Raw genomic sequence first — 121,896 nt, 5'->3', positions numbered from 1 at the left:
AAGGGGGATTGCCTCACCTACCCCTCACTTTTCACCTGAGTACCAAGCTGGGTTTCCCAGCACCGAACATTCTGTATGGGCGCACATATATGTACCTCCGTGTGGGTGCGATGCACCCGTGTCAATGGACACAGATACACGAGTGCATGTGTGTCTGTGTGTCTCATGTCGTGCACACACACGCCCTGAGCACATGTGCAACGGGAACACCCGCTCACCCACTCCAGGGCACCTCATCCCCAGGACACGCGTGTGTCCCGAAAAACATGAACCCGACCCCGGCACCGCCGCCTCCCTCCATTCCCCGCCCCGCCCGCGCCGCCCCCTCCGCCTCCCGCCCCCGTGCGCCCAAATCCCGCCGGGCCGCCGCTGCTCGTCCTTTCCTGGCCTCCACGCCCTCCTGCACCCACTGACGGCGCCATGGCCACGCGGCAGCAGCTCGGTAACGCGGGGCGGGCGATGGCCGCGGGGAGGGTGTCCCTGAGGGCTGGGGGGTGCCCTGCTGCCGCCGCAATGCCCCGCAATGGCCGCCGGCTCGGCTCGGCAGCGCGGCCCCGGAAGGCGCCTCAGCGCTGGTTCCCGCGCGGGGTGCCGAGGGCGGGCGGGCTCTGTCTGTTCGTGTCCCCCGGGCCGGCCGGCCCTCGTTCCCGGAGCACGGCTCGGAGAGCGGGAAGGCGCTGAGGCGATCGGGCCCGCGCCCTGAGGCCGTGGCCTCGCCTGAGGGGCGGCTTCCCCTGAAGAGAACCGCGAGGCTCTGGTGCTGCTTCCCTTCCTCTCCCCAGGCACCTGGCACCGCATAAACTCCTAAACTACGCAGTTTATAAAAGCTTTACTCGCTTAATCCTGCTGTTTTCTCCGTTCCGCCGTTAAAACTCAACCACTCGTGCTTTTCCCGCCTGCCAGCTTTACTCAGCGTCTCTGACAAGACCAACCTGGTGGAATTTGCGAAGAGCCTGAACGCGCTCGGCCTGGGTTTAATTGCCTCCGGAGGAACGGCCAAGTCCCTGAGGGATGCTGGCTTGCCGGTCAGGTACACACACTCCCCTGTACCTCACCACCAAAAATACTCTTTTGGGCCCTGAGGCTGCTTAAACTGTTTTCTCTGTGAACAAAAATGAGTGAAAACTGCTCTGAAAGAAGTCTTCCCTTCAAAAACAACAACAACAAAAAGGGAAACCTTGCCCCAAAGCAAACTTCAGAACCTTTTTGTCTACAGATCTGTTGGCCGAGGAGCATTACTGTGAGGAGCTTTTTGTTGGGATTCCTTGTGTGCCTTGAGCCAGCTTTATTTCCATGGGACAGTCTGTTACCTTCATGTTCATAGTCTGCCCTGAGTGCTGCTCCTCACAGCCAGGTGAAAGCTGGTCCTGGGACAGCACTGATGTGTTAAGAACATGTTGAAGCTCACTGGAGTTCACTGGTCACAAATAATTTTCCCAGCGCAATTCACTTAATGCAGACAGAGCCTAAAGGCTCTGTGTTGCACATCCACTCATGGAAAAAGGTCATGTACAGTCACTGGCTGTTTTAGCCCATGATTCTGAGGAAATTTGTTCTGGTTTCTTCCATGCTGTGATTAAAAAAAAACAGCTCTGGTCAAATAAAAATGGGTTTTAGCGCAGTGATGAAAAAAATGTCAATTGTTTGGCAGCAAAAGGTGGCTGTGAGTCCATTTTTGCTCCCTGTGAACGCAGTGGTTGGCCCCTGGGACACATCAGCACAAACCTACATCACCTCCAGAGCTCACTGTTACCCAGCCGTTCCTTGTGTCTCTCCAACTTATTTCCTTGGCTGTGCTGTCAGTGAAGCCTGAAGCAAAGGATGCTGACATTTCCCCTTCCCTCATTATTGTTATTACCACCCTAAACAGTCACAAGGAGTGGTGAAACTAAGCTGGGAGGAAGAGCACCTCCACGTAGCCATCCATTCTCTCTGTAAACTATTCTGATTTGGGCTTTGCTTATCTTGGTTATTCCAGTGCATTCAAGAAATAGCTGTACTGCTTAGTTGGTTGTGACCCATGAACTCCATTTCCATCCGTGGGAAAAGCAGCTGTTGCCCCTTTGGCATGGGGGGTTTGTAGTGAAATCTGTACATTTTCTTTGGTTTGGGTCATTCAGCCTCTAGATAAAGTCAGTATGGCACATCTGTTTCTGTGCTGTTTTCTTCTTGGGCAGAGATGTGTCAGACCTGACAGGCTTCCCTGAGATGCTGGGTGGGCGTGTAAAAACCCTTCATCCTGCAGTCCATGCTGGTAAGTTTCTGCTAATGCATCTTTCACTCTAAAAGAGGGCAGGGAGGGTGGGAAGGAGGAGTTGACAGATGCCTTTTTTAAGGGTTGTGTGGAAGAACCGAGTAACTGAAACAGATTTGCTCCAGGAGCAGAAGAGGTGAAAAGCCACGGGGTGGAGAAGTGCAGTGTGGCTGAATTACTTCCTTGTTGCATTGCTGGCATCTCTGGCTCCCTCCCTGGGGCTATAAGTAACAGAGCTTCTCTGTAAACGCCTCTGCAGAGAGTTAACCTGTGGGTGGGTCTGGTGTGCAGCACAAGGAACACAACAGTGTAGGCTTTAGGGGTGATTCCTGCATGCTCAGATGTTCTCTGACTCCTCTTCAGCAGGGAGGATCTCTGATATCTGCTCTGTTTGCACATTAATCCATCTGCTCTTTCTTCTCCTGTTGCTGTGCTTGAGGTACCTCAAGTGGAACCTGCCCATTGTATGTGAGGGCTGGAGACAATTTCCCCTGACCCCGAACACAGGACTGTGCTGCATCTCACATTGTGCCAGCCTCATGTTTCTCTGAGTTCCTAGACCCCACCAGCCATCTGCACTGCTCATCCTTTCTTGCTTCCCTGGTTTCATAGGGCAAGTGCCCTTTTCCTCTTCCCTGAAGTCCTTGATGATGGTTTCAGTGTTTGAAGGGTAGCAACCAAGTGCTTAGAAAGTTGTTGAGGTAGCTGGTCAGTATTTGGAGTATTCTAGGATTTATCATTCCACCTGTTAGCATGGAATTTGAACAGCCAAAGAGTGTAAAGTGGAATAAAGGAGCAGGGCTGAGGGTGCTGTCTGAACTAAAATGAAAAAGTTAAGATAGAAAGGCTCAGGACAAAAGCACAGTGTGAAGGGAGATGTTGCATTAAAAACCTGGTGGTGATTTAGTTCTTTTTAATGAAGATGCACTGTTTTTTTGCAACTAGGCATCTTGGCTCGCAATATTCCAGAGGATAATGCTGATATGAAGAAACAGGATTTCAGCCTTGTAAGGTAAATGTGGGGGGATGTGATGCAATCCATCAGTAATCAAAAACCAACAGCAGAGCCCAGTTAACACCAAGGAAGGGGAGCTGTAGGCATTGTGACCTCTACACACCAGCAGATCTGCAGTCTCCTTTCTTTGCCCTGGCAGGACATAATTTTCTACAGGAGCCTCTTCACCACTTGTAGTAAGAGAAAGCTGAAACAAGAAAGTTGTGTTGTGGTTTCCACAGGGAACTCAGAGGTCTGAATTTTTGCTGGTTCCCTGGGAGATTTGACACGTTACACTCAGTCAGTGTAGGGCCATGTTACACGTGCTGCAGAGTTGAGTTCAGTCCTTTTGAAGCTGGCTCATCTTCCCCCAGGTTGGTTCCACGTGTCTGATCAGATGGCAATTCCCGATTTTGAAATGCTTGCTTAGTAAATATACCCTTTGATATTTGCATAATGTTTACTGAGTTTCAACACATAAATAAAGAATAGACATGGAAAATGGGTCAGGAACACTGCGTTTGTTCAGAGAGAAAACAGATAAGAGACAGAAAACTTCAACTTTGAGAGCCATCTTGGGAGCAACTGAGCTGCATCCAGAAGCTGAAGTAACAAAGTTTGTGCACTAATGTACCAAAGTTTAGGGGTTTTTTTCAGTTTTTGTTAGAATGTGTTTACTTAGTTCAGTCACACAGAGCAGTTGGGGGCTGTCTGTAACTAACTGGTGTTAACATGCAGTTACTGCTTGTGAATAACCAGTTGTACATCAGGGAGTAGCTCCTGGTTCAGAAGCAAATGGCTGAGCTGGACATAGCAAATTGTAGGTGTAGCCAGGGTGGGAGGTACAGTACAACTGTGGGCCAGAATGCATCTGGAGTTTTAAAATTACTTTTAGAAACTGATGGATGGATTTCTGGGCTGAATTTGAAAACCTGAAATTTAAAACCACAGGAATCCTCTTAGATGGCTCAGCAGTGGTGGCTCTTCAGAGCATGCTGCATATTAAAGCAGGCTCTGCTGAATTGCAGGGGGAATAACATGCCCTTACATCAGTGACTTATGGTGCACTTGCATCCAGACTGGTAATTTGGATTCAGGTTCTCTTGCAAAAAGCAGAAGTAGCTGATCCTCAGCAGGACTGCCTTTGCATAGTTGCATAAAATTTGCATATCCAAGTCAGTGAAGGAAAGCCTGATACTGATTGTCTTGGTTTGCACAAATAAAAGCATTAGCAGTGTTAAAGTCCACAGGTTCCTGATGGATTGCAACAGGTCAGGAGCACGAATGGATCAGGGGGAAGGGGGCATCAGAAACAAGAGATAATAAAAGACATTGTAGGAAATTTAGAGACACGGGGGGTTCTGAAAGCCATACTGGAAGCTTATCATCCCTTCTGCTGGAGTTCACAGGGAGTGAGAACAAAGGAAAACTGTAAGTTGGACACAAGGGTACTCATCCCAGCAGTTCTGTGCCATGCTGAGCATGCCTTGGAGTTCTATACCATCATGTACTCAGATCAAGAGAGTAAATTAATTCTCTTGGATTAAAAACCCTGTTTGTGAAGGTCAGAACAAATCCCTCCTTTCACTGCAGTTCCTGTGGCTCTGGTAGGATGGGACAGGCAAGTTATTACATCATGCTTGCTGGAATACAGACCTGCTTCTAGATCAGATGGAAAAACTAATTCCAGTAAGGTCCAGTCTTAGCTTGAGAGGGAAAAGTCGATTTTCTCCCCCGCTTTCATGTGCTACAGAGGCTTTATGGCATTTGGGCTGCACACTCATGTTTCATATATTGTTGGTATTTTAAAAGTCCAGAAGGTGACATGTAGGTCGTTTTCTGCTCTTGGAAAAGTTGTGGGAAATTAGATTGATTGTACTTTTTTTTGCAATGAATCTTTCTTGGGTGCTTACACTCTTTTGAGAATTGGTGGGAGCCCATATTCAGTATTGCTGAGAGCCCATTTTGAAGTCCTTTGTAATGGCTCAGGTTGGGCACCAAAATAACTAAACATTTATATTCAGGCACATGTATTTAAAGAATCTTTTCCTTTAATCTGGTTGCTGTAAGCTGTGATTCTGACATTGATACACAGAGTTCATTTGAATGTTATAATGCACTGTACCATCACTTGCCCTTGGGCTGAGCACCACTCTTGGCCACAGGATTCTGATCTGAGAGACACGACCATAAAATCACTGGTGATATCTTGTGCTTGCCAAGCCCAGTTTGGCACTTTTATTTCTTGCTGAGTAACCCAGTTTTCTCCCTCAATTCTCAGAGTTGTAGTGTGCAACCTGTACCCCTTTGTGAAGACCGTGTCTTCTCCTGGTGTGACTGTACAGGATGCAGTGGAAAAGATTGATATTGGTAAGTTGAAGGGAAAGTAAAGAAGGGACAAGTTCTATGCTTCTGAACTCTGAGTGGTCTCAGCTCTTCTCTTTTTGTTTGGTGTTCATTGCAAACCTGTAAAGGAAGTCTGCTCAGGGGCTCAGGAGCTGCAAGGAGCAGGCTGAAGGCATAGTTGGGTAAGCCTTGTTTTAAAGCAATTGAAGTGTCCATAACAGGCTGGCAAGGCGTGCTGCATGGGGGGCAAGTCATGCACTGCCTTAAAGAAGGAGCCTGGGGGCTGTGCTTGGAAAGGCCAGGTGGACCATGCTTCCTGCTGAAACAGGGGGAGCAGACTAAACCTCTTTTACAGCCTGACAGTGTAATAGGAATTTAAAAAAACATGAGCTTTGGAGAGCAGAGCTGAGCCACTGAGGATGAGTGAGAACTTCACTGCAGGAAGCCATTAGAAGGGATGGGGTTGGTCTGAATATGTGGTAGAGTTCTCAGGACCTGAGCTGGGAAGCATGGACACCTGCTTTGGACATTAGCATGTTTTCTCTTGCTGCTAGTTATTAACCCCAAAGGCTTGCTGTGCCTTCACTGCAGCATCTCTGCTTGGCAGCCTGTGAACAGCACGGGCACAGTTCTGTGCCATGTGCTTGGGTTGGGATTGGATTTTCTTGCAGTAGTTTAGTCCAAATGATGCCCAGCAGAGCTCTCTATTAAATGTTTTATGGAGTAATACTTGCTCTGCATGAAGCAATGCCAGCCTCTACTTTTCCTGTGCAGCAGCCTAGTATCTTGTATGATTTAAAGAGTTGCAATAGCAGGGCAGTCAGACTGAGAGAGAAGTGTGGCATTTTATCTCACACAGAGGACCTGAGCAAGATTCATTATTATTTGCAGAGACATTTGGGAACCTCTGTTGTGTGGCAGCATGGAAACAAATCTTTCTGCAGACCCAGTGTGCAGAGGATGGTGGTTAAGCCATGTGTGGGGACAGCCATCTTCTTTTTCTTGCCCCAGTTGCTCATCACAACCCTCATTCTGTTCCCGGGTCTGCCAAGCCCAGTCAGTGTTGAGTCAAACTCTCCAGCCTTGAGCATTTTGAAGAGCACTCTCACTCCTCTCCGTGCTGGAGGGAGGGGACACATTCATCGGGCACAAAGGAGTGATGGTGCCTGTCCCTTCCTGGCCTCACCTCCTGATGGTGCTGTGTCCAGGAGGGAAGTGCTCCATGCCTGTGCCCCTCTCTTGCAGGGGGAGTGGCCTTGCTGCGGGCAGCTGCCAAGAACCACGCCCGTGTGACAGTCCTGTGTGACCCTGCAGACTATGCTGCAGTAGCTAAAGAGATGGCAGCCTCAAGGGACAAAGACACTGCCATGGAAACCCGGCGGCTGCTGGCACTCAAGGTTGGTCACGCTTTCCTGCCATGAGGGGCCGGGCCAGGCTCGTGTAGAAAGAGGTTCTTTACCCCTTTAAACACCAAGGTGATGTGTCTAAGTTGACAAGTGTCCCCCATTGTGTCCCCAGGCCTTCACCCACACTGCTCAGTACGATGCAGCCATCTCTGACTACTTCAGGAAGGAGTACAGCAAGGGAGTGTCGCAGCTGCCCCTGAGGTACGGCATGAATCCTCACCAGAGTCCTGCGCAGCTCTACACCACGAGCCCCAGACTGCCCCTGACAGGTGAGGCCTCGCCTCTGCTGGCCTGGAGGGAGCTCTGGGATAGCTGGGAATGGAGGAGCTTGGACAGGCCTTTGAAACTGAAAGACCATCTTGTACCTTAGTCCAGGGGATGGCCAGCAGTGACTTAACAGCTGCTTTATTACTGAGTGGCATTAACTTTGCACTAACTTTAAAAGTTGTGCTGTATGAGACAGGAAAGCTGCTTTGTTGAGCCCCACCAGACCAATTGGAGCTCCCTGTTCTCTGTTGCTGTAGGACTGTGTGTCCAAGATGCTTTGAACAGATTTATGTAATGTACTTTCTGCATGACATCCAGATTTTGCAAAGGAAAACCTCATCATCCTTTTAAGATGCTTTTCTACTTGCAAGTTTCTTTGTTTAGTATGTTCCCCCTTTTTTTTTTTTTGTGTCACTATTTACTCTGCCTAGAAACCAAGCTGTTTTTCTCTAGGTTTGAATTGGTTTTGTTCTTTTTTTGGTCTTTCTTTCTTTGATGGATTTGAGCAGGGGGGTTATTGCCTTGCGTTTGTAGAACGCTGCTTCTGCTGATGGTGGCAGCAGGAAGGGATATTAGTTCCACTTGAAAATTTGGGACAGGTCTGGTGTATCTCTGTGCCATTTTACAAGGGTGTGCCACTCGCCACAGCATTGTTGTAGTGAGGGAAAGCCCTGTTCTGAGGGAAACTCTGGCTACTCTTGTTCTCGAGACTGCTTCCAGTGTGTGCAGGATTGTCCTGCTGAATAAGCAGTGAAGCTTTGTGTTGAAGCATTTTCCCCACTTCAGCTCTGGGACCTCTTAGGAAACTTTTCCATTCCTGCACTGGAGGTTGATTTGCATGCAAGTCTGCCTCCCAGAGTGGCAGCAGAGCAATGCTATGCTCACTTCTCCTGAATCTGGATTATCGTTGAAATGATCTTTTGTCCTCCAGTCTCCTAAAATGCTCACAGTACTGCCATGTCAGTACGAGCAGTTCTTCTCTCAGGGCCAGAGCAAAACGTTTTGAGAGCAGACTTTTGAATGGCCTTTACTCTTGGTGTGGATTTCTGGGCACTCCACCAGTTGCTGAGGAGCCGGGGTCACTGAACAAGAAGAGTTTGTAGTGATTTGAGTGCTCTCTGGGGAAATCCTCTATGCTGGCTCCCCAGGCTCTGGGGAGAGGGCTTTGCCTGCTTTAACACGTGTCCATGTGCTGTGTTCGCAGTGGTGAATGGCTCCCCAGGGTTCATCAACCTCTGCGATGCCCTCAATGCCTGGCAGCTGGTGAAGGAGCTCAAGCAGGCGCTGGGCATCCCGGCCGCAGCCTCCTTCAAGCATGTCAGTCCCGCAGGTAGGCGGGCCCCGCTCCCCGCCCCTGGGGCAGGCCCTGGGGGCAGGCCCTGGGGGCAGGCCCTGGGGGCAGGCCCTGGGGGCAGGCGGAGTGCCCTGCCCTGGGGGCAGGCCCTGGGGGCAGCCGGAGTGCCCTGCCCTGGGGGCGGGCCCTGGGGGCAGGTCCTGGGGGCAGGCCCTGGGGGCAGCTGGAGTGCCCTGCCCTGGGGGCAGGCCCTGGGGGCAGGCCCTGGGGGCAGCCGGAGTGCCCTGGCTCGTGTTTCCCACTAGGTGCTGCTGTTGGAGTTCCGCTCAGCGAGGAGGAGGCCCAAGTGTGCATGGTGCACGACTTGCACAAGAGCCTGACGCCCCTGGCCTCTGCCTACGCCCGGAGCAGAGGTGAGGGCTCCAAAGAACCGCAGCAAACCTGTCCAAAGAGTCCAAACCTGAGCAGCAGCCTCAGCTCTTGTCCTGCTCTTCCCTGTGCACCACACTTCTCCTCCAGAGGGGCTTTCTCCATAAGGGTCTTCCTGACTGCCTGCCAGAAGTTGCTTTCCAAGAGAGCAGCCCTTGTATACGGTTTCAAAGAGCTAAAACTAGTTTGGATTCTGTTCCTTGGTGAATATAGAAGACCTGTAAGATGAAATATTTTTAAATTTAAATTTGTACATCCACGCACACACAGATATATAGATAGGGCTTTGACTAAAGGACTGGATAAACAGCAGTGCTGGTAGCACACTCAGCATTGGGCTGCTCAGGAATATTTAACTTGAGTTGAGATGTTTCTGTCTGGTATTTGATGGGGGTTTTTTTAAATGCTTTTGTACTGCAGAGCTCATTTTAAAAAGTAAACAAAACCAGCTTCCTCTGCTTAGCTAAGATACTTTGCTACCTCTCTCATTTTCTGTGGCATTCTTAGAAAATCTGCATAGATTACAAAAAACAAGGCAGACTTGATAAAGAGCACGTTGGCTTGGGTTCATTTTTCATAGTCCACCTTTGAATGTTGCTCTCACAAAACCCATTGCATGATTGCTAGAAAAATAAACCCTTAGAATGGCAGGGACAGAAGAATTGACCTTGCTGAGTAGTGGAGCATTTGTGATGGAAATTGATTTCACCTTAGCTATGCCATTAAATAGAAAATACTTACTTTAAAACAGAAGAAGAAAAAATTTGCCACATTTCTGGATCTGCTTTCTTGCAGGAAAAGCCAGGTGGGAGCATAGCCATCTAAAAGCTTTCCTCTTTTTCCAACTGTCTCCCATCTAAAATCTTTCTGTGTGATCCTTGCCTCTCCTTGTCCTCCTGCCACCAAGGGTACAGCTGGGCTGCTTGCAGTGCTGGAGGTAGTCATTACAGAGTTAGAGCTTTGACAGAGGCAGTGAAGAAGGAAGAATATCTGAACTATGGGAATATATAAAGGTCCATGTGTTTGAGGTAGGATTTTTCATCCTTGTTGCTTTTATGGCCTCTTTCTTGGTTATTTTTGCTGTGGGATTAAATTCTTAGCTCTCACAGCAGTTGAGTGGACTGTAGGAGTGGAGAGTTTTCTTTGTCTGATGCTGAAGTTTGACAAATGAGTAAAACCAGGATTTTTCAGGTGCTGATCGGATGTCCTCCTTTGGTGACTTCATTGCCCTGTCTGATGTCTGTGACGTGCCTACTGCCAAGATCATCTCCAGAGAGGTCAGTGACAGCAGCAGATCATTCCAGGCTATCAAGGACAATCATTTCAGATGAAGCTATTGGTTTCTAACAGCCTTTTTGTTGGAAATTGACCCATTTTACCAGGAGGACTTTTACTGGGCTATTTGTGTCATCCTCTGATCTGGAGTGCAGAATTTACACCAGCTTTTGATGCTTTCTTTTCTCCCCCCCCCACCAATTATCACCTGGCTGTGTGCTGGAGCCTGTGAAACAGCAGAGCTGGCAATGCTGCTTTCCATGAGATGATTGCAAACCTCTGGAAAGGAGCCCTGCTTAGGCTGTCACAAATGTCTGGCTGAGCAGCTGTCATGGGAGAAAAGAAGGACTGGAATGCCATCAGGCCAGCCCCTTGCCCAAGGCAGGATTTTGGAAATAGATTGCTACCTGCCACTTACATGCAGGCTCAGCCACTTCCCAGGCTGTGCTTTTCCCTTAGAATCACAGAATCTTGTAGGTTTGGAGCAGCCTGCTCTAGTCCTTGTTCACAACAGGAGGATGGAGTGAGGTGGGCTTTTCCAAACCAAACCTTTCTGTGATTTTTATGATGCCAAACAAATGAAAGAGCATATTCAGCTGGTTTGTGAGGGTGACTTTTGGTACAGTGCTGCTGAAAATGAAAAAAACCTCACCCACACTGTAAGGCACCAATGTGGAAGTTGTGTGTTGCTTCATGGCACTGATGAATGTAAACTCTCAGTTTCCATGCTCTTAACAGCTCTTTTCCCAGGGTTTTTTCCTCCTCAGGAGTGTCATTGTTGAAATAAGGATTTACTGGGTTTTAAGCCACGTTTACTGTTAAGGCTGAGAAGTGGGGATGTCATGGTCAAGCTGTTTCCCCCTGGAGGAGGATATTAGTTATTAGTTCCATTCTGATTAGAGGGATGTGGGGTGCTTTTTACTAACTTCTGCCAAGAGATCACAATGCTCTGCTGGTGTTTGTTTCCAGGACTGAAGCCCATACTGTAACAGTGCTTTTGCTGTTGTAGGATACACACAGGCCCCAAGAGAGATGTGTCTTCAGTGCAGGAAATGGCTGGTACAGCTTTCAGGCTTAGCCCCTGTTTCATTTTTCTGCTGTAGAAGCTGAAATCTCTGTGTGTTGCAGGTGTCTGATGGTGTGGTGGCTCCTGGCTATGAGGAAGAAGCTCTCAAAATCCTTTCCAAAAAGAAGAATGGTGCTTATTGTGTCCTCCAGGTTTGTGCCCCTGCTCCAGTCAGGGATGAAGCTGGAAGCACAGACACTTTGGACCTGAGATGATGCAGCTTCACATGCTGCAGCCAGCATGCTTGTCAAGCAATATTAATATTCTGTGCTCAAGTCAGTGTCAGGTTGCCTTCCTAGTTCCTGCAGTGATGGTTGGGATTCCAAAATCCCCCACTTTTAGTTAACATGACTCACAGATCACAGATTGCTGTCAGGGCCTGTTTCTGCTGCCTCTGAGAGACAAATGAGCAGACAACTTCACTATAGCATCACAAAAAGAAAATCCAAGGCTTAGCTGAAGTTGCAATTGTAGTGCAGCTGCCAGGGGAGCTGGAGAAGATGGCTCAGGAGCTTCAGGCAAGAAGGAATGAAATTGCAGGCAGTCTTGGCAGCTGATTACCTCCTGGAATTCAATTAACTTCGCAAGGATGAGGTCATGTTGGTGAAGCCTGTATCTTCAGGGCTGAATGCAGAGCAATGCTAAGGAAAGTTGGTCTAAAACATTTCAGTGGATTAGGCAAACCACATAAAAGCATGTGCACACTCCTATTTAGAGCTGGTCACCTTAGGCTGGGTTGTTTCCTGTCTGGAACCTCAGCTAGGGCTCCCAAAATTCTGAGTAAGGCCATGCATGGGTGGACCTGAGTGCAGTGTCACAGTTCCAGTTAACCTGGTCCCTGGGCTGGTGTAAATTAATTGTGCTTCCAACTGGGATGGAGATGTGCCCCAGGAGTGCAGCTCTGGAAAGAATACCATTCACTGTTCTTGGATGCCACAGAGGGCTGGGAGTTGTAGCTTGAGGCATGTAGGAGGCAGCTCCAAATATTCCTGCCTTCCTCTGGAAGGCTCTGTGTGTGTGTGTGCATGTTTTTCCCCTCTGTGTGAAGACTGGGAAGAGTGTAGGTTTTGGTGTAAAAGGGCTTTATTGGGCTGCCTTTGGTTTTCAGATGGATCCCCTATACGAGCCCGATGACCTGGAGGTCCGGACCCTCTATGGCCTGAACCTGATGCAGAAGAGGAACAACGCGGTCATCGACCGCTCGCTGTTCAAGAACATTGTCACCAAGAACAAAAACGTGAGTGTGGGGCACAAGTGAGCCTAAAGACACATGGGAACGTTGTCACCAAGAACAAAAACGTGAGTGTGGGGCACAAGTGAGCCTAAAGACACATGGGAACATTGTCACCAAGAACAAAAACGTGAGTGTGGGGCACAAGTGAGCCTAAAGACACATGGGAACGTTGTCACCAAGAACAAAAATGTGAGTGTGGGGCACAAGTGAGCCTAAAGACACATGGGAACGTTGTCACCAAGAACAAAAATGTGAGTGTGGGGGACAAGTGAGCTTAAAGACACATGGAGTGAATCAGCTGCTGTGCCTTCATCAGGGAATTTACCACTGGGCAATTTCAAGAGCTCCTAAATTATTTTAATGAGGTTTAACTGGCTCTTAGTTAACAATGCAGCAGATTTTCTGGACCTAATGTATTTGAGTAAATCAAGATAGCTTTCCTTTGTTTTGATTCCTTGGATAAATAAGAGGAGCTGGACCTTTCCCATTATCTCAGACTACCACAATATTTGTAAATACTCTTTGTAAACAAGGAGCCACCGTGTGCAATTTTTTATGGTGAGACAGCCATGTGCTAAGGACCCATCACATCTCCTGACTCATTGTTTACCTCACCCTTTTGTGTGCATGGTGGTGTATAAACTCTGGCCTGGCTGCTATTGCTCAGCAATTAGAGCCCTCATCACCAGAAAGTTTTCAGTGGTTTCTTTGTCTCTGTTTTTTTAATGAGAATGAGATCAGACATTAATGAGCACACAATTAGTCATGGGCTCAGAAGGAAGTTCAGATATTGAGGTAATAATAATTGCTTTCCTAAATTAGGAATGGAACTTAAAAATAATACAGATTTTGGGAGCTGCTCTAATTGCTGTGGCCTGTGAGCACATCTGATGACAATAAATGCAGAGGAGTTTTCAGGCTGAAGGCCAATGATGGAACCCACTGAGGCTGAGTCTTACCCTGAGAGTTGGAAGACCAATCATTTATGAGTTTTAATCCAAACTAAATTAGCTGGTAATTGACCAAAGCAGGGTATTCCTGGCTGCCTTGTTCTCCCTGTGTGTGGTTCAGGGGCTGTGCTGGCTGGGCTGCAGCTCTCAGGGGGTGCTGACAGTGGTGCTCTGTTCCAGCTGCCCGAGGCTGCCGTGCGGGACCTGATCGTGGCCAGCATCGCTGTCAAGTACACCCAGTCCAACTCGGTCTGCTATGCCAAGGATGGCCAGGTAGGAGCTGCAGCAGGGCTTCCCTGCTCCCAGGCAGGCCTGGAAAACCCTCCAGCTGCTGAGCTGTGCCCTGCACAGTGCTCTGCAGAACAGCTGCTTCTCAAGGGGCTGCTTCAAAACCTTGCAGCCGTTTATTCATGGTCATGGCAGGGCTGGCTGTTTCATTGGTGGGGTTGGAAAAGCTCTTCTGGGCTTCTGCACTGTGGCCTTGAGTTATTTCTTTTAACTACTCTGTTCTTTGACATCATTTTTCTCAGGGAGTGTTGTAGTTGGTGTAGAGCCTTAGGAAATTACAGTAGGTTTCTCAGCTGGGTTCTGACTGTCCAAATGCTTCTTTGTTTTCACTTTTTCCTTAGAAAGATGGGATATGCTTTCTTTTTTTCACCCCTCTGGGGTAATAAAAATCTTCTGTCTTCCCTGATTGTATTTTTTTTTTAAGCTGATGATGGATGTTGGAATTTATAGGGGTATTATTGCATGTGTAATTGAGATTATTAATCACGTGGTCACACAGTGGTTTTGGGCTAGAAAGGACCTTAAAGCCCATCTCATTCCACCCCCTGCCATGGGCAGGGACACCTTCCACTATCCCAGGTTGCTCCAAGCCCTGTCCAGCCTGGCCTGGAACCATTCCAGGAATGGGGCAGCCACAGCTTCTCTGGTCAGCCTGTGCCAGGGCCTCACCACCCTCACAGGGAAGAATTTCTTTTTAACATCTAACCTAAAGTCCTTCTCTTTCAGTTTGAATCTTGAATTTTTAAAAAAGTCTATTATTTCCAAGTTGCTACCAGGTGTTCAGCCTAAATAATTTATCTAAAAGTTGGTGTAAATGTATTGGAAGTTGTATTGTTACCCAGCAGATCATTCTTGTAAGGTGCTGTTTGGCTGGCTCTTTGCTCTCCATGGAAGTTTTTCAGTAGGTCTGGATTACTTAAAAAAAAATGCAGGAGAAAAATACAGAGAATGTTTTTGAGCTTTGGTACATCATAAATCAGCAAAATGGATCAAAGAGTGAACCCTACAGGTAGAGACTGAGCTGCAGTGCTCTCCCTGCATTGGCACTGATGTGTCTTTGTCAGGTTGTTGGTACAGCCTGAAGAGGCTGCAGTGCTCTCCCAGGACTTCCTGGGGTCCTGTGCTCTGTGCTTCCTCAGAAGATGTCTCTGGAGATCCAGCATTTGTCTTTTCTTCTGCTTTATGTTGGGTTTTTTTTGCTTTTAAATGATTCTCTGCACTCAGCAGTGCTGGATCCCATAGCCCAGAACAAAGGTGTCCCTGTCTTTGCTCCTTTCCCCTCGTCACAGCAGCAATTTCCAGTTTCCCCAGTGCTTGTGCAGGTCTGGGCTGAGTGGTGCTGCAGCTGTTTCCAGAGTGTGTGTGCTGATGGATGTGCCACATGGAAGGGAGAGGGCAGGAGGGAGCAGGGACAAGCCTGGGCAGGCAGGGGCTCAGCTGGCTGGGCTGCAGGGGGGGTTGCAGATTCTCATGTGGAAAGCACCTTCCACATTGCTACTCTTCATCTGCTCCTCCAGGGTCTGACCTGGCTGGGGCTACATGAGCCAAGCCTGGGTAGTCCAGCTTGCTTTCAGTCCCATGGCTTTTGGTTTTCCAGGAGTTATTTCAGCCTCACAGCATCCCTAAGGAATGGGGATGCCTTGGAAAGCTCTGGTGTATGAGACATCAGCCCCTCCAGCAAGGTAGCTGTGTTGGTACATTCCAGCAAAGTGGGAAGCATTTCTGGACCTGAGTGTCACTTCATTTGCAGGAAGCCAGCTGCCACTAATTGCAATAAACACTTGCTCTTGTTCTGGCTGACTTTCAGCTTGTAGTACATTGATTTACACTTGCTTTAATGACACCATCATCTTTTAAATTAACAATTTTAAATGATTCTTTATTCTCTGTACAGTAGCATTAAACAAAGCTGTTAATTTACCTTATGCTTTCCCAGTGACTTCCCTGTTTTGTTTGTCTTCCCAATGGTCAAGTCCTTTATTAGATTTTTATATTTCCAGGTGTCTTTAGGGTTTTTGTTTTCATTCATTATCCAGGGTAAATCTGAGTAAACCCAGACCAGTCTGGATCATTTTGCAAGAATCCTTTGGGCATTATCCATCTCATCCACTCTGTGCTATTGCACAGCACTCCAGCTATGGAGTGTGTTTGCCTCTCCTGTGAACCACAGTGTTTTTAGTCAAGTAATTCTTAATTCTCACCCAGTCTTTTTCCTATTAAATGATAGATTTATTTTTTTTTCTACTCACCCTGTGCTGCTGTCTCCTTTCACTGCTCACACTTAATAGGCTCTGCTTAAGCACTTTTGGATTCCCATGAGATTAGGCTCTGAAAGAAACAGAATTAATTTTTGTGTAGGAAAGGGGGGGAATGGCTCCTTAGTGGAGGATTTTGAGGTTTTGGCTGTGTTTTTGTGAGGGGGAAGGGCACCATGTGGGGCAGGGAATGATGAGGTGTAGGAAGAAGGATTTTATAAAGTGAAAAAGGCAGGGAATAGGTACAGGGCAGTGTGAGGGGAGATGCAGGTACAAGTCTAGAGGTTGTGTTATTAAGCAGAAAAGCTAAAACCTCCTGATTTCTCTTCTTTAGACCAGAAATTCCAGGCTGGATTGAGGAAATCTTCCCCAGAAGTGTTCCATCAAAACCTGTGCTTTAAAAAAAGGCAAAACAATGGCTTGAACCAGTGTTAAAGATAAACCTCTGCAGTTGTGGGATGCCTGTGAGGAATTTACAGGCTGCATCACTTTGATCAACTGAAGTACAAAGTCTCTGCCATTTTGGAGTTGTTGAATACAAGCCAAAATTTAGTTACTGATCTCCTGACAAAATTTAGGTCACAAAAAAAGTGAAATACTTTGAGTGGTTCACAGAGGAAGGGAAAGGAAAAGGCTCTTTAGAAAGGTTCTGGGATGCTGACAGGTAGCAGGAGTTATTCCTGCTTATTCCATCACAGGAGAGCCAGGCCACAGCTCACAAGGACATGATGAAGACTGAGGCACCATTCTGGCTGGGAAAGGACACAGGACATCCCAGGCTTTAGTAACTTGGGGATATTTCATGGTACTTTGGCCCCTGCTAGCAGCAGTCAGTCTGAGCTACTCTCCAACATCTGCATGCCTGAGCCTGGCCTTGCTGGTCCCACTCTGCAGGGCTGGGTGGCAGTTGCTGGTGAGCTGTGCTCAGGTGCAGGGAGGGAGGATGAACCCCTGTGGAAGTGATAGCACCAGTGTGCAGCTGCTGTTGAGCTCCTTTGGGTCCAGGGTCCCTTGGAAGTGGGTTGAGAGCAGAGGTTGGACATCAGCAGTTTGTCAGGGGCAAGGTGCCACTGAACTGTAAGAAAGTTTGTGTCTGTCCAGTGTTTGTGGTGCCAGCAATATCCCTGTGGGTTTATTACACACTGGTGACTTCAGTTATGGCTGAGCAGATTGTATCTGATAGCAGCCCAAGCTTCCCAAGCCTTTCATTTGCTCCTGGGGGGAACAGAATCCAGCAGAATGTTTTATGGTTCTGGTAAGAGGTGAAGTCACCGTGCCTTGATGAATGGGAAGACAAATGAGTCATTCCTTTGAGGGCAGCCTGCAGCTTATGGCTTTACCATCTGTCCCAGTCTGAGCTGGGAACTGTGAGGTGCTGGCCAGCGCCTCAAGCCTCAGCACTGTGTCCCTGGAGAACAGTCTGGGGAACAGCTCAGCTGGGGCTGAGCAGGAAATGATGGGAGAGACTTGTTTCCTGTCGGATCTCCAGACTGGAATGGCAGCAGTTCTCTGTAGGAAGCAGGACCCACAGGGTGGACAAAAGTTACCAGCCCAAGTGTGACATCCCTGGTGGCTGGGTCTGGCTGCAGGAGCTGAGCCAGTGCTGTATTTTCATAGCAGCTTCCTTGAGGTAAAACCACTGTGTGGATGTTGCTTATCTGTTAGAGATCAAGCACAAGTGCTGTTAAATAGGGTTAGCAGCAGCCATTTCAGAAAGGCTGGATTCTGGCAGATGGCAGCACAGGAGATGTGTGGTAGCTCCAGAGCCTTGACAATTCCTGGATGTAACAGTGCCACTGAGCAGCACTCCTGAGGGAGCAGTGGGTTTACTTTACCAACCTTGCCAGACAAACTGCCTCTAGCTGATGTGGTTAAGCTGTGTGTGCCTGGCTCAGCAGAGGGATGATGGTGTTTGTGTGACCTGGGCTCAGGCATTAACACTCTGACCAGAAGAGGCAGGAAGCCATAATTGTGTCCCTCCCCTGAGGTTAAGGCTATGACTCTGGTGGCATTTAGAGGGGTGAAAGCACATCGGTGTTTGAGCGTGACTCAGCTCCAGAGAGCTGCACAAGTCAGCAGTGCCGACAGCTGGCCCCGTAACCAATTCACAGGACCAGCAGCGCAGGCTCTCCCCCACTCATCACCTGCACCTTCCCTGCCTGGGTGGGGAGCTGCAGCTGTGGCTCTGTGTGACCCCCGTGCTGTGCTGCAGGTGATCGGGATCGGCGCGGGGCAGCAGTCGCGCATCCACTGCACGCGCCTGGCGGGGGACAAGGCCAACAGCTGGTGGCTGCGGCACCACCCGCGCGTGCTGGCCATGAGGTTCCGCGCGGGCGTCAAGAGGGCCGAGATCTCCAACGCCATCGACCAGTACGTCACCGACACCATCGGAGAGGTGAGAGCAGCACAGCTCCTGCCACGCCAGCCCCTTGTTCCACCTGCTGTGTGTTGTAAAGGGTGACTCCGGAGCTGGGGCATCCCGGCACAGGATGGGGATCCATCCCCCAGGGTCGTTTACTGCACCCCCAGCCCCGGGAGCTGGAGCCCTGGCCTGTGCCTCACTGAGCACCTTGGCTTCAGCTCCTGCCTCTTCCCAGCAGTGAGGATGGGTTAAAGCTCCAGCTGATGTTCCAGTTCTCCCTGCCCTGTCAGTGGCTCCTCCTCACACAGAGCTGTTTGTTTGTGTGGCACTTTGGGTTCTCAGAAGCCAGATTCTGACCTTCCCGTTATGGGCCATAGTGAGACAACAAAATAGTGTGTATGTCCTTTTTAAGTATCAAAAGCCAAGAGCTGGATTAGGGACCTTGTGAATCACCTTGTGAGCAGCTGCTTGTTTAAAGGGGTAAGAACTGGATCAGTTGCTCTTTCAGAAGGTGAATCATAAACTGAGCTGCTGTTGGTCACGGGTTAAGTTATCTACCAGATGCCTGCTGGCATTCAGGGAGCAGCACTGCAGGCAGAGAGCATCTTGGAATTCAGGAGGGAGAGAAGGAATCCCTCAGGTCCTATGGTGAGGAGAGGGAAGGAGTTAAAAGGATGCAGAAAGAGCTGCTGGTGGTGATGTGTTTAAACCCTCTGGTATGAAGTTCCCAGCAGCAGAGTCATGGAGCAGAAATCCTGGGATCAGAGGGAGGCCATCACTCATCCCCCTGGCAGGGAACTGGGGGAGCTGTGTGCTCTGGGGCTGAGCTGCCTTCCCATGCCTGCAGGATGAGGACCTGGTGAAGTGGCAGGCCCTGTTTGAAGAGGTGCCCCAGCAGCTGACAGAAGCAGAGAAGAAGCAGTGGATTGCCAAGCTGTCTGCTGTGTCCCTCAGCTCCGATGCCTTCTTCCCTTTTAGGGATAACGTCGACAGAGCCAAGCGGGTGAGGCTGGGGGTGGCTCCAGGGGGTTCTGTTGGCTCCAGGGGGCTGGGGGTGGCTCTGGGGGGTTCTGGTGGCTCCAGGGGGCTGGGGGTGGCTCTGGGGGGTTCTGGTGGCTCCAGGGGGCTGGGGGTGGCTCTGGGGGGTTCTGGTGGCTCCAGGGGGCTGGGGGTGGCTCTAGGGGGCTCTGGTGGCTCCAGGGGGCTGGGGGTGGCTCCAGGGGAATGGCTGTGCAGCCCGAGCTTGTCCTTTTCATTCTGTGGGCACTGCTGAGCAAAACCTCTGCACTAGGAGAGCAGATCTTGGGAAGGATGTTCCTGGTGGTTGCAGCTCTCACATGGACAGTTATTATCCAGTCATATGGACACTGATTATCCAGTCATTGTTCATTTTGTTGATTTGGGATGAATAGAGGGTTCAAGTTTATTAAACCATTTAGGAATATCAAGCCAAGGCCTGTCACTTCCAGAGGAACCATTTTAGGTTCTCCCTGAGCAGCAGAGAGAACTTCCTGCTCCCTTAAGGAGCATCTTTGGGACTGGGAGCCTTTGTTCAGTGGGATGTGGATGAAAAAGTGGGACTGCCAGCTCCCTCTGAGGGGGATTTTGGGTTTCCATGCTCTGATCCTTGCCCTGCTCCCTGTGTGTGCAGAGTGGAGTGCAGTTCATCGCTGCCCCGTCGGGCTCAGCTGCCGACGACGTCGTGATCGAGGCCTGCAACGAGCTGGGGATCACCCTCATCCACACCAACCTCCGTCTGTTCCACCACTGAGCCCTCTCTGGGCACAGCCTCACCAGCAGCCACAGGGCACTGCTGTAACTGGGAGGCTCCTGCAGCCTGGGAAGAGCCCTTTCCCCGTGGTCAGGGAGAAGAAGAGGTACAAGTTGGCTTCCAGTGTAGAAAATCCATTTCTTTTGCAAATAAACGTACAGTTGTTAGCTACCTGCTGTCTGTGTGGTCCCTGTCACCCAAATTCTGTGTCCTCAGGAAAAAGGTTTATTTTTCAGGTAGGTTTTATGGTCCAGACTCTACTAATTCAATAGATGATGGCCTGTGGAATGGTGTGAAAGGCTGGCTTCTGCTCAGCTTCTGTGGAACTGATGAAGATCTGCATTGTCCTAAACTAAGTTGGGTTGGTGGGGGTTTTTTTGAGTCAGCAGGCACTTCTAATCCATTGTTCTCTTCCCTGGGAGGAGAGGGGAGCAGCTCCTTTGCACGAGGCACTCTGGGGTTTGGTGCTCTGAATCCTGCCCAGCACTCTGTGCTTTGGCAGTGCTTTCTCCAAAGCAGACCCATTTTCAGGCCTGTCCCCAGAGTGGGAGCAGAGCAGAGTTCACTGGCTGGAAGGGGGGAGGGTCTGGAGTCTGGAGCCACTTCCCTTCTCTGCTGTCTGCAGTTTGCATTAAGCAGATTTGAATTTAAATTTGGGAAAAAGCAAAGTGAAAATGTGGAGCACAGTGAGAGAAGTGCAGGATGAGCCCAGACACATTTTTGCTGGCAATCACTGCCCCTGTTCCAAAGGGATTTTCTCTTTTTGTTTCCATTGTATAAAATCTGTTCAGTTTTGCCCAGGAGCAGCCCAGAGTTTTTCAATGAACACTCCTGTGGGCTCAGCTCTCAGCTGGAGCAGAGCAGGGAGTGTGCAGTGTGCCCTTGGCTCAAGCAGGGCTGCCCAGATGGGAGATGGACCTGGGAGAGGGGAAATTTGGGGTGTGCTGCTGACTTGCTGTGATTGTGGCCATGCCTTTGTTTTACCTGATTGTTTGATCCAGTCTGGTTCAAATGGAGCAAAGCAGAGAGACACTTCCTAGGAGAGCTATTTAAGGTACCATAATCCACACACTGGTTTCCCTTTAACACTGTTATTCCTTCTGCCCTTGCTCCAGCCTGAAAGGGAGCACACTCCTCTCTTTTCTGATCTCTACAGTGGATCACTTTGTCATTTCTGATCTCTACAGTGGATTATTTCCAAGTCACTGGATGAGACAGGACAGGGTAGAGAGCATTCTACTCTTTTGGCATGGATTAAGACTGCAATCCAAAATAAAAAATGTCCATTTCTTCCTGGCTGGCCCCTTTGCTGTGCTAACCCCAGCCCTGGCCTCTGACTGTTTTCTGTGCTGTTGCTTCCAGTAAATTGTCATTGCTTGGAGTTTTACTTTAAAAGTTGGGGTTTGGGACCCTTCCACAGAGGAGAGCCCACAATGTTCCTTACATGTCTTCTGTGTCCTGCTGTTGTGGCTGCAGCTGGCACAGACCCTGCTGTGGGGTTCTCCAGGGGATCCCCCTGTGCATTCTTGACCTGCATCTTCTGCAGCATTGGCTAAAACAGAGGCTGGCAGTGAGAACCTGGCAGCTCCTGTTCTGTGGATTCCCCTGATCCTTTCTTTGCTGTCCTTGGGGCACTGTTTGTTTCACTGAAGGCAGTTAATAGGTACTGATCTTCCAGGTGAGATCTGCAGGAGATAGGAAATGTCTGCCTCAGCTGATACCCCTGGAGGAGCTGCCTGCTGCCTTACTTGTGCTGCATGACTTGTACACATCAGCTCAGCACCTGCAGAGGGATGGTTTTGCCTCCTGCTGTGCCTGTGGTAAGGTTAAAGGACAGGCAGGAGTTGTCAGAGGGGGGAAGTTGGATTGTTTAATGTCCCAAACAAGAGCTCTTGACGATCCTGCCTCACTTGAGTGGATAAAGGTTGATAAAAATCTCTGGTTTGGTTCCAGGTGTGAGGTGACTTCACAGGAACGTCTCTGGGGATGGTTTGTCCCCTGGGCTGCAGTGACAATTTCCACCAGCCTGGCACATTCCCCCTGAAGGAGCTTCCCCTGAAGCTGTGGGAGTAGAAAAGGGCTGTGGTGGTCTCAAGGTGTCCCTCCTGAGGCCTCCTGATCTGCTTCTGCCTTGGATGCTTCAGGGATTAAAAGCAGACTGAGCTGTGCTTGGTGTCATTTCCCAGAGGGAAGGGAATGTAGGGCATGTCCCTTCAGCTGGTGTGTCCTGAGGAGCAGCTGCTGCCAGGCTGGGATTTGCACTGTCACCTGTGGCACCTTGCCCCTGGCAGGTGCTGTGCTGGCAGGACCACAGCTCCCAAAATGTGAACAGAGAGCAGGGAGGAATCATTCTGGGCCTTGGCAGGCAGTAACAGAGGGGTTTTATTTTCTTCTTCAGCCACCAAGGCACTTTTCCCCGGAGTACAGAGCCCTGACTCTGGTTGTTCCTGGGCTCTACCCAAAGCTGAGCAGACAAGCCCTGGGCAGATGTGGCTCCTGCTTTGGAAAAGAACTGCCAAGGGCTTAAATTCTGCATGGCTGTGAGCACTGTGTGCTCTAAGGCACAGCCAAACCTCTACAGGGAGCTTGGGGAAAAGTGCTGTTTAAATGATTTTATCTTGAAATGCTCCCTGTGGGCAGGGGAGATGTTTGCTGCCACAAGAGATGTGCCAGAGGAGAGGAGGTGGGCTCTGACTCCTCTTCAGTGTGTTGGTGAATTATTTAGTGACAAAGTGAGAGGATCATTGCAGAGTTGTTCTCTGGTCCAAAAGCTGTAGCCCTCACTTGGGAAAACCAGTCTGGTTTAATGGGAAATGACTCCTCTGTGTCTGTCTAGGCCAGTTTCAGTTCTCAGGTGTTTTTGGGGACATGTTTGGCTTGGGAGTACTGGTGGGGTAGAACTGACTGCTGCTGCAGCCATCCTTCTCTGCAGAGGTCTGGGGTGCTCTGGAGGTAGCAATCCCTGCTGGCAGCTGCCACATGTCAAGAAGCCAGATGGAGTTTTCATGTGATGCTTTATTGGGTGCTCAGAATGCCAGGGACTGGAGCAGTACAGTGCGTGTGCAGCCCAGGGGAGGGGGCTCAGCAATCCTGACAGGACCTGGCCTGTTCTGCCTTTGCAAAGGCTGGGCAGGTCCTGGCAGAGCAAGCAAAGGGACTTCACTGCTGGCTTGGTTCACTCTCATCCAAAGGGTTGTGAGGAACATTTTGTTTACCTCCCTCCCCACCATGAGGTAGAAGGACAGGAGACAAGAAAGGGGCCTGTGCCTTTAACAGCCAGGCTTAGACCCAGCTGGTGCCTGTCTCCTGCTGGGTTTTGAAGCTTTGGAAACATTGAAATTCACAGGTTTGGACCCTAATTCTGGCACCTCAGCCACTGAAAGCTTATTGAATTCTAGCTATGGAGCCAGCTCTAGCTCAGCTCATGTGCAAAGCAGGGGCTGTTTGCCTTTCCCTCCCTTCCCCTGTTGCCCCAAAGCAAGCCTGTGCCTCCTGCCCGTGCCATACCTACCACTGTCTGTGCTCTACGGGGGCAGGGGTGCAGCTGGAAGCCTTTCATTAACAAACTGCTCTACCAATATTCTCTCCAGGTTTACTTCACTCTTCTTGGGGATGTTTGTTCCATCTCGTGTTACTCCAGCTCTGAATCATCCCGCTCAGAATTATCCACCTCAGAATAATCCAGCTGAGAATAATCATCTTCATCCTAAATTCCACGGCAGCAAAGAGAATCACTTAAACTATATGTCTGGTTTGTAAATCTTTTTATTAAAAGAGTTGGTTTTTTTTTTTCCTCTTCCACAGTAGTAAAGCTTTGGCACTTACAGTATAAAAATAATCACTGATCATAATTACACCAAATTCCTCTTTTGTCAACTGCATACTAAGTGTCTTCCATACATTTTATTCCCATATAAAAACACTTGAAGGTCAGGGGAACAAAACTGATAAATAACAGTATGAGATATAAAGATACAGCTAGAAAAATACTAGGATCATCAAGAAAGAATTAGGACTGTGCATATTTTAAATATCACAGTGATTGGATTTGCTGTTCCTATCTTATTGCTGGCTGCACGCTTATGTGAAAGCAGAAGTGTTTGGTGGACTTTCCTATCCCTAAACCTCAGTATTGCTGTACTCAAATGTTCTTGCATAGCACGGGAACCTTGAATTTCTACACCCTCCCTCCCCATCAGTATTTTGATTCCCCCACCAGATTTGTGATTCACAACCTCTCCCCTCCTCCCCCCTTTTTTTTTTTTCCTTGCCCTCTTTAAATTTGAAAATATTGACTGGAATTCAACCCTTTGAGCAAAACCAAGACAATCGCTATCAATCATGAGAAAAGTCTGAAACACTCCAAGAGTGGCGCTTGGAGAAGCTGTGAGTTGAGCTTAAGCTGGGAAAATGGCTCCAGAGCAGGGGGCCATTCTCACTAGATGCACTTGTGCTAGCATCACTCCAGTTTGGATGGTAATCGTGGCACAGAGGGGTTTACACTTTGGTTTGTCTGTTGCCATGGCCGCAAGCAGTCTCGCTGGATGTTACTTTCCCCGTGGATGTTGTGTGTCTGCCTGTACATCTAGGGGCATGAAACACTCAATGGGGCAGTTGACGTTCTGTCGGGAGGGAAGGAAATCAAATCAGTTAGAGCTCTGTCCTGGCTGAGCTTTGTGCTGGGAGCTGCCGGCAGCGCCTGGGGCTGTTTCCCAGCACCAAGCACACAGCTGGAAACCACTCCATGCACTACTGCCTCAGAGCATGCATCGAGGCCCTGCTGGGACTGTGTGTGTGGGGGTGAGCTCAAGCAGGTGTGTGTGTCCTGGGGCTGCCATGCACTACTGGGGGAGCACCAACCCGCAGCTGCTCGAGCCCTGCAGCGACCCCGCCGCCTGTGCCAGACTCACGGGGCAGAGAAGGAAAGCTGTACTCACAGTGTTGGTGGCCTGGTGGTACCTCTGTGTGAACTGTGTGTAGGTGTGGCCAGCAGAGCCTTCGGGGGCCACCTCCACGCTGGGCCTGCGGCAGTTGTCACAGCGCCAGCCCTGGGGGACAAATGGGGCTGTCGGTGCCTGGCCAAGGAGCTGCCAGGGCTCACAGAACCCAGTGCCTAAAGCTCATCCCATCCCACTCCCCTGCTGTGAGCAGGGGCACCTTCCACCATCCCAGGCTGCTCCAAGCCCCATCCAACCTGGCCTCAGACATTTCCAGGGATTCAGGGGTACCCACACCTTCTCTGGGCACCCTGTGCCAGGGCCTCAGCACCCCCACAGGGAAGAACTCCTCCCTGATATCCAATCTACATCTACTCTCCTTCAGCTTAAAGCCATTGATTCATTATCATTCATACATGAGGCTAGAGCCACCAGCACCAATGAGGCTGCTCCTGTGTTACACCAGACAGGCACCAATGCAAGTAATGCAGCTCTCCTAATTACTTTTCTCCTTATTTGGCCCCTTCCACGACCTGAAACCCAGCAGTGTGCTAAGTGCAGCCCAGCACAGCCTCCCCTGTGTCCAACACCTCCCTCCTGCTTACCTGCTGTCCTCCATAACAAGTGCAAGAGCAGATGGCCCCAAAGTACTCCTTCTGCCACTGCTCCCCGACGTGGTACATCTTCCCATCGTCATAGCACGTGGTCTCATCTGTGGAGGCACAGACAAAGCTCAGCTGCAGGGCCTGGGTTTGGCTTTAGGCAGTCCCAAAGCAGCCTGGTGAGCAGCAGGGAGCCCCTGGGGAAGTGTGCTCCCCTTGTCTGAGCAGAGGCTCCCTGGCTGGCAGGGACATCAGAATGCTCACAGCTCTCCAGACACTTTAACCTACAGCAGGGGGGTATTCTCCTGACATGAGCAATGCAGTTTGAGTCACAGGGTGAAGCCAGAGGAGCCTGAGGCAGCAGGCCCTGCAGGAAAGTCCAGCTGGAGCAATCCACCCCTCTGAGACAGTGACAAGTCCCTGGTGTGCAGCTCCAGGGCCAGAGGCACACAGGTGCTCAGTGTGCTGTGACCTGAGCTAACAAAAGGTTTTCTTTTCAAGCTCTGGAATGTGAGATTTATGCCTTCATCTCTTGTGAGAACAGACTGAAGCTGTCACCAGTTCACCTGAACCAGACACACTGATAATCTGCTTGTCCCCCTGGCAGGAGAGAGCTGAGATGCTGAGACTTGCTGCAGGAGAGCTCAGACTAAGCACAAAGACACTTACGGGGTTCACACTTGAATTCTCCTTTTCCATTCCCAAGGCAGGTGCAGCTCATCATCTGGCCATTCTCCCCTTGCCTGTCCCACTTCTCCCCAATCTTGTAGTTAACTCCATTGTCGTGGCACCACTCTGGAGAAGGCAGGGGAACAAGAATTAGGAGTTATCCCACATGCAGCAGGAGGAAAAGTGCTTGGCATTGTCTCAGGAAAGGCAGGAGAAAGAATCTTCTCAGCTCATCTAAGTCCCAAGGAGAAAATGGGTTCAGCTCCTGAAGTTTTGAACTGCTGAAGGCTGTTTCAGCTCTGGAAAATGTGTAGAGGCTCTTGGGAAAAGAGTAGGATGTGACAAAGAGTGGGGAGAGGAGGTTTGGTTCACAGGAGATGAAAAATGAAAAGGAATTTAATAGATGTGGGGCAGGAAAGGAGAGAAAAATATTTAAATGCTCTTTTTTGTGCAAATACCCAGCATAAAATTTACCACAATCTCACAAGACACCATGGGTAAGCCATGTGTATCAAATAATGAAATATAAATATTAATCCTGTAAAATAAGCATCTTTTCCTGTAAAATTAAGTGTCTTTACATAGACTCCTCTGAATCTATGCAAATTGCAGAAATACTCTCTCTGCTGAGCTTATTCCTCAATTTAAAAGCCTAATTTCAATTAGCTGGGTATGCATTGTGTTAAACTGCTCAATCACAGACTTTTGTTCCATTCTCTTGTGTCAAGTTGGATTTTTTTTCCCCGTGTAAACCACACAGTTCTGCAAAGAATGAAACTTAATGCCCTGGGCAGAAGTGTTAGAAAAATTAGAAAACTGGTTTTGCAAGCTGCTTTGCAAAGGCTGCCTGCAATGCAAACCAGATTTATTGAAATACCAGCACTGGCTGTAATACCCACTGAAATCCACACTTTCCCATATTACCTAGACATGTCTGGCAAGGTAAAAAAGTCTCTTATCAATACCATACTGATTGGTGCTGATGGCAATTCTAGATCAGCTGCAAAGCTCAGAGGTAACCAAAGTTTTCCATCACTTCCCATGATGCAAAACAATGCTTTGGTCTAAGGATTTCAGACCCTGCCTTCATTTGCATCATGTTTGGATCAGGCTGAGTCTGTCAAACATGGCACTGCTGCTGGGGGAGAGTGGGGATGGGGATGGTTAACAGCAAGCTACTCACTAGAAGAGTCACATCTGAAATGGCCACTGCCAAAGCCTAAACACTGGCACCAGAGCTTAAAGCCAGTTTCAGATAAGCGCTCCCATTCCTCGCCAATGGAATAGAAGGAGCCAGTGTAAGTATCAAAGCAGGTGTCCTCAGCTGGCTGGTTTAATCCTTCAGACACTGCAACAGAAAGAGGAGAAACAGGCATCACACACAGCAATGGGAGCTGCTGACAGACAGACTGATTTTCAGTGAACACACACGTTTTTCTTCTTGTAATATCCTGGCAGTAATGGAGTTACCCCATGGGCACATACTTGATGGTTGTCAGCAGCCCAGCTCCCAGAGATTTATTTTCCATTTGCATGTGTCAGAGCAGTTGAACGATAAAAAAAAACTGACACAAAGGCTATTTTCATTTTGATTTGCCAATTTTCAAGCAAGTGTGAGTTTCTGCATTTGCTGCTGGTGAGCAACAACTGACTCTTGCCTGTTTTTAGGAGAAAATGTGCTGTAAGATGCTGAGGAACAGCAGGGGGTTGGTAGCTGCACCTTCTTGGGGTGCTGCAGGTTCTGTGTCATGGCAGGGGATGGGAGAAGGAGAGCAGACCCTGTTGTTGGGCAGTGATTGGTCACCTTAGGTGTGTGCCCTGGCTGGTGGGTGCTTTACAACCACCAGTTCTGGGTGTGATGATCAGGGTCAGGAGCTCATGGTCCAGTCCATGACAGGTACAAGACTTCCTTTAAGCCAGGCAAATACCAGATCTGCCCTGGGGTGTGTCTGCAGCCTCAAACACACTCTCTGTGCTTGCACAGCAGCTCAGGACAGCTCTCATCCCACCACCAGTGTGTGTCAGTTATCCAAAACCAGAGGACCTCACAAATCACTTGTCCCAGTGTCCTGCTATGAACTGTCCTTGTCAGAAGTCTCCTTTCTGAACTTCTGTCAAGCTTGGGCACCAGGTAGGTGACCCTGAGTAAGGGGAATGAGGCAGGGGCTGCACAGGTCCAGCCAGGCTCCCTAAGGCTGTTCCTTACCAGTATTGCCAACTGTGACCACCTCCTCCAGCACCTTCTGTCTCCGGTGGTCCTTCAGGGCTTCCACTATGATGTTGTAGGTGGCCCCTCTTGTGAGACCCTTGAGTGTGGCACTAGAGGAAGTGCCAGGAACCCTGAACTGCAACAAGAGACAATGCCAGGTCACCAGAAAGGTGGTAACACCCTTTGTTACCTCTCTCATAGGATAGACAGGGTGTTTAGGATGACCCCTTGCTCTGTACCATGATGTAACTCCCCCCAGATACTCTGAGAACTTCAGACAATACCAAGTTAGACTTGGCCACTCTGGACTATGGATCACAAGGGGTTAATTTTGCCATTTCAAGGAAACCAAGTAGCTTGGAGAAGCAGCACCTCAATCTCTGAAACTCCCCCTCAGCTTGCTGCCCCTTCCCTGGTGAAACACCACTGCTGACAGCACTTCCAAGGTTTCTGGTTTTGCAGTTTTACCCTGTAACCTTTTCCATAAAGGAGATGAGGAGGTTTTCACCCACCCTGTTCTCAGCTACATGTTAAACAGACTCTTTAGGCTAATTCCTGCCACTCTCAATCTCTGCTGGTCAGAGTGACTCTGAGATATGTACAAGCCTCTTTTCCCATCTGGCAGTCGAAGGAGGAGTCAGAATTTTATAGATAAGAAACAATAAACAACCTTGAAAATGAGAACAGAGGAATTCTTTCTCCAACCCACCGAGGTCTGTCTGGCAGGTCAGTCAGAGGCACACTGGCTGCCCTTGGGGTGGTGTTAGCTTTTTATACTAAAAACCACGTGTGCACTATTTACCATAACTTCCCAATACCTGTCACCTATGTTAGACAGTGAGCTTCTACTCTAAACCAATCTAAAAGTGCCAACATCACAGCAGAAGATGGAGGCCAAGAAGAAGAAGGAGAAAGGCTGGACAAGCCCAGATTCCTCCATCTTGCCCCCTGAACCCCCATTCTAAAAACCCCAAAAAAATCTGTTTTTCACCCTGTGATAAATTCACTATCACTCTACTTAAACTTTCGTGGCTTGTAAATCCTCATATAAGGTTGGTAATTTTTTCCATGGGTCAAAATCAAAGTCACAGGGCTCTGTGCCAAGGTCTCTGAGCCCCCTGACAGGGTCTACAGTCCTCCAGGGCAGCCAGAGGAATTTCTTGGGTTCCAACATCCCTTAGCACAGCAAAGGCACTGAGAGCCCCAGCTGAGGCTACACCACCCCCTTGCTGAGACATCCTGTTACCTGCAGAGTGTCCTCATCCTGGCTGACGGGCTGGCAGGAGATGATGTACTCAGAGCTCTCCAGCAGGGGCCTCCAGGAGATGGTGGTGTGGGACAGGGCCTCCTGGCTGTCGTTGCGCCGGGGCCCGTGCGGGTACGAGGGCTCCACCACGATGGGCACTTGGTAGCCTGGCACCTCGATGGCCTCGTCCACGCTGGGCAGCACCTGCCTGGAGCCCGGCCTGAGGGGAGTGGCTGTGGTGGGCCCGGGCCGCCGGTAGCCGTGCTCCTCGAAGAAGACTTGCTGCCCCTGGTGTCCCACAGTCTGAGGGTGCCCAGAGGAGCCTGGAAGTTGGATACCGTTGCCATTGTCATACCTGTTGTTGGTGAGGTAAGGGGTCCCCTCGTCAATGGAAGGCACGTCCAGGATGTCGGGCTGGTTGGGGTGTGGTCTGCTGATCAGCGTGGGGAGCTCATCTGGCAAAGAAAGGTTAGAGCTCGTCAAGCAAAGCAACAGATCAAACAGCTGTATTACACCACCCCAAGCATCAAATATTAGCAATTGCCCCAAGATGCAACACACTTTTTATGACCTTGCACTGACTGTAAAGTCAGTGGAAAGTTCTCTCTCTGCATCTTTCACACACAGGCATAAGAAGTGTGTTGGTGTGAAATTTTCATACGGCTCAGCGACACTTTTGAACACTGCAACCCAAAGAAGCCACCACCACTGCTCAGACTGAGAAGGAACAATTACAAGAGATAGTTGCAGGTTATCATTTTAAGAGGAATCACTGGTGAGCAGGAAGAAACTTGCTCCTTGATCACAACTGGATGTCCAGCTGGTATTTTGCTTGCTATAGGTCAGGCTTGTACTGTGAAAGTTGCAAAGTAAAGAGGAATGCAACAAGCAACAAATTGAATGGAATCTGCATTTGACACCATCAAAGTGTTAGACAGTCATGTTAACCCTGATTTAATTATCCATTGGGTACCCAAGCAAGAATCCAGCATCAAGCACACTGTTCTGCTGCTGTCAAACACAGGTGTTATTAATATAAATTTGGAAGTGTACCTCCTGCATCCTTAGAAAGGAAAACCTCCTTACAAAGCCTATTTGACTCAAAGAAAAGCTGTGTGTGAATGGGATATTTTTAAAAACATTATTTCAGTCCTCCACAAGTGTCCTTCAATGTCTTTCACACTGTGAAAGCTCTCTCCTGTTGGCACACGACAATCCAGAGCTTTGTTTTACCTGTCCTTTTCCTGCCAACCAGTGGTTCACTCTTCTGACTGTTCTTCACAGCAATGATGTAGATGATGTATTCAGTGCCAGGTTCCAAACCTAGGGAGGGAGGAAGAACAATTTTAGACTTATGAGTTGCTTTTCTCTTGTGATTATGTGTGAGAAGTAAGGCAGAATGAGAGGTGGGTATGGCTACAGTATCAGGTATGTGCCTTTCACACCCGAGGTTTTCAGGACAGTGCAGAGTTCACCCTCCTGTTCCTCAGAGCAAGTCTGCAGTCTGACCATGTCAGCTGAGATCATGGACTCAAATATAAGGGATATTAAGCACATGTGACTGGTGGGTGCCAGGAATATGGGCTTTTTGGAAGGACAGCTGTGGTGACAGTGGAAACAAGCACCAGGCTGTTCAAATGTGGTTGTTCTGATCAGTGAAGTGCAAGATGTTTGTAGGACAGGTGTGCTTCTCTAGTACTGGAAACCACAATGAAGGAACACAATTTTCTACCTATTAGCTAATCATCAAATATAATCACATTTTATAATTAGGCCTTCCCCCTCCCTCTCTCTCAAAGTTCAAGTGTTTCAGGTGCAGAGCTCCCAGGCAGAACAGAGTTACCAGTAATGGTAGCCTCAGTGGTGCCGGGCCGGGGCCGAGGCAGGACCTCCTTGACAGGTGAGCCAGGTTTCTCATATCTGATGATGTAGCCCGTGATCTTGGCTCGGGGAGGCTGCCAGGTGGCCAGCAGGGAGTTGCTCGTGGTTGTGAGGAAGCGCAGGTTAGAAGGAGCATCGATAGCTGGGTGGAAACAAAAGGGTTTAACAAGTCAAATACAGAAAAACCCAACATATTGTTCACCTGAGCTACAGCTGCTTGACACCCTTCTCAAACCTACTGCCAGGGAATATTAAATGTGATCAGATACAGACAACTCCAAACTGGCCACATGTGATTACTGTGTGTTAAAGATGAGCAAAAAGCTCAGACAGGATCATTACCAGTGGAGGCATCCAGTACCACCGGGGAGCTGCGTGCGTTCTCGTTCAGAGTGTACAGGTAGATCTTGTAGTCAGTGCCAGGCTGCAAGCCTAAAATCAAGTTGAAACACAAATGTTAGCTAAGGAAAGGAAGCCACCTAAGATGGCCATCAGAAGGTCTTTCAATAACCTCTTCTTGGAGCCTAGTCTTGATGCCTCAGATATTTTTTGCCACCTTTTGCTCCTGTAGTATTTCTCACCAAGGATATTCAATCCCAAAACAAGAACCCCGTGTACCTTCTGATATGACCCTGGAGCTGCAGAAGCCCTCACTTACCAGTGATGGTGTAACTCCTGAGCTCAGGGCTGATGGTCCTCTGAATGGGGTTCTGGCCACCTGCAGGGACAGCTTCCACCAGGAAGCCAGTGATGGTCTCAGTCTTGGTCCTCCAGGTAATGGTGATGGTGGTCTCGGTGACATCTGTCACCCGGGGCCTGCGAGGGGGACTCACATCTGCACACAAGGGACAGGGTGCTGTCAGTACAGGGGGGACTGGCAATCTCACCAGGGGTGGTGCAGCCTGGGATGGAGCTTTGGACAGAGCAGGACTCTGGACACAGAGCAGGCTCCCAGCCTCTGCACCCACACAGCCCCAAGTGATCATCTGGGGAGGGTCACCACTTACTTTCAAGGGTTGTGACCACCCCCTGGGCTGGTCTGCTGGTCAGGGAGTCCTTCAGGGCATACACACTCACTTCATACTTGGTTGCTACCTAGAATGGACAGAGTTGTACCACGTTAAGAGAAGGACCCAGCACGGGGACAAATATTCCTGCCAGTGTTTGGTGGAGCCATGTTTCACAGTCACCACTTACTGAAATATGAAACCTTAAAATAAATTGGGGAAGGACTGATGGGATAATTCTAATTATTTCCAGCTGGAATAAAAGAATAGGCATAGACCCTGACACACTGCACATGTGCACACTCAGGAGCAGAAGAAATCCTGGAAGAAGCTTATTTATCACCCCTCATTTTAGAACCTGTGCTTTAAAGCTGATTCTTCAGAGAAACTCTAATTTCCCTCCTATTTTTCCCAGGGTTAATGGATGCCATTTGCTATGATAAAGAATAAAATAATGTGAATAAAAGATAACTGTGAATGTAACAGCATGGGGGGTTTTGTCCTTGGCTGCATCAGACCATGGGTCCACTTAGATTAGAATGTTTTTTAAGGCTCATTTTTGAAAATGATTCATAAAACTCCTTAAAAACAGATCAGTAGCTTTTTAAGATCACAGGAACCATAAAAGCAGTTATTTTCAGCCTTCTCCAGTTCAGGAACTCCTGAAATGCTTCCAGTGGAGAAGATGGCTATATAGCAAATTTAAGCCTAAGTCACAAAAGACTTGTATTTTTAAGGTATATTTTGCAGATGTCTTAAAAATAGGCAATAGACTGCCAGAGCTCCCATATCACAGCTTGAAATCTCTGCATCAGATCACTTTATCTGACCTCTTTTGTGAAAGATGAGTAAAAGCATTTTGCTGGGTTACTTCTGATTGTGAACCTGGCAATTTGCATTTGATTAGGCATCCAGTCTCTGTGCTAGATCAGGAAGGGGGTAGAATGCAGCTTCAGCAGGCCAATCACTTGCCTTTTAAAAAAACCACAGTGCTGAGTAGCTGCAGGCTGACTTGCCATGAGCTTCAGAGCCAGACCCTTAGAAGCTGTAATGATCTACTCCAACCGAAGCTCCTGACACAGGAATCTGAAATTTCTTCCAAAATCTCCTTCCCACAACACAAAGAAAAAAGTTACCATCAAGCCAGACACGACTGCAGATGTGCTGTCTGGAGAAAGGTTGATTTCTTTCATAGGACCAGTCTTTTCTTTGGGGTTCACTCTGACTCTGTAGCCAGTGAGGCGAACGTTGGGAGCATTCCAGTTGATGGTGAGACTGGTGGGAGTCACCTGAGTAAACTTCAGGTTTGTTGGAGGTGGAATTGCTGCAAAAATCCAGACAGGCACATGGTTACTTTAAAAAAAGACAGCTGGGTAAGACAGTATTCTCTCCTGAACATGAGATGGGTTTAGGCCAGCAAAGTGGAGTGCCTTGTGCAAACCCAGGCATAAAGCACCCTGGGAAGGGGACGTGGTGTTCAGGAGGAGATTCTCAAATCTACAGAAACACTTTGCAGCAGAAATAAGGAGATATCAATGCTTCAACCCTCAAGTTAAGTGAGTAATGACATTTGCTGTGATATAAGGTAAATGCTTGGGAAGGTGCTTAAATCTCTAGCAGGCCAGCCTGTTTTAATTATTCTCCCAGTCTCTGCTTTTCATCACACAGCTCACGGTTTAGTCCTGCTCCACTTGCCCCGGTCTGTTCATTTCCAAAACACCATGGATGATTTACAGAAGTAAGTAGGAAGCAGGCTCAGGAATTGCAGAGAAGATATAAAAATACTGCAAAATGGAGAGGGGAAGCATTTTACAGCCACTTACACAGCGAGCAAGGCAATGGAAAAGCAGAGCTGTGGTGGCCATAAGGCTCATCACACAAGGGCCTGTTCAGGAGCTAACACATCCACTATCCTGGCACACAAATTCTTTCCCAAAAAAAGGAATGTCCATTGAAATATTCTCTTGCCTTACTGTTGGTAAGCCTGGGGCTGTAAACAGAGCAAACATACACCTCAGCATAGTGCCCACTATGGCACATTGCTATCAATGCTTTCCAGTTTTACAAAGTGGAAATACAGGATAATTCTTCCTTCTGGCTTAGCTCAGAGCTCAATCTAAAGCCCATGAGAGTCAATAGAAAGTATAGAATTATTTCAAATCCACTTTTGAACAGCCCTCAAAAGGTAAACCACAGAGGGTGGGTTTGAAAAAGTATTATATTTGCATTTCTGGCAGGTAGTCAGCCAACTGTTCCATCATTACATCACTCTGCCTCAGTTTAGCAAAGCAGATCTGAACACTAGGACCCACTGAATTTATTCCACCCCTGGAATTAAAGTGCCAACTTTTCAGCCACAAGTGAAAGGGAGACCTTTATTACACAGGTGCTACCTGTCTTTGTAATAAAGTCCCACCTGGTAGTGCTGGAAGCTTGCAATGGATTCCATATTGCTGGAAGCAATATTAAGCTAATTCCTTGCAGTAATTTTCCCTTCTCATCAGGGAATTTTCAATGCATGGAATTGCAGCTGGATCAGCCTGGCACAGAAGGGACTCTCCTGTGGAGGTGATGAGGTGCAGGGTGTGGGCATGCAGTGGGCTGTGGTCCCTAGGGCAGTGCCTAGAGATCTGCAGGCTCTGTGAGACCTCAGGGTTCAGCAATCTGCCAGCCCTTCCTGCTGTTCTTTGGCTATCACAGCAAGGTCCCTGGGGCACGAAAGCTGCCCTCATCTCTCTAGTTGGTCACTACCTGTGTTTGAGGTGTCCCACACCTTGAAGGCAAGACAAGAGCGTTGTGAGAGCGCTCACCATGGATCAGACTCCATGACCAGGGACAGGACACCACTGGACACCCCTCCCTCCTTTCTCTCAGGAGGAGATCCTGCAATCCTGCTCTCTTGCCTGTCTTCCCTGATGTGTATGCAGGCTGACTCTGCTCCAGGCAGCTCTCTGGCCCCAGCTAAGCCATCCCTCAGGAGCAATCCCATCCCCTGGGCTGGAGCACCAGTTGCACATGGAAGCACACTTTACCCCTCGGGGCAGAACCCGCTGCTGCCATGGCCTGCTGGGGGTGGTGGGAGCTGTACCTGTGGACTGGGTCCCAGTGAGGGGCAGGCTCTCCATGTCATCGTAAATGGCAACGATATTGATAGTGTACTCAGAACCTGGCCTGAGGCCATGCAGCTCAGCAGTGTCTTCTTCGCCCCCTGGGGCCGGCAATAGCTCATGGATTCCATCCTCAGGGCTTGAGTAGGTCACCCTGTACCTGGTGACTTGCCCCTGAGGGCTTTCCCAAGCAATTTTGATGGAATCAACATCCACCTCAGTGAATGTTAGTCCTTTAGGGCGGTCAATGTCTGTTAGGCAAATTAATGGGAAGAGGTTAAGTGATACAAAGCAGGTTGTGGGTGAGGAAAATAAAAAGCATTTCGATTACATGCAAAGCAGTTTTCAGTCTGGTGTGGCAAGGGGGGCACTGGATTCTCCTCTGTGCTGCACCTTGCACACATGCTTACACCCCTAAGCCTGAGTTTGCAGGTGCCAAGCAGCAGGAAAGCAATCTTGGCTTTGCTGAGACCAAAAGGACCTGCATTGCCACCTTCAAAGCAGCCAGGACACCAATCCTCACCTATTTTTGAGTCCCCTTGGCACCAAAACTCCTTTCACACAAGCCCAGTAGCATTAAGCTACCTTAAAAGGGGACAAGAGAAAGAAAAAAATGGGAATGCTAAGAGCCATTTCTCCCATGTTGCTGGTGCCAAAGGCAGCCAGAGAACCCACCTGGCTCTGTAAGCTTGGGTTCATGCTGCACTGTGAGCTGCTGTGCTAAGTGCCAGTCCAAGGAGAATCCATCCCACTATTTTCTTTCATAAATTAATATCCAATTAACACACTCATCAAGAAAGCAAAATTACTCAGCATATTATATTGTAGAATCAGTTAGAGACAAACTTTTCAGCTTTGTATTGAGTGCACAGGGAATGTCCACAGGTGCAACTGGGTGATATGCACACCTCCCAATTAAACCAATCACAGGATTTCCTGGCAAGGTGGGAGCTCAGAGTAGGGGAAGTGAGCCTTGTTCCTCAGAAGTCTGGAGTGGCTATCACAGAAATACACCCATCTGCTACACAAAATGGAAGGATCTAGCATGTGATTCTTATATTGGATCAAAACCATGCTTTTCTAGAAAGTTTTATCTTTTTCATTTGCCATGTTGTATTAGTCCTCATTTTTCTGCATTTTCTAGTTGGCAAAGGTGATTTTTGTCCAGGAATTTGTTGGTTTGAATGTGGACTCTACACTCATTTCTGCAAAGCTCTGGAGAAGCTCCTGCTGCCTGCAGTGTTTGGGGCTGAGTCACGGTTTTGAATACAAGCTTGAGCAGGGAAGTAAGAATCACACAAATCCCTACCCCAGAGGTATCCCTCAAAAGCATTTTGCCTCAAACACATCCCTGAGTTACAAGGTCTCTCTTCTGTCCCTCCTGTGACCTGAGCAGGACTGTTTTCTACACAGCACCTGAATCCTGGATGATTTTTTTTTTTTGCAGAGCTTCATCCCAAGTATAACCCAAGTGGTTTCCCTTACTCCCTCACACAGGGCAAATGTTCCCAAGCCCAGTCCAGTCCCTTAACAGCAATCACCTTTGCCACCTAGCTCTACACAAAGATCTTGGCACATTTTATCCACTGACTGGCTGATGACAAATGAAACCCCAAAAGGCTCTGTAGCTTTAGCGAAAGAAAATGAGAAGCGCAGCACTTTGAGGGGGTGGGAAATTGCATTTTGGCAGTGTTTGAGGCAGAGGGACTGCATTTTTGCCAGCATCTGCAGCTTAGGTGCATAGTTCTTCTCACAGGGCAGACCAGCTCACACTCTCCTGGAGACCAGGCCCCTGGCTTTTGCTTTCCCTGGAAATGTGGTGGTAGGTTCAGAGATCAATAGAAAACACGTGTTTGTTCCCATGAAGTGAAATACATACTGGTGACAGCTGTCTGAACCAAGGGCTGGCTCTCCCCGTTCTGATTCTGAGCAAAGACACTGACCAAGTACTCCACTGTGGGCTGCAGACCTTCAATAGTGACTTGAGTTTGATCTGGCAGGAAAGAACACCATCAGTCAGAATGAGGCCAGCTTTGTGCTGTTCTAAGTAGCCTTGAATGAATGGCCTGTCTAAGCCATACCATGAATAAATGTTATTAAAACAAGGTGGGACTGACAAATTAAATTTGCCTTTAAATTGTACCATGCTTCTCTGGCAGTGCACAACTGCCATTTGTACCTGCTCCAAGGCTCCACAGCTGAAAGGGCAGGTTAGCACAGTGGGTAGAACAAGGTACAGGGAGACAAGCTTTCATCATTTTTTAGGATAACACTGACCATCAGCTCAGCTGCATCACAAGCATCCCCAAGTGCTCTGCTGATCCCACAACATGCAGTTTTCCTGAGAGCTGACATGGCAGGTTCCACAGGTACTACACTACAAACCTGCAGGGTATGTGACTGAACCCATGCCATGACCAAGGGTCACATTATGTGACCTCCAGAAGGATTTCAGAGCAAGTTTTGCTGGATGCTAGAAGATCCAATGACATTTCTTTGAAATGCAGGTGCTTTTTATGCACACTGAGGCTGCCAAGAACAAACTTCTGCAGTACAGTGGTGTCAAAGAAATATGAAGCTTTTGGGGCAAAAATCTGCCTGGATGAGACAGATGCAGCAGGATTTTAGTGGTCACATCTTGCATTCTTTACAGATCCAGTGAAGGATGACATGACTCTTACCTGCAGGGACATTTTTTGTTTTTGAGGGCCCATGTCCATTCTTGGGATTAGCAGTCACCCGATACCCTGTGACTGGGGATGTTGAAGGGAGCCATCTGATGCTGATACTGTTGTCCTGGACATCAGTGACTTGCATCTGGGATGGTGTGTCTATTTCTGGGCAACAAAAACAATTTTTCTGAGTATGTTGGTACAGGAAACCCTCCCTCCACTTTCATGTCCTGGCTGAATTTTACTGTGCACTGCTTGGAAGAGAAAACACATGTTGCTATTTATTTTTCTGTCATGCTAGCCCAGAGCAAAAAAGCCTTAAAAATGATGTGAGGGTGAGTGATCTCATATCAATGTTAGTTGAGGATTTTTGTTGTTTTAAAGGCTGCTTAATGCCTTTATCTGCAGCTACAGCAGGAGTAGGATTCAGCTATATCCAAACCAGGAGTGAGACAGCATTAGAAAGTTAGGTCTCCTCAGGATCACAATGTGACTGTGAAGCACTGGAATTAAGCCAGCAGTGACCCCACATTATGAAAGCCCAACAGGATTTCTGCAGTGAGCAGTTGAGCACTGCTTTTATCCCCATCTGGACTCCAGAGTTTCCCTTCTCCAGGTCCACAGACCCCTGCTGTGGCACCAAGATACACAGCTCCACTGAAACTGATGGCCCTAAAGCCCATGGCTTCTAAAAGAAACCAGGGATCAGCAATACACACTTATGGGGAAAGCCAACACAAAGCTGTGGGGTTTTTGCCTTGATTGGTTCAATCAGGTCTCACCTGTCCTGTAGGTGACAGTGACTGGCTTGCTGCTGGCAGGGCTGTCTCCACGGCCAGTCACAGCATACACAGTGATGGTGTACTCAACACCAGGCTTGATGCCAGTGATGGTGGCAGTAGACACGGTGCCAGGCACTGTGAACTCCTGTACTGGGCTGCTTCCACCTAGCAAGAGTAGGTTAAGAAAGAAATGTGATGGACCTGTAAAGCCTGCATTTAAAATCTCTACAAAAACCAGGACAGTCCTACATGCATCAAGCTGAAGACAGGACCCTGTTGATTTCAGTGGTTGTTGGGTCCAAATTGTTTTGAGGAAAAGAATGAAACATGTACATAGAACCACTTCTAAAATTACTGGAACACTCTAGGTACTCTTTATTTCGGGTAGACAAAATATGATTTGCTCTTTTTTAAAAAAGGCACCTATAAATCTGCCACAGCCCAAGGTGCCTTTGCTGTTTGCTTTCTAATGGCCTCAGAACAGTTTCTGGTCTGTGACCAGCTGTACCAGCCTGCCCTCACCTGTTTCACCATAAGTGATCCTGTAGTATCTAACTGTCACTGCAGGAGCATCCCAGGAAATCTTGAGGCTGGTTGGGCTGGTAGGGGTGACTTCCAGGTCCCTTGGAACATCAGATACTAGAAAAACAGAGAATTGAGAAGGAATTTAAACACAGTTGTACATCAGCTACACACTCCACTTATACTGTGCTCTTCTGCTACTCGTCTGTCTGTCCTTTGGCTCAGAGCACACTCCTCTCCAAAGAGATGTATCTGGTTAAAAACCATATGGCACTGGACTGGATTTAATGAAAATAGTTCTGCTGGCCTTAGAAACATCTGAAAGCAGCATGGGTCCTCTCAGGGTCTCTAGCTGGTCAGAGTGACCCCAAGAAAATTTAAAAAGTCTCTCTTCCCAGCCCAGCGCTCAAAGAAGGAGTCAGAGCTCTTCAGTTCTCGGTCTCAAGGTTGTTTATTGTATCTTATTTATAAAATTCTTTCTCCTGTCCTGCCAAGGTCTGCTCAGCAAGACAGTCAGAGGCACTCTGCCTGCCCTCGGGGTGGTGTTATCTTTTTATACTAAAAACTACATGTACAATATTTATAATTACTTTCCAATACCTATCACCTATGTTAGACAGTGAGCTTCTACTCTAAACCAATCTAAAAGTGCCACCATCACAGCAGAAGATGGAGGCCAAGAAGGAGAAAGGCTGAACAAGCCCAGATTCCTCCATCTTGCCCCCTGAACCCCCATTCTAAAAACCCTAAAAATCTATTTTTTCACCCTGCAATAAATTCATTATCATTCTACTTAAACTTTCGTGGCTTGTAATTCTTCATATAAGGTTGGTAATGGTTTTTTCCAAGAGCTAAATCAAAGGCACAGGGGTCTGTGCCAAGGTCTCTGAGCCCCCTGGGCAGGGGCTCAAGTCCTCCAGGGCAGCCAGAGGAATTTCCTGGGTTCCAACAAGGTCCTCCCACCTTTTCCTAAATCAGGCCCTACCTCAGCACGCAGGCATTTCCTCATGAGTGAAGCTGGCAGGGGAGATGTGGTTTAACAGCAACAGCTTTGCTAGAGGACACTCCAAATCCAGCACTCCCTGCAGGCTCACCTGTTGTCTGCTGGCCAATCAAGGGCAGGCTCTCCTCCCTGCCGTTGACAGCGATGATGCTGACCACGTACTCAGTGCCTGGCAGCAGGTTGGTGAGGGTGATGGAGTTCCTGGAGGGGGGCACCCTCTCCTCCTTGGGCCGGCCCCCGCCCTGCTCGGGCTGGTAGCGGATCCTGTAGCCCGTGATGGTGGCACGGGGAGCGATCCAGTGCACCGTGAAGGAGTTCGCCGTTATATCCGAGAAGTCCAGGCCAGTGGGGGAATCCAGGCCTGGGTGTTTCAAGAGACACAAGGGTGAGCTCAGTCAAACTGCTTGGCATCATCACAGGGGGAAAAAAAAAAAGTAATTAAGTCCCACTAATGAATTCTTAAAGGAGGGCATTAGCCACACAAGCAGCCAAGTACCTGTTTTCTGGATTCCGTACAAAGGTGCGCTCTCATGCTGCTCAGAAACGCTGTAGACTTTCACCAGATATTCAGTGCCAGGGAGCAGGTCTGTGGAGTTGAAGAACAGGATTTTGGGCAAATGTTTCTTTGCTAACATCAAGAAGGTAATCAACTGACACAATTTTAACTGTGTTTCTTAGGAGACAATCATGTGTTGCTTGATGGAAGATCTGAGCTTCCAGGACAATCAAAAGTTTAAATCAGTTATTTTTGTTGCATTATGGTTCCTTGCAGTGCTTTAGCCTGAACGAGCATGATATCCTATATCACTGCTTCATCAGTTTGTGGAGATTGACTAGAAGCTATTACCTTTTTACAGGGTCCATTCTAGCTATCTACTAGTTTATCTATGCACCAGGCCAAAGCTTTAGCTGATATAAGCTGAAATAGGGCCAAAGATTTCCAACACAGTTGTTCTAACTCAGACAAGCTCTAGATTTGGTTTTTATTCTGAAAACAGGGCTTGTCTCTCACTTAACCAACCAGATTCTCAGATTAAAACAAAAAAAAAAACCCAAACCCAAAAAAACCCAACTATAAATACAACACAGCTTTTGCCCCAAAAATTAATGTCAGCTTTTGGAAAATGGCAGTCCACATTTTGCTGCCATGTCCTGTAAGGTTCCAAAACAGGATGTGCTTTCTGGTCTGAGCATACAGAGTCAAAGGAGCAATGGCCTTTTGCATATTCTGATCTCCTCCTGAACCTCTGCACTGCAAGTCCTTGACATTACTGGCAAACCAGGCGAACAACACGTATTTACTGTTAATACCTAACCAGGCTGCAAATCAATGCAATTGCCTCACAGCCTGATTCACCACTGTCCTTGGATTCATAGGAAAAAACTTGCCTGTGGTTTGGCTTTAACTTGGGTAAAGCTAGAGGCCAAATCCCATTTGGTGTGAGTTTCTATGAGGCTGCTTGCAACATCACTTTAGATCAGCTGAGAATTTGGCCAGCCACACTTAATGTTTTTTTTTTGCTTCATCTTGTGCCACATGGACCTTCTCACCCTCTACAACTACTTGAAAGGAGGCTGTAGCAAGGTTGGGGGTCAGTCTTTTCTCCCAGGTAACAAGTGAAAAGACAAGACCTCAAGCTGCCCTAGGGGAGATTGAGGCTGGATATCAGGAAAAATTTCTTCACTGAAAGGCTGGTCAGAAATGGAGACATCATCCCTGGAAGTGTTCAGGTGGTGTGTGGGGATTGGCACTTGGTGGTGCTGGGTTGATGACTCAATGACCATGGAGGTCTTTTCTCTTAGTAATCTTATGATTTTATGATGAGGGGCTTCTCATGTGTGTTTGATTTATGCAGGTAACCCACTTACTTGTTAGGATGACCATGTTGTCTGAGGGTGAGACTGTGACCTCTGCAACATCTTCCTCCTTCTTGGCAGGGAAGTAGCGCACCAGGAAACCGCTCAGCACGATGGAGGTCGGGGCAGTCCAGGTCACCCTCATGGTGTCAGGCCCCACGTTTGTGAAGCGCAGGTCAGTGGGAGGAGGCACAGCTACACAGCAAAGAACAAACCCACCTCAGCTCTCAGATTCATATTGCTCAAGAGGTCTGCTCAGGGAAATCAACCACCAGAGAAAGTATCTCATGCACAACTGACTATGGCGTCAGACTCATGCAAACAGACTTCTAATCTACATTTGGTTCTACTACAGCTAAAAGAAAAATGTGTCTGCACTACTGTCAGGCTGCTTTAACCTCTTGGCAATTCCTGATATGTTAAATGTATCCTGCGGGGCTAATTTAAAAACAAGGTAGCAAGTTTCACCGATGTGCTTCTAGCAGCTGGATTTTGTATTACAGATGTGGTGCCAAGAGAGGTTTAAAGTTGCCATACAGCAGCTTACAGATGGAAAAGTAATCTCATCTAGGATCCATACATGCACACACAGGAGAGGAGAGGGTATATCACTAATTTCCTATGACTCTACTTCTACTCATGTTGAAGGATTTACAGCCTCAGGACTTTCAAACCCAACAGGATGTCATGCAAGAACCAGTTTCCAGCTCTCCTTCAGCTCATGCACTATTGAAACCCTTGATGGTGTGGCATGGCTGTCACTGGCATGTACTCAGGGAGTGGTGTCCATCTGCATCCTTTGGGGCATTGTGGAAAGAGTGGGGCCACCATGGAAATGGGCTGCTGGAAGCTCAAACAGCTGTCAAGGCTGGAGGGTGTCTACTGATCTGCTCCACCCTTCAGCACTCCTCTTTTGAGGAATCACAGTTTTAAAGTTTGGCAAGCACACAGCTCATGTTTCAGGCTCTTGATTCCATCTGGATCCTAGAAATCTGAACAGCAGAAGGTGAATGAGCCTGGCAAGTCTGCAGTCATTCATGGTATTAAAATGCCTCCAATTCAAAAATGAGCAGTGCCATATCCATTCCCAGCTGCCATCTGGGGAAAGGAGCCAGCTGGGTCTGTCTGGCTTCCCCGCAGCGAGGGGCTCAATTCCTCTTTGGACAAAGCCCCAGCACCCCAACAGCCAGTGACAGCCGGTGACACCATCCACGTCACAAAACACAGAAGTTTTCAAAATTCACCCGTTTGCTGTGTCAGAGTGGTAGGGGCGCTCTCTCCGCCATTAATGAGTGTGATTACACTGATGTCGTAATCAATGCCCGGCTCCAAGCCTGTCACTGTGTAGTATCCTACTGAGGAGTCCACAAAATCTTCAAAAATAGGGACACTTTCTCCTGCTGCAACTACTGTGATGCGGTACCCAATAATGGTGGAGGCATTTAACGGGGTCCACCTCAGGCCGATGCTCGAGTCAGTTATGTCAACAAAGCTTAGGTCAGTGAGCTGGGGCACCTCTAATGAGTTAAAGAGCAAATGGGAGAGGCAGAGACACACGGAGGCAAAAGAAAGACAAGGGAGAAAAAAGCAGTGTTCATCACTATTAACATTGACAGAACTTGAAGCAATTGCGGTGATATGCACAATTTCTTTTGGGGTTTGGGGAAAAAGGATGGATTTTGGTGGGGTGGGTTTTGTGGTGTTCTCGCTTTTGTTGTTTTCAGTTTGTTTTGTTAGATTTACCCTTCAATGCAGTCTCCAGCTGCTTCCCTGGGCAGACAGAAGCTGAAACCCCAATCCCCTCAGAAGCTGAAACCCCAGTTCTCTTTAGATGTAAAATTTCCAAATTTCCTACACAAGGCACTTAACTTGCACCAAATTTACTTTGAGCAACGGTAAGTCACAAAGAGCCATCATTCTCTGACAAAAGCAGAAGCAGAAAAAACACAGTCCTTTTTTCTTTCTACAGGTAAATTACAAGAGAGCAAAGTTTACTAAAGTGCAAATAAAACAACTCTGTTGATTGACCCTCTAAAACTCTTGTTTTGCACAAATGGTGAATCTAACTTTTATCACTGGGATCATAAAAATATCAACTCACTTGAAGAGGCTAAATCACACCCTCAGCTGCTGAGAACCTTCACAAAGTTCCAGGGTAGATCATCCTGTCTGAACTATTTACACTGCACTTGGAAAAAAGCCTCAAGTCCCTGCAATGGCTTGAGGATCTGGCCCAGAATTCCTTAAGTTCTACTTACCAACTAACTGCTGCAATATATGTGCTAAAAACAGATGATGTGAAACAGTAAGTAACAGAACACTCCCTTGGAAACATGGAAATGGTTAAAAATGACCTTTAGATGGTATTAATTTTCTCAGAGTGACAACCTCCCTGAATTCAGAGGTTATGCCCAGCATATGATGTGCCCAAGAGCCTGACATACGTGGCTAAAATTGTTCAAAATCTCAAGTTTTAGCCCCTGAATAAGAATGCCCTTTAATGAACTTTAAGATGCTGCCTAAATTTCTGTAGGGAAATCAAGCCCAGCTGTGACTGTTTTCCCTACTGATATTATTATTTGCAAAGGTGCTCATTTCCTGCATGTTAGGACCAGCAGAATTGGGCAGGGAATGGGGAACTTTAGATGCATCTTTGATTGACAATGGCCAAACCTTCAGTAGCTCAAGTCAATAAACTGGTATTGACTGAGGGCACAAGATTTGGCTGTGTAACTTTATCAGGGTGACCCTGAAACCAGTGAGAACTAATGGATGCTCTTCCTCACTCAGGATCAGACATCAGTGAGTCAAAGATGCAGGACTCTGTATCCATTCTGTTCATTACAAGTTAGTTTGAAAAGAAATTAAGAGACAGAAATATTGTTTTAATAATAGTGGTTTTGTTCTATTTTGATGTCCTTCTTGGAAAACACTTATTTTACAGAATAGGTGCCAAAAAAAAGCTAGTTTTCTGTAAAATAATTGTTTATCCACATGGAATGCATGTACCATATCACCTTTAAAGAGTGGTAAAAGCCAGACACATACATTCTTAGCTTTCCCCCACCAGAAGATGGTGAAGGGCTAAAGCTATTACTGCATAACTATGCAGCATCACAGTATTAGTTCACCCCAGGGAGCACACAGCACTTCAGTGAAGCACAGAAATTTTAAAGCAGTGTTACAAGAGCAAGCAAACACAGTAGCTGGCATCATCTCAGAGCAGAAACAAAAACAAACAAAGGCCTCACAAAGGAAAACTAAATGCAACCATTTGGGGAAATGCATATTAATTTTGCTACTGTAGCTACAAAGGCAGTTTCTGCAGTCCCCACAGATGTCATGTGAGGTGGCACACACCACACTGTGCCTCAAGTGCTACAGTGATGGACCTTTCCATCTTGGCTTTCCTCTCCACTGTGCTCAAGTGATCTTCTGCCACTACTGCTGCCAGAATTTCTCCTGTGCTCACTTCCCACTCATACCTCTGTTCACCTACTTCCTGTTCCCACCAGCTGTGCTCCAGATGCTGGGGCACTTCAGGGCTAAGTTAAATGCCTGGTACTGCTGCCCAGCTCAGTGCACTCATACAGCAGACCCATGTGCTGACCACCAGCCTGTGAAGCACAACACAAGCTGCCCATGCAGAGAAGTACACGGGTGTAAGAAGTTCTGTCACAGGCTGGAATGTGGCTATTCTGCTTCTTGAGACTAAATGTGAAGTTTAAGCCCTCTACCAGCAGACTAATACAAGTTCTGCACTATAGAGGTCACAGGCTCAGCCACTTGAGCTTGGGCAGCTGAAATTGCTGCTCATCCTTTCGTTACCTGGTGTGATGGTTTCTGAGATGGGCACACTCTCCTGGTCATCCTTGACAGAGTAGACACTGACATTGTACTCCACGCCAGGGCTGAGGTTCTCAAAGGTGCAGGTGGTCTGATCTGCACCCACCACCTCCTCCAGGGTAGAGCCCTGCTGCCCATCCGTGGGAGCAGTGGTCACACGGTACCCAGTGATGCCTGAAATACAGAGGCCACTGTCAGGAATTTCCTGATGGATCCACTTACATCAGTCCTCAGTGCAACAGCTGAAGCAAACACATGACATTTTACAAGTGATTTTGCCACCCTGAGCCCAAAAGGAAAGAGGCTGCTTTGTCAAGCACCCCAAAATGAGCTTCCCAGGAGCTAGCCCTGCCACCCTCATGGCATTTCTGTTCCCTTTGAGACCTCACCAAACTGAGAATCTCAGGAGTTTGGAGAGGAACTTCTCTCAGGACTCTGTCAGGAAAAGATTCAGCTACCAACAGAGGTTTTTGAAAACTATCAATCCACCTTTTATGGGAGGTAATTGTGCAGCTCTCATCAGCTATTGTGGGAGAAGAGTTCATCCTGAACATTGTTAGAACTTTCACTTTCCATTTGTCATTTCCACAAATCTTTGTGGTCCATTCTGCTTTCTTTCCCTCAGACTATGTTTCAACCACTGGAGATACTTGAAGAAACCCTTCAAATCCTTTAAACAGCTGACATATTCTAACACATTCATGCTCCAAAACAGCATTTTACACAGGATGTAAATCATTAAATCCTACAGCAAGTTGTAGTTAGCTATGAATAATACCCTTAAATATATCTAGAAACAGGTACATTTTTCTTTAAATTACTCAACAGCTGATTTCCCACCAAACTGCAAGGCACCACAGAAGTGTGAGTTAGCATTCTGCTCCAAGAGGAGGTCTGAGCACAGAGTGAGTTCACAGGGTTACCTGGAGATGTGCTTCTCTCCCAGGAGACTATCAGGATGCCAGTGTCAGGACTGGACTTCAGGCGCAGGCTGGTCGGAGGAGCCAGTGCTGCAAGTGTTCAGAGAAATGGGTCACTGATGGCACTGAGAATCACGCTGGCTGCCTCAGCATCCCTCTCCCCACAATATCCTCAACCTTTGGAATCAGCCAAAAATACTGCCCTGAAGCTGTGACCCTGCATTGCAGGAGCCAGAGCTCCTGTCGCTGAAAAACCAGCCCACGAAAGGGAGGAAAGACCAGAACTGCCTCCCAGAAGGCAGTGAGGAGTGGACGAAGGAATGATGGAGGAAAAGCAGGTGCCATACGTGTAGTGACTCTCCTGACGATGGGGGTCTCTCTCTCCTGGCCATCCATCAGCACTGTCAGGCTGTAGGTGTACTCCACGCCGGGGGTCAGCCCGGAGATGACGATGCTGCCGGAGTCGGAGATCACCTCCCGGGGAGCCTCCCCGCCCTGGCTCGGGCGCACTCCCAGCTGCAGGGAACAGGGGTTTGCTCCTCAGTCACAAGCTGTCAGCACCCTGCTGAACCCTCATGCTGAACTCCAGCTGTTAGCCCTGTAACTTGTGGTCTAGATGTCCCACTTGACCTGAAACCCCACAACTGCACTGACCTCTGTCACCTAAACCTGCTCCCTTTGCACTTCTCCCCTTTGTGCTGCTCTCTTCACCACAGTCCATAGGAAATGGTTTAATCTGCCCTCCCCACCACAGTGAAGCAAGAGGAAAAGCCAACACAGGTCTTAGCTCCTCCTACCTTGAAACCAATCCTTGGGGCAGGTGTCCAGGTGATGACAATAGAGGTCTCAGTCACTTCTGTGTTAAAAGGAGGAACTGAGCCAGCAGGCTGATCTGTGGAGTGAATTGATCAGAGTTGAAGTCTACCTGCTGTGATGGCTCCAAGGAGTTTGAAAACCTCACCTACAGCAGCACAAACAGCCAGAGGTATGAAATGAGTGCTGAACTAGATCACTAGATCCCAAATCCAGTGATTTGGGAGAGATCTGACAGATGATTTTTGTCTGCTGCTGGGCTTGACAGACACAGTATGCAAGTGGTCTAATCACAGCCAGAGCTTTTATTCCTGAGGCAAAGAAAAATACTCAAGTGGATGCATGATCCTCTATGCATCCAGCTCCAAGAATCTGGGGAATCCTCTTTTATGGCATGATGTCTAACGTGTTCCTCAAAACTCAGCTGGGTTTTTTTTTTTTTTATTCACCCACCATATGCCTTCCAATCAGCAGGATACCACACCCCTGTCTGTCACCCAGCTGTCCCAGCAAGGACCATCTCATCCCTCACCAGAATCTTGTGAAGTCAGCAGAAAGGAGCCAACATCAGTCTGAGGCATCTGTGGTCTCACTGACATCTGTCAGAAGCATCACACAGAAGCCAAGGCCTCTGTGCATGCCAAAATCAGCCTAAATAACAACACTGAGCTTAATCTGAAATGGCCTTGTTAGTAATGTCATTAACGAAGAGGCTTTGTTAATCAAATCTATAGTCTCAAACTGGACTGGTTACATTCAGACAAGCCAGAATATATTAAATCTAAGATACCAAACCACATTCTACTTGAGGAATATTTATAGATAAGACTGTCAGCAAAAAGCACCTTGCCAATGTCAACAATGGTACTCTGATTGAAAGTTTGAGCCCTTATTTTAGTTTCACATTGTTCTAAGAGAAACCACATTCTCTTTTGAAAAGAGGATGTGGTTCTGGGCTTGGGTGGCTTTGAGTTTTGCTAGTTTATGTGATGGCATCATCATTATTTAAATACTGGATCTATTTGCTCTTTTTAGAAGTATGTGGGGGTTGTTACAGAACTCCCTTTCCTTCTAAAATCTGCTTAATATTTCTCCCAAACCAGCACCACAAATACAGATGACTGAAATGCAAAAAAAACCCAAAAAAACAACCCAAAAAACCTATAGAATACAATGTCTGTGTCAGTTTGGGTTACTGCAGCTGAACTGCCTTAGATGGTATGGCTGAGCTTGAGAAATGACTGCTTTCAGCTTTATGTAAGTACCAGACTAATTATTCCTTGCCCATTTTAAAGGGAGTTGTATTCCTTCCTTCATTTGTCATGCCAAAACCAAGCAATGAGGAAGATCAAGTAAAATTAAATTTCTCTGACATCCAGTTAAGCAAAAAGTGAGGTACCAGTAGTAAGTTCTCCCTGTTGTTTTTAATCATCAGGAAATATATTTTACTAAAAGCTTTTTGATGCAAATAGCTCTTTTTTTCCTACCAACGAGTTCAGAAAGAACAACAAGGAGCATTTCCCAAGCTGTTCCGCTGGAATGCTACTTCAAAAGGCTGCCCCTGTAAATCAACCCACAAGAGGCACTTTCAGCACAAGTTCTGAAGAAGGCCAGGGTATAAGAGGAGGATGTGAAGTGTGTGTGTCTCACTCACAAGTGGTGAAGACGCCGGTCTCTCTGTTGCTCTGCAGGTCGCCTTTCACGGCCACCAGGTACACGGTGTACTCAGTGCCAGGCTGCAGGTTCCTCAGGAAGTACTTGGTGGCAGAGGGTCCCACGTTGTAGGTGCGGGGCTGGCCTCCTCTGGTGGGCCCTGCTGTCAGCTTGTAGCCCGTGATGATGGCGCGGGGCCGTGTCCACAGCACCAGCACCGAGTGCTCCGTGGTGTTGAGGAACCGCAGGTTGGTGGGGGCATCAAGCTCTGAGGAGGTAAAGCAGAACACCCATCAGCTTCCCAGCTGAATCTCCACCTCACCCCACTTTCAAACCATGGCCTGTATTTCTGATGGATTGTGGGAGGGCAACAGAAGGGAGGAGAGAAGGTGGGACCGTCAGAGAGCAGGGAAGTTATTTCACTTCTGCATCCACGCCTCAGTGCCATTAATTAATACACCGAGACAGGCAGACCTGAGTGCTCCAGGCTGCACTGATTTGGGTCTCTGCCATGTCTGCATCCCATGGGGAAGGCAGCCTAAAGGTTGACCCCAACACACTCAGGAATTTCAACAGTTTCTCATGAGCACTGAGCATTTTTTAAAAACCAGCTTGGTTTAGACTTGTCAGTGTAAGCACGGAAACCTAATTTTAGCCCTTTTCCATGAAAAAGATTTATTCTTTTAAATCCTTGCCCAGTCCTCTCAAAATCCCTTCCCAAAATAAACCAGCCCTACTTTGTCATTTGAATGTCAAAATAAGTAGTAGTCAGCGACTTTCTGCAGAAAACCAGTTCCTAGATCTACTTAAAAATATTCACACCATGGAACCAACCATCCAACAATTCCAAGCACGCTCATCTCTCCCCTGAGACTCAGGGAACAGCTCTTACCAGGCTTCCTCCCCTTTTTATCAGTGCCCCTGGGAATCTGCTGAAGCTGATAACCCAGATAACTCCATAAACAAGAGGCTGAGGCAGCAAAGCTCCTTCACTGGACCACAGTGACTGGTGGAGATGTCACCACCTTTGGCTGAGGCAAGGTGAGGCTCTGGAGGGGAATTTGCCCCCACAGCAGGCAGGGTAGCACTGGCTGCAGCAAGGATTACACAGTGTTCACATGGCAAGTCTCCCCACCTCTTCTGTATTCTAACCATATATTGAACTTAAGAGCAGTGAGGTTTCATCAATGCTCTTTTTGGCTGGCAAATGTTTTTTTTCTCCTCCTGGAGAAGTAATATTTTGGCAAAAAAATTTAATGCTTTTATCACTCTCCCAGTGATTCAGCAGGAAGATGCTTTTGTCCTTTTTGTTTTCTCCATTTTTGAGGAGGGAGGAAAAAGGAAGTGAGGTCTTCCTTCTTCCACCACTGGAAAAAACTGGGGAGAACTCAAAAAGGAAAAAGATGAGTGTGACCTGGCTTAAGCCCATCTCCAAGCCACAAGCTGAAAGTCAACTTTACCTCTTGCTGGTACTTAGACCTGGGCTAAGTCTCATCTGACAAAGATTCTATCTTCCTAAAATGTGTAGCCTAAAGTCAGTTCCTTTCTGCACAATTTAATTTGCCAGCTCTATCAGGCTTTTATCACTTCCTCTCCCCATAGCAGAGGAAAAAGGGGAAGATTAAAAAGCCACACACACACACTTGGAGTTTATTTGTAGACTGCTTTTTAACGGAAGGCCAAAAAGAGAATCACATTTACACCGTGGGAAGAGACTTTGGCTGCAGGGTTTTCCTTGGGAACCCTGAATGATTTCTGTTTCCCAGGACTTTCGATTACAGGATGCAATTTATGTGAATAGTTTCTGCAATGTGGTTTAGGCCAAGCAGTTAAGCAGATGATCACAGCCTATGGAAAATGATTCCAGACATTTGTGACTGTGCTGTCTGAATTAAATGTCTATACTCCAATGTACACCTCTCTGTGCAGGTTCAGAGGAACCCTACACCTAGCCCAGGCTCCTCAAAACAACCACAAAAAATTACAGATCTGGCTGGGAACTGAGCCCTTCTTGTTCTAAATGCTTCCAAGAGGGTTCAGATTCCTAAGTCGCATCCTTGCTTTTGAAAGCCTTGCTTGAAAGAGGAGGGAGGGTGCTCACACCATCTGTGCTGGGCTCAAATTAGACACCTATGGCAAAGGATGGACATAAGGATCCCATTCTCCCTGCACAGTCAAGGGACAGGCACTATTCATTGCTCATAACTTTATGGATGGAAGTAAGGATAGTCCTCAAACAGCATGGCTATATTCACAGATTATCCCATTTCCTTTCCTTCCCTCTCATATTACTAAGAGCCAGGCTGGGTTCTCAGAAGTTGTTCTTATTTACTGAAAAGTGGTAAAAGAGCAGCAGATGCACACAGCTGAATTTTGTCCCTTTGAATAAAGTAACCCAGATAAAAAACATCACAAATACCCACTCACCCTTCTAATGCCCAATAAACAGGACCTGATCAAACAAACTATATCCCATGTTCTGTCTGATGTTCCTCTTGGGTCAAAAATGGAGATAACCACCCAGATAAAACTCTTACTCTTCCATCTTAAAACCTACATCTTGCCCAGCCACTGCTCCTCTCTCTTCTCTGCACTGCTGCAAAGCAAAAAGCAATGTCTGACAAAGTGCATTTCTCCTCACACTGGTGAGGTGCTGCACTGCCTCTAGATCATTAGCAATCAGGTTCTGAGGGATCCTGCATGAGCCTTCCCTGCATGTGCAGGCACACCTGCTACTGCTGCCAGGGGAGCCAGATAGGTATGGAGCAGTCAGAAGGGAGATGGGGATTTTCAGAGGAATCTCAGCAAGGCTTCTAAGTCATACTGAAATCTGCCCTAAGGTACCAGCAAAAGAAAAAAAAAAATTATAAAAGTCACCGGCTGTGATCTGTGCTGTAAAAGAACTGCAGGGTCCATCAATTCTCAGTCAGTAATAAAAAAGTTGAATTCCAGCCATACAAAATTGTTTTAAAGTGCCATGAGACTTAAACTCCCATTGGAAAGCCCTGCAGGAGGATAAATCTGCTGAAGAGATCATTGTTAGAATGAATGAATTCCCAGCCCTGTCATCCTACTGATGGGATACCTCCTGGGCTAGAACTGTTGCACTTCAAGTGCTCTGTTTATACATTTCTCCAAGCAACAGAGAAATCCACACTTCAAAAGGCTGAAAAAAGCCCAGAGGAAAGGCACTTACTGGTGGTTTGCTCTCCAGTCAAAGGTTTGCTCTCCCTGCCCTGGTTTACAGCAAAGATCTTGAAGAGATAGGTTGTTCCTGGGATCAGGTCAATGACTTCAGCAAAGGAGCTCCTGGTGATGGGCAGCCTCTGGCCGTGCTGGCCAGGGCGGTTGACAGGGATCACCTCCACCCGATAGCCGGACACCTGGCTCTGGGGCGGGCTCCACATGATGGTGATCTTGATGTCAGAAACCTCCACAAACTGCAGATCTCTGGGGGAAGGCACTTCATCTGAAAGCACAAGGGTGCAACAGTTGTCAGAGGGAGTCCTTAGCAGGAGGAGAAGTTACTGGTTTCCACGGAAGGAAAAAAAAAAGTGAATTTTCCTTGAACAATGGCCAGCCCAAGAATATTTACCAAAATAAAAAGTCAGGGTAACCTCACTGTAAACATGCCTACACACATTGCCAGACAATATTCAAGCAGACTATAATTGTAAACATCATTATCTACTTTTTGTCTTCCGAAGATATCTTGCTGTGACAGAAAGAACTCAAAGACCAGATGTAATATGCTACAGAACTTCAAGTATAAGCAGAACCAAAGCCTGAGGGGAAACAAAGTACTCCAGGGGCTGGAAACAGTAACCTCCTTCTAAAATTAAAAGAGAGGGTTTTCAAAACCCACAGCATGATCTGAAGGTCTGTGATTAAGTTGAAATCCACCTTTTATAATTAAACAAGTACAGGGGCTGATCTGGCCTTACTGCAGTCAAATGCAAGATGCAGTTCCCTCAGTGCTGGGCCACAGTACTGCACCCTTGAATTCTTGTGTTTAAATTAAGTTTCTTGAGACTAGGACTGATACTGCCCTAAGGTTAACCAGCACACATTTTTGGAAGATGCAGAAGCCAAACCATAAAGTCATTGAGCTGAGTTCATTCCTGGTAAATTCCCATTTGCAAACACGTGCTTGCAACTTGCAGGACCATGAAATTCCACTGCTTACCACATCAAATCCCAATTCTTTCACTATCCCTTCTTTTGGTTTGGTTATTCAGTCCAACTGGATACTTAAAGAACCCTGAAACCAGAAGTTTTTTAAATACTGAGTGCCTCAAGTTTAGATCCTATGGTGTCTTGACACATCAGTCAATGCTGAGCAATCTCCCAACCCCACTGACTGCAAAGGAAAATAATGGGTAGGATTGGAAGGGAGAAGGAAAAGTCAGGTGAACAGTTTGAACATTGTGTTGTGGTGTCTGAGTACATAACCCTGAATATCTGTCAGCCAAGTGCTGGGTCAAAGTGACACACCAGGCACTTCAGAGGATTTCTTAGCAGAATCCCCCTAAGATAACTTGGGAAACTGATCTCTCTTCTGCAGACAATGCAAGACCTGCCTGCAGTCCAATCCCTAGGAATTGCAACCCTCTCAATGCAGAGTGGTGTTTTAACTGTTTCAATAAGTATGACTTCACTACAGAACTTCAATACCAGTGAAACTTACAACTCAAACCCACAAAACCATAACACAGCTCATTTAAGCACTCCCTTAGGCAGCAACAGCAACCTCAGTGACTGAAATCCAGAAGATGAACATTACCTGTGCGTGGGACCCCAGTGGTTTCCTGCTGGATGAAGACAGGAGTGCTCTCCTGGTTTTCTTCCACAGCATAGATGCTGATGTTGTACTGAACCCCTGGCATCAGGTCACTGAGTGTCACAGAGGTGGCAGTGTCGGGCAGGTTGAGCTCTGTGCTGCTGCCTTCCACAGAGGGAACGTAGACAATCCTGTAGCCTGAAGCAAGAGAAATATGTAATCCTCAGCACAAGCAGTAAGCACAAAGAATGCTAGAAATGAGGGCTGAACTGATCTCCCTCCTGAGCTTTGATAAAAATAGTCCTGAACTTCAGCAGGACCTGTGGCCTGCCTGTGCTCACGTCCCATCTGGAGACCACACACTCACACCACCTTCCAAAGCACAGTCTGACCTGGGTGAGGATCTCTCTGAGGTCTGACACGTGGATTTAGCACTGTTCTCATGCTCACTATGGGATGGACTGGATGACAGATACAAATATAAGGTCTTGGGGCTTGTTTTCATGTAACACAAATCCAGAAGGAATTGTTTTACATCCAGCCTTCTGCATTGCTTGGTTCAGCCACTGAAGCCAAGGAAATGCTCAACTGCCCATGTGCTTTCCAGCTGGTCTCTCTCACCAGGCAGAATTTTGCACTACCTTTGTCCCAGAGTTGTATTTCCTTTTCCTTTTCATCTACATTTTAGATTCTAGCAATAATGCAGAATAAATGCTCTCCAACAGGACCAAACCTGTGATTGGAGCCTGTGGTCTGCTCCAGCTGATGACAATGGATGTGTCATCCACACTTTCCACTGTGTGGTCGGGTGGTGCATCAGGAGCTGTTTAAGACAATAAACACAGGAGGACAGCAAGTGTGAGGGTAAGAGGTAACAAAAAGTTCTTGAGCAAACAGTAACAACAGCTTTCAAAGTGCAGCAACAACCAACCACACGTACCTGTAGTCTGTGAAGTAGACAGGATGAGATTCTGCTCTCCCTCTTCAGAGATCTGGTAGACATTAACAATATACTTGCGACCAGGAAGCAAGTCAGGGATGTTGACAGAAGTGGCTGTGCTTGGAAGATCTGAGAAAGGCAGGAGAGAAAAATTTCTTTTAGCAATTCCATCTTCTTGCTGTCTCTCCAAATTAAATAATTGAGAAGTCTGTTCTAACTTGGGCTGAAGCACAGTCTTCCCTGCAATAAAACAACAGTTTCTCTGCACTGTGTTTGATTCACTTCAGAAGAGTTGTGTGGAAAAGCTGGGACCAACAACCAAGGGCACCAGGGCTTGATGTGGGATATTGCAGGGCAGCTTGAGCAGCAGCCCCCTGGACACTGTAGCCACCTCAGCTGAACACTCATTTCATACCCTGACTGTTGAACTTCCAGTACAGAAATATATGGAAAAACTTTCACATGAGTAGGTTATGTGGAAACACTGACTCATGAGTGAAGAAGAATGACATTATGAGGGCTGGTGAACTTCTTTCCCTTCTCCCAGATGTCCACCTACATGCCAGATGTAGAAAACTCCCCAAGAAGCAGCTCTTTGCTGACCAGACTGAAACCAAGCATCTTAGGGGAAGCTAGGAATTGCTCTCCAATCTGCCCGTAAACCTCTCTCTGTAGACAAACTCAGGAGCTGCATCACAGCTCAGCTCAGCTACCTGGGCAGAAAGAAAGGTGGTGACAGTGCTGGCAGTCCCCACAAGAGCCACTTCTGATCAGTGTCCAAGCCTGTGAATTCAGGGAAGCAACAGTTTCAGGGAAAATTATTAGGTCAGGAGATTGCTGTTCTTTTTGTCAGGTTCTTCTACCACACTCATGTCCCACTAACTATTATAACTTCAAATGCTTGAGGTGAGATATTGCTATTATCACTGCTAAAACAGGAAACTAGGAAAAAGAAGTTAAAATGAAATTACATTTAGTGGCGCCATGGGCTCTACAATAAATATTAGAAAACCAGTTTCAATTCCTGTGTCTGAGTCCAGTGCCTTTAACCAGCTTCCCAGCTCAGCTAAATTGCCATATTATCAAAGATGAGGAAGATCTGATCCAAACAAAATAACTGACAGAGCAGACTGGAACATGAGGTATCCATGAGGTAACAAGCAGCCAAGAGAGGGCATTTGGGAAAGAGTTCTCTCTGTCCATTCTGATGGAAGGACAAAGGTATGCCAAAGGAAATTAGCCAGGAGGTAGGTTCAGAAAAACAGATATGGTTCTTTTCTCATCTGAGCTGCTGTTCATTTCAGGATGCTGTGGAAGCCAGTAACTTTATATGATAGTAAATGAAAAAAAAAACCCAAAAAAACCTAAGCAAAGATTCACAGAGATGAAAAGAATAATTAATCTACTCAGACTTATTACTCATCCACCACTCCTGGCTCAGGCAGTTTTCCTCTGCAGAATCCTGGGACAGTATTCTGAGGGGATTGCTATTTACTTGCCTTGTTGTCTTACAGCTATTAATGGAGAAAAGACAAGGAACTGAATTTTTATCTGAGCTGCTCCTGCCACTCTCATCTCCTAACTGAATCCTACTGAAAGACAGGGAGGTGCTCACTGTGATGCTCACACCAGCTCTACTGAGTGCCACAGAGCAGAGATGCCCTGACTGGGAGCAGAGCTTTGCCCTGGCACACACAGCATTGTCTCACCAAGGTACTGTGGCTCATCACCCTCCTCGCTCAGCTCGTACTCAACACGGAATCCAGAAACGGTGTCAGAAGCAGAAACCCAGGAGACAACAAAGCTGTTGGATGTGATTTCAGTGACAGATTCTGAAGTAGCCACCACGGGAGGAAGAAGAGTTGTCTCTCCTGAAACAGTGTTGCCTACCAGAGAGAGGAAAGAAAGGTTGCATTAAGCATCACTACACTTCTGTGTTATGGGGATGCACAAAGCAAGGACGTGGGTGAAGGAGATTAGGTTTTCCTGGATGTCCCCCTGCCCAGCTCACTTGTCACTGCTGTGGTGCTGGTTGTGGTGAAATCAAAGCGGGTGACTTCTTTGTGGCCATACTGCTGGACACTGATGAGCTGTCCCTCATAAATCACACCAGGCTTCAGGCCTGAGATGGTGTAGGAGTTGCGGTGGCCAGGGATGGTGGCTTCCTTCCACTGCCTTCCTGAGTTTTTCTGCAAGAAAAAAAGACACTCAGAGAGTGAGAGACTCCCTAGGCTGCAAGGAGGGCAATCTAGAGACCTAACCTGCTGTGTGGTCACTACTCACTGTAATATTCAAACACAGGTATGACCTGAGTGGCTTTAGTGCACAGACAGAATCAAGTCAAAGGAGATGAGAAAAGTGTGCCAAGAAGCAGGACCAAGGGCAATGAGTTACTAGGTTTTACAGGGGTAAACTACAAACAACCTAGCTGTGAACTTTACCCTTTAAAAGAGCATTATTTGTTATAAATTCAACCCATTCCTTCACCAAAAGCACAGTAAGGCATGAAATAGTGGTTGGAAAAGATACTTTTGAAGCCTGTTCATAATAACACTCTAAAGCCATCATCTGAAAACAATATACAGAGAGGTTCTTCCCTTCTACCCTGTGTTTGAACTCTATGGGAAGCTTTAAAATAATGCTCCATCCTCTGAGGTTTGTACCCCAGTGCTTTAAAGTCCATTTCATTCAGGCCTTCATCCAAGATACACTGAAATCAGTAAAAAGACTTGAGTGTCTTGAATGGCTTTGGATCAGGGCCTTTATTGTTCTCTTAATAACAGGCAGCATTGAAGTACTAATGCTCTTAATCATTAAGTGGTCTTTTGTGAAGCTCTTCTCAGGGGAGCTGGAAGACAGCTCATCTGTGTTGGTTAAACCAAATCATTCCTCACAGAGGAACCAGCCAACAAGCTGTGGTTAACCAGTTTTGGTTTAGACTTTGGAGAAGATGGGAGTGACTGTTTATTTAATCCTACACAAGCTGTTTATGACTTCATATCCTAGTCACTTTTACCTCCACATTAACAGCACAAAATGTATCCTGGTAGTTTCTGGAGATGCACATGTTACTAAAACAGCATTTCTTTGAAGAAGCTTCCACAAGGATTTACATTCCTAAGGATATAAACTTGTCTGCCTGCTGTACTAGTGCTTTGTTCAATAAAATACTTTATGAACACAGCAACCAGTGAAGTTTGGGCAAGAAAACATTAAGTGTTTATACAGCACTGGCTCTCCTTGATGCTCAAGAGTAGCTGTTGACCTCAAGAGGCCAAAGACACTGAATAAGCAACTCAAGTTTGCTGAAGTTGTGTCAGCCACTTCTTTTAGACAGAAGAAAAAGCCAAATAAAGTACTCTTGAGGAACAAATGATGACAAATGTGGCACTCACAGGTCTCCAGCGCAGGATGTACTGGGTGATGTGAGACCGTTCAGGAGCATTCCACTGGATGGGGTGGGAGTTTGGCTGATTGGTACTCTCTGTGATGATCACCTGCACAGGTCCAGTTGAGCCTGAAAAAAGAATTGCTGGTTTTAACCTGCTGGGAATGTTGTGGAGTCATCAAAAAGCAAGAAAGCTGCATGGCTCACATAGTACTTCTATACATGGGAAATCAGGTCTACTGTCTTTCTATCCTTCATTGCCACCTAGAAAACCAGTGAGTAAGAATAAATTTTGTGGGGAAGTTTGTGTGCACTGCTTGGGTCCATTTCCTGTAAGATACCAATGAAATGGAAAATGGGAGAGGTACAGAAAAAGTCTGTAAAACCAAGTCTTGCTGTTCAAAGAGAGGAGGGGAACTTCTCAGCAAATAACTGTTTTCTTCATTAATATCTTCTGCAATGGCAGAAGATAGCAGGGAAGCTGATAAAAACCATCTGCCAAATCCAGGTCTAATCATGCAGCATGGTGAGGGAAAAACTTCTGATCTGACACTGAAGATAACCTGAAAAGAGACACTAATCTTCTACTATTTTACTAAATTTCTTAATCAATTCATTTGAAACACTGAATATTCCTGACTCTGCAATGACTCCACAGATAGTGAGACTTTTCTTCTGCACACAAACCCCACCAGAAGGGGTCTGAGACAAAAAAGAGGCCCATGAACTGATGAAAATACAAGTTCTGCAGTGCTCTAATGCTTAAGACTACTGATTGCACTCAGCTAGGTCAGGCTCAGGTCTGTTTCTTTCCTCCAAGAAGCTCTCCAATAGAGAAGGACAGGTTTTATGAGCCCAGGGTTCTCCTTTCAGAGAACCTGGGCCCACTGGGGAGGTGTCACTGAACACTCAGCAGCACTGTCCTCATGTTAGTTCTCAGAAAATCCCAGCAAAGAGATCCCTGGAATCTGCAGAAAAGTGTTTCAGCCACTAAATAGCTGCACCCTCACCCCATTCCCAGCATTTCTAATAATAATTTATTTGAACAACCATGTAACATATATACCTGCACCCCATTTAACAGGATTTCTAGAAAAACAAACTTGTGCCCACAGGCAGAAAATTTCAAAGCTCACCTAACCCCAAACCTACATTCAGAAACATTAGATTTGGTTTATTTACACATTTTAAGTCACTCTTGTGTCTAAAGCAGCCCCAAGCCTGGTCTCCAGGCTGGAGGCATGCATATTTCACATAGCTCAGGGAGATGTTTGTTTAAGCAGTCCAACAGGAGTAAATGAAGCTCAGCAAGCCTTAATACTTCATCTTATTCAGATTAAGACAGTGGCAGTTGCAACCTTAAACAGGAAAGTAGAGAACTTCCTCTCCTGTTCAGGGAACTGAAGCTGAACAACCAACAAACAGGCATTGCCCATTCCTATAGAGTTCCTGGAATTGCCTGGACAAACAAGAGTTCAAATATTTAATGTCTTTGGGTTACTGATCAGGAAAAACATTTTGTTCCATGATGGATTTTGCTTCTGTATTGAGTGGAAAAGGAAGAATCCCACATGTGAGTTTCAGGAAATATAAGCTGAAGATCACACATGTGATATCACTAAATACCAGGAGGAAATGTAAACCCAAGCTGTTGTGTGCACTGAGGGTCATTCTCTGAACTAACCCTGGCCTCAGGAATAGCTGCAAACAGCTTGAGCCCCTCTTTATCAACCCCTGACCACTTGTGTCTGCCAAGGGACAGGGAGAATCTGTTCTGCTTTAAAAGGAAACCAAAGGGCATTAGGTACAGACACCTGAACAGGTGAGGGGTGGAAAGCTGGCCTTCCTCAGGTCTCACTCAGCAGGTGAGCTCATTTTCCGTTGGGTTTCTTACCTGGGTAGGTCTGCAGAGGTTGGCAGTGCCACTCTCCAATCCCACGACCATAGCAGTAGCACTGGTATCTGACCCCATGCACATACTTCTCCCAGGAGTCTCCAATCTGGTAGAAGGTGCGAGTTTCTGAGTCCTGGCACTGGTCTGGAGGCACAAGAGGGACAGTTCACACTGGGTGAAATATCTACAAAGAAGTGCCAAAAGACTTTTGCACAAAGAAATGCAGCACTGATGTTTATTGCAAATATAGGTACATAAAAATAAAGTGGCAACAGAATTGGAGTCTCAACTCAAGGTTCTTAACACAACACTGCATGTATTAAGCTGGATATTAGGGGGCTAATTCAGCTGTGATGCATTTCAGTGGGGTGTTCCTTCTAGAAAGAATTTCATCCACTCTGGAGCTCAATTCTGCCCTAGCCAGTTGAGTTCATCTCTCATCCAAAGCTAAACCATGCTGCTCTCAAGGAGATCAAAGGCAAAAATTCCTCCTGCCTTCAGAATTCATTTATGCTTTAATAGTCCCCAGAATGTTCTTATTTTCAGCAGAATCTTTCCAGATTTACCATTGTATAAACCAAAGGGAGACAGATCAGATCCTGAAATCAGCTGAACTAGGGTAAATACAGCACAGTACAGCACTTCAGCACACTTTCTACTCTCACAACTGCATGTATGCCTGGCTCCATGGAAATTTTCAGTGAGAACCAGCATTATGTTTCCTTGGATAAATAAGAGCTTTGTTTAGAGAGAGCCAACAAAATTAAAACTTTAATTGCACTTATACAGATAGCTGAAATCATCCCTCCCCCCCTTCCTTCAAACTAGTAATTTTCAGGAGCTTTACAATCTATGTTCCTTGAGTAAACATGTACAGATACTACTGTTAATAAAGCAGAGCTTCACAACCAGCAATTTCTAACACATTTTTTGGGCAATAGTTTGAAGCTCTCTTGGACTTAGTAATTGCAAACCAAACAGCCAGGTTTTATCTTCCAATCAAGGTTTGCTAGGGAAGGGAGGGAGGAAGAAGACATGAAATCTTATTCCTGCAGAGAGTCATGATGGTTTTAGGTAACCTCCAGAGTACTATTAACACATGTTCTCATCCTGAGCTTTCTCTTTGCTAGAACAAAGGCAGCCAAAAAATCAATTCAGTCCAAGGTAAGTTAATATATGCTGGTGCTCCTTCCTCAGTTCAGGGAGAAAACTGTGAAAGATTTTAGGATAGAGAAAGGCAAGAAAACTGATCCTAGCATCAGGGCCCAGCTGCAAGTTTTATCAGTGTTCAGGCTGAGAGCTCTGCTAAGCTGATAACTGAGGTACCAGAATCCAGCCAAATGACCACAGACTAACTGCCCTGCTACCACAACCTGCTACATTTTACAACATATGCTTGCCACAGTCGTGGTTCTTCTGTGGTAGGTGTGAAAACCCAAGCATATGTCCTTAAATTAACAAATGTCCTTTCACTTACCCTCCAGCAAATGCAGCGCTGCTTCTATTTTTGCTTTTGCACAACTCACGACAAAGTGGACAAAGACTGGGCCCAAACTCACACACCAGTTTGTCCATACCACAGCCAGTTTGTACAGAGCCACAAAGTGTGTTTGTTTGCAAGGGGGGGACAGCCAGTGACTCACCAACAGGATCACACTTCCATCTGCCCCGGCCCTGGCCAAAGCAGGTGCAGTTCAGCATGTGCCCCTCATCATGGCGCTTGTGGAAGGTCTGGTTCACGTCGTAGGTGATGCCATCCACAATGCACTGGTCTGGGGGAGAGAGTAGAGTTCATCAGCAATAGGTGAAAGCATTGAGACAAAACCCTTCTGCCTGGAACATCATTCCCTTGCTAGATCAGCACACAGACTGACCATGACCAGCTCCATCCAAGCCAGAAGGGAGCCCTCCTTTCTGTAATCTGTGACCCTCACAGTGCTGCATACAGCCCTGCTCCTGAGTTCATCTCTCAGCACTGTACAAATAAGAAACACTTGTAGAAAAGAGGTCTGTAGGACACAATCCAGCTACAGAACTGCCTCTTTGTTCCTTCAGATAGATTCCACGTGTGATCAAAACTCTAAACCACCACACTGACACTCCAACCATCTCCTCTGAGGAACATCTCAGCTGAAACTCCTCAGCCTCAAACCACTGCAACTACACAACAAGAAAAGGGCTGCTCCAAATTTATGAAGATACAACAAAGAAGTACAGCCATCCTCATGATGTTTTTCTGCTGGGTATCTCTGCTACCCTCTGCAGTAATCTGAAGGTAGAGGCTGATCTTTTATGCACACAAGATGCTGCTGGTTCCTACCAGTCTAGTATTCCTAACACAGTAACCAGACCCCATGCTGTAGTACAATGCTATCACTCTGTTAGGTTCAATGTCCATCTGGGATCTGGCCCAGAATTTCTAAAGCCAGTCTAATCACAGCAAGGAGGAGAAAGACAAAACAAACATGAAAACAAGCCCAGAAGCAAGTTGTTTTGTTAAGTGGGACCCAAGAGACCCTAGTTCAGGTCTAGAGTCAACCCTGGACCAGCTGTCCTTGGGGAAGAGAGTCCATGATTCCCATGATTTTATTCCCCATGATATTTTCCCATGCCATGGGCACAGCATCTGGATAAACCAAGGAGTGCTCAGACTCTCCTGCAGGCGCCAAGGTCTGGCTGCTGTGTTTAAACAGCTCTACTCAGATAACCTTTGCCTTTTGAAAAAGCAAAGTATCTCTACCTCTCCTCAGCAAGAAAACCACTTCAGCTCCAGAATGGAAGTGCAGAGAACTAGCTGTGTAAGTGGAAACAGGACTTGCACAGCCCAGAACTTTGAGCAGTGCCTTTCACACTGAAGGGAACACATTAAAAAAACCCCTTCCAAAGCCCTTGAGTGAGCCTTTCCCTATAAATTATATCCCACTTCAGCAGTGGTGCTTAAAGAGTCCTTTCTTGGCCTCTTGACAGCAACCCCCCTGCCTTTTCCAGACATGAAGCCAATGCTGTGAGCTAGCTGTAGGATGATCAAATGTCTGTGCTTTTAAGTCTTCTTTTTTTGGTATTGCTCAAGTACTTCTCCACTTGGACCATTCACACAAATGAGTAAATAAATAAAAGTAATCTCCATGCTTTCCTGCCAACCTTTCATATAGATTAGCCAGCGAAAGGCTAATCCAGCACAAAGGAATTGAGAATTTCACTGCAGAACAATAAAACACAACAGCTCTGCTTTCAACCTTCAGACTAGTCTGGAGCTTTGTCTGTTCTTGAGGCAGGGAGGTGCCTATACTGAGCTCCATGTTAAGTCACAGTGCTGCCAAATTCTAAATGTAGACAAAAGGAGGGAGGGATACCACGATCAAGAAAACCAAGGTTTTCTTCTGCTTCAGAGCCTGTAAAGGCTGGAATATACTTATCCAGCACATAAATGAGACAACTTCACAGCTTCTCTAATCCCCTTCCTACTCTTAAGAGTAAACAACAGTTCTTGAGTTGACAGAAAAGACAGAAATGACAGAAAAGAATACCAACTTCTGCCACCTCCCAATTTGACTGAAGTGATGATATCAACATGAAATTCAGTACCTCTGAGCTGGGAATAGGCAATGCAGGTCCATTCTCCACGGCCATTTCCCACACAAGTACATCTCATCATGTGGCCCATGTCATGCTGCTTATCCCACTGGTCCCCAACACGGTACATGACACCATCGTTGGTTGTGCAGATTTCTTCATGGGCTGGGTGAGAAGAAAGCAAGAGGATATTTAGGAGGCCAGAATTTACAAGATCTTGAGGACTGAGACCATTTGCAATGCCTATTCATACCAGGTAGTGGTTTCTGCATCTTAGCAAGGAAATTTTAGGCACACACTCAAATTTAGGTTCTCCAGCAGATCTACACCAGTTTGCACCAGCTGAAGAGCATGTCTACCACTGGCTTGTAGCAAAGAAGTAATGAAAATTGTCTTCTCCTGGCACTGCTAAATCTCTGCTAGAGTTGGTCAATGGGGAAAAAAAGGACAAACCAAAACTTCAGAAATGCCTTAAAGGGCTTTGGGCTGAGATTCAGCTCATTATCATCACAGAAGTCATCAATATCTGATCAACGACAGAGATCTTCACTTTCCAGCTCAAAGAACCACGTGCTCCATAAGCCCTTTATGGCTCTCAGCCTTACCAGCCATGGGGCAGAACCCAAACTTCTGGTCAGCATCGTAGTTCTCCGTGGTTCCACACCACTTCATGTTGTCCCTCCGTCCCTCGGAAGTGCAGTCGGTGTAGTTGCGGTTGTTGTACAGGAAGGGGAAGTGGCACAGAGCACCATTGGAATTGCCACCGCGTGTCTGGACCAAAACTGTACCAAAAAATGAAGGGAACAGATGCAAATTCAGCCTGCATTCTCTTAGCATGCATGGAAGAGCTTGGAAAACAAACCACTAGCACTACTTTTTCCCATGTGTGCCCTGTATTTAATCCACAGGCCTCTTTTCTTGGCTTTAATTAATTCAGACGTGGAAACATAAGCTGTGCTTGAGGTCAGTTCAGTTCAAGCTTTGCTCTGGAATGAGCTGCAGAGCCAGCCATGGGAATTCCCAGGAAACAGGGAAAACCAAAGCTTACTGTGCTTGGGAAGTAGCTTTGTAAATGTCTCCTCCCAAGACCTAGGGAATGAAATAAACTCACAGCTCTCAGCATACCTGTATTATCTCTGAAGCCATTTCCCAGTGGTGCCCTTCAGTTCTAAGGGAAGCCTTCACCCTCAGGAAAGGGTTACAGCTCAGTTATGTACAACAGGACAAGCCAAAACCTTTCTGCAGGCTGGAAGCTTCATGTTTTGCAAGCAGCAGTGGAAAGAGGGCTGTAATCTACCTGAACTAATCACCTCTTGAGCAACTCTGCTTTACAAATATTGGAGAACAACAAGACATTTACTGAGATTTTTCTATATCACATTTCTCTTTTCCACAGTGTATCACAAGAAGCCTCCCTAAAACATGAACATGTACATGGACAGAGACAGTGTTTGGGTGTTTGTTTGTTTTTTTAAAAATAAAGTATTCTAAGTGCTGCAGAAAAAGGCTTGACTTTTATCAGGAAAAAACAACTGAAGTAGGACAGAATTTTAAAGAATGTGTGTATGCAGTGTAAGAAGCAGTATTTTCATGTGGGAACATGAAATATTCTTTCCAAGGTCAGATCCCAAGAAGCTGCCTGGACACTGCTCCATGGATGTCTGACAGGCACTCCAGGAAGTGCAACCACACAGGTAGACAGATCTGTGCTGTGTACACTGACCATCCACAGGCAAGAGGCAATGCTGCTGCCTTAGTCATGCCCCAGCTCCTGATCAGTGACCACAAATCACATGAAGAGCACTGCTATATATGGCAGCCTGGCTAGATAGCCAGGATGGAGGGAGTGACAGGACTGCACAAACTGTACTCCATGGACATCCTCCTCTTTGCTGCCTAATATGGGCATTGCTTGAAGCAATTCACCCAAGCAAAGCCTAAGATACAAATCCCTTGGGCCAAAGCTCCACCATGACCAGGTACTTCTATTCTAAGTTCAGCTCAGAGAACAGGACTCAAAGAGTACATCTGTAGCACCCTCCAAAACCACCAAGAGCATACAAGTGCTCTGTCACCAGGCAGCCCTCCATTCACAGCACTCCCTTGAATCCTTCCAGACTGTTGGAATTGGTCAGGCAGCCTGTTCCTGTGTCCTCTGCTCCCTCCTCCATCCCTCCACCAGGGTGACATGCATGTGAAGACCCTGTGACTGGAGCTCACCGTTCTGCTCGGTACAGAAGGAGTATCTCCTGTCCTGCTCAAAGTTGGAAGTGGTGCTGCACCAGAAGTGCCCGTCCGTGCGGCCTTCGGTGGTGCAGGAATAGAAGGTCCTTCCATCGTAGGTGAAAGGCAGCACACAGGGCTCTCCATCAGAATTGCCACCGTACGTTTGGGTCACGGCTTCAGAAAGAAAATCACAGCATTAGACTGCACTTTAAAGCAATTCACAAATTTCAGGGCTCTAAAACAGCAACAGCCCCTCCAGGCCAAGTTGCTGGCTGCTGGGAACCCACACTGACTGCCAAGGAGCCGGGCCAATACACACCAACAGACAGCTCCATAGCTGTGGCATGCCTTCACATTCTTTTCCAAACATATATTATTGCAGCTCCATTTGAATGAAGTTATTAATGCTGCTCCCCAAGGGTGCTGCTTCCCTCAGCAAGTTATAAATAGCTCACTGGGAAACATTCCTGCCCTAAACAACAAGGCTTCAAATAACCAAACCATTTCGTCCTCACCTTGCACCTTTCTTCACTATGTCTTCTTCAGAGGATACTTCTGACATGCACACAAAGGGCGTTGCTCCCCAAGGGCTCTGTTTCCCCTCAGCAGGTTATATACAGCTCACTGGGGAACATTCCTGCCCTAAACAAGGCTTTAAACAACCAACCATTTCTCTCCCTCTTGCACCTTTCTCCAGTATGTTTTCTTGAGAGGATATTTCTGACACACACACAAAGGGTGCTGCTCCCCAAGGGCTCTGTTTCCCCCTCAGCAGGTTATACACACCTCACTGGGAAACATTCCTGCCCTAAACAACAAGGCTTCAAATAACCAAAGCATTTCTTCCCCACCTTGCACCTTTCTCCAGTACGTCTTTGTCAGGGGACACTTCTGACATGCACACGAAGCGTTCTACTTGGAAATTAAACCACAGGACAGTCCTAGAGACCTCACAGCAGCTCATACCTATCTCCTGGCAGCTGACTCCGTTGCCCAGGCAGGTGCACAGCATTTGCTGGCTGCCCTGTGTCTTGAGCCACTGCATGCCCACCGAGTAGACGACGCCGTTGTCGGTGATGCACTGCCCGTAGGGCTGGGGCTGGGGCTGCTGCGGCTGGGGCTGGTACAGCGCCGTCTGCACGTTCGTGATGCTGGGGGAGCCAGAGCCTGCAGCACAACGTGGGACAGAAGGGACATGTGGCACTCAAAGCTCAGCAACAGAAGGCTGCCATTAAGTGCTGAGATAATAAAACCTCAGGCACTCCAGCAGACGGAAGGCACGATGCTCTTAAGCTTCCCGAGACGCGGCTTAATTATTCCACTTTGCAAATTTTGAAATTAGAAGAACGACTCCCCCTCTCTGCTAATAACAGCCTCTGGCTTCCAGTCCTGTAGAGTGGCTTTAGAAAGCATTTAGAAAGTCTTTTTCATACAATTGTTTAGAAAACAATTTTTTGGGGAAAAAAAAAAAATTAGTCGAAGGAAATGGAGAATAGAAAAATCAAGATCAGTGACAAAAGAATAAAAATTACCAAGAGTAGGGAGACAAGGCAAAAAGGATTAATTTTGAATTTTTCATTGAGAAACAAGAAGAATAAATTCTAAAATTCTTTTATTCAGCAATTTTTAAACTTTGAATCAAAGTTTTTAGCACATTTCCATTTGAAATAATACTGAGAGACAAAGAGCCTTGTTGTTTGAATTTCTGCTAATGATTCCCACAGGAACCTCCACAAATTCAGCTCTGCTGAAATAGGGGAAGTAATTATGGAAACCTTTGAAAATACTGTCATCCTTGAAGTCTTATTCATTTTGAAGTTTAGACCTTCTGAGAGTTTTAAGTTAACCTGCTGGTACCAAACAGTTAAAGGTCATTTACCAAGAAAAATTTAGTGCAGGCACTGCAGGAAAACAGAAGTTCTACACTGCACTCACTGATAAGAAACCTAGATCCTTAAAATGACAAAAAAAAAAAAAGAACTTAGGAGCTGAAGATGTAAACCTTGGGCACAAAAAATATGCTTCCCATAAACTAGGCAATATTTCATACCGAAATTACAAGCTATCTCATGTACAGATACTAAACAGCATTGTATACATTCCTTGACATTTCTGGGTTTTTAAAGCTCAGCCATTAGTAGGTGTATTTATCATGTCAAAGAAACCAGATGGTCTCAGTGGGGTTTAAATAAAGGACATTTCAAGAAAGTTACCCTGAGGCGAATACATAAAGTTCAAACATTAACTTGGAGTGCCATGCTCCCAAGACAAAGATAGCTCCTGTGGATGCAGGGCCCTGGATGTGATTTACTGCCCTGTGATTGTGCAGGCAATCCCACCTGTACGTGCCAGCCCCATTTGTGCATGGAAACAAGGTACCAATTAATCTTATCTCCACACGTACTAACAAGGAGCATCTTCTGAACTCTGACCCTCTTTGCTGCTGATCTTTCTCAGACAAGACTCCGAAATACTTGAATTAGGATGGAACAACTCAACTCCAAGTCCTAACCTGTCAAAACATGCCATTCCTCTTCCCCTTCTCTCTGTTCCATGATGTGATGTCCCACTTACCAGTGCTGGTGGTGTGCAGGGCCGTGTGCCTCTCACACTTCCATTCTCCCCTGCCATTCCCAGTGCAGACACACTGCAGCAAGTTCTCACGGTTGTCCTTCTTGCTCCAGGTGTCTCCAATCCTGTAGGAAGTCTTGGTGTCGTGGTCATTGCAGCGATCTGTGTGAGGAATGGGACTCTCAGCTGGGCCTGCACTGGGCAGCTTCCAGCACTCCACCACCAACTCTACCAAACAAGCTCACCTTTAAAGCCTGAATTAAAGGCCCACCTCACCCTCTAGAGCCCACTACTGCAATTCCTACATGCACTAGAGCCTGCACTAAACTGCACAGGCTGAGAGCATCCCAAAATCCTGAAAGATTTCCATTCCCTTCCAGAACTGTGCTTTCACTTTGCAGCCATTGTCAAAATGAGCTACTTTTTAAAGCCATTCTAAACCCATTCTGTCCAGCACACACCTTTAAAGCTAAACTCGTTTTAATGACCCCTTTTTTTCTTTTAAGAAGAAACCAGGAGTCTTTGCAGCTTGGTCATTTCATACTATACACAGGGCACATTTCGAGTTCAAGGTTCTCTCTCATATGGAAGAGACTAAAACCTGTTTGAGGGCAACATGTAAAACCCCATTTCTTTCAAAAGAAGCCTGCAAGAAGCTGCAGAGAAGTTAATACAAGCTGCTCAAGTAATACCAGGAGTATCAGACTTTCTAAATCTCTTTAATAACCCACAGCCCCCAATGAATTGAGCAAATGGGTTCAAAGGACAGCACAACAAACTACTTTTGTCTGGATGCCAGATCCACATGGATTAACTAGTTCTTCTTCCATTACAACATTTTACCTTCTTATTCAAGGGAAACTTGATACAGTGGCTCAAATATAATCACAGATCAATGAACATGGATTTATGAAGAACTGTGGAAGGACAGATGCATTAAGCCAGATTGCCACTGAGAGAGCACATGGGACAGAATGTGAATGTAGAAAACATGTTACTGATTCACACTGCTAGAATGACCAGAAATTGAGCACTTGCCAGAAGTATGGTAAATTGGTGAGGTATTCATCATGCAATTTTGCAAATGTGAAAAAAATGTGTCTAATGGACACACTTCTCAATGAAAAGCTGAAATGTCATGGAAGCAACCAGCTGTGAGTCTGGAAAATGCTGGCCATAAAAGATATATAACAGCAGCACACACTTGAAGTGTAATGCCATTTTGTGGGCTAGAGGTATCATTTTATAGACATAAATTTGAGTTTCTCTATTCAAATGTAATTGGAAAACAAAATGAAAAATGAACAGCTCCTTAAATTGCAATTTCCCCCATGATACAACAGCCCAGACCTGAGTGATGGAAAGAAAGCTACTGCCAAATGCATTTTATTAGTAATAATAAGTCCTCCAAAATTCACAAACAACACATTCTGTTTTATTCATTCCCATTTGACAGCTAATGATTTTTCCCCACATGTCTTTAACAGACTTAATATTGTCAAGGCTGGGTTGATTTTTTATAGCTTATTTCTTGAACAAGTCTCTCCAGCTCTTCCATTTTCATCTCAACCCTCTTTAGTGTCTTATTCTTTACTGCTGCTTATATCATCAGGTCTGCTGTTTATATCAGCAAAAATCCATTATTTGTGTGCCCCAAGGCAACTGAATATGAGGCAACTGAAAGGCTACAGAAGAGTTTCTCAAACCTTGCATAACCAAGGTGTAAGGTACAAAGTTAAATTTTCTTGAGGCAACTGGTGTAAACCTGAGACAGAAGCAAGGTCTGTGGTAGAGCTAACAGGACTGGAACAGAAGGTCAATAAACAAGCAAGATTTTGGGTTTTAAAAGTCCTGTTTGCTCTGCAAATACAAATAAAATGGAGTATTTACGGTAATGTCCCTCAATGATGCAAAAACTTTTTTTAAAAAATCACCTGTGCTGCTGGAGCGGGAAATGGGGTGGGAAAAGCAATAGGCGAGATGGCAGAGCAGGTAAAACAAACCCTGGTCTAGCTAACAAATAAATTAAACAGTAATAGAGAGAAAGAAGCAAGAAAGTATTTTAATCTTGCAGATCCTGCTGTTGCAAAGGGTATTTAACTTAAAAAGAACTTGATTGTCCCTCAGAAAGCTCCTTGAAAGTACAGAAATGGATGTCCTGGGCTAAACACTCTGCCATTTTGTGGGCCAAGCCATTTCCCTGACTTCCTGGGAGACGCTTGGCTGTGGCTCAGCTGACATACAGATCCCTTACACCTTTCTCTCTCCATGAGATTAAATCCCCAAATAATCCAAGCACCCTTGTCCTCAGCACCGATGACCAGCTCTGGGGAGTGTTGCCAAACTGCAAATGGTGACCGAGGCACCACACAGGCCTCTCTCCCCTCTCCTGCTTCCCGCCACTCCTCAGGGGACGCCCATCCCTCTCAAACTGCTGTTACTTGCACAGGGCAGAGGAAGGAATAACTTTCCATTCCCATGCAGGATGAAAAATAAGTAGGAAAACAAAAAAAATAAGTAAGCTAAATAAAGTGGAGGCTGGCACTTACTTCTGGAGGTGCAGGTGATGCGGCCGCTGCCCTCACCGAGGCAGGTGCAGTCCACCATCATCCAGCCCTGGTAGGGCTTCTCCCAGGTCTCTCCCACCACATAGGATGTCCCGGCCGTGTTGTCGTAGCATCGCTCGGCTGTGAGGGGAAAGCGGATCAGAGCCCAGCCAGGGCATTCCCACACGGGGACACCTCAGGGAGGATGAGGAGAAAGGGCCCACACGCCCTGGCTGCGCTGAGGGAGAAGGAAGGAGCAGCCACTTACCCACAGGCTTGCAGGTCCACTCGCCCTTGCCATTGCCCAGGCACACACACTCCAGCATGTAGCCACCCGTTTCGTGGGGCCGGCGCCATGTATCGCCGATCTTGTAGGACTGGCCGCCCTCATGGCAGCGATCTGTGGTGGCACACAGGGGAGCCGAGGTGAGGGACACAACAGGGACAGCATGGTGATGACAAGGTAAGGGCCATCTGGCCAGGGGCAAAGGGGGTCATCTGGGGTAAGGGGCAGCAAGGAGGAGGAGGGACACTGAGGAGAATGAGTGGGGACATCGGCCTGTAAAATGGCGCTCAACATTTCCCCCTGGCACCTGCTATTTTCTGTTGGAGCCCACTACTTTCTTCACTTCCCAGGTCCTGTCCTCTTCCCTCAGCTAACTTCTCCATGCTCCAAACCCCAGCCAAAGCCTGGCTGGTGAAAAGGGAATGCCAGGGAGTGATGAGGCCCTGTTTCTCCCTCAGACCCTGCCCTCAGGCTGAGGGCAGGCAAGAGAGGGTCTGCCTCCATCTTGTTTGAGGCAGCAAAACTTGGGTGTCTCTGTGGCCATTCATGAGGGACATGGTGGCCAGGACAGCACGTGGAGGATAAGGGGGTGCTTGGTGTGACAGTCCAGTGGGAAATCAGACCTCTTTTGGGGTTTGGAAAGCCTGCCCTGGAAAGGCAGATTCCTGCCCATCAGATTCCTGCCCCACAGCTCTGAGGCAGCCCAGGCTGAGGGAGGGCAGCATGGTGCAGGGCAGTTTGCAAACACAGAGTTTGTTTCTTTGGAAGGATCCAAGAAAAAAAAAAGAAAAGAAAAAAACACCCACATCCCATCATTTATTAAGAGCCAGTAAAATGTTTTGTGGGCTCATTTGTGAAAGCAGGGAATCTCAGAGCTCTGAAGATTGATTCAAAGCCAGTTGCAGTCAGTGAGACTCTCCAGTGAGCTCTAAACCAGGCTGATGATGAGGAAACAAGGCTGCTCTTACACTCGCAATTTCCTTACTGACTCTTTTTCTTACAACGCTTATCATCCCTGCCCAATAAAGTGCCATTAAATTCAGAAGGGCTCCAGCTTTACTTGTTAGATTTAATGCATTATTTTTTTCCCATCCTACAATGATGGCTGGTTTCCGAATCCTCTGTGGCAACACTGCTAGGGTCTGCATGTGTGTCTTAAACAAGAAACTGGATACTTTTAACAGCAAGAGTTTTCTCAAAAGGTACCTCAGAGACTTTGAAATCTCAGTCTAAAAATCCTGACACACGGCAATCTTCCTCTGGGCTCACAGAAAGTCCAATTATGAACTAAGGGGAAATTGTGAACAATTCAGTGACTCAATAAGGAAAGGATTTCCAGACAGAGACGTGAAACAGGAGCTGGGGAAAAAGGACGAAGGGAAGAGAGGGAAGAGCAAGAGGAAAGTACAGGTCAGGCTAGTGAAAAAGGAGTTGCAGAAACATGTTAAGCTCCTGTCCGGATATCAAATCCCAGCTCCCTTAGAGACAAGTGTTCAATGACATTTTTGGAAGATGATGGATTGGCTCTCAGGTAGCATATTCATTATCATTTATTCTGAGTAGTCCCATTAATGCTGACTGTGTTATTCTGACCCTTCAGCTGCAGAGTGGACTTTTTCTCCGGTCAAAAAACTACTTTTATACTTGCACCTGTGAAGATGTAACACACTCTTGTACATAATAAATTACTGGCCTGTATGGCCAAACACTAACAGTAATTTCTGACCTATGCTTTCTCACATAGCACTTGACCTCTTAAATAAAAGAGGAGCTTGATTGTATGTATGTACATGGAGCAGGGACTTTTAATTTCAAAGTTTTAGTGGGCTTTGGATTAAACCCCATGCAACTGTAGCTAACAGGCACTGGGAATAGTGTGTAAATTGCTCTGGAAAATATGACTCTAAGGAACAATAGCTCTAGGAAGAGGCTCTTAGTTACATACTGGCAATGGTGCAGCTGATTCTCCCACGCCCAGCTCCAATGCAAGTACAGTCCCAGATCATGGAGTCCTTGGGGCGCTCATAGGTCTCCCCGACCCGGTAAGTGGATCCAGTGTATTTGTCAAAGCAGGTCTCTTCAGCTATGAGGGAGAAAAAAAAATAAAATAAAATTAAATAATCAGATTCATGTAACCATACCAGTAACATGCACAGTCAACAGAAACACATTCCTTGCCTCCTCACACAGATACTCCTTTTATCCTGGGGAAGAATGCCTATCAGTCTCCTCTTTCCTCATGGGATGAAACAGCAGAGAGGAAGTTGGGTGAAATTTGCCCCCTCAAGGCCCCCATGATGCTCAACAACCTCAATAACATCTTCTTCCCTCCCTCAGGGAACCAAAAGTTGCACATGGCAGGCATGCCTGAAAGCATCAATCCCAGCTGTTTGAAGCCAACAGGAGAGAAGACAGGAGGGAGCAAACAACCCCTGGAAACTGTGTGCTTTGTCATGCTAATCCTCCTCACTCTGATTTAGCAAAAACTGACTAGATTAATCCCAAATTGTGCAGCAGTCCCACCAAAGTCAACAGCAAAGTTCAGTACTTGGGTATTGCTCACACTGATGCACAGGTGAGTGATTACAGAACATCAGTGCTGCCACCAGAATCAAGATGTGAAGGAAAACAACTTTCTGCACTGCTGGGCAGATAAATTTCATTGTGTTATAAGGAAAACTGCCCATTGGACTTCAAAACTGTAAAACTTGGGAATCTCTGCAGAGGAAGGAAAATTAGATTGAACCCTCTTTTATGGAGTAAGGAGACTGAGTACTCCTTAAAATACTCCAGTCGTGAGGAAGGCAGCACACAAACCTTGCAGAACAGATGGCTGAGATGCTCACATCTGTCTTACATGAACACTGTCAGCCAGGAACCAGCTTTTCATCTCTTCTATCTCCAGAGCAACATAAAGGAATTATGGCAAACCAGTGGCTTCAGACCAATAAATACAGATAGATTGCATCTGATAAACTGAACTACACCGAATCCTGGAGAGACGCATCCTCCAGCAGACCTTGCATTTAAACTTCTTTCAGCTCCCTCAACTTTTTCTGCACAGACTAAACAATCTCATTTTACACTCAATTATAGAAAGCTCACAGCACGGCCGGGAGGCTGTGGAAAGTTGTAAGTTGAAATATTTTTAAACAAGCTGACGACACTGCACAGCTATGAAAAGTTGGGGTGAAGCAATCAAACAGAGCAGAGCCAGGGCTGCAAAGTGACTCCAGATTTGAACTTCCCCGTGCGAGTCCAGGAGTCAGTTCAGTTCATTATAAAGAAGAGGTTGGCTCCAAAATTAATGTTTAGATCCAATCCTCCAGAGAGATGAGCGATGTTTGGCTCAGGGTTCTGGTGGCAGGCCCATCGCTAATGAAAAGCATTTCTTAAAATCCCAAGCCAGATCTTCAGTGTAATTGAGTGTAGATCCCATTACTGACCCTAAGTACCAAACTTCAGTGGAAAGCCTGGGCTGCCAGCCCTAACTCGTACAAAGCTTGGCTTACTCGGCACCAAAAGCCGCGCTGGGGTCTCGATGCAGACAAAAGGGGCCACCAACTTACGTTCGGGCTTGCTCTCGCAGTTGAACCCTCGGCTCCCACCGTAGCAGGTACAGACCAGAGTGTTTCCCAGGTAAGTGCGCTCCCACTGCTGGTTTATCTGATAGTACCGTCCATTGTCATAGCAGGTCTCTGGGGGGAGAGGAGGAGGAACGGGGACGCAGAGGGGGAAAAGAAAGCAAAGTTCGGCGTTACCGAGGCCAGCAGCCGGGAGGGAAGGGGCGCGGGGCGCACACGTGTGCGGGTCCGCCGAGCCGAGGGGCGGCTACGGGCGAGCTCGGGGGTCAGACAAAGTCCCCCGGGGCAACCGGCGCTGCCGTGCCAAGCCCCGCGCCCTGCCCTGCCCCTGCCCTGCCCCTGCCCAGCCCGCGGGCTGTACTCACGCTTTCCCTGCGCGGCGGTGCCCTGCGGCAGTGAGGTGGTTTGGGTCTGCGCCTGCCGCCGGCTCTTGCCGCCGGCTCCGCGGCGATGTCCCCCCGCCGCCGCGGCCCCCAGGCAGAGGGCGAGCAGCGCCAGCCGCCACACGGTGCGGCCCGGCATCCTGGCACGGCTGGGCTCGGCACGGCTCGGCACGGACAGCCCGACGGACGGCACGGCGCCGCTGCCGGGCGCTATATAGGGCGGGCTGGGCGGGAGGAGGCGGCCGCCGCCGCCCCAGCGCCCATTGGCCTCGGCGCCGCCGGGGGCCGGGCGGGGGCCGCCACCGCCCCGCCGAGCCCCGCCGGGGTGGGAGGCCCGGCCCCCCTCAAGCACAGCGGCCGTGCCATTTTGTAGAACATCTGGCTGAACAAAATGGCTTTTTTTGAGGGGAGAGGCAAACTTTTCTTTTTTTCCCGTGGAGCAGTGCTGCCTGTAAGCGGATACTGCTCCGTTCAGGAGGAGTAATGTTCTGCACAGGGGAGAAGGTGAGGTGTAACATACGGGTTGGAAATAGCAACTCTGAGTGATGTTTTATCTACTGCTGGGAACTCAAAGTTAAAAGCTTTCACACCTCGCTTGGAAAAATCGGTGTCATTGCATTCCATTCAAAATAAATTTAACACACTCTTTGTCTGACTTTATTTCTTGCTGTCCAAAATCAACTCTGAGAACAAAAAAAAAAAAGAAAAAAAAAAAAAAAAAAAAAAGAAATACTAGGTGTTGAGCCTTTATTAAATAGAAGGGTTCTTCAATGTGATGCCCGAATGTAACCTTGCTGTACACAAATTTTGTCAACCTTTTCCATCTGTCTTCTTCCCATGGGCATCTCTGCTGCTCCGGGGGGGTTTCTTTTCCCAGGTTTGAAGGAATACTGCAAAGCAGAGAGTGTGTACAGTAGGTGTGGCTCTCAGGCTGCCAGTGAACAAAGCACAGTGCATGCCCCATTCTGGTACAGTGCCTGGACCAGCACCCAAGCTCAGACCATACAGGAAGGTTGTGTTTCATGCTTCTCACACATATTTTGTCTTTGCAAAGGGATTGTTAATCTAAAAAGTCTGCTGCAGTTCCCAATGTATAAAAGCAACTCTTCAGACAAACCTGAGTGTGAAGTAGCCTACAGTGTTTCCAGACATCTTTAAGGTGAACATCCACAGCTTTCCATAAGAGTTCTTCAGCATGTTGAGCCCTATGCTCTGGTTCCACTTCCTGCAAGCCCACTGTGTTCTCTTTACTGACATGCAAGCAGTAACATCACTGCTGGGATGAAGGCTATGGCAGCAGGCAGAGTACTGACCCCATGCATGCTCCCTTCCAGGAAAACACGTACTTGTGATGTCAGGTATCTGTTTTCAAGGAAATTTCTTTTCCCCTGTATGAGGATTGCCCACAGATACATTCACACAAGCTACTCTTCTGAAAACTTACTGGAAATTGAAACCTGACCTGGCAATTGAGGTGAGCTGTGGTGAGCTAATTCCCATCTTTCCTAATTTTTATTTTTAGATCCACTGCACTGCCTTTTTTAAATTTATCTTTTTTTTTTTTTTTTTGAGTCACCAGACACACATTATCCCTCATAATATTCACAGAACTAAGGTGGCCAGAGCAAGGGAGAGTATTGGCTTTTGAAGCAGGACACAACATCATAAACCAGCAAATACCCAGTTTCTTGAAATGAGAACCTGCTTTCAGAAAGTGTTCCTGCTTTTCGAGACCTAAGATATGATGTGTCATCCTCAAATTCCATCTCACATTCCACCTTATGTCTGGAATTCTCTGATAAAAGCCAGGTGAAAAGCACATTGTCAGAAAATGCTGCTGTTTGAGCACTTTACCTAGCTTGCTCCAAAGGAAGAATTACTGAGTGGAAATCAGTGGAAAAGAGGAGTTTCCATCCAGACATGCAATGAGGAGGCAATTTGAAGTAATTTTTCCAGTTTCTGAGTATAGAGCCAATGAATGTGTGAACAGACTCTGCTGCTGATACAAGCTGCTAATTGAGCTCAATTGGCATGGAAAAGGAAAGGGTTATGAGAAGTCTTCAAGGACAGCAGGGTTATGATATATAAAATTTGCTCAGGGAAATCTGCTAAATGTAAGAGCTAAGTACCTAAGGAACAGGATGTAGTGGAATAAGCAAACATGAGGAAGAAATATCTGCTTTTAGCAATTATTTGCAAGTGGCATATAAAAGGTTCATGTATCAGGTATAGTTCCCATGAAGGTTAAATTATTGACATTGACCTCATTTCTGTCTACTTCAAGTCCAGTTTATGTAATTTTGCACTGTACTTAGGTGTCAAGGGCAGTATAAGTCCTTACACAAACTGAAAATTGTATTGTCTGAAATTTGAATAGAAAACAGTGTCAGCAAGCGTGTGACTGTGCTAATGCTTTCCACAGAATTAGTTACACAAATACAGGGACAAATGTAAGATCCTTGTTTGAGAAAACATTACTGGAAGCACATAAAACAAAATTATAATTTCCAGTGATGCTCAAATTAGTTTCTTGCATAGCCATCATTTACAAGCCAGCAGAAATAGTCTTACAAGTAGTATTTCAAGATGATTTGGAACAGCCTGGTTTCTTTTTTAAAGGAATCTCTGACAGTAATTACAATACAAGCATGTAGTAATTATTATACTTCATGCTGTTAAACTTTGTGAGATGTCTCTTATTTATTTCAGGAAAGGGATGTAGCTTCTTTGTCCGTCCCTCTGTCAGTTTGTCCCTCAAGCTAATAGGAAATGAAAGAAAGATTCACCTGAAGTCTTCCCTTCAGATGACATGAGTTTGAATTTATAAACCACCCGTTCATGGGTTCTGCATCCAAATAAGGATTAGGAATGTCCCAGACCTCTGCTTTAGCCATTGGTATTCTGATTCATGTTCTTGGTCTATTCAAATTTTTTTTCCTACTGAAATCCTACCTTTTTGACTCTTGGCTAGGAAAGGCACATACCCTTATAAGGTTCTCCTGGCTTTTGTTGCTCCATTGTATTGCTCTGCAGATAAACCTCTCCACTTGATTTCCTTTACTGCACACGCTCGTGGGGAGCCACACGTGTGACTGGGAGCATGGTCTGTCCCTGTAGCCATTCTTCAGCACATTCCAACAGCAAAGAGAGGATGAATCAGTACAGAAAGGACCAATCCAAGTCACTTGTTATTCTATAAGCAACCTTAGGAAAAAAGGCCACTTGGGCTTAATTATATCCTTCTAAAATTATTGCTTATAAGGAACAGGAACCATGAAGAGAAAAGGTCAGGATTCCTCTCCTTGACATAGGGAGACCATTAAACGCTTCCTGCAGTTCCCAAATATTTTGCAAGAACCCCTGTTGCGAGCTGAAAATTTCTGAATCATCACAATTTCAAGTCTGTGGTTTTTGTTAGGTCACAGCAAAATTCACTTCAAGGCTGCTGAGGCTGTGCTGCACAGTGCTTCATTCACTGCTGTCTCGTCCAGGAATCCGGAACAGGGCTCTTGAAATGAAATCCATTCCTTCTGCCTGCTAGCTGCAACTTCAGGGCCATGTAACTCCATGCTCTCAGCACAGGAATGAATTTCATCGGGTATAAATGCTCTGTGACAGGACATTAACTGCATCTCTGGCACTATCAATGGAAATTCCTTCTCTTCTCCCTCCTCCCTAGTCCTTCCCAAAGAATTGTTCAGTGTCATCAACACAGAAAAATGCATTTCCTTTCTCTAGCTGTCCCTGGATTAGGAGATTTACTTTGGTCTACCCAAATTGTTGCAGTTTGCCAGTGATGAGAAGTTTGCAGCCACAGCTCTTGTTTTGCATTAGAGTCTGCAGTGCTGTCAGCCCCAGGCGTTTAACCCTCCTGAGCCACTCCCTGCAAAATCAGGGAGCAGCTTTGGAGGGCAAGGGGGAAGAGATTTCCATTCTTTCCCGGGTAGAGGAGTTCTCCCAGGGCTTTCAGGTTGTTTGTTTGTTTTCCTGACTTTCAATGAGGTGTTTACATCACATACTAGTGATTTAAGAACAGAAACTGAGATCTTGACATGCTTCCTGTTGCCAAAACACCAACAAAAATCAGAACTCTCATTAGACACACGACAATTGGAACTGGCAGGCAAGTGGCATGGGACAGTCCCTCATTCCCAGCTGAAGCAGATGGGCAGCACCAGCTTCAAAGAGCTGAAAACCTGTTCTTCATCACATTTGAGATATTTGGCAGAGACTTTCCCAGATGCCTGAATCCTACCTATGTTGCCCTAAGTACTTTGGATACCCCATCCTGATGCCCCTACAGGGAGATCTGCAGCACCTCTGGGAACTCTCAGGACAGCACTGGAACTCTGAGTTGCTGTTTCAGGATGCGTCATGAGCATTGCTGATTGGGACTGTGGGACCTGGCATGGTGTCCCACACCAAGCACAGTGGGGCCAGCTCTTGAAAAATGTTATTTTAGGCAGAGTTGGAACTATTTTGTCTCAAGGGCTGTTCCGTCTCCCAGTTGATGTCTGCCCTGCTCACATTCTGCTGGCTGTTTTTATTTGTCATTACAGGCTTCTAACAATAATTTGACTTTTGACTAATAAAGGGTTTTTTCTTTTAATGAAAGGGCAACAGTCAGTTATGTCCATTTTGTTAGGATCACTTGCATCTCCCTCAAAGCCCAGAAACAGAGCTGAAACCCTCCCTTTTTCCACAGCACTTTTAAAAATACTAAAGCAAGTGAAATAACGGTGATATCACCACCAGCAGCATGAGGTGAACTTGGCCACAAACCCTGGTCTTTGAGTGCAATTCCTTTTATTCTCTCCCAGTGAATATGGCAAACCACACTGAGTCTTGTTTGGTTTTAGGCAGGCCTGGTTAAAATCCAGAAATAAATGCTAGTGCTGGGTTGAGCTTGGCTTGCTGTGAGGAAGTTGAATACACTGAGCAAGCAACCAGCCACATATTATGATGATTATAGGGGAGTGCATAAGGGGTTGAAATTGAGAGTCACAAAGGGCTGAACTGAGCCAGGAGCATGCAGAAGGGAAATGTTTTGGCTCCAAGCTGCAGCTTGTCCCCTGTTTCTTTCTTACCCCTTCCACCCAGCATTATATGGAGCCAAGAGTGTGGATAGTTCTTTGCTGCCAGTTTTGAGGGGGTTTTCTTTTTTTTTTTTTTGTTTGTTTTTTTTTTTGTTTCCTTCTTCTTTTACTGTAAATAATCTAATTTTTTGGCTGCATTCTCAGAGATGAGAGAAGCTCTCACTTTCACTTGTTTTTCAGCCTTGCCCAGAAGTTCTCATTGGCCTCCTGCTCTATACTCCCAAGCTTCTGGGGTAGAACTTGAGTCTTCTCCCTGTCTTCATTCTCACTTTCTTCTTCTTGCTTTTCCACCCTCTGCCTTCCGGTAGTTCAGGCCAGCAAGATGTTCCTTGGTTTCTGATGTATTTATTTTAACTTGGCTGTTTCTATGGCCCAGTAATAGTGTCACTTCTCCTGTGGGACTTTCACAACTCTTTCTCTTCTGTGGATGGGAATCCAGCCCAGAGAGAGGCCCAGAATAAGGCAGAAGGGCTGTTTCTGACTTATTCAAACCCTCTGTGGAGGCTGAGCTTCTAGCAAAAAACTGTCATAAAACAGCCTAGAGTTTCATTCTGTATCAGTCTGTCAACTCACAATTGTTCTGAAGCCAGGGCTTCTTACAGGTATGATTCTTCTCTGGGGAGCTTTGCCAAAGGACAGTTTTGGTCCTTTATAGGCATCAGTATTGAAATGATTTTTTCTTCCCATCAATTCTATTGGAAACCCCTAATGGGAGTCAACTGGCACATGGAGCTACCTTAGTCCTAATGTCTCATCACCTAACTGTTTCTGGGATGGGTTCCTGTTACCTTCCAGCTGTGCTTGGATTCATTTTGGTTGAAAGCTGGGCCTCATGGCAAAGGACTTCCTATACTGACTCAGAAAATTTCTGCTCTGTCATTAATCCTTTGGATTCCTTCTTTACTTTCAATTGTTGATTATAGTGAGTTAGACATTTTTTTTCCCTGGCACTCAAAACTGATAATAGTCTACATATGTTTTTTGATTCTGGTTTTGGGGCTTCTTTGCTTCTTGGACTGGCTTGGAGCTCATCTTTTCAGTCTGTAGTGAGCAACCTATCCATGAAATCACACAGATTTGGAGCTTTCCAACAGCTGTCACTCACTTCATTTGCCTTTCTGACAGTATTTATAGAGTTTGCAGTGTGCTCACTCTTGAGATGATGAATGACTGTAGTAACAATAAATATACATGGTTTTCATGGGCCATTTTATATCATTCTTTTTGCCATCTACCCTGATACAGCCCCACCAAAGGAGTTTGTGTGGAAATGGAAGCTTTGTCACTGATAGGATTCAGCCTTGACGTGTGTGGGATTGGCTCAGCTAGAGACGCTGCAAGAGGTTTTCCTCTGGGACATCCCAAGTGAAAACAAGTCAGTTTGCCTGGAACAAGGAGCCATGCCCATATTCCAGGAATCTATTTCACTACTTCCAAACACTTACACACTGATTTAAAGCTTCAAAGTGTTTTGCAGGAAAGCTGGTGATTCAGACACATCTCTTCTCTTGCAGAATTCTCCTCTCAAGACCAGCCAGCACCTCTGAGTGCTGGGCAGAGGGATGGCTTCATAGTTTGGCCTAGACTTTCTTGGCTACACTTTCCCTGCAATGGCATGGGAGCAGTGGCCAGGCAGGTACTTAGACATGGAATGGATGGAAAACTAAAGCTCTTATCTTATGATAAGGTAGTTGCAGTCCAGCCCCTTGAACTGAGCAAAAATATTCACATTTTTCTTAAAAGGTGCAGAATTTCAGCCTGTTAGCAGGATGTTCTAGAGTAATGATTATCATTTTCATAGGTATGGAAACAGAGGGAGGGAAAAAGCTGTTTTAAAGGGAAAAAAAAAAAAAAAAGCCTGAATAGTTTGACACTGTCTGAAGTTTGACACTGTCTGAAGAGGAAAGTTTCTCTTTATGTTGTCCAGGACAGCTTCTGGCAAGACCAAAAAAGCTGAACATTATTATTAAGTGAAATAGGAAGTGTTTCAAAGATGCATCATATCTTGGTCATATGCTAAAAACAAATATCCCAAAGCTCTTGATGATGCATCTGGTGTTTGCACTGATTGAATATGTCCCAAGCCAGCTATATTTATTGGAGGCACATTTTTGCTTAGCCAGGTCATGCAGAAATTGAAGTAAACATTACCTAAATACGTCTCATCAGATTGGGGTATTAATCTGGCAGGATTAGTATAAACCCACTTGCTGTCCATTCCATGTGTGAAAGATTTATAGGGAAAGGTAGAAGCTTTAGAGTCTGGAGATATACATTGCTTCTGCATCTGATTATAGTCTCCAGATTTATATACAATGTGGAAAGAGGTCGTAGCTCACTTTCCAGGAACAACATTCACATTTTCCAGAGTGCATGAGTATAAAGTGAAGATTAGGTGCTCATAAAATGAAGGGAAAGTTTTGACAGAAGGTCTCTTCAATTAATTTACAGTCAAAAATGTCATGTGCAGTATTGAAAATTAGTGCTACACAAAGAATTTATCTCCTGATGGACTCTTCCTTCTCCCTTCTTTAAAATTTTGTTTCAGTAGTGCACAGGGACATAGAAATGGAAGGCTGCAAAGGGCCTGTATATGTCTCGTTTCCTTAGAAAAAATTTTCCTGAAATACAAATTTGAGAAATTGCTCTTTTTCCTCTATCAAATAAAACAGCCTGAGACATTTCTTATAGGGAAGGCAAAGTGGGGAAGAGAAACACATACCTTTGATGGGAATTTTTATAGAAGATGGAGCATCTGTGCATGGGAAAGAGATCTTTAAGACAACAGAATCCTAAGGATCACAGAAAGAGCAGTAGTGTTTTAGCAACACTGTGTAAGATGGCTCTGTGGTAGAGCTTTGGGCTCTGCATACTGGTGTTTAAGCCCCTCTGAAATGCAGGAGGCTCAGGCCAGCCTAAGGACATCTGTCTCCCATGTGTTTATGTCCTAAAATTGTCTGACAGGTCAGGTCCCAGAGACTTGTGAGCCTGAACCTCACTGAAAGACAGTAAATTTTGGTATCCTAATACTTGAGTCCATCCAGCCATGTCCTTTATGCCCCTGGCTCCTGCAGAAACAGTGTCTGGTAGAAACTTTGCCAGTGGGAAGCAGATCAGCTGGGGGAAGCGCTGTCAGGCCAGAGACACCTCAAGGCACTGAATTCCTTGCTGTTGTTGGCTCTCAGCTTGGAGATCTGTGAGGGTTTGCAGCTGAAAGGCTCACATTCTGACCCTGCAAAGACCAAATAAAGTGTGCAGCTTTACCTGCTGCAGTAATTCCACCATTTGATTTACCTCAGCTGCCACCTGAATAAAGGCAGGCATGAGCTTTGTCTATCAGAGCTCGCTCCCTGCACTCTGTGAGCAGCGTTGAGATACCTTGGTATCCTCAGCCTTGCCACTGGGAAAGTGTGTATGAATAAACTGCATGACAGGGTCATAAATTACAGGGAGAGTAGAGCAAATCTTGGCAGCAGATCACAGCTACTGGAGATGAGAGCTGTGGCAGACACATGAGGAGAGAAGCAAAGGAAGACTAATATTTAAGAGGAAGGCAGAAATTTTACTACTAGACTTTGTTCCACTGAAATGAGACCATTTCTGACCTTGGTTTCTTTGGGAGCAGGCTCAGTCTCCTAATTTCTGTTTAATGTTTTTCTTTTTGTCTCAACTCTCAGGGAAGGATTGATGCTTTAAGACCATTAGAAATTCTTCCATCTTTATAGAAAAGCCGAAGTGAAAACCATAAAGTGGCACTGATTTTGAAACAGGCCAGAACAATCTCACAAAATTGCTCTCAATACATACTGTCCATGCCCATCTCCAAATCCATGGACTGCAGCTATATCCCTAAATTTGTGTGTCAGCCTTCACAGGATGTGGGCCTAAATATTCCTTTCACATCCAGTGTCCGTCACAAACTCTAAGCACCATTACTGTGTAAAATTAATTTTTTTTTCTTTGAAGTTTCATACACTTATAACATTCTCATAAGTGTGTTTGAAAACTGTGGTGTGACTTTAAGATATGCTTGGAAAACCATCAAACAATTACAAATATGCACACCAAAAAAATCTGTGCTTGGATGAGGTAATCCACAAGAGGGTTTCCAGTTGGCCTTTTGAAAACCAAGTATTTTATATATAAATGTCAACATTAATTAAAAATCAACACAGAACAGGAAGTAAAAACTCATAATGCTGTATTGGTTATGATCTGAATATACTGATTAGGTATTTCTAAGAGTTTATTCCTCCTCTTGGAAGCAGTCAAGCTTTTTAAAAGAAATAAACAGATATGCACCCACTGGAGGATGCAGCCCACCAGATGACTTCATACTGAAACAAACACGTGGAGAAGAATTTTCAAAGACATTGTGGGTCCTTGCACAGTGCCTGGTTATTAATGAAAATGGAGCATCCTAATCCTTTTGGCATCTAGAAAAATCCCTCCCATGATTTAAGCCTATTGGCCAAAGCCCCTCCCTGGAGAGCTGTGTAGGTTCATCCCATGAATCAGTGAGACCTCATGAGTTAATATTTATGTGCTTATGCTCTTAGTTAGTTTTTCTGAGTGGTGCTAAATGGCTTTTTAGATCCAGTTCTCAGATACACAAAATGTGCTTTCCAATGCTGCTGGTTGCAGCCAAGCTGCAGGAGGAAAGAGGAAATGGCCTGAGCTTAATCCATCCTCAGGACAATCTTAAAATGATTAATTTGTGGCTGTCCTCGAGTGCCACACAGCAGGTTTCAATGCTACTGAGTTGTTCCAGAAATCTGTTTATTTATTGGTGCTGCATACATTACTGCCTCTTTTTATGGATGGCAGAGAATACCACAGCATCCCAGGCACACTTAATGCCTTGCTGGTGGGGTGCACACTTGGAAACATTTTGCAAGTCACAACACTTTAAATCAGGGGTCATACAGAGATAAAATACATTTTAAAACTCTGCCCCATGGTGTGTTCAGTGCTGTGCACACCATTTGTTTCTTTGAGTGCACAGGAACACTGCAGACATGCCTCAGCTAAGGGTGACTGCTTAATCTTTAAGTCTTTTCAGGTGAAATTCTCTCCTAAATGGTAGAATATAGATAAACTGAAACACATTCACCTCCATGGAAGGTGACACTTCCTGGTGTTCAAATGCCACACTAGATATCAGTCACTGATTTGTTTTGCCTTATTGAAAGAAGAAACTTCCTTTACAAAACTGATTTTTGATATTGATTTTAAGTCCAAGCATACCTTATGGGTGTTGTGACCTGGGAATTTTTAATTTAGATTCATACTCAAATTGGTATTGATGTGTCTACTAAATATAAATTCAGTCTAAATGAACAAATTACATAGTGTTTATTGAGTGGGAACTAGAAGACATGGCCTTGTAAACTGGTGCCAGAGGAACCAAGACCAGGGAGAGGTCACAAACATCATCTGTGAGTGATGCCTTTCCAAATATAAAAGGTTTTTTGTAGGGAAAAGGCTCAGCAAATGTCCATAACTGTCTAAAAAGGACCAGAAATCAGTCTTCAGTCTTTCCTGCTGCAAAGGAATCTGAATGAGGCTGCAAGCAACCTCTGAATCCTGCAAAGAAAAAAGGAAACTTTTCACCTGTCACCATTTGCAAGTTGCCAGAGGCAGTGGAAGTATAAATACAATAACTCACTGCAGTAGCAAGAGCTTTGCAGTGAACTGCCCTGTCACCCTAATGCCCTGTGTTAGATTATAAGGGTATGCTGTGCATGATGAATGCTTCTGGTGTAAAATATTACAGGGAGAACATTTTTTATCTCTCCCCCTCCTCAATGTCTACCAACTGTGTTTGCATCTAATAAAGTCCAGATGCTTCTTGAAATAAAATTATTGCTACATTGGACCACAAAACTTCTTTTAAAATTAAGGTTGTGACATTTTTAGTAAATGTTCCCTTTTGCTGCAGTGGACTCAGAGCAGGAGGCAGTAACACAGGCAGAAGGTGTTAATTTTATCTGCTAGCTGTGGTGTTATTGCTCTGTGGTGCTCTGGTGGACAGCTTCTAATATGACCTGCATCTAATATCCAAGAAACTTTCCTGAGAACAAGTGGGATTCCTCCTAATCTAGTGTATACTGACTTCTCTGCACCTAAACAACATCTGACAAATATTGTTTTCTGTCTGGATAGCCAGAGGGATTAAACCAGCAGTATGCCTGTGGAAGTTTGGAGGCACACTTCCTAAGGAAGAAATCTAGGATGCTGTGTCAAGGAAGGTTATGAGGCATCCTTGTAATGGCTTGCAACACATTTGTGGCAGAGGGCCAAGCCAGACAAAAAGTGAATTTATAGCAGGTCTATTATGTCTACAGTAATAACCATCTTTTATGCTGGTGGGACAGCCTGTTTTCATTTTGTTTAAAAGACCAAAGGCTCTTATGGGCAAACCTTGGCTTGCACATCTCTGTCTTAATCATCTCTCCTACCACTACGGTGAAATACCTTGAGTCCTTGTGTGTTTTGTATTTTCAGCCATCCCTGTCCCACTCTTCCAGGAATCCTCCCTTGAGCACACCTCTGTTATTGTGCAGATTTTCCCTTATCCAACGTGCGGCATTAAGAAATATCATTCCTTTTCTTAAAGAACTGAAGTACTTGGATTGCAAGAACTGTTCCCCCTGTGTTCCACAGGAATTCACTTGTGGCCAGATACTTCTGGAAGCCTGCTGCCCTTTCTGAAGTAAATGCATCTCTGAGAATCACAGGTCACTTTCCTCTAGGGTCAGGTGCTACATGGAATAATGCTCTTTTCAAGTTTTGAAATTCTTTTCAAATTCAATTTTAAGTCCTTTTCAAGTCAGCAAAATTTGGCAGCTCTCCCTTTTGAAAAACAAAGTTAACAGGGAGAAAATCAGTTTTCAGGTTCATCTTTGCAGGGAAAAAAGTCTTACTGTTGAACAAACTAAATGTATCATTTATGTAAAGTAAAAAGATAAATGCTTCAACTTCAATGTCATAGCAAATATTAGCAATAAATGAAAAAAAAATAGAACAGTTTGGTATCTATTACAATTTCTAGGTATCCTGATACTCACTTGGAAAACAATACTGAGGGGACTCAGGGAGGAAAGATGTCAATGCAAGGATTGTTTCCTGCAAAGGGCTATAAACACAGCTATTTTGGATGTTGTAAGTGGAAATGACATAATGTACAACAAATGAAGGAAAAGATGGAGATCTCTGCTCTGCAGATCCTGATGTCAGCCATTTAGTCTGCTAATGGATCTGTGTGTAAGAAAACTCACACTGGTTTGTTTTCAAGGTAGAAAGAACATTCAGTGTCTCAGGTGTATTTAGATTTATAAAAGTTCACCCTTGGGAACAAATACAGAAGACAAGTTGTGTTTTCAAAATAACCCTTCTGCATTTCAAAAAACAACATACTATTTTCCAAGAACGATCATTTCTGTCTCCAGTTTCATGTATGTTCAGCTTTTCTGGTGAAAGGATGGATGTGAGTCCTTTGCTACAGACAAAACTTGAGCCCATGAATTTCCCTGGGTTTTGACCTTTCACAGTGAACATGTTGGGATTCAAACTCTGAGATCTGGACTACTTTCAAGCCTGGTGCAGAACTCCTTCACTTCTTAAAAGGTCAAGACTTCAGCTATTAATCTGGACTGCAGAGAGGAATTGCATGTAGACCTGGTTACTGCAGGTGCTTGTACTCCTTGAAAGTAAGGTTAGAGGATCCAAAAACTCACATGCTCCAGTCTGGGGTTTGAGCACACCAGAGGTGTAAAGTGGTCCAGAAGATGTTGATCTAACCTGGACTGGAGCACCTCCTGTGGAGGAGATTGCTTCTGTCATCAGGGCTGCACTTTGGAACAGCAGAAAGATTTTCCTAAACCACTAAAGATAAAAACTCTGCTAAATTATCTTCCTTGTGGATGTTCCCCTGCAGCCTCAGAGTGACAGATCTTGATTTCCTTCCTTCCTTCCTTCCTTCCTTCCTTCCTTCCTTCCTTCCTTCCTTCCTTCCTTCCTTCCTTCCTTCCTTCCTTCCTTCCTTCCTTCCTTCCTTCCTTCCTTCCTTCCTTCCTTCCTTCCTTCCTCTCTCTCCTTCTCTTTCTCTTTTCTCATTCTCTTCCTTTCCCTTTCTTTCCTTCTTTCCTTCCTTCTTTCCCCAAATAAAACTCATTTTCATATCTGATCATATTGTATTCCTTTCCTACTGCTCCTTTGTAGACTCTTTACAGTTTGTCCCTAGACATCTTGTTGAAAAAGCTTCAGAATAACACGAGTGGCATCCCAGGCAGAGGATGGGAATCAGCCTCTGAATCTTGCCTACACTATTCTACCACTTTTCTCCCTTCCTACAGCCCAAAGTGAGAATTCTAATTTCTGGGAACAGCATCTCATTGATTTTTACAGTATAGATATAGACTATAGATTGTCTATATCTAGTATAGATATTAATAGTATAGATATAGACTGTAGATAGTCTGAAGTTTTCCTTATCCCTTAATTCCTTGCCTGAGTTCTGCTACTGAAGCACATAAGCTCCCTTTATCACTGAGCATTCTCCACTTGTCTCTATCAGATGTCAAGTTATTGATTCAGAGGTGATGTCAAGGTAATTTGGGATTCTGCCACTCTCCTTGAGAGTTCTCCTTAAGAATTCTTGGAAATTTTGGTGACTTTTGGCCAGATGCAAATGTCCTAGTTATGTTCTATTTATTCTTGACAGGTGTACCAGGGAACAATGTTTTAATGGGAATAATTTAAATTTTTAATATGTCAGTCCCTGAAAAAAGAGCATTCAAGACTGAAGAAATTCTAAGCACTATCATACTTAATGCAATCCTTATCCTATCCTATCTCTTCTTTCTCTTGATTTTTGAAAGAGATCAAAGGAGTGAATTATTCATAGTCTTTGGAAGTGAGCACTAGCAGTTATGTTCAATGTGCTAATAATGTGCAGCAGCAAAGCAGAAATGGAAAGTGGACTATGTGCAAATGTTTCCTTTTTTCCCCCCATGCATTCTGATTACTCTCTGTGGATGTAGCATCCCACAAAATAAGTGAGGTTTACATACAGAACAACAGACAGAACAAGTTTCAACAAGAATTCCTTTCTTCCTGGCTGAAGTATATAAACCCAGCAACTGTGCTCCCAACACAAGCTGCAGTTTACGTGCCTCCTGTACATGTGTTTGTGTATTTTCAAAACAAACTGGGCTGAATCACATTGGAACAGCTTCACAGGCTGTGTCCCTGGAACAGCAGACTCACACCAAAACCCCTTGCCTGCAGGCAGGTAGGGATAGCAATTGTTTTCTTGCTTGCACAAACCAGGAGGGGGTTTTCCCTTCACTTTAGGGTCCCATGGTGATGCTTCTGCTGGGCACTCTCAGCCTCTTCTCATGCACCCAAAGTGCCTCCAGGGGTGCATCCTCCATCCTCTGACCCACCCCAGCCACCTTCAGGCCTGAGATCCTGTTCACTCCTGTTCCCTTCTCTGGAGCCACACTCATCCTGCCTATCACACCATCCTGCACTTGAACCTGATTTTGCATTCCAACTTTTAATTATGGCAGGTGGGCCAGAACTTCTACAGACCTCCGAGAGACAGAAAAAGTGTGTCTCACTCCTACAGTCAGCTGAAGGATTTGCAAAAGCTTAAGATGACTGACAGCATTTTGAGCTGCACTGAGGTGTTGGTGGAGGGATTACAGCATGTAAAACGATGCACAATTAAACACCCGGGGTATTTATTGGATCTAAGCTCATTGCAGATGATTGTCCTCTACATTTTTGGGGGTTATTTTGACTAAACCATTATGTACTGGCCTAAACCCAATCTCTGGAGGAGAAGATTAGCAGGACTATTATGCCATCTTGCCTAATACCTCTCAAGATTTATTCTCACTGGAAGCTATAAAAAAATATTTTGTAATCTCCTCCAGGTTATAGACACATTGGCAGACACACCTCCCTCATATCAGGATCACCATTTCCTTCAGGGCTGATGGATGATACTGCAGGAACAGAGATAAACTTGGCCCTTGGTGTATCATGAGTCTGATTTCAAAAGCAGTGATTTTTTGCATCAAGATTAAGTGCATAAGCTTGCAATTTTAGGAGATATTTATTCAGGGAATCCATGCTCTGGCTGTCCTGAGCATGTGAACCCCTCAAGAGAGGCTCCCCAGCCAGACTGCTGCTGCCCTAATTAATTCTCCTGCACATTGGCATTTACAAGCAATAATTTGACTCTCTCTGTTTTATTAAAACACATATTGTAAAGTGCTCAGCTAAGGAGGAAATTAAAATTTCCTTTCACACCCAAGACTTTCCTGGTAATGCAAATCCCTTGATGTTCCAGCAGCCAGCATGTTGTGTAGACAAAGCAGGGCAAACCAGCCAGAGACAGATTTCACAGAGACAGTGACCAAGGGTGTTTGTGGAGGCAAAGGCTCCTCTGCTGCAGAGCTGGGGCAAGAGGCAGGAATGAGAATAACCTGACCAAGTCTTTAGCTGGTGTAGTTGGGAGTTATTTAATTGATTCCAGAGGAGCCACTCTCCCTAAACAGAGTGGGTGGAAATCCTCAGAAAGGCTTGCACCAAGGACCTCGCTATGCATGAAATGTCTCTTACAGAGCTTTGCTCTTATCATAGGCAAGTCTGAAAGAGGCTTGAAATGAAGGGGTCAGCAGAGAGGCCAAGGGTACAGCTCTTCCAGCTGTTCCACAGTTGGGGTGGGAGAAGTGCTCCACAGCTCCACCCTGTAAGGTCCTGAAGTGCTTTATTTATTCACGAGGGTGTTTATTCACTAGAATAATTATTTAGTGGAAACACTTATTCAAGGGAAATAATCACTCAGGAGAAAGTAGGATCAGGAGGAATGAAGCAGCATATCCACCATATCCATCCCTGCAGAGCAGCATTTACAGGAACAAGAGGGGAACAGCAACTTTTTCTGGTTGAAACCACAAGTGAAATTATAAGCAGGCGAAATCCCATTTGAAACTAAGCCAGGGCTGTGGGCTTTCACTCCTACCATTGTGGCAAATGGGATGGGGTTTTTAATGATGAGATACTGCTGATGGAGAGTGGTGCCTCCTGGGAGAAGCAGGAAGATCCCCTTAAAATGACTTTTCCTCCCTCCTTAGTGGATTTTATCCTATGCCTTTGTCATTAGGTGACATCAAAAGGACTGGGCAATGCTCTAACTCTCTTAGGAATCTGTATGATTTCTTTTTGCTTAACTTAATAGCTATTACTTCTAATTCTTTCATGACCCAAGGTGTTGAGTGCACTCCTGGGTGAGAATCTGTGGGATTCAAATGCCATTATGAAATATTTTGCTGTTGGAAGGCACTGTATCCTCAAAGTCAGAACTTTGGAAATGTAAGCAAAATGTCCACAAAATTCCCAGAAAATCAGATCCAGCATTTTAATAATCTCAAATACCCCTAAAAAGGCAGAAAATCTGATTTTAAAATTTATGTTAATTTTAAAATTTTAAAGAAAATTTTCTATTGAAACCTGCTATGAAAGATTGCTTCTGTTTTGATCAGAATCTTAAAAAGCAATATTGCCATTTGATTTGGAATGAAAATAAATGCTGAAATTGCAGGGCTTTTGAAATGCCTTGGATGTGAGTCTGCTCTGATTGAAAAGTCAGATTGCTGGTTTATTACCTCAAACACAGGTCTGTACTGAGCCTCGGTGACACGTAAGAAATTCCAATGACTTGGGGCTAACTTTCTGCACAGGTATGTCCCTGAATCTGTTAAATGCTGCTTCTGTGTTACAGTCTTGGGAGGCCACCATAAAAAAGCAACTGTCTCTGTTTTTTTCAGGATTTTTCAAATGGTGGAAACGTGAGATCTCTGGCATTTGTTGCCCTGCTCTATTAAATAGGAGTTGTAACACGTAGGGATGGGCCTGCTTCCCTTGAAATCCCATACCTGTATGGGGTTTATCAGTTCCTGCTGGATTTCCTGCATGGTTGGGCTTCTGTCCTTCTTGCTTGCACAACCTGCTGTATTCCCTGCGTAGGGAAACAGCTGGCAGTTCAGGAGTGGGCTGATTTGAAAAATAAGGATGGAATGTGCTCTGAGCTGGGACGCTAGGAATGGTGGTTTGGATGGAAGGGAGAGCAGCTTTACCTTCTTAATCATCCCATGTTTGCTTAATTATCCCCAAGTATGTTTTTCATTCCCCTGCCCCCTCTGAGAATGTGAGGCAGGCTTGTTGGGAGCATTAGGAAGTATGGAAGGTGAATTTCCCCGTAATTTAACCCATTTCCGAGTCGCACTCGCTCCCTTCAGAACACAGCTGCTTTCTCTGCTGCTTTTTGTTTGCTTTTCTTCCAGCAGCCTTGCCTTCCTTTGGCCTGTTTTTCCATCTTCTCCTCCTCCTCCTCTTCTGAGTCATATGTTGACACAACTCAGTGTTGGTCCCAGTTGTTGGAGCGGGGCATTGTTGCTGCATTTAGGTACAAAGAGGGGTTATTTTCATACTTGCCATGTGGATCCCAAAATTCCCTTCACTTCTATTTCTTCAAAGTCTGCTATTCAGTGTCAAGAGGTTCAGCTGGTGCCAGTTCACTTTCAGCTCTGTCCTGGTGGGCACCAGTTGGAGTTGATGAAGACCAGAAGGTTTTTTTCCAAAATGTCCTGTCTCCTTCATAGCCCTGTGTTCAGTGCTGTGGGAATGCCAAGTGTTTCCAGGAACACACCAGTATGGAATACCCTGCCCTGATGGCTGCTTGCAAATGGTGATGAAAGACAGCTGAGAACTGTGACTGTGTTGTGGCATGACCAAGGTCATGTCACCATGACACTGATTCCCACCTCAGGACAGCCCAGCTGGCAATCCTGTCTGTGCACCTACTGATTTTGGAAAACCTTGGTCTCTGTGACCACAGGAGTGCAGCTTTCTTGGGCCACTCCTGTGTCCTGGGGTAGCCTCTTGTCAATTCCTTCCCGCTGCCTTTCCTATTTTCCTTATTGATAGGAAAATGTCACTGGTGAGAGACCAGCCCAATGGGTTCACAGAACAGCCCTTCAGGCTTTGAAGTAAAAATAGTTTTAAATTAAAAACACTTCTTAAGTGGCTGAGATCTATTCTTCCTGAAGGACAATAACAGACTAGGGAGTTGTTGCACTGAACATTTAACTGGTGTCATGGGAATAAGTGTGCTGTTCCCATTCCCTCTCCTACAACTCTTCGAGGGCTGGATTTTCTTTTCCTCTGCCTCTTGCCTTCCATGCTGAAGCAGTAAATACTTCAAGGCAAGGACTGTCTTGCAGTTTGTTTTACAAAACATCCTGCTTTAGAATTCTTTATCATTATTTTAGGCCTCATGGCACTAGCCTAAGAAACAAAAAACCACTGCTGTCTCAGATATTATGTTTAATGGAGCTTTTTTCTCCTTTAACGATGTGCTTTGTTTTTAGAAGGATTTCTGGTCTTTCTACTCCACTATTATTCTTTCTTCTGTGCTCTTCCTTCTCTGGGTGATGCCTCGTTGCTCTTCATTCTGCTCAGAAGACATTGTAAAATGAGCTTGGGTTGTGCTCACTGGAATAAAGACACATGAACCTGTATTTATTTTTGAAGAGAAACTGGGAGCCATATCTCCAGCTCTGAACAGGCTGATTTTGCTTTAATTGGCTTTGTGACCCCTTTTCTTTGCTTTCTCCAAACATCTGTCCAACCACTTTTATTTACAACAGTTACAAAACTCGAAAAGAGCATGTCTGAAAAATGGAAAGGAAAAAGTGTGACACCCTCTGAAAGCATTTGCTCAGCTGTTTTGGAAGTTCTTTGTGGGTGTTGGAGTGTTTTAATCATTCAGTAGAAACAATGCCATGTAATTTAGCAGTTCAGAGGCCATTTACACAGCCTACTCAGTATTCTGGGGCTGGAATACATTCAGCTGGTCTTGACCACCAAAGGTCTCCTTAATGCCTCCAAAGCTGGCTTTATGAAGTTGGGTGGGTCCAGTGACATGATTTTTAAGTGGAGTCCCTGTTGACAAGCAACTTGCACTCAGAAATACTGCCATACAACTGCTTTCCCCCTGTGGGTCTTTCTAAGAGCATGTTGGAAAATACATAGCCTGATTTTAAAAAAAGAGTTTATTGTAGAGGAAGTGATTCAGGAGGAAGGATCCTGAAGAGGTGGACCCACACAAATGAAATAACAATCCTCCACTGGGGTGAATTAGGCAGAGCAGAATTACAAGGAAAAGCAATACACTGAGTCTCTGGTGGACCAAGATAACTTAAGATCAGAGAGGTAGGATGAGGTGAGTACAGTGGAGATCTTAAAACTCCAGGGAGTGACTCTTGATTGGATTGAATGATGGATGAATTGATAGAAGTATAGAACCAGTCAATATGTCTGAAAACTGGGGAGATTCACCCCATTTCCTGCAGCAAGATATTCTGTTCATTATTTTGGGACCCTTAGACGTTTCTGAGAACAAGGATTTGGGAATTTGCCTTTTATATGGCAAAAATAATTGCAAAAGGCAGGGTCAAGATAGGACAAAAGCTAAACATTTTCCACAGTGGAAGGGAAAGAACCAGGCAATAACATTTTGCTTTCCAACCATAGGACATTTAGAGTGCTTAATTAGGTAACTAGTGATTAATAGCAGTAGGTGTTTATTAGAAAAGGAGTGAAGCAATCATAGAAAAGACAGGGTTTCTCATTCTTGGTAGAGAAACATCACTCAGACATGAAGGGCAGAATTGGTAGCAGAGAGGAAGAAAAAAGGAGAAAGATTTGTAGGAAATTTTGTTGAGACAAATGGGTGGTGAGTCCAACACTCTGAAGAAAGTCTTGTTCTAAAACATGACGCAGCAGCTAGAATAAGATAGCTGCTTGTGAAACACTGCTTCCTTGGAAACCTCATCACAAATGTCTCTTGAGCAACAGGAAACCAGGATATAAAGCTTTGCAATATTTATTTTTTAATTCAATAATACATGGGGTGATCTGCCTTTATAGCATGCCTGTATTTAATACATTAAAGAAGTGGCCATGCTTTTAGCAGATGTTTCCCATGCCTCCAACTTCCTAAGATAAAACATTATATTATCTGTCTATGCACCCATACAGTAATGCTAAAAAACAACATTCAAATTTTGAGTCTTGCTACTTGCAAGCAGTCATTTCAAGAGGGAGTCACATCCCTAGAAAAGATGAGCTTGGGTTACAGATTGTGAGATCTTTTTAGCTGTCGCCCACACTTTGTTTCCTTTGGTGATCATCCTCCTCCCCCCTCAACTTCTGAACCCGCTGACTAAAGCCATCCCATTGCACCAGAAGGGCAGAAATGTCAAGGATAATTCTGTCACTGTAAGAGTCAGCAATAAATTGTTGAGTAGGAGAGAGATCTTGTGACTGAAAGGAAAGATTGAAGTGTGAGCTCAGGTGTGAGTAAGTCTGAATGGGCCCAGGAGAGAAGTTATGAAAGCTCCACTAATGGGGAAATGATTGAGAATCCCCATACCCGCCGTGGCTCAGTAGCAAACCAGCTTTCACTGCCTGTTGAACTAATAAAATTAATTGGGGCTGCTTTTGACTTGTGGCCTTGGAATCTGTAAGGTTCTCTGTTCTGCTTTCCTCCACAATCTAGCAGGGGTTTTTCACCATGAAAGTCGACATTGTTCTAGTGCTCTATGTCTTTAGAAGCTGAGCTGTTAAGAAAAATGCCAAATAAATTGAGATGAATGGTAAAATTAAAGGTGTTGATGGCACAGAAGAGGTCTTTGGAGAATCCTGGATTATAATGGTGTGGAGATCCAGAGGTGACGTGCCACAGGAGCTCCATGAATCTATGAATCTATGAAAACAATTTCATGGTCATTATTCTGGGTAGGATTGAAAGAAAAAAATAATGATTTTTAGATACAATTCCATCCATTTTCCTATGCCTTCCCATTATTCTCCTGCCTTCCTGCATTTACTCTGAGGTGTCTCTGTGCTTCCTGCAATAACTGAAGTGGCTTTAGAGATGTTAAACCCTGCCTAGAAAAGGCTTCTAGGCAGCAAAGCTGTCCCTCCATGGAAGGGGAGGCAGGTTGCACCAAGTGACCTCAAGAAATCCCCTCTGATCCATATCAGCCTGAGCCTGATGCTCCTCTGAGCCTGATGCTCCTGCTCTTGGGACATTGCTGGCTCAGAAATTCCTGTTCTTCCTCCCTACCGAGTGATATCTTTAAAGATATTAGATTAGATTCCAGCTTTATTATGTATCTTAACAAAAGAAACAGGAGTTTAACGACAGGAGCAGTCTTTTACCATGTTATGCAGAAGTTGGGGTGTTTAGGAAAATAACCAGATGTTGAAAGAACCCTTAAAATAGCAAGAAATGGTAATATTTTTTGATAGCATTACTGGCAAGGACTGTCTGTGAGAAATGTGACAAATTTGGTTCCAGAGTGTCTGTTTGTCTGATGCAGAGCCTCTGATGTTTTGATTCTAACTGAGAGTAAATGCATATTTCCAAGATAACTTTCAACTCTCCTCCATGGGGTGGTGGGGAATGTTACTAAAATAATAAACCCACCAACCAATCTGAGGGGGACACACGAGTTCTTGGAGACTGTGGGGGAAAATGCTGGCTGAGAAAACTTGCCTGTGCAACTTCAGTAGACACAGACTATCTGCTTCTGCAAATCAGCACAATTTCACTGATGTGAAGTGCTGCTGGGTTAGTGGTTGGACTTGATGATCTTCAAGGTCTTTTCCAACCTAAATGGTTTATGACTGTGAAGTAGTAATTTTGCCTTGCACCAGATGAGTCAGTGGCCTCAGACCTCCCTCTGGAGAGGATTTCCTACGTTCTTCTGGAAGCAATCATTCCTGCAGCTCTGTGGATACATTTTCCTCTCAAAGCCCTTTTGTCTGTGCAGCCATGGGATGGGCCCCTATGCAGCCTTCCTTTGGCAAATTTTGGGTTTTTTGTCTGCAGATTAACAAAAATCCCTTTCTACATCTTCCATGATCTATTGACTCTAGAAAATTTGCATTCTAGAAAAATTACACATGATCTACATGTAAAGAAAAAATTACATGATCTACATGTAAAGAGTTCATGATAAAGTTGCTGATGGAGATGAGGGTGGTCCTTGGAATTCCCAAGCCCAGAGGGTCTGCTGCCATACCCTGCCCTGCCTGGGAGCTGCCTTCCTCTAAAATGTGCCTGCCTCAGGAGGCTGCCACCCCCACATCTGGACACATCTGCTTAGCAGATGATGTGGGATGCTCCTGCAGCAGTGACCTGGAAATATCATCTGTGGCTCCCTTCCAATCAACCTTGGTGCCACTGAAACAGGGAGAATTCTGCTTTTCATCCCTCTGGGAGCTGGAAATGCTGCTCAAAGGCTGATAGTACTGTCCAGGAGAGCTAATAAAGCTCTTTGTCACACATTTTCCTTGCTGGATTTCTCTTTCCCAGCTTTTCTTAGGGGGGGAAGGGGATGGTGAAAAATCTGGCTGTACAGCTGTTTTCTTTTGCAAATGAGAGTTCACAAATTACAATTTAATTTGGCCACGCCCTTCCTGTAAATGAGTGATAATTAAAATCAAATGGGTTGTAATATTAATAAGAGGAACACTGATGGTTCTAAAGGGTGTAATTAAAAATAAATGGATAAATAGGATGAAAAATAAATTGGGTGAGGAGTGTGATTTGAAACAGAGAGCCTCTTCCTGTTGCCTCTAATATATTTGGGGAAAAGAAAAAATGGTTGGAAATATCTGGTCAAAGCAGAGTTTTGATGGAAAATGTTGATCTTTCTCAAGCCCTCATGGCATGGCTTAGGTGGACAAACCCCTGTGCATGATAGGGGGCTGAAACAGCAGAGCCAAAGGGAGAGCTGCAAGAGGCACTGAATCTTTCCCTCTGAAATACAAAATTTTAGCTTGTACTGAACAAAATTTGATCCAAATTAAGCTTTGAATTTACTGTTGTAAATTGTTCGAAAAGGAAGGGAGAAATGAATTAACCTCAGCGTTGGTGCCCAGCTGCGGCAGAAAGCCGACGCTAGTTAGCTCATTAGCGAGCTCATTAGCAAGTTCATTACTGGGGTGGGAACCGGACGGGATGGGGAGAGGACGCCAGGTGGATTCCGTGGTGAGCACCACGTGGTTGCTGCTCACAACCTTTAAATGGAGGAGGAGCTCTGCGGCTGCTGTTATTAAGGGAAAATGCTATTTATAAGGGAGAATCTCCTCTAGGTGTTGTCTTTGTTGGTGCAAAATTCTTTGTGGGTCTTAGTTTGGAAAAGGTATTCCTGGAACAGGCTATGGTGTCCCTTTTCCCTGGCTTTGCTTCATCTAACTCCCATGAAGCTTCCTCCAGGCTCATAAGTGTAAAAATTTCCAAGAGTGAGCTTTTTCTGGACACCAACTTGTCTTGCAGAATCTGCTGTGTCTGTGTGTGAAAGGGGGTTTTTAGGTGCTGACTATTTTGCTTCGTTCTGACTATGCACCACTCTCCTTAAAAACTCAAAAGTATTGCAGAGAGCTGAGCTGACTATTTAAATCTCCTTTATGCCCAGAAGAATGTTTTAAATAGAGAATATTGAATCTCTTGCTGGTTTTAGTGCTGCCTGTGTTTTCTGCTGGTGCTAACCAGGGGTGACTGGAATAAACCCTTGGACTCCTTTTGCCCTGCTTGCTTTGAGTACCTCTGAAATGTGAGCCTGGCTAAAAACCCCTGTGAAGGCCAATTATGAAAGTGGTTTAATGGTGGTTTTTTCCTGAGCTCTCTTTTAGTGCCTTCCTTTGCATAAACTTACATTTGATATGAGCAAGTGCTCAGCTACAGCTCTGTGACTGAGCAAAGAAAGCAGCCTCAAAGTTTTAAGCAGGTAATGCCTTTCATCAAGTTTTGGGTAGTCTTTATGGGATTTTTTCAGTGTAGTTCCATGAGTTCTGCAGGTAAGACAGCTATTCTTGGTGCTGATGTGCAAAAGAGCAAAATAAGCTGTATAAATACAGGAATCCAAAATCATCTCTCCACGTTTTCATGTGGAGAAGCTGAGACCATTCATGGTACAGTAGGGTGAAGACAGCCTGTCCTTGTGTGTGGGAAGTGAGCAAATGGATGGTCAATGATTGACCATGGAGATACTGATTCACCAGAAGCATTGCCCATGATGCTCTTGAGAAAGAGCTTTACAAATATTGGGGGGTTTTTTCTTGCCTTTTCCCTGGCCAAGGTAATGGAGTTGTTTTCTCACGGTGCTTGAAAACTTGCTGTTATTAAACAGAAGAAAAATGAAGTTTATTTCTTTGTCATAAAAAAAAATCTTCAGTTTTTGGCCTTTGTGACAATGAAATAAATTTCTTTGAAAAAACAAGTGTGGAGTATAAATAGGAGTTTACAATATTCTGTCAATTATCCCAATTCTGGTGGTTAAAAAAATTAAACTCACTCCTTTGTTCTTGTAGGCAAATGGTGAAAGTCTTTTTTTCTTATATGGAGAAGTGTTACTATTTCAGCAGAAACCACTGAAAGTGCTTTTGTAATGAGGTTTAGACAAAGTGACTCTTCCCTTTTAGAACAAAGCACAGAAGTCCAGGCTGAGACAAAGACTGGCTTGTTTCTGGAGGGTGACACAGAGAGCAGCTCGAGGAGTTAAGGGTTTGAGGAGTCCTTCTATTTCTTCTGTCTTCCACTCAGACCCACCTCTCCTGTATGCTTTTGGTGCCTGGGGAGCAGGCAGAGTGAAGTCCCAATGCAAAGCACTCTTTCTTCTCACTCCTGTTGTTCACTGCCTGTTTGGGGAACTGTACCTGGTAAAATGAAATAGATGATGGGCAGGATTTGTAAAGAATTTCTTGGAGATGAGCTGTGTCATTCCCAGCTGGATTATCTGTGAACAAGGAGCTGGGCTGCAGTCTTGTCCAAGTTCCTGACTGTTTGCTGGTGTTGTATTTGCCTGTGGTTGTGGTCATACAAGCTGGTGGGAAATTTATCCCAGGAGTGATGGATTTTCAGCAAGAACTAAACCAAACCACCAATTCTAATACCTCCTATGTGTTGTGGAGTTCTAGGATCCCTCCTGGAGATTTATGGCCTCACCCTGCCTCGATCCTGGCTTCCACAGCTCTGGCAAGGCTGGCTGTTAAGGGCTCAACAGGAAGGGAGGTGTGAACCCTTGTCATGTTGAGTTTCACCCTTTTAAGCTGAAATGCCATATTGGCACTTTTATTCCAGCCCAGGCAATTCCAGAGGCTTGTGCAGCACTCAGCTGCAGCCATCAGTGTCTTTGGGCTTCCCCCATGTGAAATGAATTCTTTGACCTGCTGCCAGGTGGTGGGGTGGGTTATCACTGTCAAGCTTTTGAAAGTGGTGTTCAGCTCACAGCCTGGGGAGGCTACAAGCTTGATAGAATTCAGTATTATTCCTTTTTTACCTAGCTGAGAGCCCAGTCTGTGTTGAGAGTCAGTTTTGGAGTATTGTGAGTGCAGGCAGTAGCTGGCTAGAACAACAGAACTGGAGCCTGTGCTGTTTCTGCAGTGATGGCAAACTAAAATCTCCTTGTCAGGAGATCATTGGGAGACTGGGCCATGGTCATCCACACATTATCTCTGCTCCCTACAACTGCCTCTGGCTTTACACCCAGACAGAAGATTTCTCATTTTCCAAACTGTGGCTGAAGTGCATTGTCCTTGCACCACACCCATGGCAGAGGCAGAAAGGCTGCAGGCTGTGACCCAGTACTCCTCATTTTCCTTCCACTATTTGAATCCTCCCAGTCTTAATATTACTGCTCCTATATCTGTTTATTTCTTCTTTCTTGGCCTTCCCTTTAGTTTTTTTGCTTTGACATTTTTTTTCTGGCTTATTTGCTGATTCTGTAGCTGGAATATCAAGGCTACTTTTGAACAAACACAATTTCCACTCATTGGGAAGTTATCAGTGCAGTTAATTCCTTTGCATATGTCTGAGATCTACCTCTTTGAAGCATTTAATAATAAATACAAGAGTAGAACAGCAGTACCTGCCATCACTTCTTTGAACATAAATATTTTAAGGTTCTACTCCTAAGCTACAAAAAGGCAACCATTTATTAAATGTTATGTATCTCTCTCAAAAGCCTGGATAGAAATATGATTTATGGATACATAGAGCATTCTTGTTACCTGGCTGAAACCTGCAGGGCAGCAAAGAGGTGTCTTCAATAGAGATGTTGCCTGGATAATTACCATCCTGAGGGTTGGCTAAGAGAAACTGAGATGAGAAGCTTTATAAATGATGTATTTACAACTTAGAGTTATTTTTGCTTCTTGGTTTATTGATCAAAAATCACTGAGGTGGGGAAACCGTGCAAAAACAGAGCTGAAGTGGTAAGTGGGAAGCTGGGGTCAGTGTGAGGAATATAAAGCTTGTGCTGCTGAACATTTATTGACACACAAACCATGGTCTCTCTGCAGTGGGGAGGTGCTGATCTTTGGGAGTCCTGTCTGCAACCTCCTGACTCCTCTGCCCAGAGCCCACTGCCCCACAGAGCCTTGTGCTGACAGCTCTGGAGAGCACATGGGGTAGGAAGCCTTCTGACAGAAAGCTTCCTCACAAAACAAATTTATTTGAACAAATCCAAAACTTTGATGGTAAAATGCTGGCATTGGTGTAGCTCTGTCATGTAAGCAAACAAAGATGAAGGATTTCCTTTCACAATAATGCTTTCACTGGGAATATGTTGAGTTTCACTATTATCAAGCTTCAAAACATCATTGTTTGAACAAACCTCCTCAATTTTAGTGAAATAAAATGATTTTTTAAAATTTTTTTTTAATCCAGCAGACATTTTCCTGAGATGGTAAATTAATTGTTGAAACAGAAAACTTCTCTAATTTGGGATGAAAACTAACTTGGAGGTTTCCAGTAAAATCAAGTTCTCCAGTTGGGAGTTTTGACCATGCTCAACACACGGAAGGAAACTTTGAATGGCAGGGCAGGGGAAATGCCAAAGCCTGTGTTAAACATCTGCTTCCAAGAAAGTGACTTCCAGGAATTAATTCCTGGATCAATGTCTGTGTGCCAATTCCAAGTGTCAATGTTGGGGTCAGGAATCAGCTGAGCTCCTGTGTGTCTGAAGCTGGGGGGGTGAATTTAAGTGTTGGATGAAGAACACATCTATAGAAGGAATTTATTTAAGTTGCTGTTCCAGTAGGGTTATGGAGGGAGGAGGTCCCTTGGGGGCTTTTTTAGCCAAGTCTGCCTGTGAGGAAAGCCATAAAGGTGAGCAGAAAGGGAAGGCACTTGAAGAGAAACCTCCAGGCTGTTGCTGTCCATGATTGCTGAGCACAGCTCCCTCTCCTCATGAGCCATTTGTGTCCAGGAGCTGTGCTCTCCAACCTGAGGCCTGTTGGGAGTCCCCAGGGGAAGCTGTGACTGCTCCCTTCTCCAGCTGTGGGATGAGCTGGCTGTTGCCTCATCGCAGAGCAGCTGACTGTGACTCTGCTCCAGAGCATCATGAGTGGGGACAGCAAAGAAGAAACATTTCAGCTGTGTTGACGAAAATCAGCCTGCTGACACATCACTGGAGCATGGCAGGAGAGGTGAGAGCCTGGCCTTGCAAACCAGCCTCCTGCTGCCCTCAAAATATTGCAGTCAGCACTGAGGAGTAAATTCCCTGACTTAAAATATTCTGTACTATGTGCCTGTCTCCTTGGCCAGCTGTCTGCTCTGGTCTCTGCTTCTCTTCCCTGAAAGGCTTCTTCCTCTTTGGATGAGTTAATGTGAGAGCTCTGTGATGCACAGGGATTGGCACATGCTGAGAGGAGTGAAGTTTATCACTTAAAGCTTTCTTGATGATGTTGGGCTTTGCAGATTTAATGGGGAGGGGAAATACTGATACATCTTACTGATGTTAGTCACAATGTGGGAGGAATCCTGTACCTCTGGGTCATATGGATAAACCAGGAGCTGCATCCTTCCTTCCCTGTCTTGGCTTCTCCAAAGGAGCTTGAAGTAGTTAAGAAATCTTCTGAGGCAGAAGGAGCAAAGATGATTTGTCCTAGATCACAAGGTATGGGATGGACCAGGAGCAGACATGAAAAATCTTGCTTTATAAGTCAGTGTCCATCCAACCAGCCATAAAACTTTGGGTTTGGGCTGAGAAGATAAGACTGGGTGTATTCCTAGTGGTACTTGCCTAGAAACAGCATTTTCTACCTCATTTTGCCCTGGCTCTGGGTGCTTTGAGGAGGGTGGAGTAGGTGCTGATGCCAGTCCTGCAAGAAGATGTTTCCCCACATCCAGACTAATGGCACTTGGCTGGCTCTGGGTGTTTAGGTCACCAAAACAAACCAGTCCCACTGGGAGCAGGGCTGATGGGACTACTCTTGCAAGATTAGAGGTAAATGTCTGAGTGCACTAAATGTCAGTAAATGGCAAAGTTTGGTAGTGTTTGGATCAGGCCATAAATGGTCACATCAGCCACAATCCCCTCCATGCCAGGATCTTAAAAACATGTGAAATCCTTGTCTGCCAGCTCCTGATAAAAGACCAAGCTGTCCTGCAAATTCCCTGCAAATAAAACTGTGTTTAAGCACTTCCACCCTATAATTTAGTGCCTTTTTTAAACTGCTCAAAGTTGATGACTTTGTAACAGACAGCTTCAATAGACAAATATTATTTTAAAGTGGTGTAATGGTGGTTTGTTATGGTAATGTTCAGACAGCTCATACTGGTCCACTGGCTAAACCAGTGGAAAGTCACTTCCTAATTTTTCAATTTTTGAAGCCTTCAGGGTTGTACTTTCAAGCATGTGTACTGAGAGCATGCAATAACTGAAAAACAATTGAACAAAAAACAATTGCACTAATTATTGAGGATTTTATTGTCAGAAAATTTGAAGTTTGATCTTGCTTTTAGGGGAATTAATGCTCTAATCTAGTTTTTCACAGCCTCTACCAACAATTGCCATAATGTTCTGGAAGCAAATATTTCTTGCATGAAGGTGTTCTTTTGCACTTATTCTCTCTTGGAAAAGCTTTGAAAAGGAACTTTCTCACACTCTACAAGCCAAAAGTAATCTTGCTTATTCCAAATGCACAAATGGAGAAAACATTTCAGTCCAGTACTCTTTTGATATCCAAATGTTTTGGTTCATATTCTGCTCTGGACATGGCTAATATTTGAGGTGAGGAAGTTATCTGAGGACTGCTGTGGGACTATGGCTCCTTGTCACTGTAATAATTGTACCAAAATGTCTTCTCTTAATTGTACTAAAGTGTCTTAACCATTTTTAGGGGGGAAAAATATCTCTGGCTGTTGTAGTTGTAAGTGGATCCTCCCCTCTCCCTTTAGAGCAGTTAACTCTGGGTTTGGACATAATTGAGCCACGAGACCTAGTGCAAGCCTGGCAGTGGAATTGAGTGGAAGGCACAATCCCAGGCAGAAATCTGCAGAAGGGTTTAAGCAGCACTAAGAAATGTTCAAGGGTATGAAGGCAAAAATCTTCACTGGCATTCCAGGAGGATCTCAGTGAAGAAAAACATGGCACATCATGCATATGTTTCTTTTAATACAAAATAAAGAGTAATCCAAAGGGCATGGATGATTTAGTTTTTCTAAAACTGATTTATTTTGCACCAGACTTCAGAAGCAGCTGCTCATGTATGGTATTGGTGTGAGTTTGTCACAAACCCCTCAGGATTCAAATCAGTGTAAGCCTGATGCTGACTTTGGAAGCTTTGTTTTCAGTTTGGAGTTATTAATGGCTTTGAAGTTGTTGTTTGTAACTAGCTTGAGTCTGAATTTTCCTGTGTACCTTACAACCAAGATATGTCACTCAGGAAACCCAACATAAAGCCAGAGTACTGAATTTATTTTTGTTGTGATGACACTGCTTGGAATAAGGTTCCTCACTGCATGGTACTGGGGATTTGTCCAATAGCCATTAGAATGGAACTTCTGAGGTTGGATCTGAAATTCAGCCTTGAAAACACACAAAAATGTCTGATCAGAGCGGGGGGAGAGACTTCCTATTAGGGTGGAGTGTTTACTTAGCTCTGTGATGTGTTTTTACTGTGTTCTTTGTTTCTTCAAAGCTCTCTATGCAATCATTTAAGAAACCAAAAGGTTGTCAGCCTTGTTAAAAGCAAATCCTGGAAGTGTTTTTCAAGCCACCTCTGATTCATCCTGCCAGTTCTCTCTCCAATATCTCCTATACATGTGCACAGTTGATTTTTGAGTTCCATGTTTCATGCTAAAAACCTGCTCCTGCACGTACTTGCAGCTTATGTTTTGTAATCAAAAGGTTTAGTCAGCAGCAGTAGGGTCATATTGGTGCTCTGTCTGTCTGTCCAAACAAAATACTTTCTGCTCAGGACTATTTCTTAAACTGCTTTTGGCTTTGCTATGTGAGAACCTCAGACCATAGCTAATTTAAGGATGAATTTAGTTATATTCCCATTGAGATAAGTTCCTGTTCAGTCCTACTGCAGACAAAGCTTTGTTATCATAGTTATAACTGTGCCTTGCCTACTCCAATGCATACAACAGATGATTGACAAAGCCATCAAAGGAGTGTTCTTGGGGCAAAAAGAAGGGGGAGATGTTGGAATCCAAAATGTAAGGAATTCTCAGAACTTTGGGCCTGTAAACCAAAGCTTAGCATTAAACATAGGATTTAAAACATTTAAGAGCTAAATGTTCTAAATTTAAATGTTCTAAAATTTAGACCATAAAAAGCTTTATTTAGATGCATCTGAGGCATTGTCTCTACCTTCCTTTTCTGAGTGCTGGAAGCCCCAGCCCTCATGAAGCAGCTTTGTATCATTTTTCATTGTATCAAGTGATGATGCCTTCATAGGGCATCCAGGATTTACATCCCATTCCTTCTATTCTCTAGAAGGAAATTAACCCCAAAGTGACTGTGGCTGAAGCCTGCAGACCCTGTGCTCATGCTGTTACCCCTCAGCCTCCCTGTCTTGATGGGATTGTTTCCAGGGTGCATTAGAGAGCATGAGGTAGATCTGGTTTCCAAAAGGACTAAAAGCAGTGCTCTGTGTGTGTACCACAGGCAGCAGGACATCAGCAGGGAGCAGGCTGTTGTTTTCTCTAAGCCAGAGATGCAGTCAGCTTGTTGAGCAAAAACCCTCCAGGAAAGGTGAACTCCAGCATTCTGGAGCAGCTGATCCTGTCTGCTGAGGTCCCCTTGATCTTCCCAGGTACCACTGATTGGTTTGGGCTTGCCCAAAGCAGTGTGAGGCTGCTTTAGGTTAGAGGGGCTGGTGACACTCTGCTCCAAGGCCCCCTGGATGTGGCAGGATGCAGTGGGTGTGGTTATTTCCCAAATTTGGAGGCACACCACTCCTTCAGAGCTTGCCACTTCCAATAAGCATGTACAGCTCAAATCTACACACAGTTTAATTGTGGGCTGGAGTCAAACTGAAAATCCAGAAGGAAAGCAGCTATTTCCATTCAGAAATTGGACAAGAGACATTGAGTTTGTTAAAGGGAAACCCATTTCTGTGGTAATGTATCTCCTCCAAGACTGATAGTGTAGCTCAGTGTGCAGAACTGCTTAGACAAAGCTGCTATAGGCTGTGGGAGGAAATGATTGTTCCACAAATCCTGCAAAAAAGGTACTTTGTTGAAAAGATGCTGCCCAGGAGCAGGGACAGTACAGGTGCACCTGCTGGTCTCTTCTGGCTCCACAAACAGCTCCTGCAGGTATGTCTTAAATGCTGGAGACCCTGCCTAATGCCTGGTGTACACAACTTGCAGCCTTAAGTGTTGCTCAGTCAAGGTTTTTAAGAGCTGCCCAAGTCCTGGTGATACTGAAAGGTTCCCAGAGCTGCTGAAGTTTGTGCAGCAAAAAGGGCAGGGACAACCCCATCCCTGCTGTCAGATAAGTCATGACTTATCCTCCTAAAGCCACACTGTCTCCTCAAGGCACTGCAGCAAATTCCACCTGCTTTCCCCATCTTGCTTCAAGATCATAATCTTCTTTGCCTTTTTGTTCTCCTAAACTGCAGGGGGGCTTGGCTCTTACCTGTGGGCAATGTTCAGGCTGAGATTAGCACAGTGATGGAAGAAAGAAAACCTGGGAGAGGCTTAAGCAGGGCCCAGCTCTTTTTCTGACCCTTGATTTCCCCCACCTGATAAGAGCTTCCTCAGAAAGCTCCCAAACAGCAGCTGGTTATACAGTAATGGAGATTAAGAGAAAGAGATTTGCTGGAAATCTCCATACTCTGTGAAGTCTCTTGTTAAAACCCTGTTTTTTACTTTGCTATCGTGGTTTACTTGAGTTATTCCAACCTCAAGGAAGGAGAAGGTGTGCTGCCAACTCCTGGGTCATTAATTTCCAGGCCATGCTGGAAGGTGCAAAGGTGTGCATGTTTTCCTTGGTGGTTTACTGCCAACAAATATTTGTTTGGAATATGTTTGTGAAAAGCAGAGCCCAGGACTGCCTTGGAGCTTCTCATCACACCAGTCTGTGGTGAGGTGTTGGGAGACTTTAGGGCCATGGCAGTCATTCCCAGCCTGAGATTTACAGGATGATAACAGGTTCAGAGGGTTATTTTTTTCTGTCACCTGTATGCTAATATTTTAGTAAAACTTACCTCCTCTAGCTACTCAGAAATTCTGCAGCCCCTGGGTTGGGAAATGTTTGAGCACGTTCCCCTCCCAGCTTTGTGTGCAATATCTCATCCCATACAGGTGATGCTAACAGCACTCAAATCAGTACACTCTCCTCTGGGGTTTGCTAAATTAAGATAAACCACATCTGAGATGCAGAGGCAAAGTTTTGACTTGTGAACATATTGCTGAAAAGCTTGTGTTGTGCTTTTTGCCTGGGGAAATGATGTAAAGTCTAGTCCTGGTGAAGTTTTAATTTAGGCTGTTGTGTTCTGCCTTCCTTGAACCTGATGGCTTTATTTCTTCTGTGGTGTAGAGCTTGTGAACAGCTTTGTCTTGCTGCAGAGATGTCTGCATTTCAGTGGGATGTAAGAAATCTTTCGTGCACACTCACTTCTGCAAATACATAAACTGGTGACTAATTTTAAATAAATGAATAATCTCACTGAGTTGGAAATAGACTGAATAAAAGTCCTCAGGGTTTTCCTAGGATTTGAATGGGTTCCACATGTAAAGCTTTCTGGGAAGAAAGTCTTTAAAATACAATTCTAAATGTTTGTTTGTAGTTACACAAATCTGAGTTCTTTCAAAGTTAGAGGAATATCTTCAATTTGTAGCCTAAACAGTGTAAGTGATTTGTTGCAGGTAGTTTCAGATATCCTATTTTCTATGTCAATTTTTATGCTCTTACAGTTATGGTTTCTTATGGTTAAAAGGCTGTTTTTCCCCTTGTTGCTAAGAGAAAAACACACAAACAGAAAAGCAAACTAAATACAGTCAGTTTAACTATTCATGAGAAAACCTTTTCTTTGGTCTTACATTTAATGTCTCTTTCTCCTAATTTTTCCATTTGCAATACACACATTTCACAAAGAATTAATGAGATTTTTTGAACAGGAGCATAATTAAGAGCATGCACTTTAGGTCAATGACAAATTGGGTTTGAAGAATTTAATATGTGCCTCAGAAAATGGTGTGGCTGTGGAGCTGTGCAACTTTAAATCAACTTTCTATGTTCAAAACCATATCCCAGGTTTTATTATTTGATCTTGGATGCTATTTTACTTATGACACTGTGGAATTTGTACATATCCCCAGTGCTGGTCTGATCAATGTCATTATAAATAAACATAAGTAAAAGGGTTTTTTTGGGGTTTTTTTTGCTGTGCATTTCAGGCTTAAAATAAGACACCCACCCCACTGGGTTTAGTTTCTCTGCAAGCTGTGGTTTTTCAGCTAGACAGTGGGAAAGGCTTGGAGGGAATGTTGTGGTATCCATAGTTTTATCTGGAGTTTGTGGGATTCACTGTTTGATTCTGGCAGTCAACACTGAGGGTTTTTCATGTGCAAATACCTGCTGCTTTGAAATTCCTACAATTTTAAAAAATGAAAGGTTTAAAAACGTGAAACCTGGAAAACTTGGTCTGAAAGGGCATCTTCAAGAAAATCCTATAAAATTATTGTGAAAATTATGTATAACAGCAGGAAATTCTTCCCCCAAATGTGCTGTGATGGACACTATGGATTTATGACAATATTCATTCCAAATCAGAAATCTGGATTCACCTGGTTTTTGTTCAGATCAGATAGGATGCAATTTTGTAACTAAAATGAAGCATTTGAAGAACTTTTTTTTCAGCTTTTCACTTCTGAAAACCATTGATTTTCTGCCAGAAGAGAACACTTTGGAAAAGTAGAAATCAAAATAACTGTCCTGACTTGCTGCACTATGGCACAGCAACCCTAACCATGCAGGTCTCAGCCATTCTTGTTATTTCTGTGTGTGTCAAATATCCATAATTTTCTACTTTTAACCAATGATTTCAATAGAAAAGGGGGTATCTATTCGTATGATCTAGAAGATAATCTGATTTTTTGGATAATTTGCACTTTGCACAGATTTATTTTCTAGCCCCTGGGTGATCAATGTGGAGACTCCTTTTCTGAGAGATAAACTATAATTTTGGAGCAAAGCCTCTCCAGCACAAAACTTCACCACAAACATCCATATTTTGCTGAAAAGCTTATCCCAAACCACCTCAGTTAAGGTTCTGCTTTAAAATCTTATAACAAGATTTGTATCAGAATTGACAATCCTGCAGATGAGCCCAGTGTGTTGGGCACAGCAAAGTAGAGCAGGGATCTGAATAAAGATTTCAAATATCCCTGAATGCCTTATCCACTGAACTAAAGCAAACAAAAATGCTTATTGTTGTATTTTTGGTAAAACAGTCCTTCAGTCCTGGCTGCTGCTCTCTGCCAAGACTTCTCATCTGGGTTTAGTCATCACTTATGACTGTAAGACTAACAAACATTTATCTAAACACTTATGTAAAGCCTTGTACTATTGCTTTGGTATGAAGTACATAAATTCTGCTTGTCTTTGTTAGAAAAAAGTGTGATCCTCATAAAGAGCTAGAGACATTTTAGTGAAATTTGGGGTTTTTCCTATTTTCCTGTGCAGCTGTGAGAAAGTTGCTGATGGAAGGCAAACCCAGCTCCTGCCACCCTGCTGCTTCCAGGGCTGCACCTTCTCCTGGGCATCTCTCCTGAGATCCCTTTTGAGGTGTCTCACAAGCTTTCAATGCCCTTCTCTGAGACCTTGTTCATCATCTTTATTTCATAGATCAGGGTGTTCCTTCCATGCCTTGTCATTCAATAGGATTCCAGCTGTTACAGGCTTTTCTCCAGCTCCAAACACTTGCAGGATAATCTGTGTATTCCATAAAAAGTCCAAAGACACAGTGGGTCCAGTCTTCCCACTGTTGTTATGTAAGGAGCAAAATAGAAAAATATCAAGAATGAGGTTGTCCTGCTTTTTAGACCATGTTCCTGAGGGTTTTGATTTCTGTCCAGCTATGGTCAAATAATCCCTTGTTCTTGCAGATGAGCAGTGAATTTCCAGTAGGGATGATCTTAGCAGACTGGTAAATCCACACGTAGTTTCATCTGTTCCACACATTTCTCCTTGCTGCCTGCCAGTGTTTCTCTTGAACACTTGGATTTTCTGCAGAAAGCCATCCTTGTCCCATTCCTAAGCTTGTTGTTTTTCTTCCCCAATCTCCAAATGTTTCTCTTTAGCTATTATACACTGGTGCTTCAATCCTAAAAGCAAGCTCTGTTCTAGAACTCTGTACAATTATCAAATAATCAAATTGCTGATATCTGATCACTCTTTAAATGTGAGTTTTGAGTATTACTCAACATATGTGGAGCAACTTAGCTGTGAACTGTAACCTCCTGCTCAAAGGATACCTGGGAGTTCTCCACTGGGGAGAGTTTTTGTAAATGGTCCAAGCTGAGGAAAAGCTGCAGTTGAAGCTGAAGATCAGATTTTTAGATTTCCAGGCTAATCAGACATGAAGATGCTTCTGTGCATACCTGGGGCAGTTGAAATCCTTCATGCTGGATGCTCATCTGCCTTTGTTATTTTTTGAATGCTCTTAAAAACAATTGACTTCTCTTAAATGTGAAGGTCAGTTCCATCCTCAGGTCACTGATTAAAGCAGCATCCACCTAACTAATAACTAAATAATCAAACTTCAAGAGGGATGGCTTGGTGGCTCTACACCCCTGGGGCATCCACTGGGTTCTCTCCCTGTGCTCCTGAGCTGGCTCTGAGTCCTCTTCTGCTCTCCACTTCTTGTATTAATCTTTGTGGTGTTTATATATATTTAACCAGTATATTACAGGCAAGACTCCTTTTTCTGCAGCACTCATGGTAGAAAAATTATGCCCTATTTGGAGCATGTAGTCTTTATTTACAGCAGTTCTGTACCAATAAATCCCTGTGTGATGCTCAGCTCTGAATTAAGGAGGAAATTAGCATTCCTTTGCAGTAGATGCTGTCAGAGTGGCTGCTGAGCTGTGCTTCATGCAGAGAAAGTGCCTGGGTGGGCTGAACAGCCCTGGGGTATGGAAAAGGGGCAGTGCTGGGTTGTACCCCTCCCATACCATCCTGGCACTGGCAGCTTCATCTTGGACAGCAAATTGTTCCACGTGTTGATAAAACAGGCTGAGGAAGGATGGCAGAGACTTTGCACCAGTCTGGCATCTCAAAATGCACTGACAGCCATGACTTTCTTTGGGTTAAGCTGTTCCTAAATGTTTGGATTTGCAGGGATGCCATGCAGCTGTTGCCTACCCCCTTGTCTTGCAGAGCAGCATGTCTCTCCTCACAATGTCCTTTTTCAACAAGAAATCAACAGTTTGAGTGCAAGAAAACAGGAGATGTTCCAGATTCCCCCATTTCTGAGAACTGTTGTGAACTTGCATCACATGGATACATTCAAAGTCTATAGGGTATTGTCTGAATCTGGGAGGGTGAGAGATCACACATGACACAGGATGATCTCATCTGGCTGTTAGGAACATGTTTCTTTCTACCCATCTGCTTGCAAAGCCCTTGGGTTAAGAGTTATCAAAAAACCCCCAAAAAACCCAACTGCAGAGTGCCCTAGATGTGAACTGGAATCATGTGTGACAAACAAAGCAATCAATAAAAAAAATAAAATATTTTAAAGGCAGAGCTAGAGTCTCTGAAACCACATCCTTTCTTTGGGAGAAGTTTCCAGAGTGGCATCACCTCTCAATACTTTTGATTTCAGATGTGGTAAGATGTGGCTGAGAGGTTGGAGTTCAGCTTGACTGTTCTTAGTAATGTCAGATGTCACAGACTGCAGTACCAGCCTAAAGATGAGCTTGGGATTTTGGCTCTCCTTATTTTTCAGTTTTTGAACTGAATTCTACTCTTTCAGAAAAAGCAAACAGCTGAAACCTCCAGACTTTGACTGCTAGGTAAGATGGATTTGGAATAAAACTTACTTGGGAGATCTTGATGTCTCCAGTTCAAATGTCAGAATAAAGGACTTAGCAGAGTGAAGCTTCCTGACACATCTCTCCAGAGCAGGTGTACTTCATGTAGCAACAAAACAAACCAACAAAACTCTAAAAAAGCCCAGTTATCCAAGAGAACAGTAAGAGAATAAATTCATTTAGTGCTCAGTTCTATCTGTATTTTAAATAGAAGGCTGCTTCTCTTGGGTAAAAACTGCTGTAGCAGGTGAAAGTGATTTCCTCTTGTGGTAGAGGATGCAGGCAGTATTTTGAAACTGAAAAAAAATGCATAATAGTGCCATCAGATAGCTTAACTCTGAATTGAGGAATTTAATCTCACCTTGCTTAGCCTATGTCCAAATGTGAGTGCTCCCAATTTCAAATGGGAAAGAAGCTATTGGATGGTATTGGATATCCTGTGGAGTGTTGTGGGGTCAGAGGCTTCCTTGAGAAATCCAGAGAGATGTGGAACAAAACCAGGCTTAGCTGAATTCATTCATGTCTTTTGGAATATTGCTGGAATTTCACTGCTTGCTAGAAGAGGCAAGTTGTTGTTTTCCACAACTGGGATGAGAACAAACATACTTAGCAGTAAAAATCTTAGCCTCTAATAATATTTGGTTTATTTTAATACCTCTTTCTTTCATCTTAGGTACAAATAAAACTTTTTTTTTTATCTCATAATTACAGCAGAATAGATTGTCCTGCTTGTCCTTCCCAAATATTTCTTGATAGAAAAATAAGACCTTAAGGTTAATTTTCAAGAGAGAGTGTGAACTGCTTATGTAGCTCATATTTGACAAATTAATCAAATCTCTAGTTCTAATTACCTCCAAGGTTTATAATGAAGCCTCACATAACTCTTGAGAAATGCAAGGACTGACAAGTGGATATTTTTCCATGTCCAGCTGCTTTGCTTCCTCACAAGAGCTGTTGGAAAAAGTGAGGGACAGTGCAAGTATCTCAGCAGGAGCTGATTGAGCTGTCACAAATGCTCATTAAATCAGAAGGTGGAGAAGAATACACAATGAATAGCAGGTGTTTGAAACTCTTCATGTTCCATCATCACTTTATATATAAACTGGATAACCACTGTGAGACTCTGGTGATCAATTCCTGTGGCAGCAATTCTGTGCCCAAAAGGGAGGAAAGAGAAATCTGTCCCACCAAGACAGAGGGGGAAGGAAGTGTTGCTTGGAACTACAGAAAGGGAAATGTCCCCTCTGTTGCAGTGCCAAGGTACCACCATAGCTAGTGAAACCTCTATTTTTATTATTATTATTTATTTAATTTTTGAGAGGTCAGCTTTTTTTAGAGACATTGCTTAGTGGTATCTTGAAGGGGGATTTTTAGAGCTCTAATACTTGAACTGGAACTGAATTCAGGCACTGAAAAAACAAAGTAAAACCAAACCCCAATCAATACCAAAACCACTGGTATTGTAAAAGCTTTGAAAGGCACTAAAGGATTCAGAACTTAAGTTGAAATGAGCTCAAATCTTCTGGCTGGATATTCTCAGCCTACATCTCTTCCCTGTGATGACATTCTGTTTCCAGTTGCATCTGTGTCTGGAGCCCTTTCCTTTGAAAGATCACCCTCATTTGAAGGATGAGGTGTTATAATCCATGGGTCTTCCAGCAAAACCTTGAGGCTGCAGCCAGAAGCCATTGTGCAGCCTGGAATCTGAGATACCTCGGGACACCCCAGCCCCAGACACACTCAGAGCTGTTCAGTGTCTCTCAAAGTGCAGGGATGATGCTGCTCAATGGGAGCAATGCACACTTTGAGCACATCTGGTGGATTGCTCTGCAGGAGAGAATATTCTAGATGTTGGTGATATAGCAAAGATAAAAATTAACACTTCAGTATATCTTTTGGCCATTTCAAACCTGCTAAAGCATCCTAATTCTTGTTGCTACTGGCATGCCTTAGCATGTACCAGTGGCAGGGAATTAGCTTCCTTTCATGAGAATGTTGTCAGAGTGCTGGATGTTTTGTGGACACTGGTTTGGGAAGACAAACTTCTCTGTCCACTGGTTTGTGGACAGAGAAGGCAGAGGGTGCTGGAATATTTTCTGTTCTCATCCTTTGTTTTCCTGAGGTAAGGTGCAGGTTGGTTTCCCCTAGACCCTGTGAGCATTAACTCCAGTGGACTTGGCAGGTATGTGAAGAGTTTACAGGTCTTGGGGAAATTTTATTTGGGTAGAATATTCTGCACTTTTTCCTTGAGATGAATTGTGATTTAATGACAGAAGTGTAAATCAGCCACACAGTTGTGGCTCATTCGAGGCATGAGCCAGCCCTTGCAAACACCCATGGTGGTGGCAGGAATGTCCTGCTTCCCTTCCTGTGAATGACACCACCTTCTCTGGAAGGAGGGGAGCTGCTGGGGCAGGCAAGATGAATTGAAGCCCCCCTTTTTGATGGTATCAGAAAGATTAGCAGGACTGATGTGGTTCTTTGTTGCCTTTTGACTGAAGGATCGTGGTGTTCTAATTGGCAGCACTGATTTAAAGTGTTTTGTTTCTTGCAGTTTGGGTATATTAAGCAATTTCTACTTGCTTTTAAAATTTTTTTTATAGGTCTGGTGTTTGTTGAGTGAAACAATGATCAATTTGGTCTCCTAAAAAGGAATATTAGCTTTGAGGAAAACAATTTATTGTTTTCCCTTAACAGCACCTCCCTTTCATTTCTGTTTGTTTCTCTTTCCTAGTTCCTTTGAAGTTCAGAGGTTCTGTAGTGTCAATGGATGGTCATTTGGGAAACTCTTGATGTAGTGAGAAGTAGGAGTTGAATGTTTCTATCTCTGATTAAATAAATTTCTCTAATTTCTTCTTAATGAGAATATCTCTTGTTTGTTTCTTTGTTCCCATCTGGGAGAGATTTTTGAGCAGTGACGCTCTAAGAATGTATGGCTGAATTATCTGCTGCTGCTCTGATTTCAGTGGAGTTGGGCCAGCAGAGGCTTTGGCCCAGTGTTTGTCCACATTTCCCAGAAATGCTCTTCTGAGCAGACTTGCACTGTCTCCCAGGGAAACCCTAACCCCATTTAGTGTGTTAATTCAGGGGAGTTTATAAATGCAAGAGCCACATGGCAAAGTGTAACATGGGAATGAAGGCTTTGTGTTGTACAGCACATGAAACACTCAGTAGTGACTTCTATCCTCAGAAAATCTGGTGTAAGGATCTGTTGGTCTTGTTGGCCACCTGAACATCTCTTTTCCCCCTGCAACTCTTGAGTGCATGACCCAGCTTCTTACCTACCCCAGGACCAACCCAAGTAGCTGGTTTCCCACTTAGATTTAGTTTAGATTTAAACCTGGCTTGTGGGCAGGTGCTCAGTGTGCAGTAGCTGAGTTCAGCTCAGCTATGAGAGACTTGTGCAGACATTATAAAGATCCCATCATGGAATGAGTAGGCTGAAATCTGATGCCCACTGCCTTGTGGGGTTTTTTCTTACTGGTATAAGTGATTTCAGGATGCTTCTTGGTAAAGTAACAATCTATTATGGACAGTTTGGAGGGATCTTTGTCCAAATCTGCCCTAAAAGGTCACCTGGGAAGGGCTTGCATGATTATTTGCTAGACACTTATAGAGCAAAGGAGTCTTGCCATGCTTTAACTGCCAGTGCTGGGAAATCTGTTGGATATAAACATTTGTGATCCTTCATAGTGAAGTTGTGTAACTCACCAGGCACTCTGTCAAGTGAGATGAGCCAAACTGGGATGCCAGGCCCATCTTACTGCTTTTTCCTTGGATCATTTTTTATTAATCCCCAGCGGAACTTGTGTGCCTTGTTCCAGTGATGCCTTGTGAAGGCTGACCTAGAACAGAGACTAGACAGAGCTAAAGAATAAAATAGGGATTTAGTAAGAGGCCTCAAATAGATCCACCTTGGGCAGCACAACCCAAAATGGCCAGAAAAATGGACAACTGGGGGTCTCACACCTTTATAAGTTCTGGTTTATTTGCATATTGGAGATAATTGTCCAATTCTAGCTTTAGCCCATGAAGTCCCATCCTTCTTGTTTTCTCTCTTCAATCCCCTGTTGTTCATGCTCTTGGGCCTGAGATGTGGATCATTTGTCCTTGGTCCCCAGCTAGAGCAGGAATTGTTTTGTCTCCCTGCTCTGTGAAGAGAGCTCACCATCCCCTAATATGAAGCCTAGACTTACACACTAAAGCAGCACAGAATCTGAAAAATAGAAAAGCAAAAATTTGAGGCATCACCAGGATGAGGTGCTTGTCACTGAATGAGGTGACCTGCTTGGGCTGAGCCACATGGAAAGTGCCTCTGTCCTTGGAGTGACAGAGGGAGCTGCAAGGGGTTAGACCTCCAAAATGGATGGGTCACAAGCAGCATGTTGAGCCCCAGAGCATACGCATTTCTACAGGTACCTGATCTCCTTGGAGCCCCTGTTTTATACAGGGGGTTACAATGCAGGAGTCTGGTCTCCAATCCTAACACACAGCTCAAAATTTGGCTGTTGTGATCAACCAAAAATATGTATATGGAGGATTCCTTGCATTACTGCAGCCTCCAGAGCTTGCTGCAAGTGCCAGGCTGGCTGGCTGTGTGCCTTCCTGAGACAGAGTGAGCTGCTGGCTGGTTCAAGTGCCCCTTTTGGCACAACTGGCAGTGAGTCTCTGCTTGCTCACTGGATGTGGGGCAGTTGAGAGGCAGAGCATGGCCTTGCATCCCTGTACAAAAGACCCCAGCCTAACTGACTAGATGCCATCACATGAGTCACTTCAGAGTAACACTGTTCCAGGCTGTGTGAGCAATTGTAACAAAGGTCCTGGTAGGAACAGCTTTCAGAGCTTTGGTCCAACTGGATTCATCCTTTCCTGCTGTTTCCCAGCATCTGGTGTTGCAGGCAGACTTAAGAACAGCTGACTGCAGAGCTAGAGGGATATTTCCTAAGTTCTCCTAAAAGAGAGACCACCTAAATTCCTGCCTGAAGATAGGAATAGTAACTAGGAAGGAACCTTCTGTAGATGAGAGGATTATGGCCTACTCCTTAGAATAACTTTATTCTCCTTTTTCGGAAACCTTTCTGGGCTATATTGTTAAGATGTCATTCTGTTGGGGCCTAGAACATGTAACTGAATACCAGGCACAGATGTGTCTGCAGCTTTTATTTCAAAAGAGGAGCTGGATATTTGTGTGACCCAGGGCAGATCAGAAGTTCTGGAGGGTGTGAGGGTGAACCCATCACTTCTGGTACCTCACTGGGAGGAAGGTTCAGTAAGAGATGGCAAAGAGAGAGTCACAATGATGGGGACAAAATTGTGCTCTTGTGATTCTGGGCATTCAAGTGCTATTCTCAAGGAGACTGGATGGAAAAATCCCTTCTCCTTCAGCAGGGCCTGAGCAGACAAGGCCTGGGCTATTCCCCCTGCACCTGTCCCAGTTCAAGGACAGGAGTAGGTCTGGCCTGCCAGGTCTGTTTGTCCCAGAACACCGTAATCATTTACCATAAAACACCAGCCAGTGACGCTTCCCTGAAACACACTCTGAATAAATATTTTTTTTTCTCCTTCGTCTATTTCTGTAGAAAGGGTCTTTTGATGAAAATACCATTGGTATGTTTGAAAAAACCAACCCCTGAGTAGTTATTTACTGAGTCCTTAAATACCCAGGCTCAGTAGCTGGCTGTTGTGAACGCCTTGTCTGCAGTGGCAGGGCTGAAATGCCCCATCTCAGCCAGAAGGCTCCAGACATTTCCTCCCTGTGCTGCAGTGATGTGGCTCTGTTTGTGTGGGCCCAAGGGGACAAGCTCTGCCACCACTCCCTGCCTGAGTGACGCTGTAGGGCACAGCCAGAGTCTCAGCCTTGAAAGACAAGGGACACTGAAACCTGCAGAGGATGTCAAAGCACCTTGGGAGATTTCCACGTGTTGTTTTGCTGGTGGTGCATAGGGCTGGAGACAGTCTTGCCTTTCAATATCATCCAACAATGACTTTAATAGACTTGGAGGAGTTTCAGTGTGGGTTTTGAGCCTCTGATGTCTCTGCCTGGAAAGTGCCAGCAGTGTGGGGCTGCTTCTCTTCCCCCATCCAGCTGAACATTCTGAAACCTCAGGGAGTGAATACAGGTATTGTATTTGGGTACAATGCCAACCAGACGTAGGAAGGAATGATGAATCTGACTCCATGTTCTCAGAAGGCTAATTCATTATTTTATGATACTATATTACATAAAAGAATACTAAACTATACTAAAGAATACAGAAAGGATGCTTATAGAATGCTAAAAGATAATAATGAAAACTTGTGGCTCTCCTCAGAGCCTCGACACAGCGTGACCCTGATTGGCCATTGAGTCAAAATAATTCACATGAAACCAATGAAACAATCTCCAAACACATTCCAAAGGAGCAAAACACAGGAGAAACAAATCAGATAATTAGTGGTTTCCTTTTTCTCTGAGGCTTCTCAGCTTCCCAGGAGAAAAATCCTGGGCAAAGGGATTTTTCAGAAAATATGAATGTGCCATACAGGGGTGGGTCACCATCTGCATCAAGCAGCACAATTGTCTCCTCACTGAGTTCCTGTCTCAGGTGAACAGCTTGGGTGGAAATCTGTGCAATGACTGACTTGGCAAAACTCAGAATATGCTCTTTACTAAACATGACCTGTTTTGCTGCAAGGCAAATATATATAATATATATAAAAAAGGTGTCACTCTCTATTAGTACAGTTCGTGTCCTAAAGTAACAAATGGCATAGGATCCTCCACATCCAGCTTTCTCCTTGCACTGCCACAGGGGGCCCAGAGAAGCTGTGGCTGCCCCTGGATCCCTGGAGTGTCCAAAGCCAGCTTGGACAGGGTTTGGAGCAACCTGGGATAGTGGAAGGTGTCCCTGCCCATGGCAGGGGGTGAAACTGGATGGGCTTTAAGGTCCTTCCAACCCAAACCATTCCATGATCCTATGATAAAATTTGGTGTATAAATGTACATTTTGAGCTGGCATTTATTGCTGTACACAAAACCAAGCAGAGCCAGGTATTATATTTAAAGCAGAGGTGATAATAATACCACCTATGGTTACAGGCATCCACAGTACAAGGGAAACATGACAAATCCAAGCCAACTATTTTTCCAGATTTTGTGCCAGAGTTCAGTTTGCATAGGTGGCAGTATTGGAAACCCTCCAGAGAAAGCTTTTTATCTGGCCATTCATTTCTACCAGCTCTCCTCATCTTGAATCCCACTTAGGCTGAGCCTAAACCTGCCATGGCTGCAGGAGCCAACCCCTGTGCTATCCAAACAACTCACGAGTTTCAAACCTACTGCAACTGAGACAAGCAAATCTCAGGTAAAGGCCAAAGTGGGCTTTTCCATTTCCTCTGCTTATCAGAGCCAAAAGCCCTCTTCTAACAAGTTGAACTCATCCAAAAGGAACTAAAAGGAGAATATGGATTATTGGCTGCTGGCTTTCTACACAAACATGCAGTCTTCCACCACTGACATGGGGAAACAAAATATAAGGTGTTGTGCTGAAGCCCACCCACAGGTGGGTTGGAAAGTGAGAATTTGCTCGAGGCTGTTCTTGGTTCTGCTGAGGCAGGTTGGAGGTGTGAGAGGAAGGAGCTGTGAACAGTTCCCTCTGCCATCAGGAGTTTGTCTGTGCACTGGCTGAGTGACTGACACCTCTGAGTGACAGCACCAAGCACTTAATAATAAACTTTGGGATGAGATCTCAGACAAAGGCTCTGTTGTAGTGAAACTTTGGGAATTTGGGCTGTTGTCCAGTATCTAAAGATACTGAATACTCATGTTCCACAAATAATAGAAATTCTGAAGCACTTCCATTACATAGGTACTCCACCACATTATACACATCTGGGGAAAAATCCCAATGGTCTTCTTGAGTAGTTCTTCCAACTGGCCACTCACTCCAAGCCAGTGCCCTTAGGGGAACCAAAGCTCTTGGAAGTTGTGTTTTCATCTGGGGAACTCTTTTAGCAGTCTTGGAAACATGACCTCCTCCTTTCAGAGCAATGTCTCTGGAAGTCTCTGCAGGGAGCCAACAGGAATGGCCACAAATGGGGTCAGCTCCCAGGTTCAGGGGAATAGATGGGTGAGTCTGTAAGCAGCTGAAGAGAAACAGGGCCCCAGGGGTTGAAACCTCTTCTGCACTGTGTCTTGAGAGCAGTGCTTAGTCCTAAGCTCTCCTAAAATTCCTGAAGTCACCAATTATCTAAAGGCTTGAACAGCCTCTGAAAACCTTTGACTTTTCTTTTCTATTGGAAAGCAAAG

General features: G+C 45.4%; 2 protein-coding genes across 8 annotated transcripts; one reads left to right on the top strand and one right to left on the bottom strand.

Annotated features, from left to right (window-relative positions):
- The first annotated feature begins 317 nt into the window (after positions 1-317).
- Positions 318-20,362, top strand: ATIC (5-aminoimidazole-4-carboxamide ribonucleotide formyltransferase/IMP cyclohydrolase). Its single transcript, XM_059868238.1, has 16 exons — positions 318-442; positions 904-1,030; positions 2,178-2,254; positions 3,200-3,266; positions 5,530-5,618; positions 6,840-6,991; positions 7,113-7,269; positions 8,472-8,597; positions 8,867-8,974; positions 10,182-10,267; positions 11,394-11,483; positions 12,440-12,568; positions 13,696-13,788; positions 18,271-18,453; positions 19,268-19,423; positions 20,072-20,362. Exons 1-16 carry the CDS (start codon positions 421-423, stop codon positions 20,189-20,191), a joined length of 1,782 nt encoding a protein of 593 aa, XP_059724221.1. The 5' UTR covers positions 318-420; the 3' UTR covers positions 20,192-20,362.
- Positions 20,363-23,188: 2,826 nt separating this feature from the next.
- Positions 23,189-76,274, bottom strand: FN1 (fibronectin 1). 7 transcript variants are annotated; one of them, XM_059868207.1, is made up of 47 exons: positions 76,071-76,274; positions 75,691-75,819; positions 74,067-74,204; positions 72,104-72,235; positions 71,839-71,976; positions 69,293-69,451; positions 67,685-67,885; positions 66,713-66,892; positions 65,098-65,274; positions 64,505-64,657; positions 62,563-62,691; positions 60,920-61,063; positions 59,033-59,154; positions 57,649-57,826; positions 57,347-57,523; positions 55,638-55,766; positions 55,431-55,520; positions 54,701-54,895; positions 53,114-53,386; positions 49,919-50,185; positions 48,249-48,343; positions 47,799-47,967; positions 47,455-47,541; positions 46,514-46,705; positions 43,930-44,202; positions 42,698-42,880; positions 41,325-41,414; positions 40,920-41,189; positions 39,826-39,942; positions 39,304-39,468; positions 38,531-38,686; positions 37,729-37,842; positions 35,831-36,100; positions 33,879-34,066; positions 32,743-32,830; positions 32,394-32,570; positions 32,078-32,167; positions 31,698-31,877; positions 31,088-31,177; positions 30,210-30,309; positions 29,855-30,074; positions 28,606-28,744; positions 27,583-27,747; positions 26,400-26,525; positions 25,734-25,840; positions 25,129-25,239; positions 23,939-24,813 (listed from the first exon to the last, which is right to left on the bottom strand). In XM_059868207.1, exons 1-47 carry the CDS (start codon positions 76,225-76,227, stop codon positions 24,739-24,741), a joined length of 7,305 nt encoding a protein of 2,434 aa, XP_059724190.1. In that variant the 5' UTR covers positions 76,228-76,274; the 3' UTR covers positions 23,939-24,738. The 7 variants fall into 7 exon arrangements, with proteins under 7 accessions (XP_059724188.1, XP_059724190.1, XP_059724187.1 ...); XM_059868205.1 differs by lacking the exon at positions 23,939-24,813 and adding an exon at positions 23,189-23,897 and having other exon boundaries at positions 29,855-30,309; XM_059868204.1 differs by having other exon boundaries at positions 29,855-30,309.
- Between the last annotated feature and the right edge of the window lie 45,622 nt (positions 76,275-121,896).

Source organism: Haemorhous mexicanus, chromosome 26 (genome assembly GCF_027477595.1).
Source record: "Haemorhous mexicanus isolate bHaeMex1 chromosome 26, bHaeMex1.pri, whole genome shotgun sequence".
NCBI lineage: Eukaryota > Metazoa > Chordata > Aves > Passeriformes > Fringillidae > Haemorhous > Haemorhous mexicanus.
The sequence above is the reverse complement of the archived record's forward strand: the minus strand, read 5'-3'. Positions and strand labels throughout refer to the sequence as shown.

Coding starts and splice junctions, on each gene's coding strand:
- ATIC (XM_059868238.1), top strand. CDS start 421: ATGGCCACGCGGCAGCAGCTCG. Junction 5,619..6,839: donor AGTGGAAAAGATTGATATTG/GTAAGTTGAAGG, acceptor CCTCTCTTGCAG/GGGGAGTGGCCTTGCTGCGG. Junction 8,975..10,181: donor TGCCTACGCCCGGAGCAGAG/GTGAGGGCTCCA, acceptor AGGATTTTTCAG/GTGCTGATCGGATGTCCTCC.
- FN1 (XM_059868205.1), bottom strand. CDS start 76,227: ATGCCGGGCCGCACCGTGTGGCGGCTGGCGCTGCTCGCCCTCTGCCTG. Junction 71,977..72,103: donor GTGGACCTGCAAGCCTGTGG/GTAAGTGGCTGC, acceptor TTCCCCTCACAG/CCGAGCGATGCTACGACAAC. Junction 55,767..57,346: donor TGATGAGCCACAGTACCTTG/GTGAGACAATGC, acceptor TGCCTTTCTCAG/ATCTTCCAAGCACAGCCACT.